Source organism: Gigantopelta aegis, chromosome 6 (assembly GCF_016097555.1).
Source record: "Gigantopelta aegis isolate Gae_Host chromosome 6, Gae_host_genome, whole genome shotgun sequence".
NCBI lineage: Eukaryota > Metazoa > Mollusca > Gastropoda > Neomphalida > Peltospiridae > Gigantopelta > Gigantopelta aegis.
In genome coordinates, this window is record NC_054704.1 from 12,044,214 (window position 1) to 12,178,133 (window position 133,920).

Sequence of the window (133,920 nt, forward strand, 5' to 3'; positions counted from 1 at the left end):
TATTGTGGGCGATAACTCTTGATTCCGGTACCCCGCTAAGTTCCATCTGGTTCTGTTTTCCAGAAAAAGACCGCATGTCGAAACCGTGGAGGTGGTTATAAAAAAACATATATTAAAGGTTGGCCTCGCATACCTATAAACAGAAAATACATGTAGTTAGTCTTAGTTAGATACACCTCCACCCGTCCATACTAAGCTACGTTCGACAATATTTAATAAATAATCTGGACATTAGTGACAAAAACCACACATGACACATGCAAAAGTTCAATATATATATCTATATATATATATATATATATATATATATATATATATATATATATATATATATATATATATGAGCGGGAGTGCATACGGTACGGTATTTATGAAATGAGTTTTGGAATTATTTTATTCCCGAATGAGAGCAAAGGTATAAAATAATTCCTAAACGAGTTTCATAAATTTCGTCTGCCACTATTGCGAATGGTATAATATATTTAGTATCCACAAACTGTAAAACAAACGTTTAATATGATCCAGGCCGACCAGTCTGCCATTCGAGAGCTAGACGGACATTTGGACGGTTATGATCGCTCTCTCAGCCAGAGATATCTCTATAGCGAAAACACGGAATTGCTGCCTACCACCGTGTAGGCAAAGATTCCCGCTCCGATACAACAATAACATCATGTTTCTAAATACTAGTAAATTTACCAAGGACGGTTACCATTACATTGATCAATTTCGCTGATAACAGATATTGACATATTAATCACAAATACATACACTACAGGAAGAAACCCGTCAGCAACTACGTATTTAACCGAACCGAACATTATTGAAAGACGTTAGTGTCAGGTAGTGTGTGTATTATTGGTTAATATGTGAAAATGATCATAGCAGTCTGATCAAATGTTTGTCTAGCTCATGAACGGCAGAGTCAAATCCGTAGGAACGACTTTGGGAGTGTGTGTGTGTGTGTGTGGGGGGGGGGGGGGGGGGGTACTAACGGATCGGGTACAAACTCTATATCAGATTTTGTGTACAATGGCAAACATTAAAGGGACATTCCTGAGTTTGCTGCACTTTTTAAGAGGTTATCGACTAACAAAGACTTTTTAACGATTGTAATTACATGTCAAATATATTTTTCTGCCTAAAATATTAGTGGCTGTATATTAAACGCGTTTCTAAGAGTTCTAATATTTGCACTAGGTTAAATTGCATTTTATTTCCAAAATATCATTTTTTCGTACGTACGAAATTATTTGAAGACAAAATCCAGTTTGGGTTTCTTACAAATATTAAGACGACCAGAAACACGTTGAATATACAGACACTGATATTCTAAACCAGAAAATATATTTAATATGTAAGTTTAATCGTAGAAATATTTTATTAGTCGGAAACATCTTACAATGCAACAAACTCAGGAATGTCCCTTTAATGTTTATAAAAAAGGCTCATGAGAGGGGGGGGGGGGGGGGGGGGGGGCACGTTTTGGTGACGTTATGTGACACGCGTCACTCTTGAAAAAACAAATACCCAGTTTACAGGAGTATCTGAAGAATGTCAGCATTAGACAACGACATGCATTTAATCACTTCACAACAGAAACTGGCATGGATATTAACATTTGTTTGTTGTTTTTGATAATAAATTGAACAAGATTTTGTTAATCTCATGGGACAAAGGATATAACACAGCCAATCGAACGCTGAAGAAGAACAAGATAAAACATTCTTTACCGTTTCGCTTATTAATAACATTAAAAAGGTTCCTGTGTCATATCCCACTACACATGTGCCCCCCCCCCCCCCCCCCCCACACACACACACACAACATCCCGCCTACGCCACTGCATCCAATAGGCAATGCTTAATAAATGCGCGTGTGCAAAACATAATTTCCCGTTAATAGACCGGTTCACGGTTACTCGAGGATAGGCTTCCTCATTTATTATTCTGATACGGGCCTCGGTGGCGTCATGGTTAGGCTATCGGTCTACAGGCTGGTAGGTACTGAGTTCGGATCCCAGTCGAGGCATTGGATTTTTAATCCAGATACCGACTCCAAATCCTGAGTGAGTGCTCCGCAAAGCTCAATGGGTAGGTGTAAACCACTTGCACCGACCAGTGATCCATAAATGGTTCAACAAAGGCCATGGTTTGTGCTATCCTGCCTGTCGGAAGCGCAAATAAAAGATCCCTTGCTGCCTGTCGTAAAAGAGTAGCCTATGTGGCGACAGCGGGTTTCCTCTAAAAAAAAAACCTGTCAGAATGACCATATGTTTGACGTCCAATAGCCGATAAGATAAAAAAAAAAATCAATGTGCTTTAGTGGCGTCGTTAAATAAAACAAACTTTTTTTATTATTCTGATCTTAGAAGTGCATACCTAACGCAGCTAATGTATAACAGTGCTTAGTTCACTTTGACCCCAAATAATAAAACAATTTACTTTCTCTTTTTCACATACCGTTTTACAAGGGCGTATTATGACGTCATTAGATACGTTGTTCTGTATTATGACGTTGCCTATAGAGGGTTCCGCGAATGTACTAAAAATAGCAATATTACCCATACCTCTGTGCGGCCAGCCATTGTGAAAGGCAAACAATAGTGTTTCATTGCTGTATCCCCATCTTCATAAATCAAGGCTAATATTCGTTCCTTGTATTCAGCCTTGATACATGTAGTCAAGAAATCGAGCCACAAAATGCTTAAATTTCATTGGATGCGATGAGATCTGATTGCAACGAATCGCAACGCTCCTTATAGATTCCCTTGTTATTGTAAACAAAGATGGCAGCGTCAGCGTCCGGCGGTTAATTTTTGATATTGCTTTCAAGATTGTCACATGTTACTGATGCTGTGATTGGTTAGCGATATCATCGTGTAAGGGACATAATCGGTGTTACAAATTTCTTCCAATAGAGGGCGCTAGTAGTGGATATCAGTAATCTTGACTACATGTATCAAGATTGAATACGAGGAACGAATATTAGCCTTGATTTATGAAGATGCTGTATCCCCTGCGCGTGCTGTAACCTCACCGTGGTGCAGGGGTGTAACATTTTCTTTGAGAATGGCCATTACAGCACAAAGTTTTGAGTAAAATTCAGTATCCGTAAAATTCTGTGATATTTGTGTTTTTGCACAGTTCTTTACACTATTCTTTACACTGTTTTTGTTTGAACCTTGAATTTTTGTGTTGATGTTGATCATCACTTTATTTATTTGCATTACCATAGTTTGACACCCAATAGCCGATGTATTTTTTGTGCTGGGGTGTCGTTAAACATTCATTCATTCATTCATTCATTGCTGTATACAAATACGAGCTTCGCAGTTAGATTTATAACTTAACTCCTTTTAAATATTTTTTGTTTTACTGTTAGTAGACACTGCATTATTTTGATAACATGCAGGATTATTTTGATACACTGGATAAGACGACAAAGAGCAGATATGGGAAAAAACAGGATATATTGAGATGCAGGATTTGTACAAAATCGCTGGTGGAAAATGGCTTCAGGACCCCCAGTTCTATCCGTCATTTACGTATGCAGATCTGATAAATTACCTGATTTTTAGCCAAGCCCTTTTTATACGCTGAAGGACTTCCAGAATTATAAAAGTTTGGATGCATATGACCGTTTTGTGTGTGGTTGGGTGAGGGACGTTGGTGTTTACATCCATATTAGTCCATGTGATATCCTCGCGGTAAGGGTTTTGACGCAAATAAGCAACGATCTCGCGTAGTGTAAAAATAACGATGCTTTTCTTGTTATTATTTACAGAGACATAACCTAATGTATATATATTTTTGAAATATAAACATTAAATTCAATATATATTGAGATTTTTAGTTTTAGTTTTAGTTTACATGTGCATACTGTAATGTTATAACCTTTTTGATGTGGTATGTATTTTGACGCGAAACATCCAGATAACTTGTGAATGACCAATATTCAAGGAAAACAATTCGAAACAACTGGAAACAATGTCCATAAATTGCATATTAATAATACACGTCAAAAATAACACAATTAAAATACATTTTAACCAGATTGACACATGTAAACCATATAGCCCAGTGCAAACATAGTCACTATTTGTACATTGATCGTTTGGGAGTAAATTTGACAGCCATTCCAGACTTTTTTGTTTGTTTATTATTAGTATTATTCAAAACAATGTCCACTTTATATTTCATGTGAAATAGGTATCAAGTAATATGCACTTGAACGTCGTTTAATCCTGACCCAATATAATCGTATACAGTGCATGTAAAATAAGGACAGGGGACTGATTCAGACGTCCATAAAAATAGATTGACGTAGCGATGGTCTAATGAGGCTTCGAGGTGAAGTCAACGCCAGGTGACGCCAAACGAAAATGGGGTCCTACGTAAAAAAGGAAACCAGTCTAGCAAGTCGTTTTCGTACACAATTAAAAATAAACAAATAACATCAAAATACAGCGTATTCAACTTGCATTAATTATGAAACGAAATAAAAATAAGTAGAAACTGATGTGCAGATCGAAATTTTGTTTTATTTCTTGTTTGTTGTACCGTCATCTTCATAAATCAAGGCTAATATTCGTTCCTCGTATTCAGCCTTGATACATGTAGTCAAGATTACTGATATCCACTACTAGCGCCCTCTATTGGAAGAAAATTTGTAACACCGATCATGTCCCTTACACGATGCCATCGCTGACCAATCACAGCATCGGTAACATGTGACAATCTTGAAAGCAATATCAAAAATTAACCGCCGGACGCTGACGCTGCCATCTTTGTTTACAATAACAAGGGAATCTATAAGGAGCGTTGCGATTCATTGCAATCACAAGGGAATCTATAAGGAGCGTTGCGATTCGTTGCAATCAGATCTCATCGCATCCAATGAAATTTAAGCATTTTGTGGCACGATTTCTTGACGACATATGTCAAGGCTGAATACGAGGAACGAATATTAGGCTTGATTTATGAAGATGTTGTACCGTAGGTAAGGTGTGTACGTGTTGTACGTTTTTTCGTGACTAACATTAATTCGGACCAACTGCAAAATAGGAGTAAAATTATTATTTTGTATTAATATTTTTTTCAGAAGTGATAATCATTGTGGAGTACAATGTCTGTGAATTTACATAAAACTTTATTATGACTTCTTTAAACAAATTATCGTCAATGGCTTGGGTACCAGACGTTTCCTCTCCAAGCCAGTTCGCACCCAACTATTTGTCGGTTCACCCCACCCCCAATATTAATGTTAGGCAGTAAAGATGACATTGATTAATATACATGGGTGTTAGTAATCACATGACCTATTTTACCTACAAACGTAGTCATGTTTCATAATTTTGATTGGGTTTTTTTTATTATTGATATTTTAAAAAAGGATACACCAAAACCTCAAGTGGGGGCGAACAGGATTTGTTTTGTTGGGGATGAACATATTTGAGGTGTGTGTGTGTGTGAGGGGGGGGGGGGGGGGGGCAAATTTTATTATCAGTCATCAAACTTACCTGGATGCTGTGAATGCCTTTAAAGTTAAAATTTATTTTTGCTTTATGACACCATTAGAGCACATTGATAAATTAATCAGCTATTGGATGTCAACCATTTGGTAATTGACGGTTTTCCATTAGCAGCATTATTACTAAGTATACACTTCTCCACACAGGACAGCAAATATCATGGGGTTTTATATACCAGTCCCACTTGTCTGGTCATTCGGGCAAGGATGGTCTTGACGTCACATGTCATTCGGGCAAGTTCAGTTCAGCCCCCCCCCCCCCCCCCCCCCCGCCCATTTTTTTTTTTTTTAAATGTGCCCGTATGCCTATGGGCCAATTCATGGTATGGTAAACTGAGATGTCTTGTGAAGAAAACGATACCCAGGGCTTTAGATTGCAACTAAGCCAAGGTATTAAATGCTGTGTCCAAAATAAACATACCAAATTAAATACAAAGATGCTAACCTCAAAACAGTTTACTTCAAAACCACTGAAATATTTTGCTTGTATTAGATTAAAATAACTTTAATGCAATATAACCCTTCAGCAGCAGAAAACAATATACCGGTATATATATATATATATATATATATATATATATATATATATATATATATATATATATATATATATATATATTGTGCCCACATTAGTGAGATCTAAAGCCCTGAGTACCAGTGCCACTAATGCAACAGCTGTGATGGGTGAACTATTTTTAGATGAATTCTATTTGTCACCATGTTATGTTATGTTATATATACAGTACACAGAAAAAAAAAGTCACCATGTTATGTTATGTTATGTTATATATACAGTACACAGAAAAAAAAAGTCGTCAAGCAATCCATAGTTTCGCAGTGTATTTATCCCCAGCAATTAATTATCCAGGTCTTCCATCTGCTCACCCCACTCTCTCTCTCTTTTTCCTTCTTTTCTATCTCCCTCCCCCAGATCAAAGCCAATTAATGTCAATGAATTTGTGGGGTTTTTTGGGGGGAGAGGGTATGAACCCAAATGTATGTAAACAGAAAGCATTTATAAATGTCTAAAAATATAAAACCAACAACATGCAAAACATCGTAATTTAGAAATATAAATCACAATTATGTAAAACAAACCCCCAAAAAACGTTCAAGCACATGTGATACACTTCACTTTCTCTGTTGCAGAACATTGGAAATGTATATTTTTATATTGTAAGGCAATGATTCAAGGGTCCCCAGCCATGATATTGTCTGTTTGATCTGGGGCAATTAAAAACAAACTAAAAAACACCCTATCCAGAACCCAATTTCATGTAGGGTTTACTCATACAAACAACATGTGAAATGGTACTGAATAATAAAGACTAGGTGGAAAAACCCTGTTTCATATCAATTTTATTACCATTATTTCATGGCTTACATTGGATGATAACTTTCAGTGGACTAATTTTTAGTCATTCAAAGCATAACAAAAATGCCAGTACCCAATGTTCCAAGTATAGTCTGATATTCACTTGTATCTCACAACTTCAACATCTGACACTTTGACACATTTTTTTTTACTAAGGAACAATCATCATGAAACATAAAAAACTTTGTTTCATCATCTGAATACGAATCTGGCACTTTTCTTATTGTTTTCATTGTGTAGTCTGCTTGTCCTGTCCCAACAAGACAATAAATCAGGTTCTATCCATAAAAACAAGCATGGAATGGCTTCTAGCTTCAGTGTTTAAGGAACCGTACTAGTTTGTACCTGAAATGCAAAACTCAATTATAATACACATGTATTCATGTAGCTAAGCTTAATATGTTTTGCACTTATTTTTAAATCAACAAATAGGAAACAACTTAGTATTTGACATACATACATACTTGCAGCTTTTACAAAGCCAAACATCTATCAAATATACACAAAATAATATTAAAATAATATTTGGGTAGAGGGGGTGTTATTGGGTTATTGTTCCTTTTCTTTCCTTATTTATAAATCTTTAATAAATGTGAAATGACTCGGGCAAACTGATAACAAGGGCAAAACAACATCATAAAAGATGATATAAAAATATAACATTATAATATATATAGTATAATACTATTACTGGAATCAATATAAATATGCCGGGAGGAGGGGGGGGGGGGATGATTCTGTGCAAAACAAATATAATACACATGTACAGGTATATCCTACCAGTAAGTTGAACCCCCCCCCCCCCCCACAATAACACCCCCACTATCCAAATATTATTTTTAACTTTTTATTATTATATGCATGGTACACATACATGTATGTAAGGTTATATGGTTAAGGACAACACAAGATAATGAGAGAGGAAACCTGCTTCCACCACACAATGGGCTATTCTTTCTGGTGGGCAGCAAGCACTCTTTTATATATGCAGTATCCCACAGATAGGATGGTACATACCACAGCCTTTGTTATACCAGTTGTGGAGCATTAGATAGAATAAAAAATAGCCCAATGGACCTATTGTGGAAATCAATATTAAACCTACCGCGCATTAGGTGATTGCCTTACCACTGGTCTATGTCCTGGCTCTATATAAAATATTGAGAGGCTTCGTATTACAATTTGATTGGCTGCACATTACAATTTGATATCCTTGCATTAATTATGCAAAGATTAATTGTAGGATTGATTAATTAAATGTGTACTTATAATTGACAAGTAGGCTAGACGTAAATAATGTAAAAGTGGGTAAAAAAATAGTACATGCAAACTGATAATATCAGTGATAGAGATAGTGTGCCTTTAAGCAAAAAGAAAAATTCGTTAATTATAGACATCTATGATGCTGGGCGTCTCCCTAGGTTGCCCATAGGGCCCTTATAAAGGGCCTGACCGCTTCTGGTCGTGGCATGACAACCCAGGGGAGACTCGTGCAATTGAGTAGTTGACACTGGCAGGCAAGGCAGTTGTTCCGGGTTGGTCGACGTGATGTTGTTGGCGCAGTCCTCCGTGTCCTTCTCTTTAGTGTCACCAAGAACAAGTTATCACCAGCAGCAAGTATTGGGGGTTTGGGTGGGGGAGGCTGATATTCTTTTGTTCAGCTTCCCCCGGGTGCATTGCAATTGTGTACTCTGAACCGGTATTCTTTTGTCCGGTTCCTTATTAGAGCACGTGCTGGGCCATTAAATGGGTGCGGGTGCATTGTTAGTCAGTGCACCCTGTGTACTGATGCAGTGAGCGTGTAGTTTGTGTGTGAATCCTAGTTTTGTGTTAAGGTTGTACCTATTGTCTTAAGTCCCTATTCTAGTGAGTTCAACGGTCATTCATGACCACCCATCCCCCTCCGTCTTTGTATAGCATTGAATGCAATGACAGAGGGGGATTTATACTAGCATAGCTTTCTAATTTGAAGGGTGGAACCCTTATAATGTAAGTATTGGTTTAAAAAGCCTAGTGCTTGGCATACTTAACTTTATTACCAATGAATGAAACGAAATTAACAGTGGCAGGTAGCAATTGTACAGTAGAACAGTTGATAGACAGGTATTTATTTTGAAGAATTTTGATTCCCGCCCCCTAAATAGAATATCTTAGTAGCCTTACTTGGTTTGTCTTCAGGTTATCTGGTTTAAGTATTGGTTTAAAATGCCTAGTGCTTGGCATACTTAACTTTATTACCAATGAATGAAACGAAATTAACAGTGGCAGGTAGCAATTGTACAGTAGAACAATTGATAGACAGGTACTTAGTTTGAAGAATTTTGATTCCCGCCCCCTAAATAGAATATCTTAGTAGCCTTACTTGGTTTGTCTTCAGGTTATCTGGTTTAAGTATTGGTTTAAAAAGCCTAGTGCTTGGCATACTTAACTTTATTACCAATGAATGAAACGAAATTAACAGTGGCAGGTAGCAATTGTACCGTAGAACAGTTGATAGACAGGTACTTAGTTTGAAGAATTTTGATTCCCGCCCCCTAAATAGAATATCTTAGTAGCTTTACTTGGTTTGTCTTCAGGTTATCTGGTTTTCCTGCTTGTTTTTTCTTCTGGAGCCCTAGTTGACTTACCTTAGTCAGCTAGGATTTCATGCATCAGTAATAAAGAACATGGTGCGAGTGCAAAGACAAATTCGTGCAGTTTATTACAGTTAGGTGTGGTGGGGTTCTTGATCCGTGATTGGCTGGATTGGACCACTGAGGGGTGCTGCAAAACAAATAGGTGATATTTAGTGGTGTCCTATCCTGGTTGATTGTCAAACGATGTTGATTGGCTGGTTATTAGCCAATTGGGTTGTTGCGATTTCGATCCTGTCTTAGCGGAAGAAAAAAAAAATCTAATGTATCGCTAACGGACGTGGGGTATGCCAGTTGTCAATCACGGATTTCAGAACATGAACATATTTACAGTAGAATAATATGGTTATCGTGGTTAGGTCTAGTTGGCATTGGCACATCTAGTGGTTATTAATCACTCGCTACCGTCCCACCGTTAATCCCCAGGTTGAAGTGCCTGGTCGAGTGCTTAAGGTCGCTCTTCCATCCAAGGGATGTACAGGCGGGTGGTTTTGAGTAATTGTTAATTTATATTGCTAAATTTATGCCAGCTAATTTGGTTGAGCATATGCTTTTACTTTTGTCGTTTCACCGTTCTCCCCCGGGTGGAATACGTGGTCTGTTCGAGTGCGTAGGGTGGATGTTTCACCGTTCTCCCCCGGGTGGAATACGTGGTCTGTTCGAGTGCGTAGGGTGGATGTTTCACCGTTCTCCCCCCGGGTGGAATACGTGGTCTGTTCGAGTGCGTAGGGTGGATGTTTCACCGTTCTCCCCCGGGTGGAATACGTGGTCTGTTCGAGTGCGTAGGGTGGATGTTTCACCGTTCTCCCCGGGTGGAATACGTGGTCTGTTCGAGTGCGTAGGGTGGATGTTTCACCGTTCTCCCCCGGGTGGAATACGTGGTCTGTTCGAGTGCGTAGGGTGGATGTTTCACCGTTCTCCCCCGGGTGGAATACGTGGTCTGTTCGAGTGCGTAGGGTGGATGTTTCACCGTTCTCCCCGGGTGGAATACGTGGTCTGTTCGAGTGCGTAGGGTGGATGTTTCACCGTTCTCCCCCGGGTGGAATACGTGGTCTGTTCGAGTGCGTAGGGTGGATGTTTCACCGTTCTCCCCCGGGTGGAATACGTGGTCTGTTCGAGTGCGTAGGGTGGATGTTTCACCGTTCTCCCCCCGGGTGGAATACGTGGTCTGTTCGAGTGCGTAGGGTGGATGTTTCACCAAGGGGGACTTACATGTTTTATAATCTTCTGTCACAGAATATATGCAGTCTGTAAAAACAAACAATTAACACTGACGGTCGACTTTCAAGTGTCATTTGTCTTATCTCATAGCAACAATATCTTGTCACTTGGAAAGTTTCCTTCTTCCGTGGTATTGAGGAACACAAGAAGAAGGCATTATTTATAGAACTTTTTACAAAATGTTATAGACGCAAAGTCGTTTACTTCCTTGTTTTTCAGTGTCACGTGGGACCCTGTTGTTGCGTAACGCCACCTATTGAGGAGTTAGCGCACCTCGAACCCTCATTGAAACGTGAGCAGTCTACAGTGGAAGTTAACCTACAGCAGTTAGATGGTCATTGGCGAGCTCCAGCACTAAAACGAAAACACCGCACTATCGATGCCAGAATCCAGTCTCTGAAAGACGAGTTGATCAGCCACAACATCACAGACATGGAGTATACTTTTGCATTTCAAGAGAAAGCTGCTAGAATAAACAGAAAATGTTTTGCGTTCAAAATAAATCGTGGAACTGAATTATGGAAACAATTAATGTGTTTCTGATTTTTGAATAAAAATGTGACGTTACTTTTAAATTGGATAGTTTGTTGTATTGACATATAAAAATTAACAAACAGACAGACCGACATAGATACAGAAAGACAGACACACAGACAGACGATGGACGGACAGACATATTTACACCAAAGCCAAACTTAGGTTGGAGCCGATATTATTTTATATCTTTTTAAAATTTATTTAACTTTATTTATTTGTGATACCACAACATAACCAGTGACACGAAATTCTTAGTGCTAATAACTGCACTGTGGTACAGAATTAGTTCGTTGTTACAAGGTTCGCACAGGCTTGAAAAGGCCTTGAATTTGAGGTGCAGTCTTGAAAAGGTCTTGAAACTGAACATTGCCTTGAAAAGGCCTTGAATATTGTAGTTTGGCCTTGAAAAGCCCTTGAATTTAGCAAATAATCATATGTAGCGAATTATATATTTTAATAAACTTATTATTAATATTATTTGATATATTTAAAAATAATAATCCACAAATAAACAGTTTTTAGCTATGGAAAATTACTTTAAAATCGATGACGAAATTGTTTTGCATGGTATGAAACAAAGAGTTATTTCCTTTTGACAGTCGGTAATTTCCGTGCTGTAACATGCCGAAAGTATGTATGCAAATGACGGCAATGTATTTTTACAACATGTACATGTAACTTAGGAGCCTTGAAAAAGGTTTTTGCTAACTTGAAAAAGCCTTAAAAAGGCCTTGAATTTTAGTGGTAAGTGGCTGTATGAACCATGTGTTACCTTTTGACTGCACACACCGTCAACCAGGTAAAAGGGCAATTAACGAGTACCGGGACGTAGATAAATCCTAATTAGTACTCATCAACAAGTCCCGCGACGTAGAATTCATTTTAGGACCATTTATACAAGTTTATCTACTTCCCGGGCCATAACCGTGTAAACCACTTGCACCGACCAGTGATCCATAACTGGTTCAACAAAGGCCATGGTTTGTGCTATCCTGCCTGTGGGAAATGCAAATAAAAGATCCCTTGCTGCTAATCGGAAAGAGTAGCCCATATAGTGGAGACAGCGGGTTTCCTCTCAAACTCTATGTCTTCCTTAACCATAAGTCTGACGCCATATAACCGTAAATAAAATGTGTTGAGTGCGTCGTTAAATAAAACATTTCTTTCTTTCTTTCTTGTTTTTTTATTTATTTATTTTAATATCGGTTGCAGTAGTAATTGTAGTAGTAGGCCTAGTAGTAGTAGTAGTTATATAAGTAAGTAGAATAAGTAGTAGAAAGTAATAGTGCTAGTGCTAGTAGTAGAAGTAGTGGTAGTAATAAAGTTGTAGTAGTAGTAATATAAGTAAATAGTAGTAGTAGCAGCAGCAGCAGCAGTAATAGTAGTAGTAGCAGCAGCAGCATAGTAGTAGTAGTAGTAGTAGCAGCAGTCGGAATAGTCGTAGTAGCAGCAGTCGGAATAGTCGTAGTAGCAGCAACAGCGGCAGCAGCAGTAGCAACTGTAGGAGCACCACTACTACTACTACTACTACTACTACTACTACTACTAATAGTAGCAGTAGTAGTTGTAGACTACTACTACTACTGCTACTGCTACTGCTACTACTACTACTACTAGTAGTAGTAGTAGTAGTAGTAGTAGTAATAGCAGTAGTAGTATGTAGCCTGCTATATCTTTAATGAGAAAATGGACGAAACCGCCTAAAGAAGAAACTGCTAGTTAATTAGATCGGCCCGTCTGCCTGCCGGTGAAAGGTTATTAACGTTTCATTAGACAGAAGCATATCCGCTAATTAAATGACAACTATCTTGAAAGTTGAAAGGTAATTTTGCCTTGATGCTGGTTCATACAGTTATCAGTTAATATCATAAAAGGAATGCGCGTTTGATCGAATTAAAGATTAAAATCCAGTCAACAAGTTTATTACACGGAATGCTTTCAGGCGTCTAATGAGAAAACAAAGAAAGTACATTTCCTGGATCTCTCCTGGAGTTCATCCAAAGCGGAGAAGCGTACGCTACACTGGGTCATTAATTCTTTCATTCATTTGTTCGTTCGTACATTTGTTCGTTTGTTCGTTAGTTCGTTCATTTTAACTTATTTGTGTGCTTATATCTAATTACGGTTCAAATATGCTTTCCTGGGCATACACCTCAGCTATCTGGGCTCTGTCTGTTCAGGACAGTGGGTTAGTGGTTAGTTTTTAGTGTGGTGGCCTTACACTTATTCAGTGAGTAATGAAAACTCACTCCGGGTCGGAACCGGCACAGGGATGCGAACCCGACGCCGTTACAGGAATAATATCGTGTAGGGGCGGAGGGTGGGGGGGGGGGGGGGGGGGGGGGGGAGTGACAGCTACCTAGAACGAAAAACATGGTGATAATAATGCTAATAATCGCATTACTGTTCAAGCACGCAATTCTGATTTGTGCGTTATGCTAGGGTCAGACTGTCAACTGGCACGACAACGTTGGCCAACTTGACAGTTGCATTCTAATTTCCCCAATTCCCGACTTATGATGGGTGCGCTCAGCTTAAGAACTAATCGGTTGTAAAAGTCGTATGCGATGAAAATCGATTTGTAAGAGCGCTCAGACTAGCAAATGGACAGTCATAGAAGTGTTGAGAGCAGAATGTTAGAGAGAAAACTCGCTAACATTACATGGATACTAAGCGGTATCAAATGTTCTATATGCACCTTCCCACACACTTTGACCTTTGATATACCAGTCGAGCACTTTTCTGCGGAAATGAGCATTTTCTGCACGGCTGACCTAGTGTGTTTGATTAGATGGGAATACATCTAGAAGGTTGCTGAAACGATCATGAGGCCATATTAAAATTTGCGGCTTGTGAACTGATTCGGAATAACGACAACCTCCGCTAGGTGATAAAAACGCAGCAATTTGCAGGATTTCACTTCAAACGTACCTCTATAAAGGCATATATGTATTCAGATAGGTTTCAACCACTCATTTTCGTATCTCGTCGGCCCTTTTACTCGAAAATAATATTTTTTTGATGTTTAAATTCAATTATGTTATTTTCACACACCTAATAACGTTATTAACATGAGATCCAGTTATTGAAAAACGGATTTCCACGTCTTAACGTGACAATGGCTGTGTTCTATCATCCAATCTGGGAGATATGCTGCTATTTCGTACTTGAAGTATTAATTTCTGATCATAAAACGTGTTTGCAGTTCAAAACAGGTTCTTCATTTGCGATTTATATTTTAAAATATTTTAATACGTATATACAATAAAAATTCAAGTACGTTTTTCTGTGCACTTTCACGGTTAACTTCTAGCTGCTAATGAGAGAGAAGTCTGTATAATGACCTTTCACGACCGCACCGAGCTAGGATGATAACTCAATCACTACAGACCCTAGTTTCAGTCCGTGCAAATGGACACCAAGTTTAGTTAATCTACAAACATGCAACTCATTTGAATACGGTTATAACAGAGATAACCTAAAGTCTGTGATGCATAAACGGCGAAAATGAATATTCTAAATAATAAAATATAAGGTACTTCTAATTCAAATTATCAAAAACGACTTTAATCGTTAACAATATGTCGTAGTGTTTAAAAACTAAGGTCTGTCACTTTAAGAGTAATGGCTTAACCACTACACTATTGATGCCTGTTAAATAAATTGATGTATCCCCATTTTTTAAAGATTAACAAGAACACAATAACACCCCTCCGCCCCCCCCCCCCCCCCCCCCCCTCCCCAGGACACAGCTTTTATGTACTTATTTCTGGAATAAGGCACTCAAGACTCAACTTTAGTTTCCATTGTCTCCATTAAAAAGTCTAGTAGTGAAGACATTAAAGCTGAACCTCGAGCGCACAAACTAAGCTTTGTTCTTCCTCTTTACCATCCATTCTCAACATGTTATTACAAGACAAAAACCATCTAGCTGAAGGCGTTCAGTGAAATCACCTGATTGACCGGACTTCACTGTCCATTACTGCTAATACAGCCAGTATAATCCACGGCATTTAGCCTGACGCGAATATTTTTCGCATAGATTCTGTGCTTTATTATAAGTTAAAGATGAAAAGATGAATACACATTAACTGTTCATGAAAAGTCATGTTGTTTTTAACGACACCAGTAAGCAACCACTAGGTTTCAAGCAAATAGTGCTGCAACTCTTGTATAGAAAACAAAGAAGAAACCCGCTCAGTATCATGTATTGCAATGAACTATTAAATCTACAACTGGCTTCGAATGGCCTACTAATTAAAAAAAGAAGTTTGTTTTGTTTAACGACACCACTAGAGCACATTGATTTATTAATCATCGGCTTTTGGATGTCAAATAGATGGTAATTTGGACACAGTCATAGAGAAGAGACAGCTAATTTTTTCCATTTGTAGCAAAGGATCTTTTATATGCACAATGCCACAGATAGAATAGCACATACTACGGCCTTTGATATACTTGTCGTGGTGAATTGGCTGGAACGAGAAATAGCCCAATGGGCCCACCGACGAAGATCGATCCTAGACTGACCGCGCATCAGACCACTGGCCTACTGGTTAAGCCATCAGTAGTTGTTGAGTTCGTATCCCTGTGCCAGCTTCCACCAACGGGTCAGCGAGAAGGGGTCAGAACATTACACCTAGTTACTCTTTGACTGACCACTAACCATTAGCCAACTGATTTGGATATACAGCCCAACTAGCGAAGGTCACGGCACTGCTTGGAATAAGAAGAAACCAGCGCATCTGCTTTAAAAAACTGAAGCTGGGTCTGGATCCGGGTCTGGCGAGTGAACAGGTAGCTCCAAACAGAAAACTCTGGTACGAATGCTATAGTTAAATATATAAAGAGTACTCTGGATTATATAACGTAAATTATAACGCATCCGGAGTTATATTGTTGATTGGGAACACCTGTTGGCGAGCGTGGCAAAGGTGCCATGTCTGGAGTATTTTAACGTCTGGGTCTGTAACTGTTACGTGTTATCAATATACTAGTATATATTAATACGTTCATATCTTTATATAAATTTACTTCTATAAGCACCAGCAATAATTCTACAACGATTAATATACATCTTTCGTGTTATTTATTAAGAAAAATGAAAGAGTAAGGCTCGAACATTACATGCAGTTGGCCGTGTGAAAATATAGCACATCTATGTCGTCTGTTGCTCGATCTGTAGTTCGCACCAGCACAAACGCGTTGTTATGTCATATTCCATTCAGACAGTGGGTTTCATTGTCGAGAACGAGATCCAGATTGTTTTGGGCCTTGTGGTCGTTCATTGCACAACCTATTGTATCACATAATGAAGATCTGTCACTGAACAGAACCTACTTCACAAATGTTGAGGTACATTTAGTCAGGTTCTGTAGATATTAGAAAGAAAAACATGAATTCAATGTTGTTATAATTAATAACTTTTATATTATTATTTATATTTTATAGAATTAACGAATAATACAATATAACGAAACGACAAAGGTGTTACTGTATTCAAAATCGTGTCGCAGTTCATGAAATTAGTGGTTCTTTAAGTATCTGCATTATTATTCATATTAACCATCGTTTAAAAAATAATAAACTTTGCTTTTTAAGCTAATCATTCTTCAAAATCTGCTCTGTGCAAACCGTGGAACCAAAATACGTTGCTTTTCCCTGTGTTGTTCAGTTTAAAATGCATGCAATATATTGTCATAGACTCCAGGAATCCCTATAAAGAACAAGCGCCTTCGAGGAACAGCACATATCTCCTCCATTAAACAATACTCTGGGTACAACCATTATTGTCTGAATGAACCCCGAGTTTCGATTCTCCTTTTAAGGCAATCCTGATTATTCTCCAGTGTTTACAAATGTCAACTCAGAAATCATCTGAATATTTTTCTGATTTAAAAGTCAAAAAGTTGACAATATCAAAGCGTTTGTTTGGGATAATGACGCTCTCTCCGACATCAGTGATCTCTCTGTAGTAGGGGTGAACAAATCCGGGGGGACGCTTGGGTCTTGGTGGTATTACCTTCCCCTCTGACCTCTCCGTCAGAGCTTTGACATCGGCGTCATATCCGTTAGTCAAGTTCACGTCTGCTTCTTTACGTAGACTACGTTCGGTAGACTTTTCTTCTCTGAAAGAATACCGCGTTGCTCTGCTCATATCCAATTCTATTTCCTGAAAAGCATCTCTGCGTCTGTTTGGCGCGATTGACGCGTTCTTTTGTAACAGTTCAACAGTTTTTGCTGTCACAGTTTTTGTCTGAATATTGCAGGCAATGACTGGAGTCTTTTCGTCCGCTGTAGAAGGAACGGAATTTTCCTGGGAAGAAGAAATTAGGTCAGACGATGCGTGGGGAGTTGGGGAGTTCTCTTGCGACGTGACCCACGTGTTTTCTCGCGTGGCAGCCTGGATGCTAGCTCGTTCCGTATCGTTTATGCACTGTCCTGATACTTCGTTAATGGACTCTCTCGACAAACGCAGAATGCTCTCTGGAGACGTGACTGTGTTGTCTTTCTTTGATGTGGACGCAAAACGCCGAGTCATCCTGTTGCTGGAATCGGAAGACGAGCGTTCAGATGAAGCAGACGATTTCCGGGATGTCGAGACGACAGCTGTAGAACAGTTAGCTTGTCTTTCCCGTTCAACACCCAACACCCAAGGCAGTACAACTCTGGGAAAATCACATTGTTCCTCTGCATTAGAGTCTGTGTCAGTCTCTTTTACACAAGAAGTAGCAACATTTTCTGCGTTACATTTATTTTTAAATTCACCATTCACAGCCCGCGTTTCCGACTGCAATGTTTGGTTGATCATTTCGTTGTTACTACTGTTAAGAAAATCACACACACTAGTATTTACCTGAACGCGATTAATGGGAGATAAGGGCTTTGGAAATTTCGACAAAATGAATCTTTCATTGATTATTCTGTGTTGTCTAATATCGGTTTCACAAATCTTATTTTCTAAACGTCTATTGTCATGCTCACGTGTTTCAGAAATGTCACCAATTGCGTTGTCTTCTTTGATGTGACAGTTGAATACTTTCATTTGGTTATTGTCTGCAATGTTAGAAATAACAGAATTGTTAACACTAAGAATTGTACCACTTGACTGAATCTTTACTAAGTCTTCTTTAGTTGGATCCCCATTATTTGGATTTGCCTCGAAGACCTTTCCTATGGTTAAATATTTACTACAACCAATGATTTCGTCAAACTGTTCTTCTTTTACCAATTCCAGGGTTTCGTCAAAACCGTTATTACAATGAGAAATTGGAGAATTTGCAGGAACCACCGTTCCACTCTGATGACACGTATCAGCATCCGCAATACGTTTCAAACTGGCAGTGAGCATTTCACATATCCGGATGTCGCAGTATTTGTCAGACTGGGGTGATGGCGATGAATCTTCACACAGTGGAATCTTTGGACAGAGATTTTTCGGCTCATCTTGACATGTGCTGTAACTTGTCAAATCATCAGTATTAAGCTTTGTGTTACATATCAACTCCGAACTCTTTGGATCTGTTATGATTTCGTGCGGAAGAACGTCTACGAAAAATGCTTCACTGACCTCACTTAAGCAGTGTGCAGCAGTCTTAGATTGGCTTGCACTAACCGGTTTATTACTAGTGAGGCATCTGACATTGTTTTCAGAACAAGAATATTTTGATCCGTTTGCATTCGATTTCGGTGGGACGATCAGTTTATGGGACGATAGACTATCAATTCTTAGAGTATCTGACTTGGGATTACGTTTATCACCAATCTGGGCATATTTAAAGTACATGTGCAATGGTATTTGGTATTCCTTTTCTAAACATTTAGCTTTAATGGGCAAATTGTTGCTTTGTGTAATTGCTGCACCAACCTTCATCTTACTGGCCACCGACTTCGATAAGGACTTTTTCGCAGTTTGTTTTACAGATTGCTGCTTCGACCTTGGTGATTGAACATTACTAACTTCCGGCGTAGATGGTTTGTCATTCTTGCCTAGGAATCTTTGCTTCTTATCATCTCCATCTCTGTTGTAAAACTGATCAAAACTGTATTCAGGTAAATAAAACAACTTATCTTTGCGTAGCCACGTCCGATATTTTTCATCATCCGTCAGTTTTGTGTCTGGTTCTGTTTTAGTCGACACAATATGTTCATCCTCCATAGAAACATCTATCTTGTTGGACTTGGTCTCTTGCTTTTTCAAAGAGGCTATTGTTTTCTCCCGTTCAGCCAAGCGGCTGACAGCTAATGATGAAATCATTGAACAGTCGAACTCGTTTTCCGTCTCAAAAATAGTCTCCAGGCATTCAGACGTCACCGAGTCCGTGGTTGAAACGCTGTTGGATTCCATCCGATCCTGTCGGTAGTCCTCCTCTACGGTGCTGCCGTCTAGCTGTCGGTTTCTGTAGATTTGATGGATCTCGTCACACTCTTGATTCCCATTCTGCATCATTGATCTGCTGCACAGGTCACAGAGAGGTGACGGCACTGACTCCACCCATGTCATCACTGTAAATATACCATCACATAAAGGAATCAACAAATAGTATTGTAAAGCAGACTCGGTGGCGTAATGGTTAGGACACTGGGACCTAATTCACAAAGGTCTCTTAGTCTCTTCTTTGCAAGATCGCAAAGTAGCGAAAGTTTAGTGAATTAGGCCCGATCTTCAAATAGGTAAAAGACTAAGGTGTTGGGTTTGCTTCCAAGTTATAGCTTGTACCAAAAATGAGATTCTCATAACTAACGTCAGGAAATTGATTTTGCTTACTTGTGACGTGGTATTTCCTTTTTACTACTCTTCCCTCCTAAATAAAACTAAAAACAATCAGCGTGTTGGTGTTGCCTAGCAGTTCAGATGACACGATACAAACATTTAATGTAATCTAAGATTTAACAAACGGGTATTTTATGTTTTGTGTTTGAAATGATTCATTCTTAAGAACTGGTGGACATAATAAGTTGTTCAACTAAAATGGGGTAAGACGTATAATTATCTCCATTAATCCTCGCAATGGAAACATAGGCGTGACATTAAAAGATTACTTAATGTAAGTTTGATGAATTTAGCCCTTTTTTAAAACAGAAAACTGAAAAATAGAACTATCGTAACTGCTATAAGTTAATGTCTTCTAGTGTTTGTTTGGGTGATTTTGTGTGGGTTTTGATTGTGTTTGTGTGTGTGTGTGTGTATGTGTGGGGGGGGGGGGGGGGGTTGTTAGGGTGGGGGGGTTTTTGGGTGTTTTTTTTTGGGGGGGGGTTAGTTTTATTTTACTTACATTGAATGAATGCTAATTTCTGTTTGACCATGCTAACACCTTTGCTGCCTACTATAGATATGATATCATCACATCGTTTTAGCACGTCCATGTTTATGGCTACCTTGTTCTTCTTCTAAAAATAGAAAACTATCATCAGTACTAACACAGAGAGTCCACATTCTAGTAGCAGTACTCGGGTAATCGGGCACGGGCCAAGTCTAGCAACACTCGAGTCCGTTTACAGGACTCGAGTACCCGTACAAAGTGGAATACAATTATCTACTATAATACAATGGACAATGTAGGACAATAATTTCAGCAGTAGATAGCCTAATCAATGATATATGTTACATAACAATTATATGATCATCCAGTAGTTTTTCTTTTTAAACTGGAATAAAATGCAATACAATGGCATGATTTGGCATCCATTTTCAGCGCTTGAATTAAGAGGCATAATGCTATATAACGTTTTTCCTCAGTCTCCTTAATCTAGTGTTGGGTACTCGGGTCCGGGTCGAGTTTGACCCTCGATTACTCGAATCCAATATTTTGGAATCGTGGAGGCCCTAAGTAGCAGTATGTCAAATGGCATCTGTCCGGGTACAAGAGTGGATCAGAAATGGCATACCAAAGGCTAAAGTGTGTGCTTTCCTGAATATAAAATAGCTCTTGCTGTTTTTCAGCAGTAGTAACATATGTGGGGGTAACGGGTTTCCTCTTTTAATATATAAAAGACAAGTGTCGAAATAACCATATGCTAGATAGCAAATAGCCGTAGTTTGAAATATTCCTTTTTTTTTAAACTTCTATAATGCTACATATCCAGGCGCGTGTGGGGACATTTAAGCAGAGCGGTGTCTAGATTGTCGAGCGAAGTTTATTGGAGAGTTGGAAACATTCAGGGTCCGGTTTTACACATCTTTGAGAGTGTGAGCTTCGGTTCCGCAAATGATTACAAGAAGCGTGTTAATTATCTAGCATGTATGCAAACATTCATGAATTACAAATATTTCAGGAAGTTAATCAGGTATAAGAAACAATTACGTTGTCACAAAACCTACCATTGCTTTCCGACCTATTTTTAAAATAAACCTTATTTCGAATTGCTCCAAGCTATACTAAAATGCAGATTTTGTTGCCATTTTTAATTATACGAGAGGCAGTGAAAAACGTTCGTAGAACTAGGTACTGAAATGGATGACAGACCAATTGTCTCTACATTACGTTTCAGTCACTGACCTTAGAGCAATTGGCCCACTTATCATTTAAGTCAGTAATGCCAGGAAAATATAACTCTTCTGGTTGGCCTACCAATCACCATTTTTGCAGCTTTCAGATTTGCATTGCCCACAAACCAGTTTCATATTCCGAAATAGACAAAAATTTCAGTAGCATTTTCACCATTCATGGTTTAAGTAAAGTAGGTTATTACCGTTAACCAATATCAGAGGTCCCCCTAAATTTTGCGAGTTATAATTTTACTATATATTAATTTTCATTTTTTTTACGATCCCCTCCAAACCTCCCTCAAAGTTCCATTGACATTCCGCCTCATGTCAATGGGGCCGCTCTAAATGGATTTTCTGGATTATCCACTGAATATTATGTAAACACACTAACAAGAAGGTTCTTGTTACTGATAGGACAGTTGTATAAAAGAACAAGCTTTCAGAAAAACTCAAACATATGATGCTATACCAAAATTTGATATCTAGTTCTATGAACGTTTTGACTGCCCCCATATAGTTTTTATTGTTACAGGGTGTTTTAACAGACATTATATGACAAACATGCATTGTTTTAAAACACTATTCATGTATTTTATTCTTTATTATGTTTCTGTTTAAGTTGTCTTGGTTGGCTATTCTTTTGTTTCACTCTGTATTTGGCTGAGTCAGCTTGGGTAGTACTCACTGACTTTCTGTGGCCTGGCCAGGTAACCAATTCAATGACAAGCCCAGTGTCATTGTTTCTGGGGTTTTCAATTTACCTGGTCAGAGGCAATTCAGTTTTAGACCAGAAAAGACGTTTTTTTTGGTTTAGCTCCAGGTTTTCAAGTTTCATTCAGCACAAATACTAACAGCACATAGCCAAGGTAATTGCATCCCGTAATGTACTATTAATTTTAAATGAATTAAAGTTTAAAGTGTGTGTTTAACTAGTTTCATTATCAAAGAATAATTAATTAGCTAATAATAATTTGATTATGACTCAAGCTATGTAATTAATGGCTAAATGTTTAGTGTATTCTTATGATGATAGGTTTAAGTAAAGATTTTATTAATAACTGAATTATATGTAACTTATATATTTATCAAAGATAAGTATAAAATGGATGTTTATAATGATAATAATTAAATAACAAATATATTTTATTTATTGAAGAATGTGTAATGTACTTTTGAGTATTTTATAATAGTTAGTACCTAAGCTAACAAGGCTTTATTTTGTTAACAGTTATCATCCCGTAATGTAGAGCACAACCAGCATCTACTTAAAGACCTGACCCACAGTCGGTAGGTACAACAGTTGAATGTACATATAATATGCATTTTAGTATTTATTTAACATTATGATATAAGCACAATGCTGTGCTTTGTAAAAAGTTACATTCAGTAATGTGTACTGTAAATGTTTATGTAAATTCAATTATTAATTGAATTTAAGGTATTTATATATAGTGGCAGTTTTGTATTTATGTATTGATACATTTGAATGTCAATCCTATTCATTGTGTGATAATACTAAGATAATGATATATTGTATTTGTGGAAGTAGATGACTGTGATATGTATATTTCGATATGTTATTGATTATGGTTTTTAATATTATTTCAGGGTCTTTTTGAAATCCTTTTGATGATGTTGATGATGTGATGACCTCCAGGATCCTCACATCCTGTTGGTTAGGGGATCCAATAAAAGAATCCTAGACTGCACCGAGTTGTCCTTTTGTCATAAAAAATGCACCCGGTTTCATTCTATATGTAATAAATTTTGACTGTTAAGAATAAGGGCAATTTCTTTACGTGTCGCATTTTGTGTCTGGGTTTTTTCCTCTAAATATTCAAATAATGAAAACGGCAATTTAATTTTTTTTAAATAAAAAATAAATAAAATGTAAATTCCTTAACTCAACGACCACTACGTACTATATAGTCACATTTGTGAACTTTTATTAGTTTTGTTTGTTGTAACCTATATAAGAAGATGATCCATCAACCATTGAAAATTATTTTGAAAAAGTCTGACCTGCAAACATGAAAAACATCCAGAACTAACTCCTTTGTCGGCTCTCGATTGGCTGAAAATACCACCGGAAATACAAAACTTTCCACCCACACAGTCGTACTTCCGATGAAGAACTTTGGAAGACCATTGAACAATAGCATCAGCCAAATCTACCTGCAAAAATGGACCATATGAGTAGTAGTAGTAGTAGTAGTAGTAGTAGTAGTAGTAGTAGTAGTAGTAGTAGAAGTAGTAGAAGTTGTTGTTGTAGTTGTAATAATAGTTGTAGTATAGTAGTAGTATAGTAGTAGTAATAGTAGTAGTAATAGTAGTTGTTGTTGTTGTAGTAGTTGTTATTGTTGTTGTAGTAGTAGAAGTAGTAGTTGTTGCTGGTCTGTTTTTGTAGTAGTAGTGTAGTATTATTAATGGTATCATCATCATCATCATCATCATTATTATATGATTAGTATTATTATCATCGTTATTATCATTGTTATTATTCGATATTCTTTATAAAATGTTTTTGAAAAACAAAGCACCGACATGACATACATCTATGATGTATCTTCGCTTCATCTTCAGACGATGCTTTGCATCCTGTAGATGTTCGATCACCATGGAGACACAGCGTGACTGTGGTGCCAGGAACAGGACGACGCCTACTGTAAAGACGAGAACAAACTACGTCATTGTCAAACAGGAACAACAATCTCATAGTTATAAATGTCAATCATGAGTAACTTGACATATATACAACAAGCTGAACGGACAACTTCACTAATCATGCATACTCATACATATACATGTATATACTTCAGGTGAGTGTGCAGGAATTCATGCGGGGGGGGGGGGGCGCAGAGGATCCAGACTGTCACGAATAATGTTTCTAAGGGGGTCAAGTTATGCTTCACTTGAAAATAGATTTTTTTTAAAGGAAAATTTGCTTCAGCGGTGGAGGGGGCAGTTGGAACCTGACCCTCACTCCCACCCCCATCCCTGCACACGTGCCTATACTTACTAGGGTAATCTGTCTGAGATCTTGTTCCGCCGACTCATCCACCCAATTATTGATCTCCACCAACTCGATACCTACCTAATTACTCCAGATATCGGCATAAACAGAAATGTCTCGCTGAACAATTTTCTCCGCTTCGAGATATACAGTGTTCTATAAATTGCATAGGTTGCAATAACGCACGCACGCAAGCACAAAATGTTGATAATAAAATCCCCCATAATAAGGATGTATGCTAGATGGCGGTGAGGGAGCACGTGTCTTTTCCCACGTCTATTATGTAAATGTCAATAAGCATATATAAACAAAACGGGAGTGAAGAAAACGCCAAAACATCTCTACACGTTTCTAAATATTTATTTTTAAAAGTTTCATTTTTAATACAAAATATGTAAATTATATTTTCTTGGTGTACATTTATATATTTTAGTCCACTCAACCCTAATTTTTCAGATACATTAATCTCGGAGCAGATCTATGCATTACTTATTACTAATTCCTTGCAAATTTATAGGAGAAAATCGTAATACTATAACGAGCAGGACCGTAATTAGAGGGTTTATACTACCCGCCCCCCCCCCCCCCCCAATGATTAGTTATTAACTATATGACGTCAGTATGGTATACTTACACTGAGAACAACCTGACGTGAAATGATTGGTCGAGAAAGTGTATGACGTCAATATTGTATACTTACACTGGGAACAGCCACACGTGAAATGATTGGTCGAGAAAGTGTATGTATGTATGTATGACGTCAATATGGTATACTTACACTGGGAACAGCCAGACGTGAAATAATTGGTCGAGAAAGTGTATGTATGTATGACGTCAATATGGTATACTTACACTGGGAACAGCCAGACGTGAAATGATTGGTCGAGAAAGTGTATGTATGTATGTATGTATGTATGACGTCAATATGGTATACTTACACTGGGAACAGCCAGATATGAAATATTTGGTCGAGAAAGTGTATGTATGTATGTATGTATGACGTCAATATGGTATACTTACACTGAGAACAACCTGACGTGAAATGATTGGTCGAGAAAGTGTGTGTATGTATGTATGTATGACGTCAATATGGTATGCTTACACTGGAAACAGCCAGACGTTAAATAATTGGTCGAGAAAGTATATGCGTATGTATGATGTCAAGGAGGTATACTTACACTCGGAACAACCAGACGTGAAATGATTGGTCGTGAGCACGGCTTGGATCACCGACGGGCGAGACTGCAGGCGGGAAATGATGTCATTAACCTCGGTCTGTGTATTAGCTGTTATTTTCCTGTAATGGTTTAATAACAACAATATTTAGGTAATATGTCCGCAAGTCGTCTTCGATAAACTAACGTCATGTCATTATGTATGCAGTTAAGCTTAATTAAAAACTTTAAAACAAGAAGAAAAAGAAAACAAGAACGCATTATTGCATTAAAAATCGCAGCCTAATGTTAAAGAGCTCGCGTGATGCGCGATAGACCTACGATCCCCCGTCGGTGAGTTCATTGCACTATTTCTCGTTCCAGCCAACAGGTGTAACAAAGGCCGTGGTATCATGTAAACTCCTGTCTGTTGGATGATCATGTTAGCGGGTTTCCTTTTTCATTATACTGTAACTTTGTGGTATTGAACCATATGTCTAACGTCATATATATATATATATATATATATATATATATATATATATATATATATATATATAACAAAAAAACATTATGACTAGTTAAATACTAGTAAAACATTTCTTTCCAAATCATGTTTACAATACAGCTATTGGGGGAATTTCGACAAATGTTATAAAATACATTTACGATACAAATACATAAATCATCAAAACACGTAGGCCTACATAATTTTTTTTTAATAAATAGGCTAATTAAATTGCAGTTACATTATCATAATGTCATTGGCAATTATTCTGGATGACTAATATAAACGGTATACTACAAGACCTACCATACACAGTTTTCGTCATATACAAATATTATGATAACTTACCAACCATGGCCCGATGAATCAGTTACCCCGAAGTCAGACTGCTGCATCATGGGAATGTTCATCATGACGTTGACGTCATCATACGCCAAAACCCATTTGTCATAGCTAAAAAAAGGACTAATATAGTCAGGGCGTTTGAAGAAGACCTTTGAAGGAACCAGCACCACTCCAGAAGAGCGCAACTTTGTAAGAGTATCCGGGACCCATGGGTCAAACAAGTATTCGCTGGATGTTGGTTTTTCGGTAAAACTACCTTTTAAATTACTAGGCAAACGAAGCTTTAATTTAGCTGTCTCTTCCTCTGTCTGCGTGTCTTGTCCATTCGTAGTACTGGGTGTATTCACTGCGGACCTTTCATTGATATTTGTGTTTTGTCCACTGCAACAGTTAGATTCGTTTACTGCCGATCTGTCATCCGAGTATTGTGACATACCAGCTGAGATTTTGTCCGACATTGTATTAACTTCTCTCTTTTATCAAATGCACTGAAATGTTAGAACCAATTTGGAATCCAGATCAAGGAGCCATTTGAAGAGGTGTTGCCTAAGGTCAATGGCGACTGAAAATAGTCATGTTCCATCACTGAACGATTGCTAAGATACCACGTCTGCTTTTAGAGTCAAGCAGACACTCGACAAAGTTATTTTTGTCATTTGACAATTTGCATCGTCTGTTTTTAATATATTTGTCATTTTGAGGTTTCAGTCATCCAGTCGATGCCAATCTGCAAAAATAGTGGAGAAAACAACATGACATTTAAACTGAAATAACCAGTTACTGGTATGTATTATAGTGTACACGTGACCAGATCTGGGACTAGTTAACACAAATCAGAGCTGTTGAAAAGAATATTGGACGAAAAACAATATATGGAAAGTCATAGACACATTTTTATGATTGGGTAAATAAGACGATAGCTTGTACGAGCTTGTAAACGGCGGTAGCGGAGGGGGCGGGTGTCTCAAGTCATGGTTAACCCCAAATCGGCGCAGTACGAGTCTGAATAAAATTTGATGAAATCTTACAAGCTGGTCCAGAATATTTTACGAGACGGCGTGAACTTTTTAATTTGAAATAATATCCCTGCGTATTAGTGTGGCTATTATTACAGCCTCCCCTGGTTCCACCACTGATTTCAACAGAAGAGTATGCACAGAGTACACCTTCTTGCCAAATTATATGACAACTTTTTCGTCGCTTGGATCTTCTGACACACAAACATTACACCATTGTTGGAATTATCTGTAAACGTCAAAATGTACCTATCCCGTACTGAAATTGTTATATGTATTGTAAATCAGCATACCTAAGACTCGAGAGATTAATGTAATACGTGATAAGTCGGCTTAGTATATAGCCTACTGACATAATGATAACCTTGATCTCATAGCTGGGTTCGAAAAACACGTTTTAGACAGCCTTCCCGGTTTATTAGCATTGCACCATTCTGTGACAAATGAAAACGTTTATAAATAGAAACGTATCAGTTAACCTCTATTGTCAAAACAGAATGTCTTGTATGACATTGCACGCTATAAACTATTTTCAAACGTGCAATGGATATTTGAAAGGGTGTACTTTCTAAATGTATTACAGCAAATAATGATCTGTGGGTTAGTAAACAGAATCGTAAACTATTATCGAAACCTAAATAATATTTCTGTACACAAAGAAAACGTTTGTTTTGTTTAACCACACAACTAGAGCTCACTGATTTATTAATCTAATCATTGGCTTGGAATGTCAAACATTTGGTAATTTTGGCATATAGTTTCTAGAGAGGAAACCCGCTATATTTTTCCGTTAGTAGTAAGGGATCTTTTATATGCACAATCCCACAGACAGGATAGCAGATACCACGGCCTTTGAAATACCAGTCGTGGTGCACTGGCTGGAGCGAGGAATAACTCATTGGGCCCACCGACGGGGATCGATCATAGTATACACAAAGACGCCCAAAGAATATTTTGACAAATATGTCACAAATTCAGGATAAGGTTTGGTACTCTATTTACGTGCCCTATATCTACTTAAGATTCGGATACTTACAAAATTATTGCAACATAGATGTGTGCGTATGATTGTGCATGTAATACGATTATAAATACATATATTCCTGGGCGGGGTCGGTTGGGGGGGGGGGGGGGGGGGGGGTAAATAAATAATATAATGATTATTACCTTACCTTAAAACAGCGAGTAAAGAAACGCATAAGTTTTATTGTTTTTTTTGTTTTTTTGCTCCATACTTTGTTGTTATCCGTAACCCATGCTGCGGGTTCATTTGGAGTTAAACGTTTGGAAGACTGTCGTACACTGGTTGACTTGTTAAGGCTATTATCCCCAGCAATGAACAAACTAGTAATCCTCGCTGGCGGAGTGATTCCAAAACGACTATACATCCAACCCGTGAAGCCAGTATAATTGGATGTGCCCCTTTATGATACATCGGGCATGCATTCTGGCGTTAACATTACTATTGTTAGTAAATGGAATTTTACATCATGTAGCTAGACTATTAAAAACAAAATAACGCTATTAATGAGACATTTAAAGATACGTTTCTTTAGGAATCTCAAGGTCCATTAACAGTTGTGGATTAGCCGTATACTAATTGGTCGTCTATTTGGGGTAATCCTTATTATAACAGGAACCGGCATGTTATAAATCTACGTTATGCACATAATCATGTTGGTGGTGTAGTTGACAAATAAACAATTATTATGAACTTAAAAACCAAGGGTGTTATGGACTTAGCTTAGCCATCCAGCCCTCGGTTAATACAAGTTGTATTATTTCTCGTTTCAAGCAGTGCTCTTCAACTGGTATATAAAAGTACTAGTATGTTGGATGTTATGTTGTGTCTTGTCTTGTCTGCAAAGGATGCATATCCTAGCAAGTGACCCAATAATTACAATTTTATTTTAATTAATTGTTGTGCCTATAACCACTTTATATTAAAGTGTATTGTCCAAGCTGTCTGGGCTGTTTGTCTAGGTCTAGAAGTCGGCATACCTACCAACGTGCTGTTCAATCAATCAGTTAACCTCTCTGTCTGTCTCTGTCTGTCTCTCTCTCTCTGTCTCTCTCTGTCTCTCTCTCTCTCACCCACACACACACACAGTAAAGACGGAAAGTTTGTTTTAACACCACTAGAGCATATTGATTAATTAATCATCGGCTATTGGATGTCAAACATTTGGTAATTTTGACTCGTAGTCATCGGAGGAAACCCGCTACATTTTTCTTAATGCAGCAAGGGATCTTTTATATGCACTTTTTAACATACAGGAACGCAAATACGCCTTTGACCAGTTGTGGTGCACCGATTGGAACGAGAAAACCCCCCCAAATCATTTGAATGGATCCACTGAGGTGGTTCGATCCTACGACGCAACCACCTCAGGCAAGCACTCAACCGACCGAGCTAAATCCCACCCCTACTAAAGACGGAGACAGAATAAGAAAGGTAAACTTGTTTGACACCTCAGCTCATTTTTATAAAAAAAAGGCTGTGAGGTATTTAACATGATTACTAATACTTAGGAGACGACTGACACCGCATTCAAAACGAGTTCCACCACTGACCTACACCCCATCCATCCATCCATCGAAAGAGAAAGAGAGAGATGGGGGGGGGGGGGGGGGGGGTGTCTTTCTTATTATACCACGATCACGAAGTGGTTTTCAAAACTTGGATAGCAGTCGTAGGACCTAAACAAACAGACAAATCTATTTCTCACTATCACATGGTGTTTGCTAGGGTTGTCTCTTAAGACCAGGTTTAATAACGCTGTATATAAATAACACAAACTACTTAAGACTTGTTGACATCTCATCACATTTGAGATGTGTGTAACCAATATTAAATAATAAGTATGACAAAAAAGTTATTTTAGTAAAACAAAATAAAAATAAATAAATACAACACGTTAAAAGAAAACAATATTTTATTTGATGAAAACAATAATGTATGATATTGGCAGGATCGTTTCTAGGACGGATGTATAAATACTAAAATTAATGCTCCAGCATACGAAACTTTAAAAAACACAGATCTTAAATGAGTGAAGCATCAACCTTGAATGAATACGTTGATAAACATCTAAGCTGTTGTAAGCAGCCGCCTAATCTGAACCACAAAATCATGTGTGTTCAAAATAATACCTCTGCAAGGCTGAGTCAAAAGGAAGTTTGTACTAAATTAAATATTGTGGGAAAATATATTTTCTTTTGACAAGTAGATATTTAACCAAAAAATATTATCAATACCAATGTTTGAAAGAAAACTTTACATATTTGTTTGGTAAATTGCATATTCATGATAAAGAAAAGTACTGGTAACAAAACGGTCATTCCAGACCGCAACACAGAGAAGAATGATGGCACATGCATTATAAGTTTATTGTTTTTAGGTTTACTCAAATGTTATTTATGGTATTTAACACATCCTCTAACTAAAACGTGATCATTTCTGGAACAATGTATCATTTATATACACATGTATATCGCATAGACTTTTAAAAACTGCATCAAAGATTACAAATATGGGGAGATCAACATATATTCAATGCATTGTTCATTTAAAATTCAAACCTAGTTCAGTACTTATATGTAAACATGACCAGTTTTGTTCTCATTAAAGACTAAATAATGCCTTACAATAAAACATTACAAGAAAGAAAGAAAGAAATGTTTTATTTAACGACGCACTCAACACATTTTATTTACGGTTATACGGCGTCAGACATATGGTTAAGGACCATACAGATGTTGAGAGGAAACCCGCTGTCGCCACTACATGGGCTACTCTTCCGATTAGCAGCAAGGGATCTTTTATTTGCACTTCCCACAGACAGGATAGCACAAACCATGGCCTTTTTTTAACCAGTTATGGATCACTGGTCGGTGCAAGTGGTTTAAACCTACCCATTGAGCCTTGCGGAGCACTCGCTCAGGGTTTGGAGTTGGTATCTGGATTAAAAATCCCATGCCTCGACTGGGATCCGAACCCAGTACCTACCGGCCTGTAGACCGATGGCCTACCACGACGCCACCGAGGCCGGTAAAACATTACAAAAGCAGAAATATAACAAGCATATATCACAGACGATGGAACTGAGGTGGGGGTGAGGGAAGGGGGCACTGGCCTCACCAACACTGAAGATGATGCATTGGCCCACCAGTTGAAAGGTGAATTGGTATATAACTGCCCCCACCCCAATTGCTTTCACTGTCCAAAGCCTATGCTTAATTTTCCTCCAGAGGTGGTTCCTTTTAAACTATAATTGAAGGAGAAATAAACTGACTGAAATGTTTGGTAATAGATAAGTTTCTATCTCTGCTGTGCGTAAAAAAACTTTTGAAATATCATTAAGCAAATAAACTAATCTCAGTGATGATCATTGTGAGTGTGTGTGTGTGTGTGAGTGTGTGTGTGTCTGTGTTAGAGAGAGAGAGAGAGAGAGAGAGAGAGAGAGAGAGAGAGAGAGAGAGAGAGAGAGAGAGAGATTTTTTTTTATTAAATACAAAAGATCAACTGGTAAGCACACTAAATCTTCTTTTGAAATATCTATTTTAATCATATATCAGTAGATTAAAGTTTTATAAATTATCTAGTTCTATAGGACTGACCACTTTCGAAATGAATTTGAAGTAAACTGTCAGCTTTTAGGTAAACAACACTTTTAGTGTTGAAAAACCAATTTAAAAAAACTCATTTTAAAATCCTATTTGTGTTCTTCACAGATTTAAAATAATCTGACCATATGTACAAGTAATTATATAAACAGCTCTATAGTAGAATCGAGTAAAAGAAGAAAATAAAACATTTATATACATACATACATATGTATGTATGTATGTATGTATGTATGTATGTATGTATGTATGTATGTATGTATGTATGTATGTATGTATGTATGTATGTATGTATATATATATATATATATATATACATGTAGTTAAGCAAAATAGGTTTTCAAATAATATATTTATGCTACCTATCAGTAGGGATAGATAAAAATGAATATTGTACACATAAATAAATACACATATACACACGATTATATGATTCACAACAGTATTACACTGTATATAATACTGGCTGAATATCTGGGACCTAATTCACGAAACTCTCACAACTTTGCGATATCACAGTACAATGCTAAAAGACTTGCAAAGAGGATGCTTTGTTGTCTAATTGAGCCGAAGAGAGCTTTGTGAATTAGGCCCCTGAATACACATATACACACATGTATGTGTGACCGCATCTACAAACTAGAGAGACAAAATCATGATGGCTTACCTTTTATTTGTACTGAATCAGGTGTTGAAATTGGCTGAAATTCCTTCCAGATATTAGGTCCAGCAAGTGATACATTCTGCTAATGGACCAAACATGATCAACTCACACTAATGTGTGAATATCAATGACAAATAGTTGCTAGTTTGACGGTATGTCAGGTAAAATAATCTCCCGGCCCATAGTGATGTTGACTGGTTGAGACGGTAGTATTTCAAACCATGTGAATAGTAAAAACGTACCTCAATCCATGTCACTGCCAGACAGCAGTTGGAGAAGCTTTAGACAAAGTTCCCAATGACCTTGGTCTTGCCATGATGTCACAGTTATAACATTAAACAATTACATGTTGATAAAATTGGCAACAGATAGATGCCCGACATGTGCCACACTGAAAGTACACATGATGTTATTTTGAACAATGTTTGCTATGAATGACATCATGTCACATCTGTACTTTTCTTCGTAAACACGGTCACATATGATCTACAATAGTAACACCATTCAGATATACAATACTGAACAAATGTAAAACAAAGAGTACCTGCATAACATAAACCTCCTAAAACATTCCAAACAAAATCTTGAATATAACAACATTAAAATCATACAGATTCGTTCCACAAAGAACAACATTACATGTAACAGAAAGTCAATCATGGCGAATGCCTGACGAGAAATATAAAACTATGACTCAAATCATATAATAATAATAATAGGCAAACATGTCTCTCCACAAATATCTAATAGGTGTAAATACAGATCTTTTTCACCAGAATGCATTGACAAATAATTATCATTATGCACAGAAAGTTAACTGCATCATGAGTCAAAATCACAGCATTCAGCACAATTAAAGCAAACTTGCAGAACTCCATCTATTCAAAATTTCAAAATCATAGATTTTTATTGCGTAGTTTAACAATAATGCCACACTTATGCTCAACGTGTATACTACAATATGTTTAAATCAACATACTCACACAATTTCAGCAAACAAATCCCAGTTATTCAACTCAATAAAACATTTCAGAATACTTGTGTACTAGAACACAGATTTTTAAATATACATTATGACAATTATATTATTATGCAAGACATTAATATCAACAGATGGCAGTATTGCTGTTTTGAAAGAGTGTATAGTGAAAATTGTTTTAGAAGTGTCTGACCAGATAGGGATTGGAAACATGGGTGTAGCCAAAAAACTTTTAGCATTACGCAGGCCGCTTTATTGGGGAAACTTAATTACTGAAAAAGGGAAGAGGATATTTTATAGAACAATTACAGACAGCCCAACCTATTCCTCGATTTTTTGGCATTATGCACATGCGTATTGTGAGTAATGGGTGCTACACCTTTGGTAAACATGTAAAATATTCATTCCAACCACTCATAACAGGGTTTGAAATAGTGGCCTGAGAAAAGCGAAAAGCAGTCCATTTTTAGACAGAGCAGGTGAAATAAAAATTCACCTGATAAAATTACGAAACAAAATTGCAGGTCATTTTTAGGAGACAGATGTATGTATGATTATCTCATCTTGTATTTAACTGAGGCTGAGTTTGTGATTCTGTTATATGTTAATTTTATAATGCTCCGAAGTACAGCTCAGAAATACATTTTATACTAATTTTCCACACATAACATTGTCCTAGACCCTCCACTCACCATGAGTGGTTTATTTCCATTATAATGCTCCGAAGTACAGCTCAGAAATACATTTTATACTAATTTTCCACACATAACATTGTCCTAGACCCTCCACTCACCATGAGTGGCTTATTTCCATTATAATGCTCCGAAGTACAGCTCAGAAATACAGTTTATACTAATTTTCCACACATAACATTGTCCTAGACCCTCCACTCACCATGAGTGGTTTATTTCCATTATAATGCTCCGAAGTACAGCTCAGAAATACATTTTATACTAATTTTCCACACATAACATTGTCCTAGACCCTCCACTCACCATGAGTGGCTTATTTCCATTATAATGCTCCGAAGTACAGCTCAGAAATACAGTTTATACTAATTTTCCACACATAACATTGTCCTAGACCCTCCACTCACCATGAGTGGCTTATTTCCATTATAATGCTCCGAAGTACAGCTCAGAAATACAGTTTATACTAATTTTCCACACATAACATTGTCCTAGACCCTCCACTCGCCATGTGCCATCTTATTTCCAGCAGGCCATATTTCTTTTGGCCTGTTATTTATAAACAAAAGAACAAAAGGCCGTATCTTACTTCCTATTTTGAGCACTGCATAAGCATAGAATGGAGAGGAATAAAATGCACCAATGTTTCAGGTAGTGTATCTTTGTTCTCACCACTGAAAATCTCCCATCACAAAGCATGTGAAATAGTTTCAAGTATGTACCAAGTCAACAAGGAATCCAAAGTTTTCCTGGCTTAACAATAAAATATGTTTTGTTTCACCTTTCTCAGTCTATAATATCTAAAACATGCCAGTAGGTTTCAATGATATGTTGTTTTCAGTTTGCATTAATTAACAACAAACTTATTTTAGAAAAGTGAACATTAAATAGTTAAAGAGCATACAACTTAAATATTCACAACATCTGTTATAATGCTCTCCTGTTATAATGCTGTATGCTATTTCAATAAGACGAAAATCAAATAAGTAAGTCAATACTTAAATTGCATTGTTAACTCATTACAATTTTTGCATATATAAAAAAAGTCTGTTTTAACATTTTCAATCAGATATAAACAAAATATTGTGCTTGGTATACTTTGTCTTTACTGGTTTGGAGTTCAGATAATGTTTCCACAAGATCACATCTGAGCAGTTGAATCAACTGAATTGATGTAACAGTAGTAATAAACATCTCTGTTTCACCATCTTCTACTTGTTTTGTGATGCAGACTATCTGCTATATGATTGCTTTTTTAATGTCTGCCTTCTACTCGAGTTCAGTTGATTAACAGTAGTAGTAATTTGTTTTAATGTCTACCTTCTACTTGAATGTTTTGTGATATTTGTACCTTCTTCATGTCTCGTCTCCTATCTTTTATCGACCTCCTATACATGTCTCCTACATTTTGTCTGCTACCTCCTTCGTTTTGTCAACCTATACGAGACTCCTACATTTTGTATGCTACCTCCTTCATGTTTTGTCAACCTATACGAGACTCCTACATTTTGTCTGCTACCTCTTTGTCTTTGGATAAGTTTTACATATTTAGTTTTTTCAGCTCCATCTTACATATACCGCCAGACCTCGCTACAACGACCATGTTCGTCCCTGGGTCACTTTGTCGTTATATCGAAATTGCCATTATATTGAATTGTCAAGAGTTATCTCCTCTGCCAAAATGACGTAACAAAAAATACTAATTAATATTAACCGATGACTGAATAGCATTTAAATAATTAATGCATTTCAGTTATTATTAAAAACAACAAATATTAAATATACGAGAACAAGGATTCTAAGAGGTTGTGTGTGTACTGCCAATGTGGAAGGTATCTGTGATTATGTAATGTTATTGTAAAGAGGTGTTTTCAGACGTCGGATGCACGTTTGTTCTTAATTTGCTCTGATGGTGTCGGAAGGTATGAATTCCGGTGTAATGAACAGAATAACACTGATGTATATTTATTCCAGACAATTTGTAGTCGGATGGTGTAAATGTTGTAGTAACGACAGTCGTTTAACGAAGTCTGACTGTATTTTACTCCACACATTTGTAGTTTTCTACTTCCTACTTTTATATATACTAACGTCTGCTACCTTCTAATATTTTTGTATCTACCACTTTCTGCTATTTCTACATCTACCATATATCGCTGTGTATTAGCCGAGTCTGTGGATAGATAAGCCAACCCCTTAGTTTGCCCCTCAATATCTTGTACAAAAAGGTTGGTATGATGTATAAGCCGACTCAACTTTTACGTAGTTGAAACGGGCAAAAATATAGATATATCCAAAGGAGATAATGTTGGTCTTGTGCAACAGTCAATCGCGGGAATTTGTTTTGGGAACAAATCAAAGTACAATGTACAAAAACTACTTTTATAAAGATTTTAAGAGAGGCTAAAAAAGAATAAAGGTTTCTAAAAAAAATCCCCTAATGTGGGATAACTTTGTTCTGTTCTTTTATTTCTCGATTGAATCGATTGCATGGACATCGCTAGCTGAAAAATGTAGTTTCACTTTTATACGGCAGTGTAAATATTATTTAACACCCATGACAGATAATTGCAATGATGAACACTACCTCTTCCGTTCTTTTGATAAGTTGTTATATATCTAATAAAACGTAGTTTCTAATAATTTATTAGGAATTGAAGACTCAACAATGACAGTAAGTAAAAATCATCAGTTCAGACCAATTAAATCTGCAGTTGGGGACAAAATATCAGTGGTTTTAAAAAGACTTATTGACCATTCCGATCACGTGATAAATTTGGCACCAAATACAGGCACTACTTGTCGGTCACTTTTACCTGAAATTGTCGACAGAATAAAAATAAAATAAATTTGATTTAATTTCTCAAATAAAATATCTTTTATTGTGTATATGAAACAATCAAATGGACACTGGTATGGGACTTCCTAGAGGTTGTTACAAATACTGGTTACATAATGCAGCAGTAAGCTTTTGAAGCCTACATTGACATACAAGTTTTCATTAGTATATTTCCGTACACAACAATATTTTCTTAAGACATTTTTTGCGGACTCCTTTCCTTGTATTGGCCAACCCCTCTTCTCTTGGTTGTTTTCATAGGCTTAAAAATTTGGCTAACACACAGCGATATACAGTACTTGTTTTGATAAGCTAAACATAATGTACTTTGGTATCTGCTACTAACCACAATATTTTAGCATCTACTACCTACATGTGTTCACATGTCCATAGTGTGTACAGGGTATTCTTTGATTCCATGTAAAATCCACTTATTATTACACATGGCCACCCAGTCCGAGCTTCTAACATCACCAATGAATGAGTCTGTTGTAACATCTGCTAGCTCTTATGGGCATTTACATTATTACGATGGACAAACAATGCATTTCAACATCTGCTAGATTATTACCATTTTCATTCCTGAGATGTGTTTTTGGTTTGTTACATCAGCTAGTTATTTAAAACATCTGCTATTTACTTAAAGAGTTTTTTGTTAAGGATGTTTATTTTTTGTTTGTTATGTGAACTGGAGTTTTCACACTTTGTTAGTTACATGGACTAGGTTGTTGTTTTTTGTATGTCTGCTAGCTCCGTGGCATGTTCTTGTGATGTGGTTCAGTCTGAGGCTTCCTATCAGCAGGATCACTGGACTGGTGCTGCACCCCCGACACTGGGTGAGTCCATGTCGTCGTCTGGTTAGTGTGACTGTAACAAACATCACCAAATATCAATACATTTATACAAGGACAGCTAGGTGTGACCGATCAGGCTAGTGACATAAATGCCAATTTGAGCCTGATGTCATCATTTATTCTTTGTAAAGAACAACAGTAATTATGCATGGAAAGATTTTTAGTGTTTTACACATTCAACAATTACATAACACAAAATCTGTCATTTGTTTTTATTCTCATCCTCAAAATTAAATTTTGTAATGCTAAGACAACTGTCCCCTCTAAAATTATGTAAAATACATCACCTACTCCCCTTTTACTGCCTAACATTATACTCTCCTGTTTGTAATTTTGTTTTGTTTCTTTGGTAATAAATATTAACTTAATCTAGACATCATCTGTCATACAACAAATTGGTCATGACTGGCTGCCTCCTAGAATGTACTGTAATTGTTGAATGGCCCTAATTCAGATATACAGTACTGCCTAGGATGCCAAAAAGTGTAAAACCTACTGAATGAGTGTGTGCTTAAGTAACAGCTCTATTTAACTACATGTATATTCTGTCCTTATTCAACGAATGACTTTGTACTTTGTAATAAATGTACCTACTTGACAATAATTTCTACTCATAATGGACCTTTTTAATAAATGTACCTGCTTGACAATAATTTATACTCATAATGGACCTTTTTTTATAAATGTACCTACTTGACAATAATATATACTCATAATGGACCTTTTTATAAATGTACCTACTTGACAATGGAGAAAACTTGGAGTGTTTTCTCTTTTATAGATACATTACCTGTCCTCAAACAAGGGCACCTCCCCCCCCCCCCCCCCATGCATGTGGTCTGGTCCGAACATCCCAACAGCCATTGGGATGGTCTAAATTCTTCTACTGCATACTGCTCTCTAGTTCCGGTCACATGACTGTAACTTCCTTCTTTTTCCCTGAGTGCATCGCACGGAGAACAGGAAGCGGGGAGGCCCGGGCGGGATGAAATCTTGAGGACAGGTAATGTATCAATAAAAGAGAAAACACTCCAAGTTTTCTCAATTTCTTTTCACATTACCTGTCCTCAAACAAGGGCAGCATTCAACAGATGGTGGTGGGTGCCGAGATCCGTAGATGCTTGTGATAACTCCCCAAACCGGAAAGAGGCTGACTAGTGGAAGAATGAGGCCACGCCTGGTAAGCCCTCCTCCTAGGGATGCCTGTCACAGACCAATGCAGGTGATGTTAGTAACAACAACCAGAATGGTGGCATCCGTCAGCAGTGGCAGGTACGGCTCCCAGAACAAATGGACCAGGAGGCGGAAGCCACATCACATGCTGGTTCTGACAGGGTGGGAAGACGTAGCCACCAGGGATGCAGGTGTTAGGTAATCCCTCACGTATTGAAGTGTTATTTTTTTTAATAACAAGCGACAACCTAATGAGGTGCATCCGTCAGAACATTGAACAGAACAAGACCCCCGAGTGTTTTCTGTCTAGTACACCAAAGAACTGTTAGTTCAATAACGACAACAAATAACCACATGCAGTGCAGGGTAAAGGTTATCGAGACAAAAGTTCCGGCACCAGTGCGTGAACTGTGCAAAAGAGCAAAAGTCTAAGCAATCCTCTCCTGTCGATTCGATGGACATCTAGGTATGCAGCCCAGAATCAGACAGACATCAACGGCGACGAGGACGGCTTGTATTCAACAGAGTCTGTGCAGCAACAACCGGACCCAGATGATGGAACCCCTCAACGTCTTCTGTGGAGATATCCCTCAGATAATAGTTGGCGAAGATGGAGTCCATAGCCCAGAAACAACCAGTGATAATGTGCTGAATGGATGTGTTGCAGTGCAGGGACATCGTGGCAGCCAAGGCACATAGTTCATGCGGATTAGTAGCAGATGGAGCAGGTAAACCCTCCTTCTGATAAGCGGTCAGGATAGAAGACCGGATCCAGGTGGCCACCGTGTTCTTGGTAATATCCCTCAACCGACTCTGGTTACAGGAGAGGAAAAGTCTCTTGCGATGTTGTCGAAAAGATCTGGTCCTCTCAATGTACTGGTGCAGGGCTCTGACAGGGCACAACGCCATGTCCTCAACGTCCGCTGGACCAACGATAGAGGAGAGGGCCTGCACAACATACGAACGAGGCGCTTGGTCTGGTAACTGATTCTTTGCAATAAAGTTCATGAGTAACCCCAAGTTGACCGCACGACGATCTCGGTGAAAACGTACCAAGTCCACATCAAAAGGATGGAGTTCTGAGACACGGGCAGCCGTGGCAAACCCGAGTAAAAACACCGTCTTCCGCGTCAAGTCTTGCAGGGAAGAGGATTCGATCGGCTCATAAGGTGCTCATAATCTTATGGATCTCAGGAATACCCGATAACTTCATTCCAGTAGCGACACCATGAACAGTAGCGATGACCGAAACGTACCCAGCGATGGTAGACCCCTTCAATCGTAAAGCGGTCCACAGATACAGCAAAAACCCCAGTGAGACGAGGTATCTGGATCGTCTGAGGTTTGTTTTCTTTTCTGGGTTTTTTCCCGGACACCATCGGTGAAAGCAAAGCCATCTGACGTTGTAAGCCGCAGTAGTAGATGATCTGTGTGCTTTCAAAATGGCCACTGTGGACTGCGAAGAAAAGCCTTTCTTCCTCAAACTCTTGGAGATAAAGTCCACGCGTGCAGTTGGAACAACTGCGGACGAGGATGGTATAGTCTTGACGTGGGATGCAACAACAGATGATCCCAGTCTGGCAGTGGTAAAGGATGTGGATCAGCAAGATGTATTAGATCTGGATACCACATCCTGGATGGCCACATCGGAGCAATGAGCAACAGGCGACAATGGTACAGCTGAAACCTCTGAAGCACCCTTGGAAGGAGGATTGGTGGAGGAAAAGCGTACGCGTCCATCTGTTCTCAGCTGATGGCCAAGGCGTCGAGATCCAGAGCTTCGGGATCTGGCACCGGAGACACGTAAACCCTCAGCTGATGGTTGAATCGTGTGGCGAAGAGATCGATATTTGGTGTCCAAAATCTGACGCACACCCATCGAAATGCTTTGGGATGGAGCATCTATTCTGTCGGCTGTGGAGACGACGGGCGAGACAGCATGTCGGCTAGCACATTGGAAACCCCTGGAATATGGCGAGACTGAAGTTACAGCGGAATCTCGTCAACCAGCTTGTAGAGACGATAAGTCAACTGCAGCAGACTGCTGGAGTGTGTTCCGCCCTGGCGATTGATGTAAGCCGCTGCAGTGATACTGTCTGTGGCTACCATGAGAGAGGCGCCTGACAGCATCTCTCGCCAATGAAGGATGACGTTGTAACCTCCCAACATCTCCAACAGGTTGATGTGTAGATCGGCTTCATCTGGAAACCACAGCCACCAACAGGGACTGGACTGCAGGGCGACTGGTAACTGGATCAGCAAATCTGCGTTATTGTACTGAATGCATGGATTCAGAAACAAACTGGATACCGCAACCTCTAAGCGTCAAATGTTGCGCCGACGTCAAAATTACTCTTGCAATGATACTTCATGAAACAGTAATAGAGTGATTCAGGAATCAAGACATCGGAAACAGCGACCCCGTGATACAGGCAAGAGCCAAGACAGTGTAGCAACTCACTACGCTATATGCCCGATATACGTGGTAGTGAAGCAACACAAAACAGCAACCGGCTAAAATCCACGGCCGTCACACCACCCGGTGCGAAACAGCAGCAGAGACAATCTAGACAGCATTGGTCACGAACTCTGGCGGTAACAACAGTGAACGTCAGTGAGTTGATAAACCGCAATGAACCATAGGAAAACGGTGACATGATGGCAACTGGATGACTTCCAGAACCAGCGGAAGTAGTGACTGTCTTGCATCGCCACCGGATATAGAGAACGATCTGCCGAATGTCGCTGAACCTTCCTCGAACAAGAGAATATCGGTGCACGGGATCTCAACACAAGTGACCGGACCAGTAGACTGTCTTCGTCACCAACCCGGAACCCCTTCACGGCAAACAGCCGTATGTAGACCACAGGTCTGCCAAGATTACCGGCTTGTGATGAAAGTCAAGAATGGATCGCTTCAGGCAAGTCGGTTGACGATAGTGTGCAATCGTAGTGCACATCGACATCACGGAAGATATAAGGTAGACCAACATCAAAGTCGACGACTGGAACAAGGCATATCCTCTGGCATCCTGCACATGAGGAGTTATGGTCGCCAGGAAAACATCAAATAGGACAGCATGTACAAACATCTACGCTGAACTGAAGCCATCGACAGGACGTGCCAATCTGTAAGTTCTAGGAAGACGTCTGGTCCCGCCGGAAACAGCGTCATCCAAGGCCGACGCCACACCATTGAAGGATAGGTTGAAGACGGGATACGTTCGTTGTGATGAATGGGGAATGGCACAAACGAAGTCGACTCACGTAAACCTCGACATCTGATCAGTCCTCAATGGAAACCTAGAATGGTGCCAGTGGACTGTGCAGTGACGAAAGCATATCATACACCGCAGCAAGACAATCCGTCACAGCCATGTGGGTCACTGCGTCCGGATCTTCTATAACGGAAGGTGCCGACGCATCATCTGGAAAATCGCTCAGTAACCTGGCACAGGCAATTCGATCCAATGTACTGGCTGCAATAGGAAACACGGACTGTGGACGGTCCTGTCAGGAGCCGGTGTAAACCCTGAACGCCGGATCAGCTGCCGACTGGTGTGGACGGTACGATGTACACGGACCGGCAGGAGCCGGTGGAACCCTGGATGCTGTACCACTTTGATCGATCACGGGACGACGGTACCGAAAGTTGAGCCGATGACGCAATCTTCCAGTTCGTTACAGGGCTCCGTCTGCTTGCTGGAACAAACGATCCGCACGGGCCGGTTACTGGTAGCCATCTGACATCTGCCGGTGGAACCTCCGTGGCGTTCATCGAAACCGGACCCTGCTTGGCTGAAACCGGTGGATGGGCCAGCGGCAGTAGCATATCAGATAAGACAGCCAGACAGTCCCTCAGTGACAGGTGGTCCGCCGCATCCAGATCTTCCAGCACTGCAAGAACCGATACATCATCAGAAAAGTCACGTAGCACCCGTGAACAGGCCAGTCGGTCTGGTCATGGCCTGATGGAGATACCGGAGAACCGGACCGTGGGACATAAGTCGCTATCATCGGTGTTGGTCCCTTCTTGGACGGCGTCGGTGGATGTGGCAAGGACGGCAACATGTCGTAGATGGCCGCCAAGCAATCTGTCATAGTCATGTGGTCCGTAGAGTCGGGCTCTTCAATGACAGATGCAACAGGTGCTTCATCACCAAAGTCTCGTAGAACTCGAGCACAGGCCAATCGATCTACCGTAATGGAAGCCGCTGGTTAAACCGGACCGTGGACAGTCCCGTCTAGATCCCTCGGAGGCCTTGGAAGCCACATCAACTGAAGGTCGGCGCTGACGATCTGTCGAACCCGTAGAGAGCCGTACAGGTCATGGGGAACGGCTACGGTCCCGGCTCCGATGCGCTGAAGATGACTTCCCTGCCGAAGATCGGTGAGCCTTGGAGTCCGTGGAACGTCTATCTGCATGAGCCGGCTTCTTAGAGGGCTGCATAGAGCTGAAGAAGCCGCACCCCCCGAAGGGGGGACTGGAACCGGACCTGACCCCGAAAACCGCCGGTTTGGGTAAGGTCGCCATTGACGCCATTGTTTCTTTCAGCATGGTCGGTAGAATTGAACGTAACACTTACGCCACGGAGTCAGCAATCGAAGGCGAAGATTCCACCTTCTTGGTCTTCGCTGACACCACCTTCAGGTAAGCCGCAAACTCGACATCAGACAAGCCCGAACAAAGGTCGCATTTTGAAATGAGGCCACACGGAACACGACAACCTGGACATAAGTCGTGAGGGTCGCCGCCGGCAGTAAACTTCTTGCAGCGTAAACACGCTCGAACTAGTCGCTGAACATTATCAGACATGATAATAGTAATTTTTTAATTTGTGAAAAGAAAGAAAAACCAACCATAACACAAACACAAAACCGGTAAATAAAGACGCCATTTTGCAAATGGCGTCCGACATGACAACCGGTGATATAAACAATATTTCATGTAATTAATGCTTGGCAAGTCAAGCGAAATATGCGAAAGACATACGAAAGCTAACGAAATTTAAGATGAAAAACATTTCACCCAACACAAAGCCGGTCAACAAAGACGCCATTTAGCAAATGGCGTCCAACACGACAACCGGCAATATAAACAACATTTCATGTAATTAAACGCTTGGAAAGTCAAGCGAAATACGCGAAAAAAACATACGAAAGCTAATGAAAACGAAGGTGAAAAACATTTCACCCAAACACAAATACAAAACCAAAGGTCTTATAAAAAGTTGACTCCAAAACAGAGCCAAGCAAAAGGACGTCCAGACCCTTTAGCGAAGAGAAAAAGAAGGAAGTTACAGTGAACTAGAGAGCAGTATGCAGTAGAAGAATTTAGGCCATCCCATTGGCTGTTGGGATGTTCGGACCAGACCACTTGCGTGGGGGGGAGGTGCCCTTGTTTGAGGACAGGTAATGTGAAAAGAAATAATTTCTACTCATAATGGATCTTTTTTATAAATGTACCTACTTGACAATAATTTCTACTCATAATGGACCTTTTTAATAAATGTACCTACTTGACAATAATTTCTACTCATAATGGATCTTTTTTATAAATGTACCTACTTGACAATAATTTCTACTCATAATGGATCTTTTTTATAAATGTACCTACTTGACAATAATTTCTACTCATAATGGACCTTTTTAATAAATGTACCTACTTGACAATAATTTCTACTCATAATGGACATTTTTAATAAATGTACCTACTTGATAATAATTTATACTCATAATGGACCTTTTTAATAAATGTACCTACTTGATAATAATTTATACTCATAATGGACCTTTTTAATAAATGTACCTACTTGACAATAATTTCTACTCATAATGGACCTTTTTTATAAATGTACCTACTTGATAATAATTTCTACTCATAATGGACCTTTTTAATAAATGTACCTATTTGACAATAATTTCTACTCATAATGGACCTTTTTAATAAATGTACCTACTTGATAATAATTTATACTCATAATGGACCTTTTTTATCCAGCTGAAAAACACTACATATAGGAAGGAAATGTTTTATTTAACGACCCATTCAACACATTTTATTTACGGTTATATGGCGTCAGACATATGGTTGAGGACCACAGATATGAGAGAGGAAACCCACTGTCGCCACTTCATGGGGTACTCTTTTCGATTAGCAGCAAGGAATCTTTTATATGCACCATCCCACCGACAGGATAGTACATACCACAGTCTTTGTTAAACCAGCTGTGGAGCACTGGCTGGAACGAGAAATAGCCCAATGGACCCACTGACTGGAATCGATCCTAGATCGATCGCGCATCAGGCGAGTGATGTACCACTGAGCTATATCCCGCCCAAGACTACATATAGTGTGCTGAGAAGGTTCAATCCTATGGACTAAGTAGCTCAGGAGCCTAATTCACTAAACTCTCGCAACTTTGCGGTCTCGCAGTGCAATGCCAAAAGACTTGCAAAGAGGATGCTTTGTTGTCTAGCAGAGCCTAATTAAGAAACCTTTGTGAATTAGGCCCCTGGCATGCTCTCTATCAACTGAGCTAAATCCCTCCCCTTTGATTCTCGTTTTACTATTCTCTTAGTTATGTTTAATGTTATTTATAATTTTTTAACATAATTTGCACTTCATGAAAACATTTTGTACCTAATATATTTTGTACTTACTTAATATAATACTTTGTGCCATCAGAAGTGTATGCTTCTTCCCAACCAAATGGCAAAGCTGAAAAAAAGAGGAGAGAAAATTTTAATAAGAAAATAATGTCACCTGCCTGATGTTAAAATTAATCAGTCACTCATAATTATCAGGAACATAATTACAATAGTGAAACCTGTCTATAGTCGTGACTACCAACATATGACCTGTCTACACAAGTGGTCTTAAAAATTATAAAGTGTATGTAGTTATGTATTTATACTGCACAACTTGATGTGTCAGTCATTATTTAATATCTAAGTAGTTTATAAAGTTTGTATGGCTGGTTGTTAACATTAGGTGCTCTTTCTTGCCAGTTCAGTTATCAAATAACTTGTAAACCTTTCAATAGCATTAACAGAACAAGAATTCTGCAAAATTAAATGTCTTGCTCACCATAAATTGATTCAGCGTTTATCTAGTGCTTTAAAAAAACAATATAAAAATAACCACAAATTTAATTTAAATTTAAAAAAAAAAATGTTTTATTTAAACATGTATTGATACAAACATTTATAGATACCACAATAAACTAAGTTTAATTGTCAAAAACATATATATTGTGGGAAGTGGAGCCAACACAAAAACATATATATTGTGGGAAGTGGAGCCAACACAAAAACATATATATTGTGGGAAGTGGAGCCAACACAAAACCATATATATTGTGGGAAGTGGAGCCAACACAAAAACATATATATTGTGGGAAGTGGAGCCAACACAAAACCATATATATTGTGGGAAGTGGAGCCAACACAAAAACATATATATTGTGGGAAGTGGAGCCAACACAAAAACATATATATTGTGGGAAGTGGAGCCAACACAAAAACATATATATTGTGGGAAGTGGAGCCAACACAAAACAATATATATGTGGGTGAAGGGAGCCAACACAAAAAGCCAACACAAAAACATATATATTGTGGGAAGTGGAGCCAACACAAAAACATATATATTGTGGGAAGTGGAGCCAACACAAAAACATATATATTGTGGGAAATGGAGCCAACACAAAAACATATATATATGTGGGAAATGGAGCCAACACAAAAACCATATATATTGTGGGAAGTGGAGCCAACACAAAAACATATATATTGTGGGAAGTGGAGCCAACACAAAAACATATATATTGTGGGAAATGGAGCCAACACAAAAACATATATATTGTGGGAAGTGGAGCCAACACAAAAACAAATATATTGTGGGAAGTGGAGCCAACACAAAAACATATATATTGTGGGAAGTGGAACACAAAAACTGAATGGCTAATGTGATCAACAGAAACATATTACAAATATCTCACCCATTGATATTGTTAACGCAAGACTATAAAACATCACTTAGCAATACCTGAGTGTATTTCAAGCTGGCTATTTAGTATTTGAAATAAGATTCTTATGATACATGGTGTAGAGTAAGAGGAAACCTCCATTCTGACATAGGCTATTATTCCTGTCTGTTCCTATCGACAGTAGCTTGGTATTTTTATATGCACTTTCCAACAGACTGGACAGTACCAGTCATGAGCCATCAGATAGGACATGCCAGACTCGTAGCCAATGGGGGTCGGGGGGTCGGGGGGTTCAGTTGACCCCCTACCAGTGACTTCGTTTTTCAATATTTGTCAGTGCTTCCCACCCTCGTATGAGGCACTTTGTGCCTCACCATAAGCCTACACCCCCCCCCCCCCCCCCCAAAATCCTGGCTATAGGCCTGCATGCAAATACATTATGAGTCCACCAAGAAGGATTGATCCTACAACCAATCACACCTCCGGCAAGGCATTCTCCCCCCCCCCCCCCCCCTCTTTATAAGACTAAAACTCACCGACTGTCTCTATGAGAGACTTAACGGCCTTGACGACCTCCTGACCTTCCTTGAGTAGCGCTTTCGTTGTCAACTTCTTGTTCTTCTTCTGCAGACTTCCACCTCTGTTCTTATCACCCTCTCCAGAATTCCTGTGTTAGATATTAGATACAGTACAACTTACTATTTATCATAAATAGCAATAGTGGCAGTACTCTGTGAACACTAAAACAAATTGTTTATATATCAGCTACTGGGAAACAAGTATTAACTGTGGAAAACTTCAAAGCAATGAATGAATGAATGTTTAACGACACCACAGCACGAAACTATGGTAAAGTTCAAAGCAGTCTTGAAAATTAGGGGATTACTGTTAGATTTTAATCAAAGAATAGAGTCAGGAACAGTTTTCATACAGTATTAAAATCTGGAATTCTGGGGAAATTTTGAGGATTTCTCTTAACAAATATCCTGCTGCCACATAAACTACACTTTTTAAATAACAGGAATCTTGCATATAAACTGACAAAAAGTTATAATAGGAAATACAACAGACCCTTGATACACAAATCATAGAGCTATGGTTGGAATAATTTAAACATTTATTAATCTATTGTCTTAGAATGGCAAGAAGTAATGGATATAGGATTATTTACTCAAACCAAAGTGCTTGGACAAATATTTTCCATGCAACTAAAACTCACCTGCTTTGTATATTGTCTGTCGGGGGTGACAGTGTGTTGTGGACTTGCTGAAAATTAAGCATTATGTTTAGTAAGAAAACTCAGGTATGCAAACAAGACATTACATGAATAAATATTAACAGGATGTTTTAACAGTAATTATGTTTACTTTTGACATTTTTAAGTTGGTAAACATCAGTATCAAATTCAAGGACTAAATAACTATGCCATAGTGAGGGATCAGGGCAGAGGGATCAGCAGCCCCCATCAGTAAATATGAAAGTGTCCATTTAGCTGGAGAAGACTCTAAATAGCTACGGCCTGATTCTTATCTCTTTTTTTACTGATCCTTCACTTACTTTAGGTTAGATACAGTCATAAATATAAATTATGCTACAAAATTTACAAATCAGAAAAATAATAAAAACACACACTAGAACCCTTAATTAAAATGTCTAATTTTAAGTTTGTACATTACTTGTCAATTGTAACACAACAGTATATATATGTGTGTGTTTTCACATGCAGTGCTAATATTTATACGACAGGTGACACAAGTTATATTATTGTAGTATTACTTTCTGTAAAGTTTTTCTAAATTGCTTTGAACATAAAAGTTGTATATTAACCAAGAAGCCCTTAAATAAAACCCACAACAACAACAAAAAACAACCTATATCTTACAAATGTAAATAAATGTAGAACCAGACAATAATATATTACAGTCAGTTGCTAAAATGTTCAAGAATAATTGGCAATGTGGAATAACACAGTATTACCATTCTCTTTATGTCTGAACTCGGTGAAAATAATACTCTTTTATGACCTAGCTCTAGACAAATAAAACATGATATTAGTTCTAGATAAATAAAACATGATATTACCTCGACATAGCCAAGAAGTTTTTCGGTAGCTACTTCATACGTTCGTCTTCCATTCTCTGCTTTCTTCAGCTGACACACGAGAACGGCCAGTCGTTTCTGAACAGTGCTGCTTCCATTGTGACCACTCTCCTGAAATTACACCACTGGCTTAGGGTTGTCAGTATTACAGTATTTAATGTTCAATATGTATTGATATGTGGATGGATTGAGCGAGTGCATTATTAAGTGTAACTGATTGACTGATTGATCAAGTGTATAATTGAGTTTAGTGAATGACAGGCCTTTCCCCAGGATTTTTTTAAGACGCTTACATATATAGCATCATTATAACACAAAAATCAAGCCAAAAGAAGTGGGGTAGTGGGTTGAAAATAGTTAAGTGTTTGCCTTCAATCCATTAAATCATGTTGGGGTTGTTTTTGTGGAGGTTTTTTTTTTTTTGGGGGGGGGGGGGGGGGGAGGTTAAAACTGTTTTTTTTAAATAACCTATCAATTCTCCACCCCCAACAATTTCATAATTTGCTCCATGTTGTTGCTCTTGATTTCAGCGTCGTGTTAAATGATTGTTGTGATTTCTGCTTGTAAAATACCTAAGCTAAGAATGCTGACTCCACAGTATATTCCATTTATAAAAAATAAAAATAAAATTAAAAAAGTTAATAAAATAAAATTTTACGGTCTTTTTAAAATCTAACTAACTTATTAAATGTCACCTCACAGTTTAACAAATACATATCTAGCATTATCTAACAAATATGATTATTGTAAACTAATTCAGTGTATTTCCCGCAATCGCAATCACATTGCGTGCTCTCGACCATAGGTACAAAATTAACAAAGACAAAGGAATTAACGAAACTGCAGTTATTGATGCAAACACCTATTGTTTTTCTACACATTTACATCAAGATTTACTTTTGTGTAATCGTATTGTTCATGTCCGCAACGATGTCTCTTGACACGTCGGTGTCAGCTGACTTTGAAGCGTGACGTATATTACGCCGAGAGCTTTCCTCAGTTCAGCCAACAAACGTTCTTCCTAACGTTCGTGAACTATTTGATTGGTGTCCGTCGTGTCCATTTGGTTTAACATGAAGCGCACAAACCAGTGTAGCAAACGTTTTGTTTTCGCTCGGTCTGGCTGAACTCAGCCCTTGGGATAGCCGACATGTCTTTCGGCCCTGAACTGGCATGTGTATTCAAATTGATATGCAGTGTCGGTTTGTTTTTATTACTTTGGTTCAAAGACTTTACAAAATTAAAATAGCAAGTTACATATTTTCCAGACATTGAATCACCGTCACATTGCTGTCATACATGTCGAATGCATGCCGTTAAAATTAATAACCTTGATTATTAAAATTAGCAAACATCATAAGGCATACGCTGTATTCTGGATAACACCGTTTCTCGTTACCGGTCGCGAGATCGCTATTATGCTAATTGAATATTTGGTATTATTATGTTTGAGGTGTCGAATAGATTATGTAACCATTTGTTCACATCAGAAGATAGAAACTTGCAAATTTTATTAGCCATTTTTTTTTGTAAAAATAATTTTTAATTAGCCGATGGCCAAATTGGTTACCGACAGCGCGAGCCCTGGATTTTTTCAGTGTGTTTTGGGAAGGGGGTGTTAGGATAGAAATTACTGATTGCCAACTTAAAGGGACACACCCTAGTTACGGCTAGTTGTTAACCATTGCAGCGTTGTTTTTCGCTATTAAACCCATTTTTTCACAAATAAAATTGCACTTTAATTACCGTTTATTATTTAGAATATATACTCTTCAAAAGAAGAAACTCAAAACCACATTGTCGTAACATTTGGAGAATTGATTTAATTATTGAATGGTGAGTCCTATAATTACCAAATGTTGCAGGATTGTTCACAATTCACTCTAGTCCATTGTGAGTAAGTGATAGGACACACCACCAAGGTCAAGGTCATCTGGAGTCAATACCGGGTGTGGCCTCCGCGTGTGTTGATAACTGCCTGGCACCGCCTGCCCATTGAAGCAACCAGAGTACGGATGACGTCCCGGGGGATGGTGGCCCACTCGGCCTGCAAGGCTGCTGCCAGCTCGGGCAGGGTCTGGGGCTGTGGTTGTCGCTGTCGGAGGCGTCGGTCCAACTCGTCCCATAGATGCTCAATTGGGTTCAAATCCGGTGATATCGATGGCCAAGGAAGGACATTAATGTTGTTGTTCTGTAGGAAAGCCGTTGTGAGATGTGCTGTGTGAGGCCTGGCGTTGTCATGTTGAACTGCGTTGGCGTTGGCCATAACTGGAACGATGTGTGGCCGGAGGATCTGGTCAATGTAGCCCTGTGCATTCAGGTTGCCCTGCACGTGGACCAGGTCAGTTCTGCCAGTGTGTGAGATGGCTGCCCACACCATGACACTACCCCCGCCGAATCTGTCCACTTCCTGCACGCAGTTTGCCACATAACGTTCACCACGACACCTATACACGCGACATCTTCCATCATGACGTCGGAGCAGAAATCGGGACTCATCACTGAACCACACCTGTCTCCATCGCAGTTGAGGCCATTGTCGATGAATCTGGCACCACTGCAGTCGGAGTCGACGGTGTTGTGGTGTTAAGATGACACCTCGAACTGGACGTCTGACACGAATTCCTACCTCACGTAGGCGGTTCCGTACGGTCTGGTCGGATATCCTGCACAAACCTGGTATTGCTGCGGCTGTGGAGGTGGCAGTAGTCAATCGTTCCCGAAGGTGGCGTACCCGGATGTAGCGGTCCTGCCCGGATGTAGTGACCCGTGGTCGACCGGATCTAGGGAGGTCACGTGTTGATCCATGTTGCTGGTAACGGTCCCACAGTCTGGAGATGGTGCTTGGGGACACATGGAATGCCCTGGCAACGGCCGTTCTGGATTCGCCTGCGTCTAGTCGGCCGATGGCATTGTTTCTCTGCGGTTCACTGAGACTTGGCATGTCCTGGATTGTCAACTGTCGGCCAGATACAGAGGCCAGGCAAGCGAACACCCTGCACTTTTATACTGTCGGTGTTCATGCTGCACGTGCAGACAACGCACGTGCAGTGGTGACATGGTTTGCACGTGGCTGCGTTTTTGCGAATATTCACATTTTGGAACTTTATTGTACAGTAGCTGCGTTTTATCGAATGTAACCGTGGGAATATGTTTGGGACATGCAATGACCTTATATTCACAAAGCATGAACCGGTAGGAAACATAAAATCGGAGTTATAACCCATTTGTACCCTTTTGCGTTTCTTTTTTTGAAGAGTATACATTTCCATTCACCTGAAGTGTTTTTTGGTAATCCTGGTAATCCTGGTGTTTGTAATACCACAAAATGCATTTTTCGTATTTCTGAAAAACGGGCGCACGTTTGAGAAAAAAACGTTGAGCAGACACGGTCTAATCTATTTTTAGACGGGATATTTCCATTTCAATGTCACAGACGTTGGTATACCACGTGACCGTTATCATTTTGGTTCGGTTTGTTTTCTCGTGCACGGTTCGCGCGATCAACATCATTTGTTGTTGTTCATTTGTGAGATGTTTCTTCACAGCTCGTGAACATTTTCAGAAACAATAAAGTTCAGACAAGTAAGTATCTCAATACAAAACTTTACAAACCCTTAAAACCAATAATTTTGCTAAGTCCTACGATATCTGGAGAGGGGATACAACCAGGACAGAACAGTTGGAACATGTCCAGGACAGGTGAAAAGAACGCACCCCAAGTCTGTGAAATTTGTCGTGACGTAGGCATTGTTGTGCTTTGAGCGACATCTACCGGTGACATCAGAATACAAACTTTCAAAATTATTTCAAGCAATTGGGACATGGGGATTCCCATGGTATTTATCGATATAAAACCTGCTTTTTCACTCCATTTGATAAAAACGTGATCTAAGTGTGTTACAGGTTTGTAGATTAACCAAATTATAATTTATTTTCGCTGGATGGAACTAGGGTGTGCGGCTTTAACTATACTATTAAAAAGTGCTTCACCTATTGTTTACTGAATTAAATAGTACAGTTGATTCTGTCAATGGGCATCTTCTTTGATCGGCCTTGAAGCTTGATTGCTCGGCACGGGAATCCCGTTACGCGTAAGTGCCTTCCTGATGGATTAGCGGTCCCATTAGATGTGGTAAAATTACCAAACACCAATTGTGAGCAGACGACTGGTTAGGTATTTAGGACGTGTTTTACCTGTCATGGTGATTAGGTGTGCTTGGTATACTGGTACACAAGTTGTTTGCAAGAGGTAGTCGACTGCCACGCTCGTACTTGTGATAATTGTTTTTCAAAAGTACTTCAAATCAAGGCATAGCGGCAATTGATTTAAGGCGCTTCCACACCGTCAAAGCGCTTACTTTACGGACCAAGGCGTGTCGGTCCACTACGCCTAACGACCCTGGGGAAACCCCTGAATGAGTGAGTAAATAAGCCAGTCATTGAGCGGGTGAGTACTGAGCAAGTGCATAGGTGGGAAAGTGCAAATAGAGTGCTAATGAGTGTATTTTGGATGAATGAAATAATGGATGAATAAGTGAGCGAGCGTGTGTGTGCATGCATGTGCATGTGTGTCTGTCTGTAGGGGTGGGTGGATGAGTGAAATACTGAATGGATGGATAAATGAGTGAGTATGGGTGAGTGACGGAGTGAAACAATGGATGGATGAATAAGTGAGCGAGCCTATGTATGTGTGTGCAGATGCATGTGCGTGGGTGTCTGCGTGGGTAGGTGGGCGAGTGAAATAATGGATGAATGAATGAGTGAATGTGGGTGGGTGGGTGAGTAAAATAATGGGTTAATGAGTGAGTGCATATTGAGTGTGTGTGATCGACTAAATGATGAACTGAATGAGCCGGCCAGAGTGTTTTATGATTTCACATCAAAATAAACATACCGGTTTAGCAAGCTGACTTCTGAGCTGAGTGATTTCGTTTTCCAGCAGTGACACGACATCCTCGTAGTCCTGTTCTATCCCGCGGGCTGCCTGCTGGGCTTTCTGTGCGATTTCATACTTTTTACGCAGGTCTCTGCACTCCTGGATGGCACACTGAGCCTCCTGAATGATAGGAAATACTAACACATGCTTATGACTGGCTTTTAAAAATATGTTTATAAATATTTGCTACAAAAGAAATAATTTTATTTAGGGTTTTTTGGTTAATTTATTTTTATGATTACAGTCCAGTGCATCACAACTGGTATATCAAAGGCTGTGGTATGTGCTGTTCTGTCTGTGGCATGGTGCATATAAAAGATCCCTTGCTACTAATGGAAAAATGTAGTGGGTTTCCTCTCTAAGACTATGTCGAAATTAACAAATGTTTGACATGCAATAGCCGACGATTAATAAATCGATGTGTTCTAGTGGTGTCGTTAAACAAAACAAACTTTAGTTTTAACTTTAACTTGACTGTATATCTACATGAAGTTCAAGCACACTGTCCTATAGGACTACATTTCAGCTACTTGGGCTGTCTGTCCACAACAGGGGTTAATGGTTAGTTAGTTAATAATATCACTTTGATCTGAACAACCGGCCTCGGTGGCGTCGTGGCAGGCCATCGGTCTACAGGCTGGTAGGTACTGGGTTCGGATCCCAGTCGAGGCATGGAATTTTTAATCCAGATACCGATTCCAAACCCTGAGTGAGTGCTCCGCAAGGCTCAATGGGTAGGTGTAAACCACTTGCACCGACCAGTGATCCATAACTGGTTTAACAAAGGCCATGGTTTGTGCTATCCTGCCTGTGGGAAGCGCAAATAAAAGATCCCTTGCTGCCTGTCATAAAAGAGTAGCCTATGTGGCGACAGCGGGTTTCCTCTAAAAAAATCTGTGTGGTCCTTAACCATATGTCTGACGCCATATAACCGTAAATAAAATGTGTTGAGTGCGTCGTTAAATAAAACACTTCTTTCTTTTCTTTGATTGGAACATTTACTTTGAAATCACAATTTTAAATACCGGGTATATATTTTATTATTAAAGAACTTAGTTTTCCTGCTTTGATATATTATTATCATAAAGGTCAAATTTCTTTGTTTAACATGTAATTCTTTGTCTTATACTGGTCACATAAAAATGTACAGTCAGCAGTATGAAAGCATTGAGTGGAATACTTTCTGAATGACTTTTATCCAACAATAAAGACAATAAACGTTGTATGTTGCCTCATAACAACAGATGTTGATATCCACTGACCAAAAAAAAAAAAAGAAGTTTTATTTAAACTGTGGTTGTAAACAGCCTAAACAGTGCAGAGGATATTTTATTATTATTAACGACACACTCAACACATTTTATTTACAGTTATATAGCGTCAGACATATGGTTAAGGACCACACAGATATTGAGATATGAAACCCGCTGTCACCACTTCATGGGCTACTCTTTTCGATTAGCAGCAAGGGATCTTTTATATGCATCATCCCACAGATAAGATAACACACACCACAGCTTTTGATATACCATTTGTGGTGCACTGGCTGGAACGAGAAATAGCCCAATGGGCCCACCGACGGGGGATCAATCCTAGACTGACCGTGCATTAAGCGAGCGCTTTACCACTGGACTATGTCCCACTCCAAAAACATGTAATCTACCATTAGATTACAGTGGGGAGAATGACAAATTTATCCCATCCTCCACAAAGAAGTATGTTCAACGTATTATTTTTTAAAAGATGAAAAAACTAATCTACACTCACATGTCTGACTTTAAGAAGTTCAAGATGGGACACTCTATCTTTCTCTTGTAATATCTCCTGAAAAGCAACACAACTACTGGTCAGTATCGTCAGTCACATAGTTCATCACATTTTATTCTCCAACACAGAGTTGGAACATTTCAAAGAGTGACAAACCATTACTTCAACATGTTAGTAACAAAATAAAGACATGGATATTGGTCAGATACATGTAAATGTTAATAAGTAGCATACAATGTAACCAAATTAGTGATATAGCCTACTATGCACATAGATCTCCAAAAATATTATTTCAAATTTAGTATACAGGGATGAAAATGATACAGGACAAAATATCTGGGAATTATTGAACATGGTCTTGAAAAATATGCAGTGTGTAGGTTATTATGAGCTTTCATCAACAAAGAAGAATATGGAAAGTTTTCAGAATTCCCAAACACTTAAAGAATGTTCATTTCTGAGTATGCAAATCACACCACTAAATATTATTATCCTGTTCAGTCATACCTTAAGTTTCTGATTTTCAGCACGAAGCTCATTCCTTTCTTGAATAATTGCATCAAAATCTTCCTCAATCTGAAACATTATTTCAAGAAATTAGGCCTGATGCTTGAACCCTGATCTGTGATTCAAGTGAAAAGTTACCATCTAGTTTCAATGAACCTTTTTTTTTAGTATCACATTGCGATTCACTACACAAGTTTCAGAGATCGCTAAACAATTTTAATACATTAAACAGTCATTGCAAATTAATTTTCAATTGACTAGCAATATCACTAATCAAGATTTTGAAAACAAAATGTTCCCAGAGTTGACGCAGGTATTACATGTAACTGAAGAAATATTAAGCACATGCACAGCTGATCATAAAAAAATATGGATAAAATTATTTCAATTTATACTTGCATGAACCAAAAACTCTAAGTGGTCCATTTTTACTTGAATCAGGAATCATGGTTGAAATCAGGTCATAGGTAACCTGTTATTCAATTAGTAATAGCTACTAAACAATGCTGTCATGATATGTAAAATGCAAAATGACATCAAACATTTCAAATAGAGTGTAATTTCATTTGCCGTATTTACAATTATTAATTTTTATATAATGTCAATTTTGAGAAAAATAATATGTAAAGTTTCAGTTTTATGTGTGCTGGGAGTAACAATGTTTGCTTGGTTTTTATTTCCAGTTACTCAAGATAAATAATACAGTAACAACAAACCTCATCTTCATACGTCTCTCCGTCATTCTGTGCAACATCGGCTGCCGCTAGGATAACTGCACTGCCAGGCCAGATGATGTTGCGACACTTACGCTGCATATGGAAGACGTCTTTAGCTGCTCTTACAAAATCTACAACAAAAGTAATAAGATTTTCATCATTTTGAATAAATATTAATATATTTCGCCTATCAAGTAAAGATAACTGAAATATAATCCTAACTGCAATGTATAATCCTAATTGAGATTTGATTAACAAAATCTTAATTACTGTAGGACAAAAGAACTGAAAGAGATTGAGCCGTCCTCAAAATATTTTATCAATACATTTTATGAAATGAAAATCCACTTTACAATTCACTAAACCAATACGCTACTTTTTGTAATAAAATGCAAAATGGTAGTTGCTAAACATCTTTTTTTTAAGTAGCAGTATAAAATTGGCCATTTTGAAATTCAAGATGGCCACCATTCCAGAAATATACCAATATGGAAGGTTGGACTATACCAATTCAAATCCCATAGGCGACCATGTTAACGTTTGTGTTTAAAAACACTATATGCAATATATCAACCAAACTGTGACCCATAAATATCAGTACTACAACCCCTACCTCAAAGTATTAACTGCAGAAAATGGTACCTTTCATGGCTCATTTTCGGTATAACCAGATGTTTCTGCAACACCCCTAGTTTCGCACAAAATTTTAGTACTTTTTTTTACAGGTACCCCATACATGTTCCAAGCACAAGGCTACTTGACACGGTGGTACTACATCAAATAAAATTGCATACATTTTTAGCCCAGATGAAACTAATTTTTTTTACAACCAACACACTCACATTTATAACCAATCACAGGACTTGTGGTGTTAACTTCTCTATCAAAAGTTTGGTACACCTCGAACTTCGACCCAGCCAGAAATTAATTGGTATAGTGCAACCGGAAACAGCCTTATTTTCACTCACTAACACAAGACATCAGAACCCATTTCCTAAAGTTTGATTTTTCAGTACTGTCATTATTATATCTGCAGTTACCTACCATAATGGTACCAATAAACGGTCAAGAATTTTTAAGGCAGCATAATACCATCTGTTAGAAATTGGCATTTGAAAAAATATATATTGTAAACCTGGGCCTAATCTAAAGATTTGTTTCTCTGTTCCACAGCTATGCATCCACATATCTAGGAGAGCCATTAAAGGGAGGCAATTCCTAAAGACCAATATTGCTATTAACTGACCAAGAGGTATAACATACATCTTATGAAGACTCATCCATGTATGGTATTTTGTTGTGCCGAATTCCTTGTGCAGAACACAAAGAGAAATTAACAAAAGATTCAGACTGCATATTAGTAGCCATACTTCTGTTTTGAAAGAGACGATGATTCTCAAATTCAATTTCTTTTAAAATTTTACTTGGCAATAGCAGTAAAATAAGGACTCAATGACTTCACTCATAGCAGTTTTCTACAGCTGGATAAAAATCATTGATGTCAGTTGAAGATATAAAAAAAATCTGTTTTAATTTAAATTTTATTTCTTGTAAAATTTACTGGAATAAATATGCTGTTGACAAGCAGAAAATTGCTGTAGTGAGTATTTTGTTTACAACAAAAACCTTTCAAAAGTTTTGTAGGTAACTAATTTTTATGTTCAAACTCCAGGCATCTGAAAATTGTGAGAGTGATAGTTTCATTCATGTGTCACCCACTTTTCATTCGCACACTGAATTTATGACATCATTTACATGGTCATGACAGGTTACATAAAAATTAAATGGGTTACCTGAATTAATTTTTGCATCACCAATAAATGGTTTACACAAATGTTCAATTCTCAGAGGCCTGAACTCTGAGCTCCTGATGCAGTTAGGGCCTCCACGGGTCTAAAATAGTGGACTCGAGTACTTGAGGGTCAAACTCGACCCATACCCGAGTACCCGACGCTTACACTAGATGATGATGAGATTAAGGAATAATGTAAAATAGCATTATGCATCTTAATTCCAGAGTTGAACATGGATGCCAAATCATGCCATTGTAGGCCCTACTGCATTTACAAACCGGTTGATATGTTCAGTGTTGTTACAGATGGACGGCCAGTTTAAAAAAAGAAACCAGCTCATGATCATGTAATTATTGTGCAACATATATCGTTGGTTATTGTCCTACATTGTCCATTGTATTATAGTTGATAATTGTATTCCACCTTGCACGGGTACTCGAGTCCTGTGAATGGGCTCGAGTCTTGCTAGACTCGACCCGTACCCGAGTACTCGTGGAGACTCTAGATACAGTCGAAATAAATAGCAGAGGTGTGTGCCCAGAATAGCATGCTTGAACCTTAAATGGATTATAAGCATGAAGTCAAGTTAAGAAGAAAGAACATACCTCCATAGCTGACCTTTCCCTCTTCATCCACCTCTAGTCTGCTGTGTAGTTCCTGTCGCTGTTCTGGTGTCGGCTCCAAGCCAAGGAAACGCAGAGCCTACAAATATTACAACACCAATGTATTCCACAATATCACCATGGGAAGATACTGGTATATCAAAGATATTAAATTCATTTGATACCATTTATCATAAGAGTTGTTTAAAAATTGTTTAATAAGTGAAAGTGAGTTAGATTGAAAGTGAGTTAGATACATTTTAATCAACCAGTTGTAAGATAAATGGAATCAAATGGCAATGAATATAGTATTCAATTTATCACCAATATATAATTATTGTGATATTTAATGGAATCTCATGACAATGTAAACATTTACGATGTCATGCCTCTATTTTACGACAGTATGACTACATCAGTTGATTAATATTGCTACACATATTGAATAAATAACCTAATACAATATTTGTCCTCTGTGGTTTCTTTGGTCCTTTGGTTAAAAACACAATACAACACATTATATAAGTTTTGTATGCAAATGTCAATTTCAACTTAAAGCTGCTTTCTTTCATATATCCCATGGAACAATATTTCACACGAACTGTCATATTGTTTGCAATTTAATTACTCAATATATATTAAAGTGAACTGCCAATCGGTTATGTGATGAAGTTACATTCAAAGGACTGAACCCCCACCCTATGCTCACAGGGTATTTTGTTTAATAAGACAAAAGAGAATCCACTTCCCAGGGGTTTATCCAGGATATTTGACCAGGGTCTCATGTCTGATGGGATCTGGGGAAATAGTGAGAGTAAATCATACTTGGGACATGTTTTCAGTCCACTGAATAATGTAGTACACCAGTGTTAAATTAACTTATTATAGAGGATAGACATAATTAAATATATACATTTATCATATAATAGTTAGCATATCCAGTGTAATCGAACTACTGGTATGTGATATTTTTCAGATCACATACTTACAAAATTTGCATAACTTTGCAAATTAGATGCAAATTAATCGAGGTCACGGCAATACATTTATTGACATTTAAGCAAACATACTTCCATGACACGCCATAACTGACTTATGCCTTCATGGTCATCAAACAAGAGCATTTTTATAGCAACTTTACACTAAAAACTGTCCAGCATTAAGAAAACAAAAAATGTTAACCACTGGTTTATTTTTATGTAAGGATATCCAAAATGATGTCATTCGAATTTGACATCATTTGAGGTTGACGTCATTTCCAAGGACAAAAGACACGAAGACAAACCTAATGATAATTGATATATGCTCCTACACCATTTAGTGGCAGTGACATATAAAAATATTTGAAACGAGGCAGTATTCCACACTACAATATAACTGTGTCAATAATATGCAATCTAATACAGAACAATATACTGGGAACATTTTATTCAGTACTGCGTCATGATTCACCATACACGTAAGTTTCAGAGATCGCTACCCAATTTTAAAACATTAAACAATAATTGCTAATCAAAATTTCAGTTAACTTAAAATACTGCTAATCACAATTTTGAAAACAAAATGTACCCCGATATACTACTATTGCCAGTACGCATGCATGTAAGAACTTACAACTTGTAACTTTTCCACTTTGAGTTTTTCGTGTGGATCTATGGAGTGATGTCGGGACAGTGAGTTACCGGGTGACTTTCCTAACCTATCGACACTACGTGGTGAGTGACATGCAGACGAAAAAGGTGATAAAAGTGGATCGCTCCGGTCTAAAAACCCAGAACTTGCCTCAGCCTCGTTCGACATTGGGGAACCTGCAAAACAAAAGTATTATGATACAAAACACACAAGGAGTTCAGCCGAGAGAGATGGGAGAGGAGAAACCTGAATTATGGGAGAGAGCTATAGAAAATAAGTGGAGAGATATGAGTGAAGAAATGGTGAGCTATTAGTAAAGAAGTGGAGAGCTATGATACCTATTGTTATGGGTGACATAAAAAAATAACTATGGGTGGAGGTGGAGACCTATGGTAAAGAAATGGAGAGCTATGGAACTGAAGTGGAGAGCTATAGTAAAGAAGTGGAGAGCTATGGGTAAACAAGTGGAGAGCTATGGGTAAACAAGTGAAGAGCTATGGTAAACAGGTGGACAGATATGGGTAAACAAGTGGGGAGCTATGGTGAACAAGTAGGGAGCTATGGTAAACAGGTGGACAGCTATGGGTAAACAAGTGGGGAGCTATGGTAAACAAGTAGGGAGCTATGGTAAACAGGTGGACAGCTATGGGTAAACAAGTGAGGAGCTATGGTAAACAGATAGACAGCTATAGGTAAATAAGTGGGGAGTTATGGTAAACAGGTGGACAGCTATAGGTAAACAAGTGGGGAGCTATGGTAAACAAGTCTGGAGCTATGGTAAACAAGTGGACAGCTATGGGTAAACAAGTGGAGAGCTATGGTAAACAAGTGAAGAGCTATAGCAAACAGGTGGACAGCTATAATAAACAAGTGGGGTCCTATGGTAAACAAGTGGACAGCTATGGGTAAACAAGTGGGGAGTTATGAACAAACAAGTGGAGAACTATGGGTAAACAAGTGGGGACCTATGAACAAACAAGTGGAGAGCTACATGTATGGGTAAACAAAGTAAAGTTTGTTTTATTTAACGACGCCACTAGAGCACATTGATTTTTTATCTTATCATCGGCTATTGGAGGAAACCCGCTGTCGCCACATAGGCTACTTTTTTATGACAGGCAGCAAGGGATCTTTTATTTGCGCTTCCCACAGGCAGGATAGCACAAACCATGGCCTTTGTTGAACCAGTTATGGATCACTGGTCGGTGCAAGTGGTTTACACCTACCCATTGAGCCTTGTGGAGCACTCACTCAGGGTTTGGGTTTGTGTTGGTATCTGAATTAAAAATCCCATGCCTCGACTGGGACCCGAACCCAGTACCTACCAGCCTGTAGACCGATGACTTAATCACGATGCCACCAAGGCCAGTTATATGGGTAAACAAGTGGAGAGCTATGGTAAACAAGTGGACAGCTATGAGTAAACAAGTGGACGGCTATGTGTAAACAAGTGAGGGGCTATGGACAAACAAGTGGAGAGCTATGAACAAACAAGTGGAGAGCTATGGTAAACAAGTTGGGAGCTACATGTATGGGTAAACAATGGACATCTATGGGTAAACAAGTGGAGATCTATGGTAAACAAGTGGAAAGCTATGAACAAACAAGTGGAGAGCTATGAACACTATGAACAAACAAGTGGAGAGCTATGAACACTATGAACAAACAACTGGAGAGCTATGGTAAACAAGTGGAGAGCTATGGGTAAACAAGTGGAGAGCTATGGTAAATAAGTGGAGAGCTATGGTAATCAAGTGGAGAGCTATGGTAATCAAGTGGAGAGCTATGAACAAACAAGTGGAGAGCTATGGTAAACAGATAGACAGCTATAGGTAAATAAGTGGGGAGCTATGGTAAACAGGTGGACAGCTATAGGTAAACAAGTGGGGAGCTATGGTAAACAAGTCTGGAGCTATGGTAAACAAGTGGACAGCTATGGGTAAACAAGTGGAGAGCTATGGTTAACAAGTGAAGAGCTATAGCAAACAGGTGGACAGCTATAATAAACAAGTGGGGTCCTATGGTAAACAAGTGGACAGCTATGGGTAAACAAGTGGGGAGTTATGAACAAACAAGTGGAGAACTATGGGTAAACAAGTGGGGACCTATGAACAAACAAGTGGAGAGCTACATGTATGGGTAAACAAAGTAAAGTTTGTTTTATTTAACGACGCCACTAGAGCACATTGATTTTTTATCTTATCATCGGCTATTGGAGGAAACCCGCTGTCGCCACATAGGCTATTTTTTTATGACAGGCAGCAAGGGATCTTTTATTTGCGCTTCCCACAGGCAGGATAGCACAAACCATGGCCTTTGTTGAACCAGTTATGGATCACTGGTCAGTGCAAGTGGTTTACACCTACCCATTGAGCCTTGTGGAGCACTCACTCAGGGTTTGGGTTTGTGTTGGTATCTGAATTAAAAATCCCATGCCTCGACTGGGACCCGAACCCAGTACCTACCAGCCTGTAGACCGATGACTTAATCACGATGCCACCAAGGCCAGTTATATGGGTAAACAAGTGGAGAGCTATGGTAAACAAGTGGACAGCTATGAGTAAACAAGTGGACAGCTATGAGTAAACAAGTGGACGGCTATGTGTAAACAAGTGAGGGGCTATGGACAAACAAGTGGAGAGCTATGAACAAACAAGTGGAGAGCTATGGTAAACAAGTTGAGAGCTACATGTATGGGTAAACAAATGGACAGCTATGGGTAAACAAGTGGAGAGCTATGGTAAACAAGTGGAAAGCTATGAACAAACAAGTGGAGAGCTATGAACACTATGAACAAACAAGTGGAGAGCTATGAACACTATGAACAAACAACTGGAGAGCTATGGTAAACAAGTGGAGAGCTATGGGTAAACAAGTGGAGAGCTACGGTAAACAAGTGGAGAGCTATGAACAAACAAGTGGAGAGCTATGGTAAACAAGTTGAGAGCTACATGTATGGGTAAACAAGTGGAGAGCTATGGTAAACAAGTGGAGAGCTATGAACAAACAAGTGGAGAGCTATGGACACTATGAACAAATAAGTGGAGAGCTATGGTAAACAAGTGGAGAGCTATGGTAAACAAGTGGAGAACTATGGTAAACAAGTGGAGAGCTATGGGTAAACAAGTGGAGAGCTATGGTAAACAGGTGGAGAGCTATGGTAAACAAGTGGAGAGCTATGAACAAACAAGTGGAGAGCTGTGGTAAACAAGTTGAGAGCTACATGTATGGGTAAACAAGTGGAGAGCTATGGTAAACAAGTGGAGAGCTATCGCAAACAAGTGGAGAGCTATGAACAAACAAGTGGAGAGCTATGAACAAACAAGTGGAGAGCTATGGTAAACAAGTGGAGAGCTATGGGTAAACAAGTGGAGAGCTATGGGTAAACAAGTGGACAGCTATGGTAAAGAAGTGAAGAGCTATGGTAAACAAGTGGAGAGCTATGGTAAACAAGTGGACAGCTATAGCTAAAGAAGTAAAAGGAGGACTGCAACTCTCCCAGTACTGTCATGACATTAACAAAATTAACCTAGTTTGGGGAGGACCCATTCCAATCATCTTGCCAAATCACTGTAGGAGACACAAACTCTGGCATACGGTAAATTCAAAGCACATTTGGCATCAGAATCTGCCTTTTCACAAAGAGACAACTAAACTGAGGTGTTTGCCCAAGATAGTGTACTTGAACAGCAACTGTATTTAAGCAAGAAAATTAGTTTTAATTCACATCAAGATCAATATTCAGACATTGTGAAAAAATTAAGGTGAGAGATTAAAATGATATGATTTGGAGCCACAGCAAGATTTAAATACTAAAGAATGGCTGTACACACCAGGACTAATACTTGCTGTCTGTGATGGCCATGGACTCCCCGGACTCTCAGAGAAAGGACTTTGGCTAGTGTGGTTCTTCACAAACCTCAAGTACTCATTCCTGTATACACAAATAAAAAAACAATATCATTACATATCCGTTGGTGAGAACATCATTCATTATTTATGATAACACACACCAATAAGACATTTATGTGTTGTTATCGATTTAAAAACTGGCTGCTCCTAGGTGATGACCCAGTTGCCACAGCCATACCATCCAATGAAATAGGCACAATAAAAATTGATAACTTTATGGCATATTAGTTCACCTGAAATAGTTGAAAAAGACGTTTTAAAAATACAAGTATGTTTTAAACCTGTTTTATTTAGGATATAATATAAGAAATAGACAACTACATGAGTGTCCGTTAAATACCATTTAGCATACAAATCATTGTTTAAAAATGTATCCAACTTATTTTCACCAAACTGACATCCATTGGCTACATGCTGGTTATAAGATTTATTTAAAAAGAGCATTACAAACAATATATCATATTTTAGTTTTTTGGCCTATTATGATTCAAGATAAGATTAATAGGCAATTCACACACAGAAAGACACAGACAGATTCACAGAAATATTAAAGTTAAATTTTAAAATTTGTTTTGTTTAACACCACTTAACTAGAACACATTGATTTATTACTAATCGGCTATTGAATGTCAAACATTTGGTAATTCTGACATATAATCTTAGGGAGGGAAACCTGCTGCATTTTCCCATTAGTAGCAAGGGATCTTTTATATGCACCATCCTACAAACAGGACAGCACATACCACAGCCTTTGATATACCAGTCAAGGTTCACTGGCTGGAACAAGGTTTACCACTGAGCTACGTCCTGCCCCAGAAATATTAAAAGCCAGTCCATATACGAAATGACTGCTAGATAACAATGTTAGTAAAACTCTGGTACCTGGCTTCCTCATCTCGAGCAACGACCATCTGAACATGATCAGAGGCAGAAGCTTGTCTCAAAATGGACACGGCCCTGGAACAAGAGTGATAAAAAAATATAATTACACAACTTAACATAATTGAGACTTGCTTGTTTTATACGGTGTATTTCCACGGCTTCTAGAATGTTTTTTAAATTCACTAGCTATGGGATCATGCAGTGATTTTAAAAATTCACTAGCCCTACTTTACTTTAAGTTTATACAATTTTACTAAATAATAGTAATAATCAGATATGTCACCTAAAGATGGAGAAAGAGCTTAAAAATACTAACAATGGGAGTTGGGGTGGAGTCAGGATATTCATATTTATAAAATAGACGTAACTGCAACATTTGACAAATTGTTTTTTCACTAGACATCGGGCATGGCAAAAATAGTTATTTACTAGCCCAACATTGAATGTCACTAGCCATGGGAGTGGAACTACCATAATCTAGAAGCCCTGATTTCATTTACAAATTTAGCTATTTTCACTAATCAGGCTACAAGCACACCCTTATGAAAAAGTAGGTCATAAGTGGGAATGAAAATATAGAAAATGTACGACAAAAGTAGGAAAATACAAGAAAAAAGTAGGACTGAAACAGTATGTAGCAACATTAAGTATGCTCGTACACTGGGAAAACAAATGTGTCAAATCCTAAAAGTGGTACTACTGAGAAAACATTCTAAAATATTTTTATGTGGTGCTCAGTTTGTACAAATATTTTCTATTCTATCTAACATAACATGAATTTTACGTTATACATTTATTTGAAATGGCCAAGCCATTGAGAGAAAAAACATACAGAAACCTCTATGTGCGACAGATGGATGGACAGACAGAAGGATGGAAATGAAACCTATAGTCCCCTCCAGTTAGACCGGTAGGGGACTAATAACTATACACCCATGTAGTGCTATAACTCCAGTACTCAGGTGAGTATTGAAGGAGCATACTACTTTAGACATGGCAAAAGTAACATTTGAGTGACAGAAATAAAATTTCATTTCACATTGACTTTCAGGGTGAAAATTTAATATGTTGAGATTATATGGTGCCGCAAATTGGGAGATATATATCTTGCTGCAAATTGTGTTTTTTTTAAGTGTTGACTTTTATAATAACACAAGCAATATGTACATCTTAACAGCAATTTGCAGCATTTTGAAATAAAAAGTAGGAAATACCAGGTATTTTTAAGAAAAAGTAGGAAAAATAGGACAAAGACCAAAAAGTAGGAAAAAGTAGGAAAAGCCTGTTAATAATAAAAACAAAGTCGGAAATACAAACTCCGAAGCATTTCATACTCTATTTTCAACTTGGAAAATTAGCTTTCTGACTGTCTTTAGTGCATCTTAGGACTGATCCAAAATTGTTCAAAGTGTTAAAAAAAAAACATAACCTTAAAACTTATCAAAAGGGATGATAAAAAACAATTGTAATTATTATTTTTTGCCTTTTGGAGCTGCTGCAACTTTCGCTCTATACATATTTGAATTAAACAAGCATTTTTATAGTACTGCTAAAGCATTACATGTCTCATACCGAGCCCCATCTTCATAAATCAAGGCTAATATTCGTTCCTCGTATTCAGCCTTCATACATGTAGTCAAGATTACTGATATCCACTACTAGCACCCTCTATTGGAAGAAAATTTGTAACACCGATTATGTCCCTTACACGATGACATCGCTGACCAATCACAGCATCGGTAACATGTGACAATCTTGAAAGCAATATCAAAAATTAACTGCCAGACGCTGACATCTTTGTTTACAATAACAAGGGAATCTATAAGGAGCGTTGCAATTCGTTGCAATCAGATCTCATCGCATCCAATGAAATATAAGCATTTTGTGGCACGATTTCTTGACGACATGTATCAAGGCTGAATACGAGGAACGAATATTAGCCTTGATTTATGAAGATGACCGAGCCCCTAATGTCAAGGGCCACAACCATGTAAAACATGGATAATTTCCATTTTTTTGGACAGTTATGACCCTTGAATAAAGTCCACTAAAAGGTTGGTTTATTTTGTTAAACACCACCACTAGAGCACTGATTTATTCATCTTTGGCTATTTGATGTCAACCATTCTGCGATTTTGATATATAGTCTAAAGAGGGAAACCTGCTACATTTTTCCATTAGTAGCAAGGGATCTTCTATATGCACCATCCCACAAACAGGATAGCACATACCACAGTCATGGTGCACTGGCAGGAACAAGAAACAGTCCTTATTTATATTGCAGCAGTAAAACAGAAACTTAAAATAAAAACAGACATACTCAGCGAACGCATCATGGTTAAATAATATAAAATGGAAGCACTACATTATATTTAACATTTTTAGATCTTGTCTCAGGATGAGCCACAATTTTAGTACCTTTCATTCGAGACGTCATCCAGCCTGGTGTTATTAACTTCTAAGATTTGGTCACCTTCCTGCAGGTTACCTGAAAATAACACAAACAGTTGCAATATAATTTATAAAGTACTAGTAATTCTTTTTTTATATTATTAAAACATATTTTATTGCTTTTCAAAGAACAAATGGATTAGGCATATTTTTTTATAATATTGAATGAAAAAGTAAAGTTTGTTTTATTTAACGACGCCACTAGAGCATATTGATTTTTTATCTTATCATTGGCTATTGGACATCAAACATATGGTCATTCTGACACTGTTTTTTAGAGGAAACCCGCTGTCGCCAAATAGGCTACTCTTTTACGACATTCAGCAAGGGGTCTTTTATTTGTGCTTCCCACAGGCAGGACAGCACAAACCATGGCCTTTGTTGAACCAGTTATGGATCACTGGTCGGTGCAAGTGGTTTACACCTACCCATTGAGCCTTGCGGAGCACTCACTCAGGGTTTGGAGTCAGTATCTGGATTAAAAATCCCATGCCTCGACTGGGATCCGAACCACGACGCCACCAAGGCCGGTAAATATTGAATGAATAGAAATTATTAATGTTATGTAAAACAGATATTTAAAAAATATATTTTTAAATACAATTAATAAATAAGAATGTGTGACAGGAAAGCACATACAGGTACCATAGACTTTGGAATACCAGTCGTGTAGCACTGGTTAGAACAGGAAAATAATACCATTTCCACCACGAGGGATCAATCCCATGACAAACCTACAGTACATCAGGCAAATACTTTTATCAATAAGCTATATGTCACTACAGCTGTTTGGGTGTCTAACATATGAATAGTGCGACCAAGTCTAGATAGAAAAAGAAACAACTACATAACAAAGAATCATAGTTTATAGGCCATGTACATTCATCAGCATTTTTATGAGCCTACAAACTGAATTCGGGATGTAGCCCAGAGGTAAAGTGCTTGCTTAATGTATGGTCGGTCTAAGACCAATCCCCTTCGCAGGGCCCATAGAGCTATTTCTCATTCCAGCCAGTGCACCACGACTGATATATTAAAGGCCATTATCATGTCTGTGGGATGGTGCATATAAAAGATCCCTTGCTACTAATGGAAAAATGTAGGGGTTTCGTCATTAAGTCTGTATGTCAAAATTACCTAAATGTTTGACATCCATTAGCCAATGATTACTAAATCAATGTGCTTTAGTGGTGTCGTTAAACAAAACAAATTTAAACAAACTTAAAATCATCAACATTTTTATGAGCCTACAAACTGCATTCAGGATGTAGCCCAGTGGTAGACTGCTTGCTTAATGCATGGTCGGTCAGGATCGATCCCCATCGCAGGGCCCTTGTTTTATCCAGTGCACCACAAATGGTATATCAAAAAGGCTGTAGTGTGTACTATCCTTTCTGTGGGATGGTGCATATAAAACATCCTTTGCTACTAATGGAAAAAATGAAGCAGGTTTTCTCTCTCTCTAAGACTGTATGTTAAAATTACCAAATGGCTGACATTTAACAGCTGATGATTAATAAATCAATGTGCTCTAGTGGTGTTATTAAAACAAAACCGTTCTACAATGTAGCTTACTATGTGTCTCTGCCAGTCCACCAGGAAGAATTCTCTTCACAAATATACCGTACTGTTCTGTGACATCGATACTCGATCCACCAAATATCTTCAGACCTGCATTCGGCAATTAATCACATGAAATTGTCACAGACAAATATAAGAAAAAAGATCAATTACATACAATTTTACTGATTTTTATTTTTAACAGTGACCAAAAAAAGTGTTCAGTTTAATCCAATATGATAACTAATATGGTTACCCTGTAATATGTTTTTTTTTCACCAAACAATTACCTAAACATTTTCAAGTTTCGACATGGGATCAACATTTAAAACTGAATTATTAACACAAAACAAGTTGTTACATCCTGGACCTAAAGCCCCAGTCACATATACATGAGTTTTGCCCCAAATGGCCACGACTTGAAAAATCAGGGTTATCCTTGGATATGCGTAGTGAGACCCTAGCGGCTTCCTGGTCATTCTTTAGTATTCTTGGAATGTCTGGATAGGCACCCGGCAGTTTCAATCATGTTCAAAACTGTCGGGCGTATTCTTGGAATTTTTTCAATTCATGACGCATTCTTAAAGCATTTGTTAGTGCATTGTGCATATCCGTAGGTGCACCATAGACACAGTCGTGATAGTTGGGAGTAACCGTGGGACTTGGCTGATCACCAGGCTTTTTTGTACAAGTCTTGCAGACATCGGAGTAAACCGGGAGGCAGTCATGAGGAGTTTTAGTACAGTTGTAGTAATTCAAGGTGCATTCCGGATAAATCATGATGAGTCGTATTATGTTCATCAAGGTACCGTAGTGAAGGCATACTAAGTTGTAGCAATTTGTAATGAATCGGCTTCAAGAACATAGTGTAATCTCAGTATTATCTTATAGCAGTCATGAGTAGTCATAGAGAGGTCATGAATGTAGCCGATTCATGCCGATTTTGGTTACAATTTGGGAGCAACCGTGGCAGGATAGGATCGGGGTTATTTGTGGCCATTCGGGGCAAAAATCGTGTATATGTGACTGGGGCTTAACAGCCACAAACAGTTGAAGTGTTACAAGTCCTGACCGAGTTACTGCATTTTGTCTCCAGAACTCACCCAGTTCTTATGTTGACAGATCTATAAATCAACCTCTACTAAGAGGATTGGAACCACATGCACCATCCAACTTAAGGCTGGGGAATGTATTTTCAAACTGTGACAATCTAAAGGCTTGGAATTCCTAAATATTCCTACTAAATGGGTATAGGGAGTCATCTGCATGTGACCACAATATAACATTGTCATCAGTTTTTATCATCTTTAAAGTTGGACTATAAGGTTGAGAAATTATGTTCTATTCATGAAGTAATTACTTACCCATCTTTAAGGTTGGACTAGGGTAGAGAAAGTACATTATATGAAGTAATTACTTACCCATCTTTAAGGTTGGACTGTAGGGTAGAGAAAGTACATTATATGAAGTAATGACTTACACATCTTTAAGGTCCAACTATATCGTAGAGCTGGTATGTTATATGAAGTAATTACTTACCCATCTTTAAGGTTGGACTGTAGGGTAGAGAAAGTACATTATATGAAGTAATGACTTACCCATCTTTAAGATTGGACTATAAGGAAGAGAAAGTACATTATATGAAGTAATTACTTACCCATCTTTAACATTGGACTATAAGGTAGAGAAAGTACATTATATGAAGTAATTACTTACCCATCTTTAAGGTTGGACTATAAGGTAGAGAAAGTACATTATATGAAGTAATTACTTACCCATCTTTAAGATTGGACTGTATGGTAGAGAAAGTACATTATATGAAGTAATTACTTACCCATCTTTAAGATTGGACTATAAGGTAGAGAAAGTACATTATATGAAGTAATGACTTACCCATCTTTAAGATTGGACTGTAGGGTAGAGAAAGTACATTATATGAAGTAATTACTTACCCATCTTTAAGGTTGGACTGTAGGGTAGAGAAAGTACATTATATGAAGTAATTACTTACCCATCTTTAAGATTGAACTGTAGGGTAGAGAAAGTACATTATATGAAGTAATTACTTACCCATCTTTAAGGTTGGACTATAAGGTAGAGAAAGTACATTATATGAAGTAATGACTTACCCATCTTTAAGACTGGACTGTAGGGTAGAGAAAGTACATTATATGAAGTAATTACTTACCCATCTTTAAGGTTGGACTGTAGGGTAGAGAAAGTACATTATATGAAGTAATTACTTACCCATCTTTAAGATTGGACTATAAGGTAGAGAAAGTACATTATATGAAGTAATGACTTACACATCTTTAAGATTGGACTGTAGGGTAGAGAAAGTACATTATATGAAGTAATGACTTACACATCTTTAAGGTCCAACTATATCGTAGAGCTGGTATGTTATATGAAGTAATTACTTACCCATCTTTAAGGTTGGACTGTAGGGTAGAGAAAGTACATTATATGAAGTAATTACTTACCCATCTTTAAGGTTGGACTGTAGGGTAGAGAAAGTACATTATATGAAGTAATTACTTACCCATCTTTAAGATTGGACTGTAGGGTAGAGAAAGTACATTATATGAAGTAATTACTTACCCATCTTTAAGATTGGACTATAAGGTAGAGAAAGTACATTATATGAAGTAATTACTTACCCATCTTTAAGATTGGACTATAAGGTAGAGAAAGTACATTATATGAAGTAATGACTTACACATCTTTAAGATTGGACTGTAGGGTAGAGAAAGTACATTATATGAAGTAATGACTTACACATCTTTAAGATTGGACTGTAGGGTAGAGAAAGTACATTATATGAAGTAATGACTTACACATCTTTAAGGTCCAACTATATCGTAGAGCTGGTATGTTATATGAAGTAATTACTTACCCATCTTTAAGGTTGGACTGTAGGGTAGAGAAAGTACATTATATGAAGTAATTACTTACCCATCTTTAAGGTTGGACTGTAGGGTAGAGAAAGTACATTATATGAAGTAATTACTTACCCATCTTTAAGATTGGACTGTAGGGTAGAGAAAGTACATTATATGAAGTAATTACTTACCCATCTTTAAGGTTGGACTATAAGGTAGAGAAAGTACATTATATGAAGTAATGACTTACACATCTTTAAGATTGGACTGTAGGGTAGAGAAAGTACATTATATGAAGTAATGACTTACACATCTTTAAGGTCCAACTATATCGTAGAGCTGGTATGTTATATGAAGTAATTACTTACCCAAACCTTGTGAACAGTTATCAAATTCAACCACTTCAACTTCTCTGTAATCATCAACATCATCAGTATTTCTAAAAATTATAAAACACCAACAATTATATAAAATATAAAAACATGCATGGACTTGTATAAATTTGTCAACAAAGCATAAAATTTTACAAAAACCATCTTTTATGAGGCGAAGTGGAAAGCTTTAAAATTAATCATTACCAACAATAAAAAGGGACTGCAAAAATAAAGGAAATTTCTCCTGGTAATTAATGCTGAACAATTATCTGAATGAGTACAGTAAATATGAAAAACAAAACTCATGAAAAGGCTGTTCATTTGAAGTTCCCCAACCTATACATATATACATGGTATACTTGGTCTAACATCTACCGGTACATTCCAAAAGTCTGTTAAATTCAGAAAGTCTAATATACCAAACATTCTAACTCTGACACTAACCTTTAAACTAACTCATGTTGCAATGACCAGCAATCACTCAATCACTACTAATTACAATTTGGTCATAAAAAGATGTCACATTAATTACGTGCATTATTGACAAAGTTTCAGAGCACTTAATCAGGAGCATAGCATATGGTCTGGACCTGGGGGTGGGGGTGGGGGTGGGGGGGAGAGCAAATATGAATGTACTGGACCCTTTTATCTACATTTTACCAGGACATCTATATGTATACTACTATTCAAAAGAAACTTTAATATCATGTAAGGATTGTCTGTTATTTCTTTCAAAATACGTTCTTCAAGATATAAACAAAAAAGGCTGTTCCATAAAGCCGTTCTCACATAATTTTGTGGATACCCAGATGAATGTAAAAGAAATAACAGACAATACTTATAGCTAAATTTTAAACATACTTACTAATAATAACACTAAAAGTTGATATTTTATTTTGAATCTTTTTTCTTTCTTAAACTATAATGCTCAGTAAGACAAAGTATCAGCAAAGGTGGCATCATCAGGTACCGTAATGACATTCCCTGACAACATTATTTTTATGTTCATCAAAAAAGGAACAAACTCACATGCTATGTCTGGATCAATGGAATGGCGTTAAATTGTAATAAATGTAACGGAAATTTAATTATTAAAAAATTATTTAAATTCCTTTATAATTTATATAATGGTAATGAAATGATGGTTAAATGTTTCTGCTTTTATGGAATGAAATTTGTTTCACAAAATGCAAAAACTCCACTCACATGAATAAACATATATCTTTTGAATAAGCAACATGTTTAGTTTTTACTTCAGTAGGCTTAGTCTCTCAGTCTTGGTAGGGTTTCTTTTGGATGTCAGTATATATGAATCTATAACCTAATAAAGGGGTAGCAGAACTGAGTTGACATGGGTAGCCACCACCCAATATTTTGGCAAAAAAAAATTCAATTTAAAGTCTTAATTTTCCTTAAAACAAATCAAAATTCACCCTATCGATATTGTGAAAGTTTAGTGAACATTGCATTCTCTAACTGCAAATGCTAGTATAATACAAATAACTTGCAAGTTATAACGAATCGTGACTGGCAACTTTCTGAAAATTCTAGGTGTCACATACTCGTACATATTTCAGTGTTCTGTTTAATATTCTGACAATATCACCAGAAAATATTGTTGAAAATGTTTAAAGCGGGACCCCCCCACAGCCCCATCTGCAAGAGGGGGGAACCCCTCCCACACCCACCCTCTCCACCACTCTAATGTCAAATTCCTTCAGACATCCCTGTACTTTGTTGCAGCAGACCTTCATCAATCAGAACATTAGGGCATCCCCCCCCCCCCCCCCACACACACACACACATATTGTAAGTTTAACTTACTTTGTGTTTTCGTCAGACTGAAGTCCGGTGCTCTGCAGGTTTTCAGATTCTCTTACCGTCACTGTTACTGACATTATCTTCACATATTCTGCTGATCATGAAATTTATAAATAAAATGAAAATAATAATGCAAGTATAAATGAAAAAAAATAATTATATGCTGCCATAAACAGTTTTATTTTTACACATATATAACTATGCTGCCATTTGTGTCTCAAACATTTATTTAAAGGGCATTCGACAGTATATAAATTTGCTACACTTGACCGGACATAATTTTTTGCAACTGATCATTTAACTAGAAGAAAATGTATAACTTGCTCAGAGTTCATTCAACCATGGCCAGTAAGCAGCAGTATCCACCAACATTGCCAGTAAATGTCACTAGACCATTAAGATGTGCCAAAGGTTTGGTCTCACACCTCCGAGTATGTTTAATTGCTGGTTCTTTATTTCATAGTTTTCCTTCAATGTGGGAATGGCATGGTTCACTGATCTAGCATGTTCTAGTATGGTCATATATACATATAACAAATATTTTGCTTATTTACTACTAATACACACACTACAGGAAGAAACCTGTCAGCAACTATGTATTTAACCGGAACATTATTGAAAAGGGGTGCCAACGGGTTTCTTCCTGTAGTGTGTGTATTAGTGGTTGCTATGTAAAATATCTGTTATCGGCAACTCAAAAATGACCAATGCATAGGTGTTGAGTGTCAAACTTAGAATTTTTGTTGTATTAGAATGCTCAGGAATCTGTCTATGGTATTGTACAGGTAGTCAGCCATTCCACATTTTCGCTTTAGTGACGGCAGAGAGCGATCATACCGTCCATATGTCCGTCTAGTTCTAGGATGACAGAGTAGGCCTACTCAGCTACTATTAAGAAAATATCCATCGTAAAAAACATGCCAAAGAAAAGAAAATGAATATACTAGTGCATGATAAAATAGTGCCACTGAGAATTAAAACTTCACAGCATTGCTGATTGTCATGGGTAGTTGCTAGGCTAAATGTACTGATACATTCAGAGATATCAATCAACTAGGGTCAAATAGACTCATATCAATCAACTAGGGTCAAAGATCATCGGGGTCAATCATCAGATCCTGACTAGAAAGTAGGGTCAGAGGTAAAACTACTATCTGTATTTGTCCAAACAACTTGTTAATGATTATGAATTAAATACTAGTAGTTTAAATCAAATACAGATGTATGACATAGACTCATAGTAATACTGGAGTAACACTAGCACTAGCAGGCGCGGATGCAGGATTTCTGAAGGGGGGGGGGGGTCCAAATGTGATGACTGATCTCTCCTTTTACACAGAACAGTTAATATAGTCACGTTACCCCTTAATGGTTATGGTCGGTTTTCAAAATGGACCCCTGGGACCCCCCCCCCCCCCCCCCCCCCACCCCCGATCCGCTAATCCCGTTATATAACTTATAAGGTGCACAAAAACATTTGGCGTACAGCTGTACGTATACAAAGACTGAAGGCTGTGAAGCTAATTACTGAACAAAACTGTGATCATAATGGGCGAAATATATCCCTGGCTTCACATCTGATTACAAAACCTGCGAGTGTTAAACAAATAATGTAAGAAATATGAGAGTTTCTCCAAATGAATATTTACACTGAATCTCAATCCCGACATCTGTTCAGATATTGATGAGCCAAGCGTGTATCATCTATAAACAATTTACTTGTTAAACAACTACTCCTATATAGGTTCACCACACAATATAATTACTTCGACTAATGAAATAAATTAGAGATGTGTGACATTAAAATAAAACGTAGTAAATTTATGTGAGTGAAATTACATCAGTAACGTTTACGTGTACGTCAAAAGCCACCTTACAATTAATGCATTGTACCACCGTAACTGCAGTTCTTTGAAATGCTGTACTGCAAGTTTATGTTTGTTCTTTATCTTCTTATAATGTTTAAAAAAAATATATAAAAAAATATAATTTTATTTTATTTTACTAACAATAATGAATGAATGAGAATGAATGAATGAATGAATGAATGAATGAATGAATGCAGGCGCGGATTCAGGCGGGACCCAATGGGCAGCAAATCCCCCATTTCCCAACCCATATTTTTGTCAAATATCCTCCTCTCAAGGACCTTAAAATTATATTTTCAAAAACAACAACGGTTTTTGGGCCCAGTCTATTAAAACATCCTGGAACCGCGCCTGGAATGAATGAATGAATGAATGAATTAATTAATTAGTGAATGAGTGAGTGAATGAGTGAATGAATGAGTGAGTGAGTGAGTGAGTGAGTGAGTGAGTGAGTGAGTGAGTGAGTGAGTGAGTGAGTGAGTGAGTGGGTGAGTGAGTGAGTGAGTGAGTGAGTGAATGAATGCATTATTTTACTTAAGTATAATAAATAGTAAATAAAACGATTCGGGCTATCGAGCTAAAATATTATTTTGGGTTAAAACGTTTGACTCAGACCAGTGTTTCGGGGTAGGAGTGGGGGTGAAAAAAACAACAACTTAAAAAATGAATTAAAAAGATAGGGAAAAAACCCCCCAAACCAACAAACAAAAGTAACACACAACAAAGCAAAGCAAAGCAAAGCAAAGCAAGAACAAGACAAGCCAAAACAGGACAAAAATTTCATGTACATGTATACATGTGGCTGGGGGGGGGGGGGGGGGGGGGGAGCTGAGGTGTCGTCACAAAAGCCTAATTAAATTAGTCATTATTTTGCGGTGTGGACAGTATACGATCGATTTTTATTCAGGTTAGGTAAACATTTGTTTGTTTGTTTATTTATTTATTTATCATCATCGTTGTCATCGTCGTCGTCATCATTTTAAATTTATTTTAATGAATTTGTTTAAATAACCATCACCTACAGAATTAAGTAATTTGCAACCAAAGTTTGCATTGTTTAACGACACCACTAGAGCACATTGAATTATTAATGATCGGCTATTGGATGTCAAACATTTGGTAATTTTGACATATAGTGTTAGAGAGGAAACCCGCTACATTGTTCCATTAAAAGCAAGGGATATTTTATATGCACCATCCCACAGACAGGATTGCACATACCACAGCCATTGATATACCAGTCGTGGTGCACTGGCTGGTACGAGAAATAGCCCAATTTGCAACTGTTCCATAATTTATATATTATATTTGAAACCAGACTCGCGTAGCGAAGAGGTTTAAGGGTGGGAATGGGGTTGGGGGGTCGACATCATGTTTCCCTGGGAAATATATTTTAAAAGAACATTTTGCTTGAGCAGGGGGGATTTCGACGACCGAACCCACCCCTCCCCGAACACGTGCTTGGAAATCCACCATGCGCATGGATAAACCTGTTTAAATAATCGGCCTAATAATTATGTAATATTAACACATTAAACCGGGTTTTTAGGTGGGTTTTTTAGCGACATCATAAAAGATATCGATTGGTAACTGCGACACGTAGTCTTCAGAGGAAACCCGCTACATTAGCAGCAAGGACTCTTTTATATGCACTATTCCGTGCACAGACAGGGCAGCACATATATACCACTGCTTTAGGTATACCAGTGGCGGATCCAGAAAATCCATTTGGGGGGGGGGGGGGGCCCAATGACATACGTTCCCGAAGGGATTCCTCGGATTCTCCAAAGTAAACAACAACAAAAAAACACGAAAAAATATAGGCCTAATAAAAATATAACCGTCGCAAAAATGTTGGGGATGGGGGTGGCTACTGTATACCACTAGTGGAGCACTGATTCGGACAGAAAGAAAGAATAGGTCCAGTGAGGGGATTTCAGGGCCCGCGCAGACGCATGTGCAGTAATTTTAGCGGAAGGTCCGAAGTTTATAGGGGGCGGGGGTCGAGTCATGCTCTTCAAGAAAATATAATAATTGAGAAAGCGACTGCCGCGGAGTGCATTTGAAAGTGGGGGCACTGCAGGCGCGTGCGCAGGGGGGGGGGGGGGGTTGGGGTCGACCCCCTGCTCAAGGCGAAAAAAAAATTCATATCCCGATTTTTTACATTCCTGTGAAAGCAGCTCGACTAGCCAGCAGAAAACACCTCAGAATAGCCCTAGAAGGGGTCAGTTTTTCTAAATTTTCGTGGGGCGGGCCCCCAGACCCCCCCCCCCCCCCCCGCCACGAGCTTCATTGCGATTTGGAAGTGGGGATCTGGCATGTTAGTCTCATAACACGGAGAGAGAAATTTAAGAGCCTGGCCCTTTTATTGCATGGCGGTTCAGGGGCATGGTCCCAGGAGAAAATGTTGAATTTCACTTTTCAGGTGTTAAAATATGCCATTTTCAGCATTTTGTGCACAATAACGGAAAAGTAGAAGAGGGACTATGATCTGCCCCCACCCCGTTCCGCGGCCCCTTGGATTTGATCTTTCTAACGAACATATTACAACAACAACAACAACAAATAAATAATTTACAAAATCGCACAACCCACCCTGTATACATTTCTAGAATCCTGACTAAATGTAAGCCAATGTTAAAATATCTCTTCGTCTCTGTCTTGTATCATGGGTGTCGTGCCGAATCCAGCTCGATCAGTCGGTAGAGCTTTCGCCCGAGGTGCTTGCATCGTAGGATCGAACTACCTCAGTGGACCCATTTCTAAATGGGTTTTTTCCCGTCCCCAACCAGTGCACTATGCCTGGTATATCAAAGGCCGTGGTATGTGCTGTCCTGTCTAAGACAAAGTGCATACAAACGACCATTGCTACTAAAGGATACTAAAGGGTTTCCTCTAAGACTACAAGTAAAAACAAAAAACAAAAACGATGATTAATAAATCAATGTGCTCTAGTGGTGTCGTTAAACAAAACAATCTGTCTTGTATTGTATTATTGTATTTTAGAAAGTAGGACTTTGGTAATCAAAGTAGACTGTTCTTCTTTCCTGTTTCTTGTCCTGCGTTGCTTGAATGAGGTGAAGCGCAGCGAGTAATATGACAGAAGGACAGTCTAATATCGAACAGGAAGTTGGGATGTGACGTCTGTCAGTTACCCAGAAATCTGTGCAATCCGCCATAACATAGAAAATTAATCGAAGGAAGAAAACATAAATGATTCCTTCCATTATTGAAGTTCTTATAAAACGATTTTGCAAAAAGCTAGTGGATTAAAATAGTTATAGACTATGTAAAAATGGAAATAACATTGATATATATTCATCAATGATGTCGAAATAATAACCTCTTGTGTTGGGCGAGTTTTTGGACTGTCCGTCATGTGTGTAATTTGATACAAATCTTGAGAAGAAATATTGTAATTTTTTCTCTTGGATTACATCTTGACACAATGGGCAGTCGTCAGATACCTGCTGATAAGGTGAGTAATATATCAAGTTAACTAATAAGTTAGGAACACATCATTTGTAGAGCCACGCATTTGACACTTGTGTTTGAACTTGTAAACAAACATCGTGACATGTATCCATGATGATGATAATCCAGCCCCCATCAGGTCCATGCTTATAAATCTTTTAGTATGGACTCAAGACTACTACAGTCTGAGACTCATGACAACCCCATACAAATTGTATGCATATGATGACACGAGAGATATGAATGTACTCACTAAAAAGGTGGGAAAGACTTCCAAATGTCCCAGCAGGGCATAAAATTTGGCACGAACGATTTTGTCCTTCGTCTGTCGGTTATGCAAAACCAATATCAACATAAACGACAGATCGTTGGCTCAAAAGCTGTAATCGTCTGTCAGAATTTTTTTTTTTAAAGTATCACTGTTTTTGGAAGTAAATAAGCCTTATTGCTGGTGTCAGAAAGATACAATGTATTCGTTTGAAATCGGCATCGCAGTCGATACAATGTCGACACTTTGTAGGCACTGCAGTGCTACAAAGTGAGTGCAGTCTCAAAAACGTTTAGTTACATAGTTGCATGTTCCCTTTGATCATTTCGCTAGGGGACCAGACAACTCGGACCGGGGGACAACTCGGCCCAGACATCTCGGCCACGGGGCCCGAGTTGTCCAAGACAACTCGGCCTCGTGGCCGAGTTATTACAATATTAGATTGATAGATGGGGCATGCTGTGACACATTATATGCGTGTTAAGTATGATAGTTGGCCATGTCGTAGTGTCGAAGTATTGTACTATAGTAATAATAATGCATTATACTGATAGATACCGCTAACTATATGGTCACCATTAACGGGCCTTTCCCCAGGATTGTTTTAAGGCGCTTACATATATAGCATCATCATAACACAAAAATCAAGCCAAAAGAAGTGGGGTAGTGGGTTGAAAACAGTTAAGTGTTTGCCTTCAATCCATCAAATCATGTTGGGTTTTTTTTTGGGGGGGGGGGGGTTAAAACTTTTAAAAAAAATAACCCATCAATTCCCCACCCCCAACAATTTCATAATTTGCATTTCAGCGTCGTGTTAAATGCTTGTCACCTCACAGTTTAACAAATACATATCTAGCATTATCTAACAAATATGATTATTGTAAACTAATTCAGTGTATGTTTAACTGCAATTTGTATAAATACTGCATGTTCATTTCCTGCGATCGCGATCTCAGTGCGTGCTCTCGACCATAGGTACAAAATTAACAAAGACAAAGGAAATAACGAAACTGCAGTTAGGTATTCATTGATGCAAACAACTAGTGTTTTTCTACACATTTACATCAAGATTTACTTCCGTGTAATCGTATTGTTCATGTCCGCAATGATGTCTCTTGACACGTGGGTGTCAGCTGACTCTGAAGCATGACGTATATTACACCGAGAGCTTTCCTCAGTTCAGCCAACGAACGTTCTTCCTAACGTTCGCGAACTATTTGATTGGTGTCCGTCGTGTCCATTTGGTTTAACATGATGCGCACAAACCAGTGTAGCAAACGTTTTGTTTTCGCTCGGTCTGGTTGAACTCAGCCCTTGGGATAGCCGACATGTCTTTCGGCCCTGAACTGGCATGTGTATTCAAATTGACATGCAGTGTCGGTTTGTTTTTATTACTTTGGTTCAGACTTTACAAAATTAAAATAATGGTGACATGTTTTACTCAAGAATTTCACCTTCAAAGATGTTTATTCAATTAATAGGTATTTTCTTTGATTTGTCTTGATGCGTAATTCCCAAGCATACAGACATTATTACAACAAGCAGTTATCTGGCGGATTAGTAGTAGCCGATCACCAGTACCACATGACCAGCACAAGCCCACAAACGGTGCGATCAATGGACCTCAAAGTGAACAACTAAAGAATTGCAGAGATACCAAATGGAAGTGTGATAATGTGTGGTGAATGACGTTACGGATCACAGCTCCATTGTTTTGTATACATGTTACAAATTAAGCCGACACGGTCCTGCAGTTAAGGCGCTTCAAGACATGAAGGCGCTTACTTGGCTGGCTAAGGGAGCACGGGCCGTGTCGGCTTATCGCTCTAGGGAAACCCCTGCATTAAGAATGACAATTGTGTATGTCGTAGGCGCATATCGTAGTGTCGGATGGGATTCTAGAAGTATTGTACTATAGAAATAACGCGATTAGTCGCCATCTATTGAAGTTACATAAAATAATTAACGATTAGTCGCCATCAAGGACAGCTTGTATACATAGGTTGTGCCTGTTGAGTGAATCTTTTTGTGAATTTTATTGTCATTAAAATATTTCAAAAGAAAACAGATTAGTCGCTCAAGATTTATGTTTATGAGTTGGCCAAATGGAACAACTTGGCTACTAATAATTATTTCTGAATATTTTTGTTTCTGATCAGTGTTAGTTACCAAGTTACCTTTTAAAATGAATATTCTAATACAACTTTCAATAAATTGAATTATGACTGTATTTTGTTTGTGTTTTCCTTTATGGTTTACTCGAAAATCTAGACATTACTTTAAGCACACTTCAAACTGGAAAATAGTGTGTGCGTATTAATTTCGCGACATAAGGTTGGAAGCGAACAAGGCTATATCCGCGAGTGTTGTTAAACGATAAATAACTTTTGCATGTTTTTTCTGGGATCATCTCCAATGTTTAGGTCACCGACTGTAGAACAAAAACAAATTATTCAAACAGTGGAAACTATCTTCAAAGATAAATGGATTATCAATTTAACAAAAAACACATTCTTTTATTTCTGTGAGAATACTTCAATTTAAAAAACAACACTTGTTCAACAATATTGTTCAACAATAGACAAGATTGTCCATGTGCCGAGTTGTCTCTGGACTCCAGGCCGGGTTGTCTCAGAACTCTGGGCCGAGTTGTCCTCCGGGCCGAGTTGTCTGGCATTCATTTCGCTACATGCACAAAATCATATGCCGTTAGGAAATTAAAGGGACTCTCCCGAGTTTCAGCCACAGTAAGAGTTCCGTCCCCCACCCCCAAAACAAAATAAACATGTCCTATTTTTTCTTTATTTTTTTAAACAATGTCTCATCTTAAACATGTTTTAAATGTAAAACACTACACGCATAAAAACATTCGGGATTTCCCATGACTTAATTATTTCAAATTTCGTTTGGCGGGTGTAATGAAAATCTCTCTTATAGCTATTCCAAGCCAATCAGAGTAAATCAGCCGATTGCAGATTCTCCTCGGAGTTAACACTTGTATATAGCTTCTTTCAGACTGAATCAGGTCTATTAACCTTCTGAGTACCGCAGGCGAGATATCTCGCCCGACGTTACGTCAGTCGATATACTGTACACTGTATACAGTGCATTCCCCAATTCATATTTCCCGCCGTTTTGCACACGACACTCACTGGAAACGGAAATATAATTAAAGAAAAAAGATTTTTTTCCCAAATGGTGGCTTTTGTTTTGATTTTTTCAATTGAAAATACCTTGAAATTTTAAGTTCAAAAAGTGGTTTCAGCAAGTATTTTCGCTTGACAACAATGGCGGCACGTCGCAGTCATTTTCAGGGATCGATAGCTGATTGTGACAGCTAATTTGATAATAAATTTGATCATTTTACCAACAACGAAAATTACCAAATATTGCAATATGAATCGTAGTTCGGGTTTAAAAAAAAATTCTGGTCAGAAAACCACTGTTATCGGGAATAATGGACATAAATACTGGACAGCTGGCCACAAATGCCCGTAAGTAAACGCAACTTTTAAAATTTTTTTGCCTAATTTTAATCACCATTAGCCGATCTAAAATTACCAAAAAAGACACGAAAATAATACTTACCGAATCGTATATGAACTTTATTTCATGTATTTATAAAACATTTAAGTGAATATATGTGAGTAAAAATTATAAACTTGTACCCACTCAACATGGTTTTTCTTAAAAATTAATCCAGTAGTCTAAAGGTTAATATCAAACGTGATGACATTCTATCGACTGTACTTAGTGTCGGACAAAATGACCGCTGATATTAACTTTGTGACTGTCCGAGCATGCCAATACATAGCCTCATCTGGCTCACGTGAAAGTACCTATGTAGCTACCGTAAGACTGATTTAGATATAACCCATTTTGTCTGTCACAAGAGCATGCCATGTACCACATACTACGATCATGCACCGCGGTGTGTGAGATCTTGTACCACAGTCACGAGAAAATTGTGCTCTTGTCACTATGAATAGCATTTGACAGAATTTCTAATTTCCAACGAATCGAAACTAACGTTAATAAATGTTGGTTAAATTATATCAAGGTTTTAAAATATCATCAACAGATCAAATTTATACTTGTTGAAGCCTAAATAGAAATTGGTTAAATATTAAAATAAAATAATACTAAAAAATCGCCAAACGATGTCAAAAACTATTTTGACACAGGTTGATTTTAAGCTATTAAGCTAATTGAATATTATTATTATGTTTGAGCTGTCGGATAGATTATGTAACTGTTTGTTCACATCAGAAGATAGAAAATGGTTTAGCCAAAATTTTAGCCACTTGCAAATTTTATTAGCCATTTTTTTAAAAATAATTTTTAATTAGCCAATGGCTAATCTGACTACCAATAGCGCAAGCCTTAGATGTTTTCAGTGTGTGGGAGTTTTGGGAAGGGGGTGTTAGGATAGAAATGATTGATTGCAAACTTAACTGTACTTTTAAAAAGTGCTTCACCTATCGTTTATTCAGTTAAATGGTACAGTTAATTCTGTCAATGGGCGTCTTCTTTGATCGGCCTTGAAGCTTGATTGCTCGGCACGAGAATCCCATTAAGTGTAAGCGCCTTCCTGACGGATTAGCGGTCCTAGTAGATGTGATAAAATTACTAAACACCAGTTGTGAGCAAATGACTGGTCCATTGTTAGGTATTTAGGAAGTGTTTTACCTGTCATAGTAATTAGGTGTGCTTGATATACTGGTACACAAGTTGTTTGCAAGAGGTAGTTGACTGCCACGCTCATACTTGTGGAAATTTTTTTTCTAAAGCACTTCAAATCAAGGCCTATTGGCAGTTGATTTAAGGTGCTTCCACGCCGTCAAAGCGCTTACTTTACGGACCAAGGCATGTAGGGCCACTACGCCTAACGACCCTGGGGAAACCTGTGAATGAGTGAGTAAATAAGCCAGTGATTGAGCGGGTGAGTACTGAGCAAGTGCAGCCCTGGGGAATTTACTTTAATTGCACTTTAAAAACATGTTATCCTGTCATACAAACAATAATATTACCACACAAGATGAAAACAACTTGTTTTAGTTTTATTACAAACTGTTGTAATTAAATTCTAATTATTATGTTGTCACGGGACCCACACAATCAAACATCTGGAATGTTTGACCAAGGTTCGGTCTTGGAATGAATAAGGTGTTTTTATGACCACCTAAAATTAAAATTAAAAATTAAAACGAGGAATTAAAAAAAAATACTAAGCTGACGGCAATCTATACAAACAATAATCACATCCACTAGAGAAATAAACATAAACAAAAGTTAAAGGCATACTTATCACTATTTAATGGGAGTGGGTCAACTCGCCCCAAAATCAACTCTCCCCACACTGTTTAGTCTCGAATCTGATATCTTTACCATTTTAAAAATTAATATACCAACATTTTAAGCTAATGTGCATTAAATATTGTTAAATATACACATCAGTTGGGAGTCCAAAAGCCTTGCCTGATCATTCCTTTAAGGAAATACAGGTAAGGGACAAACTCACAAACGTTGTTAAATTAGGCTTTACAGTTCATTGTAATAGTTTATTATTTTTCCGATATTAAGATCTCCCCAATATAAAACCATTTAATAAGCGGTGGTAATAGCCAAGTTTCACTGTAAAATAATAAATAAAATGACACCCAAAGTTCTAGACGTCAATTTTTTATTTTGTCACAGTTATTTACAGACAGTAAAGTTTGGGGCGAGTTGTCCAAACACTTGGGCGAGTTGACCACCATTCCTATTTAATACTCGCACATGCACAGGCAATGGTTGCTGTTATTGACATCGTTGGCAGTGACGACTGGGTGTTTGGTATAGTAGACTCGGTATATTCCTTAAGAAATGAAAACGTTCCAGCACAATGTAACTTCGGAAAACCTCAGGCTCATAAACAAAATCTTTCTGCGAAACATAGCGTAGTGGAATATGACGAGTTGTAGCTAAATGGAAAGTGAAGACAGACATGGCTGAGGTGTTCTGATTGAACCTATGAATACATTTACGTTGCCGAGGTTTTCCGCAAATACATAATCAAAACTGGCCGAGGTATTCCGATTGGTTTTAGACTGTTCGATATAGTGGGGAAGTGGTCGCTATTATGTCCTATATGTGTTTGGTTGCGCAGATATTAATAGGAAACCAGTTGAAAACAATAAATAAAAAATAACTTTCAGATCTCTTACAAACATTAATTATTTTAATTTTTATACATAATACAATATGTGGAAATTATAGGTCACCAAGCGGGCAACATGTGATACGGTTTTGACTTGCCCGACACTATTTTGACTCACCATGGGCGACCATTATGTGCACACCCTGTTGCTATAAAACTTATTAAAAGCAATGCATCTTGCCCATGCCATAACAGGGCACAATATTTCACGCAAACCACCGTTCTGTTCATGTGTCAGTTACGCAAAGTTAAATTTACGCGAACAGCAATCTGATAACTCTTTTTCATGATACAAATTTTAATGCAATTGATGGAACATCTTAAGTAATTTGAATGACGTAATACATGATCATGACCGTATCTCTGCACAAAGCAGAGTCGAATGGGTATTTGGCAAAACAGTGGATGATTCCCTGGATCTCTATCTAGGAGAACAGCCACTTCTGATGAAATCATTTGCTGGGAATTTCACCCTTCTTGTATCACCACAAAGTTTATTCTGTCCCTCTTGCATTGCCACAGAGAGGACTGCCACTCACAGACTAAAGCATGCACTTTTTATATCAATTTTTACTTCATTCATTTTGAAGTTAAACGTCAATTCATCAGTTTTCTTTGATGCAGACTGTTATTATTCAACAAAAAACCCACTATAGTTTTAATTTTACCTGTGCAGTTAATTCCAATGCGATAATTGGAGGGCTAGTTGAATTTGAGAAGGGTCAGTAAGATTTTTCTTCAACTGGCCCTGCTGGCGACCTTGGTTTTCATGTTAATTTTTAACCCTGTATTATTATTATTATTACTGTATTCACTTGTTCTGTTTATGACTATCCTCCTTGAATCCTATACACCTCACTGGCGTAGAATGGGGGGTGGGGGTCGGGGGTGTACCTATATATGTGTATAAGTGCCCCCCTCCACACACACACACACACTTTTTGTCACCTTCCTATGCCTGTGCACCTACATGTATTATGATAAGAAACCCAAACTACTGACAGGACTAAGTGAAACTACTGGTACAAAGCAACTGATGTACAAACAGGTCTGTATATTGTAATAGTTTAGTTAACAACTTGTGTTGAAGGGCAAGTTGTTATAACAATTTAGTTGTCTGACACCCAAAACAGCTTGTCCTGGAAAGCAGACATGCTTTTACCCTGGAGACTAATGGATTAATTTTTGACAAAAAACATGTTGAGTGGGTATACGTTTATCATTTTTACTCAAATATATTCACTTAAATGTTTTATAAATACATAAAATAAAGTTCATATTTGAATTGGTAAGTATTATTTTTGTAGGTTTTTATAATATTTTAGATTGGTTAATGTTGATTAATATTAGGCAAAAAATAGAAAAAGTCGAGTTTACTGGCATTTGTGGCCAGCTGTCCATTATTTATGTCTATTATTCCTGAAAACTGTGGTTTTCTGACCATAATTAAAAAAAAAAACAAGCTACGATTCATATCCCAATATTTGGTGATTTTCGTTGTTGGTAAAACGATCAAATTAGTTGTCACAATCAGCTATCGATCCCTAAAAATGACAGCGACGTTCTGCCATTATTGTCAAGCGAAAATACTTGCTGTCAATAATTTTTTGCACTCAGAATTCCAAGGTATTTTCCATTGAAAAACAAACAAAAAAGCTAGCATGCTGTCAAATAAACTGTTTCCTGTTTTAAAAAAACCCATTTCCAGTAAGTGTCGTGTGCAAAACGGTGGGAAATGTGAATTGGGGAATGCACTGTATACAGTGTACAGTATGTCAATTGGCGAGATATCTCGCTTGCAGTAGTCAAAAGGTTAACATAGATCTCTGGTTACTTGTAATCATCAAAGAAATATTTGATAAATTTCTGTATTTCATAGTTTTGAAAACCTGCATTTGTACAAGTATTTCTTAAAACTGACTATATTAAGCTGCTGCAACTTAATAATAATACTAAGGACACAGGAACTGATGGTTTGGTATCTTTATGCATTTTTTTTCTTAACAGATTAATCTCCGGTTGATTCTGGTGAGTGGCAAAACTGAGGAATATCTCTTTTCGCCATGTGATTCTGCGGCAGACATAACCGAATATGTGTACAACCACTGGCCTGAAGGTATAGTATATATTTATATCTAGATCTATACTTATTACATGGAATGTAGATACTTTTTTTCTTTTTCTTAAAATTGCAAGAATGATAAGTTTTACTCTAACATTGCTTATGCTTGCCCAGGCATTGAAATAAGTCGAGAATGGTTGTTCAGGTTACCTGGAGGTTACCACATGTAAGAAAAGTTAAGAACAGTGAAAATGAAATGGGTTCCATCAACTTATTTTTGCGCAAATGTTCTAATTCACTTTGCGTATAACATGAAATTTGATTGACAAATCAAATCCATTTGTAACAAGCATTAACATGTCAGAAATAAAGAGTCCAACATTGAATCTTTTTCTAAAGCAAAATGTGTGCACCTCTAAATTTTATAATGTTAATGTGGTTTATAAATAAACGTTTGTGTAATGCTGACAGGAATTCCAAAATAAGTAATGGCAACTATGCCGAATGATGAATCTTCGTTATCGAGCACCTGTTGTCGTGATGAGTATTCGGAAATAAGTGAAATTGGTGGGAATGGTTGGTATTTTGTTTAATAAAACAATTTAAAAAAAAAAAAAAATTACGAGCAACAGTTGTATTACACGTAAAAACTTTTTTTTTTATCTGCTTGCGCTATAATTATTTTATATGGCAGATGACTTGAAAGACGATTGTAGAAGGGTATAATCTAGACAATGTTTTAAGTGTCCCTTTTTGGTGAATTAGTGTTCCAGTTTTATTTATTTTCATCATATACTTGTACCTGTCAAAGTTCTAAAGCATTAAAAACTATACAAAAACAATTGTTTTATTTATTTTAACATTAAATCAATATATGTACATAACTTTCTCCATGTCTCTTTCATTGGTATTCCTAATATTTAGTACAGGTGATGACATCAATAAGGTTAAGGGGAAAAGGAAATAAAAACTACATATAATGTTGCTTTTAAATACCTGTATGATATATTGTGCAAAGTGGTTAAACCCAGGTCTTGACCTTAGTTTTTTCTGGTTATAAAATCTAGTAGCCCTCAGTAATAATTGGTTGTTGCCAATTTAATATTAAATAGCAGATAAGTAGATTTTTAAATGTAAAAATTCTAATTTTTTCTATCACCTGATTATAATGTTTGGGTAGAGTTGAACCCTAATAAAAAAACAAGAGTGATATCCAGAAATATTTAAAACTACAACATTAATATGTGACAGAATGAAGTGTCTTTTATGTGGCATTATATACAAATGATTTATTTTATTCTTGCCAAAATATGTATGGAACAAAAATTAAAATCCCTACCTACTTAGCCACATTTGAAACTACTGATCGGAAATGGACAAAACAAATATTTTAAAGGATGGTCTCAAAGGAGGGGTAAATATGGTATACATTTTTATTTAAAAAAAAATCTTACCACCACCACCAAAAACCTGCTTATTCTGCCTACAGTAACCTTTTTGGTATGTTCAGTCCTTGGCTTTTTAAAAACCATGGTGAGTGAAAAATTGCACACCTCAAAATGCTTAGGCAAATGAAAAATCGCATGCATCAAAATGCTACGGCGAGTGAAAACCAAGCATTATTAATTTATGAAGTAATTGGTACATGTAAATGTAGTGTAGTCTGCCTTCTTTTCCCTTTCAGGAATGGAGTTATTAAAAACATTCAAGAGCAGTGTTATAGAAATATAATTATAGCATACATGTACACCGAGGCAGACAATTTGATTTTTTAATTACAGTATATACTATTCAGATAATTTTAAGGCACATAATACCGACCTCGGTGGTGTTGTGGTTAAGTCATCAGACATAAGGCTGGTAGGTACAGGGTTCGCAGCCAAGTACCGGCTCCCACCCAGAGCAAGTTCTAATGACTTAATGGGTACATTCATGTGGCATTTTTAATTCAGTCTCCCTCCCTCAACATTTTGTAACACACCATTTGTTTTTGACCTACCACTACCAGTTACAAACGACTGACATAATATTAAGTCAGCGTTATGTTATTCCAAACGTGGGATGCCATAATAAAGATAATCTTTAAAAAAACCCCATCATTTTAGACACCATCATATATATGCCACAAAGTACTGCACATCAAATCATGTTCTAGTCACATGGTCTGTGACTTTCTAACAAATGTATTGAAATAAACAATATATAAGTATTATAACAAATGTATTGAAATAAACATTATATAACAAATGTATTGAAATAAACAATATATAACAAATGTATTGAAATAAACATATCTATAACAAATGTACATTCATTAACCTGTGGTTGAAATACAAATATTTAAATGAATTTTTTTTTAAAGATAAAAAAATGAAAAATAATACACAAAAAAAGAGGACTTTTTTGTAAACGAGACCTAGGCCTATTCCTACATACCTATTATCATTTTATTTCCTTCTGTTTATTATTCCTTCTACTTTTGAATTGTCTTTGTCTAAATTGCATTTCGTTTTGAAAGAGTAGAAAGTTAGACTCTTGCCATTTTCGGGACCTCACTTAAGCTTTGTAGGTGAACAGTTATGAACTAATCGAGACAATAATTGTACCGACTTCGCTGATTTGTAAAAAATAATTTGACAATTTGTATAGGCAGGACGCAATACTGCGAGTAAAACACTTGCCTATGCGAGTGAAATTCTGTTTCCAAAACACTCGCCTCTTGGCAAGTAGATTATTTTGTTAGAATCAACCTGTCCCAGTAATTTTAGTTTTCAGTATCATGTCAGACGACACATATATTGACGATTATAACTATTTTGCGCTGTGTTTGTGAATCTTGCCGCATAGCCGAAGTCTGTCGAAGTATTCCGACTTCACATTTGGAGCTCTTCGGCCGATTTGACAATCGTGGTGTTCGAATACTTTATTAACCACAATCGGAAAGCCTCATGACACATCAGGGTTTTCTGATTGTAAATGAGCTCTCACAAAGCCTTAGACCAATCATTCATAGGCAGTTTGTTTGCATGGTGAGAACATGTTAAATAAGTAAAAAGCACTCGAGTATTTTTTCCCCTTTTATTGTATTGTTAATAGCGATAGCATACCATCAAATTTAAAAAAATTAAAATTCATCCTAGTTCTGTTAAAAGTAGCCGTCGGTACACTTATTGGAATTGTATAACCCAATTAAAAAACGGTTTACAAAGGAAAGTAGAACAAAAGTACTGGTATTAAGAATGAATGATTTGGACTTAATTTGGAGACTGATTTTTTACTGGTAATGTCGACTGGAAAAAAGAACTTTAACCGCATATTTCGAGAGTAATTCTGTTAGCCTGTACATAAACACGTTTGAGATGATGATTCTGGTGGTCAAACAGACACGAAACTTCCCCCCCACCCCCACCCCCCAATTTAAAAAAAAAAATCCAATAACGACATGACCTTAGATTTAGAATTTGTAATATATGATAGAAATGCAAAACATGTGTGTGTGTGTGTGTATATATATATATATATATATATATTCAAAGACTATGAAAATGCACCACTTAGAAAATGTTTCATAATTTCATGTCAAGGAAATTAAAATCGCTGAATATTTGATAGCCTAGCAAATTTAAAAATGCAAAAAGTTGTAAAATTGTTTGAATGGAATTTTATTAATGTGTTGATGAATTCATTACTCGATCAAATTAAAATGTAAGATCAGATTACAAAGATGTCTCTAAATGTCAGTATCGTGTGTGTCCTCCATGTGCGGCTACGCAAAGCGTATATCGTCTTCTCATAGAGGTGACAAGGTTTTGGAAGAATGTCTGTGGAATTCTGTTCCATTCTCACACCAAAGCATCCTCTAACTGTTGCACAATCTGTAACTGCTGCCCCCTGGACAATTGCCTCCCAATTTCATCCCACACATGTTCATTGGGTGATATTGCAGACCATTGCAAAAACTGCATGCATACATGTGCAGTGTGCAGACGAGCATTGTCTTGCTGCAAATCTGTCATTCTGGATGGCCACGAAAATGGGGGATAACTATCGACTGCAGAATGTTATCTCTGTAATTCACAGCAGTAATGCATTCTTTCCAAATGTACAGTGGAGTCCGGTGATGGTAGCTGAAACCTCCCCAAACAATTATGCTGCCCCCCACCCCCATCTGTTGGATTCCAAAACACAGCAATCTGCAAAACATTCCGCGCATTGACGACCATCAGCTTGATAGAGATGGAACTTGCTTTGATCTGTGAAAAGGACTTGCCTCCACTGCAATCTACGCCAGTTGTGATGTTGCTGTGCCCACTGCATTCGCTGCTGATGATGCCTTTGAATCAAAATTGGTCCAACATAAGGTCATCTTGCACATAGTCCAGCGGCTAGTAATTGACGTCATACCATGATGGGAGCTATTGGTCCTGAGCTACCAATGACTTCTGCAGCTGTTCGTGTTGATGTTCGGAAACGGTTGCATAAATGAAGCAGCTGTATATGATGGTCTTGGGCTGGTGTTGTAACGCATTGTGCACCTGGTCTTGGTCGATCCTGGGTAACTCCAGTCAGTCTATGCCTTACATCTAATAGTGTAATTGTCCTATGGTGACAATTAAATCATCTGGCTATCTCTCTGGCAGAAATTCCTGCTGCTAAAAGACCTATTGCTTGGTTGCATTGATTTTTAGAAAGTCTAAGCATTGTGGATTTGTTACAGTGAAAGTTAGTTAAAATAATGGCATATGATTCTTGATTGTGTTATTATGTAACGGAGAATGTTGCACAAGAATCTCGGATTGCCACATGAACTTGACTTTCAAGTGAAAAATACGCGTTTTGTCATCTGGCACAATTGTCACTTGCATTTGCATTAAAAACAATCCCGAAACAAACAAAGGTGACCATTATGAACCCATTCCTAAAAACGTTTTATTCCAAACCACCATAAACAATACGCCAGTTTCTCTGCAATCGAAGATATATCCTCAGACAGTCGTATCGCATTTTGCTGAAAACTGAATTTGAAATTGTGTTTGTCTACGTGTGAACAGTGTCTGAGTGGTGTTCACACAATGGTTTTTAATATGGCGTTTATCGTGTTTTGCAATAAAACTCTTCATATATATATCTATGTATCTAGCCAGTTGGTGAGTAAATATCAGAGGTCCTAGAATACAGTGGCCCGATGTCTGAGGCCAGTGGTTTTTGGATTCAGGCCAGTAAAAGTTACTGTGTGCGATCCCGATGGCAAGTGGTTAAAAAAAACATATACATATATATATATATATATATATAATTTATTTTTTTCAAAGCTACGATCCTATGAAAAAAAACCCACATCTAAAAGTCACTTCTTTTGATTTGCTGCCACATGCAATATTTCACTAACAAATAGTTGGCCACCAGTAATCCTTGACCCATCCACAATATCAATGTACCTACCGATGTGAAATTTAAACATCTAAAAAACATTGTATCCCCGCCATTTTCTTTTTTACACAGGAACCCAAAGATTTGTTACTCTTATACTAATATTAGTACAATGCAAGCGTAATATGCAAAAGGGTAATCAGTCTTTTATTAGTTTAAAGGTTGCAAGCCACCATTTACGTTTGCAAAAATTAAAAAGCTTTGCGCCCTGATATATAGTTTTGAAGAAATTATCCACAATTGAATTATGCTTTAGTTTAAACTTCAGCTGGTGTCAAATAGTCTTGATCATACCAGGCGTTAGTTATAAGTAGGCATCAAAATGACGGGCCATGTTGTTGATTGTCATAAATGACTACGAATAGATAACCCATGACCCAACTGAAAATTCCATGACTTTCCAGGATTGCCATGACCTGTATGGACCCTGTATATCTGGCCACTGAATTGCATCAAATTATTTTTATTAATTTGCTGTGTTAAAAAAAACCCTACCACTGGTAAATATGTTCGTTTATTTCACTAAATCATATTGCGCAATCGCCACCTGTGGGTCAGACTAGGGGAGCAATTAACAGTTACAGCTACTCCTGGCAGCGGAGAGTGCACACATGAAAGGTGGAATGTCAGACACCGATGAATTAAACGTCTTGCTCATTGTGGAATGACTGGACATGCCAAAATATTTAGTAGCCCGGTGGACTACTGGGTTTAGACATCTGGTGCGCACTTGTGCAATTGCAAGTAATTTCGGCAATCTGTGTTTAAACAGTGTCCACTAGATAAATGTACTTCCGGAATTCGTTTCTTATACCAATGTTCGCGTGCACCTATACAATTTCAGAACGTCCGCGTTAAAAGTAGTAGTAATAACAGGAATTCAATTCTAACTTTCATAAAGTTGTGGTAACCTATAGGTTACCAGGCTATATTTTGTGGTAACTTGTAAATGGTTACCAGAAACAATGCTTATTTCGATGCCTGTTAATGTGTACAACAAACTGCTATAACGAACTGATGTTCCTGGTCTCTTGCAGTTTGTTATAAGAATACTTTACTGTATTTCATTTATTACACACCACATTAATGAACAAAAATTGCACAGAACGACTTCCAAAATAACTAAACAAGACATGAAAATGCAGAGATTAAAGACCGGGAAAATTATGTCGCTTACAAATGATGTCATTTAGCAAAATGGCGTCATGTTATGGTCACTTCATTTAGCTTCCTAGGAAGCAGAAACAATGTATGTGAGATTCTGTATTTATTCCATACCTTCTTTTATTTTTTACAAAAACGTTTTTTAATTTCATAAATCTATTGATCAATCCTCCTTTCATGGATTTATTTAACATTATGAATCATACTGTGTGGCAAGCTTGTGTAATGTTTCAAATACAATTTGACGTAATTTGTAAATCATACATGACATCAGTAACAAAAAGGCGCTGATGCCAGTAAAAATAAAAAGGGAATTCCCCATTTACAAATTCCAGTCCAGATCGCACATATGTGTCATACAAGTGTATTTCCTGCAGGAAATACGCGAGTGGAATACAGAAATCAGAAAACCACATATATGTACAGGGCTAGCTCTGGGTGAGCAAATTTTTTTGCCAAATTGTTTATTAAATTTCAAAAATAGTAAAAATCAAGAGTTATTTTCTAAAACGTGTCAGTTATTACATCAAATTATTTCGCCAAATTAAAATAAAATTTGCCAATTGCTTTCAAAATTCGCAAGAGTGCCAGAGCTAGCCCTGGAGCTAGTTTTGTATTTATTAGATACCCTAAATTGGAATTTTGTTTCTAAATAATAGTTTAAAAAGTGTAACACTGCTAGCTAATGACAGGTATTTCTCAATTTACACAACTAGGTCAGCTGTGTTACTACGCGGACTGACGAACCACTAATTATTACACATAGGAATATAGTTCTATTTAAACAATAAACAAAAATAAGAAAGAATGATTGAAGGGTTACCTATAATATTAATGATATTATTTGAAATGCCTTTTAAAGACAATGTAATAGCTAAAATTCAAGAACAATGTAACATTTAATTTGCTCGTAATACGTTACAAAACCTTCAGCACGCCAGTTTAATCAACAACAAAGAAAAATGTCAAGAATTGTACACTCAATGTCTGTCGTCATTGGTGTGTTTTCTTTTATTGATGTTCATGGAATTACTTGTTGCTGAAAAGTTGAAGTTTATATTAAATGTGCCTCCATAAATCATTGATCCACTGAATAATCCGGTTGTCAGTTCAACTAAGTTTTCTACATGAGGAAACAGTGCATGCTACGTCATTGTTGCTAAAGTCGAAGACATGTCACTTTTCGCACCCTTGTTTTGGCTTCATATACAATAAATATAGCATATCTTACCGTAATTTCACTTGAAATCCATATTTTAATAGCAATTTTGAATTGGAATTTTTCCAATACGACGTGGCGTCATTGGAATACTGATGTCATTTAAATTCAAAATTAGCTATATTATTTCAATGCTTCGCCACATAAAAATAAAAACTAGTCTACTAACCTTGACCCCTGTCAAATTTCTTTTACAAGCAGACAATGCTGTTTGCAGATCAGTATTTAAAAAGAAAAAAATCATAATTCTGGGCAAAATATTAATTTTAAGTTTTAAAAGATGAAACAAATAAAAAGTACCTTTTGTCAAATATATTATGTAATTAAATTACCATTGGATATGTTTTATTTGTTGTGTACGAAGCCAAAACAAGGGTCCAAAAAGTGACTGTCGTTGACCTTAATCGTGCATTAAAAGCTCCCGTCTCTAGTTTTGGTATCACGCTCATGAAATTGTAAATATTCATCACCGTTTTTGTCTGTTTTCAGTTCAAATGTTCCACAAAATAGCATTTTAAGCATGCATAACAGTTAACTGCTTTAACCTTTAGACTACTGGATTAATTTTTAACAAAAACCACGTTGAGTGGGTACAAGTTTATAATTTTTACTCACATATATTCACTTAAATGTTTTATAAAGACATGAAATAAAGTTCATATATTAATCGGTAAGTATTATTTTCGTGTCTTTTTTTGTAATTTTTATTATTTTAGATCGGTTAATGGTGATTAAAATTAAGCAAAAAATCGAAAAAGTTGCGATTACTTACGGGTATTTGTGGCCAGCTGTCCAGTATTTATGTCCATTATTCCCGATAACAGTGTTTTTCTGACCAGAATTATTTTTTAAAACCTGAACTAAGATTCATTTTGCAATATTTGGTAATTTTCGTTGTTGGTAAAACGATCAAATTTATTATCAAATTAGCTGTCACAATCAGCTATCAATCCCTGAAAATGACCGCGACGTGCCGCCATTGTCGTCAAGTGAAAATACTTGCCGAAACCCACTTTTTGAACTCAAAATTTCAAGGTATTTTCAATTGAAAAAATCAAAACAAAAGCCACCATTTTGAAAAAAAATCTTTTTTCTTTAATTATATTTCCGTTTCCGGTGAGTGTCGTGTGCAAAACGGCGGGAAATATGAATTGGGGAATGCACTGTATACAGTGTACAGTATATCGACTGACGTGACGTCGGGCGAGATATCTCGCCTGCAGTAGTCAGAAGGTTAATAGGCAATTCAAACCAAGCACCAACTATAAATAGTAGCGTTGAATACGGCATAGTTCCGGCAGTTGAGTTGAATACGGAAAAGGGCCATTCCGTGGTATTTGGTCCATGGGTGTGAAAATTTCTAAATGATCTGTTAAACTAAATTTTTATTATAGCTTAAAGTTAACACCCTTAAGCACATACAAATATACTTTTATTGCCAATTTACTTATGTTTAATGGGTTTTAATGACAGTTTTATTTGAAAAAATAATTTTTGTAAGCCAGGACGTGACATTTGTTTTTTGGTAATATTTCATTACTGTTATGTCAAATTTAAAAATTATGTATCAGGACATCATATCTAAAATATACTGCATATGAAAATACTACTTTCCCTTCTTTCATATCATAATTAATATTTTAAATTTTATTTCAAAATATATAATGTCACGTCCTGGCTGATTTGACATACAAAAGTTAGTTTTATTTAAAAACTATTTTTCAAAAATAAAAATCCTTTTTAATTCTCCTTCTTAATGTTCCAAGTATAAATAAAAGGTATAATGATGACTGGTTGTATTAAATGATTAAAATAACCACCTCAAACTTTGAGCCAGGACGTGACATTGAGCCAGGACGTGACATTCAAGATGGCAAGTTAAACTGAGTAAAGATTAAAAATGTATTAAATCTCTCTATATAGAGAAACTGGCAAAACTGACTAGATAATTCACATGTACCTAAAAGAAATTACTTTTATTTTCAATATTTTTGCTCTCACCATCAAGAATCGAAAACAAAGAAACTGGACGTTTGGGGGAGCATGTTCAAATATTTAACATGGATTTATGTAGATACAAAAATACTGTTATCAACTAATTCTATGCTTCTATGTTTTAACCAAATAAGGAATTATTGATAATCCACCAATTTAAAGAATATTGTATTTATACCAAATGTTCCATTCTGTGAATCCAAACTGGTGTACACACACAATAAATATTGTGTCAAAGAATTGTTCAAATACAATGTGCTGCTAGAATCTTAAGTTTATTTCTTGGCAGATACAGGTATCCAAACATGAATTGGAATATATAAACTAACATTTCTCCAGTGAAGGATGTAACTGATAAAGATATATGTGGAAGATAAAACTTGGGTTGGGGGAATTCAAATCAGTTGTGTCGTTGAAATCCTTGCTATTGTCATCCATCAACAGTTTATATTAATATACATTGTTGATAGTTTGGCCTATCAGATAATGATGAACAGAAAGAAGAAACTGTCCAAAGACTATAATTTCTGTACTGACTAGGGTTCATATTTTGAATTCTAATTAAATCAGATGATCATAAAAATACCAACAAAAGACAAAATATAATAATATATTAATTCTAAAATATATGGTAAATTGCAAACAAAAATTCTACAGAATTAAATGTCTTAAACTTATTCACTGTCATTGATAGTGCATCTGAAGATATCTATCTCAATGCATGTTAAAAATAAACTTCGAAAAATTAAATTAAAATTTTAAAATATTAAAGTTGAAAAAAAAATGTTGACGTGCACCGAGGTGGACATTCATAGAAACTATAAATGAAGCTTTACTGATGCAGGACATGTGATTTATGAGGAATGTAGCTACATTTGTACAATCAATGTTGAGCTAAATGCAAATGTTGATTCCGCAGCCAATGAAAATGTTATATCTATACTTCATCTTTTTAGTTGGTAGATGTATTGTAATGTAAAGGTAAGACAAAAATCACCAGACTTAGCAACATCAGGATAAACAATGCTGTTGACAGCATGGTCACTGGTTATAAAAGTATATTATAGGAATATTGTATGATAAACTTTTTTTTATGCACAATGACAGTTCAATTAATCAGGATTTTATGCACATATTTTGATGATAAAAACAACTTAAACAAGTAAATATCATTGATTTCATAAATTAACAGTGTTTCATTAGTAGTATTTGATATACATATCATTTATTAGTTGTATAAGTGAACTGGACAAAAAGTCATGTCCTGGCTCGTCACGTCCTGGCACCTACTGAAATTTTTAAAAGTAAATGTTACATCATAAAGAATATATTTTTAGTAAATTGCTATATGGCATTTAAAAATAGATTGGATATTGTGTTAAACAGTGTATTTCAATAAGCAAACATTCTATCAGGAGAGCAGAGTTTTGGAATTTACTGCAGTGTTAAAAAGTGACGTCCATTTTCGTCATGTCCTGGCACATTTTACTTTTCACTTTATACGTCTTTTTTTTTTGGACAAAAACTAAATTTGGCCCGACATGCTTATATTACTATATGTAATGAGTCTATAAATGATAAAACTGCATTTCCATTTAAAAAGGAATTTTAGTGAAGGAGATCAAAAGAGTCAGATTGTCACGTCCTGGCTTAAAAAATTACCATGGAATGGCCCAAAAGTGTATTTCTATAGTAAGATTTAATGGGTATGTAATAAAAATTTATCACATGGTTTGAAAATGTCTTTATCCCTATAGTAAGATTGAATATTCAGGTATGTCATAAATACATATACATGTATATCATCTTCTGTTAATAACTGGAAGAAGCCACTTGCACATGTAAATGTTTTAGTTTGCATAACCGTACATTAACACAGCACACATTCATTATCTTATATATAATAATTAGAATGTAGTGAGGTTCACTTTTAGTTACTTGTTAGTAATGTAACCTGGTATAAACAATATACATGTATGTAAGTTAAGTAACGCCTCTGCATGGTATCAGCACACTGTGTTCGACAAGACAATAGCACCTCATTACCAGTGACACATCGTAGACTGGTGTCGACAGGTTTAAAAAACCAAAATACACGGCCAGTTAGTGAAGACATCTTAATGAGGAAAGGGATATCGGATTGTTGTATCAGGGATGAAGGTTTTCTAGATTTATTGGGAATTCCGAGTTTTTAATTTTCTGTACAGTATTTGTGGGTTTTCGATGGTTTGTTGAAGAAAAAAAATCTCTATTTCAAACCTTAAGATATGGTTTCAGCTGATCCTTACATTCTGAATGAAGCCTGTCCTTTTTTTTTTTTTTTTTTTTTTTTTTGAACCATTGTGCAGGTATACGGCAAATCTCAGTACCTGGCAATTAGTATTAAAATATCTGGGATTTGTTTTCGCAACCCACGTTTGCTACCAGGTGTTAAATGTTAACACTGACAACTCTTAATTGGTACAGCATAAATATACTGTAGTTAGATGCTCTGTGGCTGTCTGTCCATCCGTCTGTCCCACACATAGTTTTCTGGGTGGGGTTTTTTAAGAATGCATTGAGATATTGAGCTGAATTTTTTTTTTTGTATAGCTTTATCATGTACTATTACAGATCAAGTTAGAATTCCATGGAGATTTACCCATTTGTGACAGAGTTATGGCCCTTGAACTTAGAAGATATTGACCTGAAATTTTGTGAATAGCTTTATAATGTACTGTTACAGATCAAGTTTGACTTTCATGGTGATTTACCCACTTTTCACAAAGGTATGCCTTAAATTTAGAAGATAAGAAAAAAAATTGGGTTCAGTAGGGGACATGTATTGCTTTGCCTTTATCAGTACTCTCATAATGCGTAATAATACTAGTAAGTAATGTCAATGTCTGCTTTTTGTATATAGTATTCTGTAATGTGTTGTTTTCAGATTGGTCAGAAGATCAACTCCCATCGACAAATATATTGCGGCTCATTTACCAGGGTCGTTTTTTACATGGAAACGTAACTTTAGCAGGTACGCTTTTTGTTGGATTTTAATTAATATGCTTGTACCAAAAACAACCATGTGCACCCGAGTGAGTTAACATTAGTTACATTATAAAAATAAAATGGTTATTGTTTGGCCTACATTGTGTGTGTGTGTGTGTGTGTGTGTGTGTGTTTGTTTGTTTGTTTGTTTGTTTGTTTATTTTATTGTTGGGGGTGGGGTGTTTCTCAAGAATAATTTAATGTATTTTGTTGTAACTGGTGTGCTTGCTTTTTGCGGTTGATTGGAAATTCTAGATTACCAAAATACAGTGATTTTGATCAGTCATTATACATTTGTTGAACATGGTTAATTTATGATTGTGCTTTCAAATTTTCCTAAACCAAATTGCACCTTTAATTTGTGATTAACTGATCATCAGTCAGAAGTACATACCTGTGATCGATTATAAAATGTCATTCCATTACCAGACTGCTGTCTACCTTGGACATTTTAGCATGAATTTGTGCAATACCAGATACATCGGTGCTTATATGCCTAATGAATTTGTTTACAGCTCTGCAGTTACCCACCGGAAAGACAACTGTGATGCATCTTGTAGCGAGGGAGAACCTACCGGAGCCCAATAATCAGGGTGAGTAATGCTCCAATCTTCGGGAGGTTTTTCTTTTTCATCCAGTTTTAATGGATTTACATAAATTATAATGTTGATCATTGTTTCTCTGTATTTTTTATTTTTTTTAAAGTGTCAGTAGGGAGTTCACTCAAAATTTCAAACATATTGAATTTTATTCTAAGATATGCCATTCAATTCAGTTCTTCAAAAGAAACAAAATGCACTTTGAATTGGTATGTCTAATTAAAGATGCTAAATTTGCTAATTACAGTTTATCTATAAAACAAAGATGGCACCAGAATCATGATGTTTTCACTGTTCTTGTACATTTATGTCTCCATCTTCAACAATTTTTATCAGATTGTTTTCAAATTTTCAATGCTACTAAAAAAAGGACTGCTGGAGTTGTTTATTAAAAAAATTTGATTGTCAAATGTAATGACCTTGACCTAATTTGCATATATTTACATACAATTTACAACAAATCATGACTCGTTATTTAGTAACAAGTTATAAAAATAATTCAATCAAATATCACTTACAAGCACAAAAGTGTTTTTTGTTTGTTGTAGCAGCAATGCAATACAGGATGGCAGCCATCTTGGCAGCCATTTTGAATTTTCTCAAATTCAGGTTTTTGTCACTTCCAACTATATGGCTACGCTGTGTATTAAATTACTGTTCATTTTCACTATAGCTGAACCATCTGTGGTAACAGGTCAGTTGTCCAATTTCAAATTATATAGTTCTACACATCATTAGTATTTAATTAGTCCAAGGTAGCTGTCGGCCATTTTGAAATTAAGACATTCGAAATTTTCTCTAATGAAAAATATATATAAAACATATCCGTTAACAAATACTCAATCCAGTTCAACCATGGAATACAAACAAGGAACATGACTGTTATATACACTCAATGTCACATCATGCCATAATTAGCACAAAACTGGTGGCCATTTTTAATTTTAGGAAATTTTTTGTACATTTAAATTTAAAATATCAAATTGCAGTGTTATATAGCAAATGTTCTATATATAATATATGTATGTACATCAGTCTCCCTTCTCTGAATTCAGTGAAAATGTCGACTTTCATAATCCTGATAAATCTTTGATATATTTGTACTGTCAGGAATATTGAATGTTCGTCCACTAGAATCATTTGGTGCTATGTCAAAGCCACTGGACAGTATAAATTTGGCATCCACATCTTTTATGTCATGCAGTGTTGGCCACTTCACAACCCTAATTCCTTTGCGTGTAGACACATTTTGGAGAAATTTGACTGTTGCTTCATTACTGCGAACTGACAACACCTCACCTACAAACCAGTCACTGTCATAAGCTACAGCTACTATTTGGTTCGGTACAAATTGGTGGTTCCTCTGTGGCTCTCGATTGATCTTCTGCTTTTTTCTACTTTGGGAAACGGATTGGTTTTTTTTCCTCTTTTATGCAAATGCTGTGAAGATGCAACTGCATTAAATGAAAGTTCCAAAGCATTTGGTAATGGATGGAGTCTGATGATAGTTTTTAAATTTTCTGCCAGCTGGGTCAGTGAAAGAGGCTGCTTATCTTTCTGGAATTTAGCTAGAGATTTTTGAATAAGAATAACTTTTCGCACCTGGACATGATATTTGATCTGTTCCTTAACTGCTAGTTTGCTTGCATTATCACTCTTTAATGCCTGACATATCTGTATCTCTTTATCAACTTGGTTGTTGGTGTACCATAATCCAGCACGATGAACTTTCTGTTCAATTTCTTGTGCAGATTCTCTCGACTTTTGATCTCTCACTTCCCTTTTCCTCTTTCTTTCTGCCTGAACTTGCTGGCGTTTTTTAATTATTTCTTTCCATTGCTGATGTTCTGTTGCCTCCTTCGTTTTGCTTGCTTACGGGCAATATCGAGATACTTCCTTCTCTTACTTTTGGAAAGAGACAGCAGATACTTGCCAGTCTTGTTTCTGACATAGAGAATAGCTCCTGCTTGTGATGATGTTGCCTTTTGTGGTGCCCGCTTTACAAGTCTGTCACGGTCACCAAAGTTGGCTTCAGATATTTTGTTATGTCTAGGAACTCCAGCAGTTTCCTCCATAACTTGCTGACTAGGTTGGTGGTACTTTCCACCTGGTAGCTGATCTTGTAACTGGCGAGAAAGCAAGGGAATAAATGATAGCAATACTGTTTCTAGGCTGTCTTTGGTTTTGGTTTTCAAAGTCAGTGTCCTGAGGGCTGAACAAATCAGCCCATACACAGTCCTTTGTGATAGAAACACCTGTGAATACGGGCTCACCATGAAGAAGATCTGTTGCATCTTTACTAAGCTTTAAAACACTGTTGTAGAGATGCTCCCAGTGAATGTTCATTTCAAAAATATGTCCCTTTTCTTCCAAGAGTCGCCAAAGTGGACCGGTTATGATTTTTTCAATAATGCCTAAAGCCCGACACATCGCTTTGTTATTAACATTCTGTATGCCACTCGAAATAGCTTGTAATAGTTTATTCTTTTGGCCACAGTAGCCATCATGAAAAAAAGAGCAAATGTCACTCCAGTGGTAATGAACACCAGCACCATTGACGAAAAGGACATTAAAACGATTGCCAATAAATGTTATGAGATGACATTTCTTATTTCGTGCTTCGAGAAAAGCTCTGAATTCACCACCACATCCAGATTTAGCGCATCCACTTTCAGTTAGCGCTTTACAACACTGGTATATCAGATCATGGGTGAAACCCATAACACCTTTTGCTGCTGATGCCATGTTGATAAGAACATGTAGTCCACAGTAAAGCCCGTGGATTTCCGTCAAGTTCTTTTTTTCGTTTTCTGTTAAACTATCCCAGTCAGTTACAAACTTTTGTAATACATCTTCTTTGACTTCTTCAAGACGCTTCTTGAATTTTTTGTTGACAACATGTCTATCTGTCATAGTGTTTTTAATTGATGTTAGCAGCTGTGCATAGACACCAGACTTTTCAGCTTCGGTGGTGCTAACAGCCTCGGCCAATTCATTTAACGTCGTTAAGCTGCCTGCAAGGAAACTTTCGGCATCACCCGTTGTTAGCTCCTGCAAACCCATGGAAAAGCTGTTGCCTTCACCAGTGGAAACCTGGTACCCAGCATACTCACGGAAGCGTCTTTTCGTACCGTCTGTGTGTAAAGTATTTTGATTACTCGAATTCGAATCCAGCATAGCTGCAGCTACTTGTCCTTGTGACACAATCATTGCCTCCGTTTGCAAGAGACTGGTGCAGGTTTTCTTTGGTAGTCTCCCAATTTGTTTCTTACACAGCTTTTCGGCAACAGTACGGATAACTTTTTCACATTTATCTACACTCACACCACTAGCTAACAATTCCCAATACGTTTCTCGCACGTCATCTAAATACTTTTTTTGTCATATGTTTGAACCGTCGAATTCTCCAGAAGTGTTTCAAGTTTGTCCTTCAGTTCAGTGTTTTGTAACTCAAGTTCCGAAACTCTCATTCGGAGGCTTGATGTTGTTTGATTTTCATTATTTTCCAAACTGTTTGCATTTTTCAGTTTCTTCCATGCAACTTTGCACCGTGAAGCACGCTTCTGAGAATTAATTGTTGCTTTTATGCTGGTATGAACTTTTTCTTCAAGTGTGATCTTTATATGTTGCTCACTAATCAGCTGATTATTTAGGCTTTTTATTTCTTTTTCAAAATTCTGCAGCTCTTGTTTCTGTTTATAAATTTTATCTTCTTTTCTTTTTTCGCGCTTGTTAGCATTTCTTGGAGTAAACTTTGCAAGTTGATTTCTTAAAACTGATGTCTTTTTTATTTGGCTGGTTAACTTCCCCTGCATATCTTCCAGTTGTATTCTCTTGCAAGCAACTGCTGCAAGTGCACAATTTCTTTCCTTAATACACTGTTTATGTTGAACAGATGACATCGCCATTTCTTCCAACAACAAACTAATTTCAGCATCTGGTTGTAGATAAATATCTTTTCTTGACATATGGTTTGTGACTTTATGTTCATCAGGCTTGTCTGTGTTACCGTCTGCATTGTCGGAGACTTGAATTGTTTTCGGCACTTGATATGGTTGGTTTTCAAAGTTAGTTATTTTTTCCTGATCAACCAACTTTGCTCTTTTTTCATATATTTTTTTCCACTGGTTGCAAACAGCACCTTCATTTGGAACATCATTCAGTGAAATGGTACAGATTTTACAAAGCCAACTGATGGCAAGTTTCCATGGAAGATTAAACTTCCTATGGAATCGTCTTAACTCAAGAATGAATCCTACAGTGATAGAATCATGTTCTTCAACCTTTCCAGCCAAGAGATCTTGGGCTGAGTATCCTGCAATCTTTGCTTCTTCCCGATATAATGAGGGTATTGCTTGTGCCAAGACTTCAATTTCATTACCACACTTTTTAGCTTTCTCAATTGCTTTTTTCACTGAACAAGTCAAGTTAGAAATTTTAGCTGGTAAAACTACATCAGGACTAATTGATTTTAACACCTTTGGCATAGAAATCTGAATGTTTCTAGCACAGTCTTCTAAAGTTGTCAGTATAGTCAAGTACAGGCCAAAGGTAACAAGACACGAGACATTTTCTACTGTTCCATCAGCAATTCTGTCAAGAAAAGACACATCCTGCCAAAGTAATTCAGCCATTTGATGGATTGAACATTGCCAACTTCAGAGCTGGAAAAAAAGGAAGAAAAAAAAAAAAGGAGTTACCTTTGTGTACAAAATTTTGGCATAGGTTCCCCGGCCTGGGGCAATCTGCCCGGTTAGGGGAGCCATGCTCCTAATAAGATTCTAAACATTTAAAAAAAATTTGGCATAGGCTCCCCGCCCCCGGGCAACCTGCCCGACAAGGCTCCCAAGTAATAAGATTCTAAACATTTTTAAAATTTGAGCATAGGTTCCCCAGCCCCGGGCAACCTGCCCGGTCAGGGGAGCCATGCTCCTAAATATTCAAATTCATCAAATTTATATTAAAAAAACTTATTTTTTATATATATATATATATATATATATATATATATATATATATATATATATATATATACTAATGCACAATAAATATAAAAAAAATTACACTAATATTAAGAATTCGTTTACACATTAAATCAACCTGTGCCTTTTGCTACAGCAATTTACAACCTAACACCCCTACCATAGATGGAATAAATTCGTCCGCCATTTTGAAAAAGGCTAGCGGAACGTTCTATTATTTTGGTGGAGGGATAAATAATTCCATCATTTCAGCTATAAAGTAATTAATTACTCAAATAAGTCTTATATAAAATAAATAACATTAAACAAAATTAGAATTTGCATTTCTCCATCGTAAATAATTACATTGCAGCAGTTAATCGTCTTCTGAAATATGCCGGCAACTTTTGCTATTGCAGACGAAAAATCCGCCATTTTTAAATTGGTTTGCGGCTTGCCGTTTTTACAGATTCAAAACTCTATAAATACTACTTCAGCTCAATATTATTTCGATCTAAAAGTTATTTATATGTGTTTAGAAGACATCAATTTGTATAATACGTACAGTTAGATCAGTGTACTTACATTTTTCTTCAGAAATTTTTCGATTTTCTTTCTTCTTTCGATCGTAGCAAAACATAGAATAATCTGACCTGGTTTTCACTAGTATGACGCGATTCAGACAGGATTCCCCTACATAATGAATGCTGATTGGTTGATATACTTAGATGGGCTGAGGTCCTAATCGCTTGTTGAAGAGAATGGGTACTCGGCCATCCAAAACAATGGAGGATCGCAACTTGATTAATTGATCATTTTAATTGTTTAATATAAATAAAACAGAATATTAATAACACAACACAGTAAGAGAAATAGATTTTAATGACATTTAATAAAGTGTTTTCTTAATTTCCATAATTAATATTAAAGCTCATTTAGAACAATTTTACTTGAAATTAAAGACCCATTATCGGTAAAACAAAGGAATTCGCTGGCCGCCATCTTGGTTTAGCGAACTCCCTAGTGTCAGTTAGATAGAGCAGGGCAATTCCATGGTGTCGGACGTACATTTCATACACTTACACCAAACATTAAATAAATGTACAAAAAGTTCCACAACTTTTTATTGCTATACATTGTAAGAACCAACTAGGGCACTATTATTATATATAAACTTTATTCCATCCTTATGTCGCTTTAGGTGTACATGGTGAAAATATGCATAGTGTCGAACATATGCACACAAACTGCAATTTTTCACCCACACATGGTTATGTCAAATTCTCTGTGAGGTGTGAGGGCATACTAGAAATATTGTGTCCTATTCCTATAGAGTAGATGTTTATCTGTATAGCAGATGTAAAAACTTTGTGTTTTAATCACACACTAAAACAATAGACATAAACATACTTGGTGTCGGACGTACATTTGTTTTTGTGTCGGATGTATTCGTGTGAAATAAAATTTTACAAGTTTTGTAAAACAGTCATAATTAACAAACAAGATGATATTAAAAACAAAAACACAGTTTGTTATTTTTGTTTGAAGAAATGAAAAACAGTTACCAGGTGCATCACAGGAGGGGAGGTTCAGGGGGTGGGGATGAACCCCCTCTTGGCCATGGTTTTTGTCTTTGTTTTGAAAGAATTCTTAAATATAATTAGCCATAAACTCAACTAGTTCAGTGCAAATTAAGGTGAACACCATTCAAAAATGCAAGGTAACACCTATGACTACATGGGGTGGGGTTGGGTTGGGTTGGGTGGGGGGGGGGGGACAAAGTGGCCACCTTGTGACTAGTGTACATGTATAAATGACGAGTAACACAAGAAAAATTGCCACTAGCTACATGTATGACTATGAGATGACAGCACCACAGAAAAATTTCATTATTCTAAAATTAAATGCATATAAGATGGGGGTAACTGTAGCTGTGGCAGCCCTCTGTGACTAGGGACCTGAACAAGGTGCAAGTGATATAATATGATAATAATATTTTTATATTTTTGCATTTATTTGTGATAATTAACTTTATATTTATTGATTCCACACATAATCACTGTAAAATTAACTAGAAAAATTCAAAATAGTAAAATGCTGCCAATGAATGTAAAAGTGGTTTCCTCAAATTTGACGTCACATTTATCATATTAGTTGTGATCCTCTACAAATGTTCCAGTTTGTATATTTCTGGCAGTAAATGCAATTACTGGGCTTGTTATTTTGTTATGGAGATGAACAGTTAGCTGAAAGTATAATTTTTACCTTTTAAAACATAACATAAAACACTTTAGAAATCTACTTGTCCACCAATAGTTTCACATGTCCATATGAGATGTTTGTTTTATTTAAGTGCAACAACAATGTTTTTGGTTGCTCAAAATGAAATAGCATTATACATTGTTACTTGTCCACTGGACTACCATTGGGGTCCATTTTGCTTGTCCAAGCAGATTTTCTCTTGTCGAGACAAACGGACAAGTTCTTATTTCAAACACTGTATAAGGAAGGAAGGAAATGTTTTATTTAACGACACACTCATCACATTTTATTTACGGTTATATGACGTCGGACATATGGTTATGGACCACACATATATTGAGAGAGGAAACCCGCTGTCGCCACTTCATGGGCTACTCTTTTCGATTAGCAGCAAGGGATCTTTTGTATGCACCATCCCACAGAAAGGATAACACATACCACAGCCTTTGATATGCCAGTCATGGTGCACTGGCTGGAGCGAGAAATAACCCAGTGGGCCCACCAACGAGGATCGATACCAGACCGACCGCGTATCAAGCGAACGCTTTACTACTCAGCTATGTCCCGGCCCCAAAAGGCTGTATAATGTCACACAATATGATGGGTTACAGATGGGATGGCCCGTGGATTTGTTCTCAGTCTCAACGAGTGTCCGAGAGGCCATGGTCCTGTCTGTGAGAAAGAGTGCATTTATAAGATTCCTTGCAGCTTTATCAGTAAACAGTGGCAAGTTTCCTCTCTTTTATAAACACCTGTCTACGATGGCTTGTATTATGGTATGGCGTTGTCTGTCTGTTTGTTAACTTTTTCTTGTACGGACCATATCTTACGTACAGATGCATACAGGATCATCACACTTCACATGTAGGAACAACATGGGATGGTGGTGTGTCGCGTACTATTACTAGGTCACTGTGACCTAGTTTTTGTGGTCTACTGCAGATAACATTTAATCCATGTCTGGACCATATCTTGCATACCAGTCTACACCAGGAAAGGCAAGTGATGACTCCCGCTCCCATCCACACTCGCCTGGAAGGTTTTAGGAGAGTGGCAAACTGATCGCCTCTCACTAAAATATTTAATACATTTTATTTGACACTTCAATAGATCACTCACCTAGCATAATTTCAGGAGAGTCATCTTCAGCTCGCCTTGATTTTACTCATGGCGAAGACTGCATATGGATTCAAATGCCCATAATTTAAAATGTGTTGAGGTGTTGTTAAATATTTGTTTCCTTTCCGGAGATACAAATAAAATTATATTTATACGCAAGTTTCCGAGATCGCTACACAATTTTAAAACATTAAACAGTTGTTGCTAATCAATTTTCAATTGACTAGAAATATGGCTTATCAAGATTTTGAAAACAAGATGTTCACATGATGATAATAATATTAAAAAATTCTATGTTAAAACAATCGAGTGTTATAAAAATGTTTATGTAAAGGCTACCGCTATCAGCTAGGTGAAAGGTTACTAGAATTTTTCATCTCGTGGTTGCGAGGAAAATATCTGTTGTGTTTGATATTTTTGGCCATGCATGAAAGAAATTTCACCATTTGCGGGCTATGAAAGCTATAAGCTGAGCTTAATTTACCCACTGACCCATGGAAACTGTTTGATTGTAGCAGAGTGATGACATTGTGACAGCAAACTAGCTCAGTACTTAGCTCATGCGGTGAAATTGTTATGAGCTATCAGCTGAACAAAAAGTCTCAAGTAACGTTTTGCTCAGCTGATAATGATGGCTCTCGTCTGTGGTAGACTTAAGCCAGTTAAGGAAGAATATTTTTTTTATCATTGTCACTATACAGGCAGACTTGAAATGTCACAAGTTATTTGTAGATACATTGTGTAACTTGTCTTTTTTTTAAGTGTGCAGTTTCTTTGGGCAAGTACAGTTCACGTAAACATATCATGTAACTTGTGCACAAAAGCCAGATTGCATCCTTTGTGTGCAGTAAACAAACATATTGATACAAACAAACAGCACACAGTTATTCCATTGAGCTGATTTTCATTTACTAGAATTCGTTAAAGCGTATTTGTAACAGTCGTCCAGCTTTGTTCCCATGTGCCTTCGATAAAAATCAATGCATCAAACATTTTGCAGATTTTCTGAGCAGCTTTGTATTGATTTCACTGTGTACAAAGAACTGGGCTACTTTATGAATAATTCCTTCACTGGAACATTAATGCACTGCTTGTGAGGGCCTAGTTACCCAAACACGTACTCAGTAATCAAACCTGTGAGGTGGCCACCTTCAGGCTTATTAGTGGTCTCTTTTGACAGGTGACTTCTTCCTGCAGGTTAAGTTACACTACAATAAGAGTTATTAAGCTTGACTAAATGATTAAATAAAGAAAGAAAAAAAAGTGTTTAAATCCTTAACAATGGACATAGAACTACATGTAATTAATAAATATTACAGCAATGGCAGGGCTTATCCTCTCCATTGCCAAATTAGCCAAGCTAATTTTTATATAAAGTGGCTACAGTTTAGTTCAGTTCTTTATTGAAACTTAAGCAGTAACTGCACATCAGTTAAACATTGGATAATAAAATATTAAGTAAATCAACCACGTTTTAATAATTTTCAAGAAAATACTCTACATATCTAAAAATTGGCTAAACCAAAATGTGTGCATAGTGAGCCCTGGATGTTTCAATCAGAATATGTGCACATAAACTCTTACCTAGATAAAATATTTTCTATAATATCCTGGTACCAGTTGATTCGATTCAGATAAGGAAAACCAGTGGTTCTTTTAAAAAAAAAAAAAACTGCTTCCCCCCCATGCAGTCAGCCATTCTCTAACCATGTAGTGCCTGTGCCTCAGTTAGTATGATTTAGTATATGGTAAGCTCGTACCAGCATTTTTAAATTTTTACTACCACCACCACCATTTTTTTTTTATATCTCCACATTAAACTTTGTCTTTTTACAGGTTTTTTTTAAACGTTTTATGTTTAATTGCAGTGAATTTCACATTTTTAATGATGTAGATGCCATTTTATAATTTTACTGAGTGAATTCTTAAATTTTTGTTTTGCAGGTCAGCTGAAAAAGGACAAGAGTGGAGAAAGTGGGTGTAGCAATTGCTGTGCGATTCTATAGCACAATGTAGTAGGTTACATTGCCAGTGCGACTGACAAGACATTTTCTCAATCTTCGCTTCAAAACCTGTATATTGTGCAGTATTGTTGAACACAAGCTAACTACAGCCGTATTTTATTATGTGAAACACGTGATGCACTACTATTCTCACCAGTTCTGCAAATACTACACGGGGATGAGATCTGATGTGTCTATGTATGCAATGCCAGTGCTCACCGTTCTAGTGTAATTTATTTCATTTAGAATGAAATGTTAAAATCATTTCAAGTTGTGTGTGTTTGCAAAATTGCAAAACTGGCCACACCATTGGGTTGCTAGTGGTTTCTGTTCTAATTCTGTTTTAAACAAGATAATTATGCAAGCTGTGGAAGCATGTAAATCAAACATGAAGAGAATGGCAAATTTAAAATTTAAAAAAAATTAATATGAAAAAAAAATCATCATGAAATTGAGGATGGAGGTTCGTGTTGGACTGGATGAAGAGGAGATAATTGACAGTCGACTGGGGAATAGAAGCTATTGTGTCTTTCATGTAGAGCAGTCTAGTGAAGAGATCTGGAGTCACGGCTAGTGGCGTGTAAAAATTACCAAACCAGACTTGATCTTGTCTTTATGTATTCTCTTCACAAAACTCACTTCTTCGTTATACCACAGGAGCAAGTCCCCTGTGAGCTTTATTAGTCTAGTACACAACATTCTGTAATGGGAATGTACATATATATTTAGAATGATGTGATTCTTTATTGAATAATATCTTTTACTAGCTTTTATTACTATAATTTTACTCTTTAAATCTTCACGGTGAAATGCGACTTGAATTTTTTTTTTTTTTTTTTTTTTTTGGGGGGGGGGGGTGGGGGTAAATCTATACATTGACTGTACAGCACTGGTAGAACATTGTTAAAATGTTATGTAATTGTAAATCAGTCTGCAGGTACACATGTGTGATGACGTTATGTGTGTGTGTGTTGCTCGAGTGCTAGTGTTTTTCTGTCTTTTTCTATTGCACTTTTCTAATTACTACGTCAGGCATGTACCACACACACCACAGATACATGTATCTTATTGTGACTGTTTGAAGGTTGTCAAGCTCGATGGTAGCATGCACTGTGATTGTATGTTTCTTGTTGATCTTGATGCCAGAAAGCTGCACATGGTTGGTGTATAACAAAGAGGCTACTTGCCTTCGTTCAACTGGCTTTTTTATTCGTTTAGAACAATTACACTTCCTAAATTCAGTTGCAGAATAAATGATATGATGTACAAACTTAAAACTGACAGCTATTAATAATCATAAACAATTGATGAATATCACAAGAATGAAAATAGCCTGTATGTTTAAATGACAGTCTTTTTCTTTGAAATCATGCTTCGGAAACAAATACCAAGTTTCATAATAATTAATTTGGTGTAAAATTAATTAAAAAGATGTATCTTTTTTTTCTTTTCTTTTTTAAATTGAAATAGAAATAATACATCTGTTTAAAAATAGTTTATAGGCGGCTATCAAATCATGTGTGATCTCAAACTGAAATATGAAATAATTGGCTCTTTATATTATGCTTTTTGACAGTATTTCAGGCTTCTGAGAATTGAAAATCTGCGTGACCCATTTATCGGTTATGCAGAAATAAATTCAGGTAATATTTTTGCGTAACCCGTTATATTCAAGTAAATGGTGATCCAAAATAGGTTATGCAAAATTAGATACGCGTCAACGAAACGATTGTTCTCACAATATTCGGAGGTCAGTGTTTATATTCTTAAATAACCATGGACGTTTACTAAGATTGAAAATAATGTAGGATATTGCACTATTGGTGGCAAGGTAATTGTTGTCACATTTTAGCATATTCCATAATTATGCGACACATTGTTAAAAAAAAAAAAAAAAAAAAGTACTGTAGGTAAAGAATATATTCGGAGATTATTCCATTATCTATTACTTGCTGATAGTAGTTTGTTTTTAAACTCACCTTAACATACCATTATATGTTGGCTACTTAGTTTAATGTGCAAATAATTAACTAATTAAACATAAAACTCATTAAAGTAAGATCCATAAATGTAGTCATCATTTAATGCAGTTAACACTGGTATATGTGTTAGGGTGCTTGGGGTGATAGATACATATCAAAGAGGTTGTCCAGTGGGTTGTAAAAGGGGCACAGTGTTGGAAGCATTATGCAGCCATCCAGTTACCCGCTCATTTCAGCTACTATTAAGATGTTAAATTTTTTTTAATGTATTTTTGACAATAAATTGAGGCTAAATTTAAAATGGATGAGGTATATCCTAAACATGCAAGTTTATTTTAATTTAAATTGTTTTCCTAAATGTGTTGAAATACAATGAGTTGTTTCCAAATTCTTATGTACATGTATATATGTTCCAAAGTCTTATATACCGGTATGTGGAAATGTTTCATTCATACCAGTTTTCTTGCTGAAAGGAAAACTAGAAATATTTTTTAAAGTGTATAGCATTAGTATAACGTTGACTTCATGGATAAATTTCGGGTGTGCATGTTTTTAAAAGAAATACAATACTGAATGTGCAAACCACTGAAGGCAAAAACTAGACTGCATGCTTGTTTTTCAATTGTTATGATTTTAATTTGTATAAATGGTTACAAACAAAATTGACTCATTGCACAGTCGAGCACATACTTGTATGATCAAACCACAATAGAATTCTGCCCTGCAAAAAATCTAACCTCCTGTGTCTAGATGGAAGTGTCTTTTATTGATATTGGTGTAGTGGTCCGTATTGTATTACTTACATGTTTACATGTACGGTATGGTTTGGTGTATATATATATATATACGTATACAAATCTGCATGTGTGTGTGTGTGTGTATCTTGACACAGAATGGTACGCTATACAAATTGACCGTTAAAATTAATTACTTGATAAAAAGCTTTTTTAAACAACTTTTTTTTTTAAATAAACAAATAAGATTTTGTTAATAGCATTCTATGAATAGATATCCTGCACCCCCTTTTCTCTCTACTTTTAATTTGTTTTATATTTTTAATTATACTGCATGTCAGAAATTGTTATCACATATTATTAGTATAATGAAATTTCCTTATTGGATGAGTAGTTATTTTCAGTTTCTAATAATTAATGTGCACATTGCAGTAATTAATTGAATCTTGAAGAATTTGTTTTCATGTTATTGCAGTAGTCACTAGCTATATTACAAATTATGATGTCACCAATTCAAATCTTGCTTCAGACTATTTCCCTTGTGTATTTGTAAATTGTCCAGATCAAGTAAAACAACAATTAGCATGTATTTGTGGACATGTGTAATGAAATTAAGGCAGTTAAAATAATGAATGTCATAAACAGATGTGTGAATGGTTAGTTTGTAATAAAGACATTGTGTTTACAAGTATTTGCCTTGAAATCACTAACACTAAAAACACTCACCAACATGATAATATCATATTGATGTCAGACTTGGAGTTGTAATCTTTTTAAATAGTTTTTACAGATGTTTTCTCATGGCAAATGTTTTACATTTAATTAGTGCGGTGACAGAGGTGAATATTTCAGTCTTTGATCAAATTCACGTACACCATTTACCTACTAAATGTGCATTTAAAAGTGATTCTCTTTACACATTTTCTGGCTGTTGGACCACCAGTGTACATAACATGATACTTAGTACTTGATGTTACAGTATGTAATTTATTGTTATTTGCTTGACTAGAAACTGTATAAAATTAGTATGTCATATCGTACATGGAAGAAAACTTGTTTTACATTTGACAAGCATACATGTATGCACATTTTAATTTGTATATATTAATAAAACTGGTGTACATATTTTTCCAAGTGTTCATGGAAATATCCATGGTTTCATACATAATCAAAATAAATTTAGATTGCATTATACATTGACATAGAAGAAAAAGCATTGCTTAAAGTAATGGGTTGATTACTATATATTTTTCTTTTCTTTTTTTATGTTTAATCTCTTAGGCTGTATTATTTAATTTTAATATTTTTTTTTCAATATGCCAATTTGCAAGAAAGAACCAAATGGCAAAATTAATTTTTGTCTGTCCATGACAATATTATTGTTCATAAACCTATACGTTAACACACACCCCCCCCCCCCCCCCCCCCCCCCCCCCAAAAAAAAAGTCACATGACTCGCATACAACTTTATATGCAATTTTTACCGGTAATGTATGAACATGAAATAATGTCATGTTTTATTCTAACTGAATGAATTTAGAGTTTTAATTTCAAGTTTGTGACATGCGCAAGACCAGTTAAAATTGTATATAATACAATAGACATCAACTTTCAATATAATATGTTTACTTCAGTGTCTATCAAGCAATATCAGATTGTTCTCCTAATAGAATAACATATTATCAATGATTTTGCAATCACAAACAATTTCTTTATGATAAAGATTGGAACACTGATTAAGAGGAAATTTAACCAAAATCTGGATATACAGTGCATATGAGAGTGGAGATTGTCCTCATGTGTTCCCCAAGTTAGAATAAACTTCTTACAGTAACCCGTTTTAAAATATTGGAAAACGTAATAGAGTGCTAGTTGTTTGCAGTTCATTAATCTTGCTTACCAGGTTCTCTTGATACTGAAGATTTTAGTTTTATTAAGCAATATTTACTTTTTGCAAGTCTTAGCTGAAAATTACTTAGCCAGATTATTGACACCTAACTATCTTTCACTTATATTTGTTTTGTTAATTTATTTTCAGATGTATATATATATAATTAAGCATTTGCATATAACTAAATATTTTGAGTGTTAAACGATGGTGATAATTTATACAGTAGAAGCAAAGGAAGCAAAAAAGAAAAAAAAAATCACTATTAATTGTCATCATCTAAAAAGTTGACTACAGGTGTATAGAACATGGCATACTCCTGTGTTTTACTGAGTGTTTTACAAATTGAATGGTCAGCTTTTGCAACCATGACAATATGTTTTGAGACGACCAGTATTTCTGTCTGTTGGGTGTTTTCCACTGTTGTAATATGTTAAGTTTGTCTCGGGTTGTGCACAGTAGATGACCTGTAAGTGATCTACTGTAAGATTTTCTCCAGCAGCAAGTCAAACGTGTGTGTGTGTACACCTGTTGATTTCTTTTGTGTGTGAAACTACCTATGTCATTCTAGTGTGGTTTTCGTAGTATTGCAAAGGGAAATCAAAACATGATCTACATATATACAAAGACAAAAAAGGTTTAGCAGTTTGGTAAATGTGCTTATTGTAAACTGGAATAATATTGCAACTTTTTTTTCTCTTGTGAATACACATCTTCATGAAGTCGCTATAACCTGGAAAATAATGCGTGCATATCAGTCTTGTCACTTGAGGTTCACTGCGAATAACACAAAGTTAATATGCACGTTTTGTTCACCCGGTTTACAGTATATAAAAGAAAACTTGTGACTTTCAAAGTGAAAGCAGACACTGGAATTAATTGAAGCATCGCCTGTCAGTACAGGTGTAAGTAACAGATTATTTTAATTGAAAATAAAATGCATAACTGTCATATCATTGAGTATAACTTAAAGTAGTACCAAATTGCTAAAGTGTTTTGTTTTGTTATATATTGGTATTTAATTTGTGTGCTGAAAGGCAGTTGCAAGACAACTCTTTATATTATCCACCTATCCATAAAGAGCACATCTCATTTCTTCTTTCTGCATATATGTTAAACAAGGCCACCTCAAAACCACTGTAGAAACCATCAATATCTTTTTTATGGGCGAGGGTGAATATATACAGTGTGTGAAAGTTAATCAGTTGGTTTTTTTCAAACACATTTTGACTCCACTCCATCTATACCAGCTGCATGCGCTATTAAGCTGTAAAAGATCACGATACCTCGGGCAGTAATTAATATGTAATAGTAAATGAATCAGAGAAAAACTCGTAATTGCTATCTAATTGTAGGTGTATGTATTTTAACACTAAACACTGGATTGTATTCAGGTAGGTTTTACACTCACTTTGATTGTGTTTTGTCAATGAGGGTAGGGGTGGGAGCTAAGTACATAAAGACTTCTTAAACATGTTTTTGATCAAATTCACATTACGATATACATGGAATAAGATAAATAAAAGTAATAACATAACAAACAAAACTTGAAGAGTTCTCAATTCTGTCCGATCACATTCATTCCTTGTGTTGTTTTTCATTGGTTTCTTGTGCAACCTTTTTAAGATATTTATGAAATCTGTGTAGTTGAATATTGATGTACATACAGTATTCTGTAATGGTATCCCCTGTTTATACACAGCAGTCTGGTTGCTGATAGAACCTGTGTTAATCAGGATGTTAAATACCCAGCAGGTCAATGGATGTTGTGGTTGATGTAGTTACACGTGTAGTTCATCCCGTCGAGATAAAAATGTCACTTTTTATTGCCTTACTGAAATAAATTGTTCAATGTGATCTGTTTCCCCAATCCATTAATTTGTATTTTTGATATTTGTTTAATTTTTATTTCTAGCTTATACTGCTACTTGAACTTCTGATTATTTGGAGTAAATCTGTCTCAGTTAACCTTTTTTCATTCTTTCTTCTTTTTTTTTCATTTGTTTTTTCCTTGCCCAATTGTTTTCTTTATAAACTTGTAGGTTAAGTAGTATACCAATCAGCCCTTTAGTTTGTAAAGTATGTATTGTTAGCTGTTTGTCATACATGAATTGGTGTTTGTCCAAATAATATCTCCATACAATAAAATGCCTTTAAAAATATGCACCAACCACTTCTGTACTTTATTAGTCCCTTTCCAACACAACTGGTTGGGGACTACACCGTATTGGTCCATCTGTCTACCTGAATGTCTGAATTAAATTGTCCACTGTTTGATTGTGTGCATGCAATTGTAAAGAAAAGGTAGATAATTATTTTTTTAATGAGTAGAAAGAAATGGAATGTGAAGTTGATTGAGATCCATAAGCATCTATTCCATAGACTTGGCATGCGTTAAAAGAAGACAATTCTAGGGATTGCTTTCATAACCATTAACTTGTTTATTTTGGGGTAAATATACATGGATTTTAAACTTTAAATATTTTTTGGATGAATATTTTTGCACTCTGAAGTGCATGTTTGGAAGCCAGTGTTTTGATTACCATAATGATATCCACTGACGGGGGATGAAAATGGGGGTTGTCTTCATATGAATATATGTTCCAAGAATAAAGTTGTTTACAAAACATATCAGTGTGTACATAAACTACTACATTTTGTGTAATACAAAATAAATTTAAAAAACAACAAAACTAGATGGTATTTTATAGAATCCAATTATATTTTGAGAATGTTTGAAAAATTATTCTGGCTATTTCAAATGAGATTTTTATGTCTTTTTCCTGCAGGCATTCAGTCTTATTTTTCTGGTAAACATGCTCATACCACCATTGGTATTGATCATCTGATTTGTAGGCTGTTACTGATCATATATACTAAGAGGCATAAATAACACAATGGGTATTTCGCTATATTTTCTTATAGAAATATTATGTCATTTATATTAGGCATGCAGATAAATGACATATTGGTAACAACTGTAAGTGAAAGAATGTTCAAATTCGGAATTTTTAAAAATAAAATGTGGTTTTAAACAAAACAAAAAACTTGGTTTTTTGGCAATAAAACAGCAATTTTTTAACATTAACATAATAAAAAAAAAGAAAATACAAACAATGTTTGCTTTTATAGGGAGACGAGAGCAGGCAATGCACATGCAAAAACATTTTCATATGCAATGCTGTGTTGTTGCAATAAATACCCAAGTTATGTTTTTTGATGAAAACTCATTTTATTCCTTTTTTTAATAATTTGAACAAAATCCTCTTTCACTTACAGTTGTTACCAGTATGTCAGTTGTCCGCATACTCAATATATATGATTTGACATTTCTATAAGAGATTATTCAGTGAAATACCCATTGCGTTATTTATGCCTCTCAGTATATTTTATAGGTATAATTAATAAAGATGTCGGTATAATGCTCTGGTGGCCAGTATATGAATGTGTAATGTCTATAAACCATCTGTGACGAGTAAACAGAAATATTACTGTACCTGGAATATATTTCCCTTGATTTTAAAAAATATAATTCTTGTTTCTTTTCTTTTTTCGTGTATCCTCGTATTGTTTTTATTCTAATAGATGTGCTTCTACAAGCTACGTTACTACCTTCTGTGTAGATAATATTGCTATGGTTCATACTGAAAGTGTTTTCTGTACATTTCTGTAAATTTAACACCTATACTCCCTTCATGTCTTTGTTATAAATTCACAGTCGTCAGTTTTGTTAAGTATATCATTGAATGATAAAAGAGTATAAATCAAGTTTGTTTTTGTTTTTATAAATTAATTAATGAATTTAATAAAATTATTACAAGACCCAATGTGCCTGAACCTAGTGTGGATATAGGCGCGTAAATAATAGTACGCACATGACCCAGTTAATGCTGATCATTTCCATTGGACATAAAATCCGTCATAAATAATAATAATTAAAAAAAATATAAGGCTCTTACTTTAGTACAATATTAATAACGTTTCCTCCAATTTAATTACTGAAATTAGAAATTACGAAAATGGATTCCTGGGTATAAAACGATGTGTGTATATGTGTGTGTGCAGGCTCGAGTATGTGTTGAACAAAAAGTGTTTTTTATGGGTTTGACCATGTTGGGTTTTTGTTTGATTCTTTATTCTAATTTACTTGTGTTCTTTCTTTTCTTGTTTTATTTCTAATCATTGTGTTTACAAGGCTTGCACTGAACATTTTGGTTGGAAGGGATTTAGTTCAGTGAGTCTGCCTTTTGCGTTAATACTGCAGACATCTTATGTACGATAATACTAAAATGTGTTTTTAATATAATTGGTGGAACACCTTCAATTAGTGGATTAAAGCGAGGAATCCAAATGTATATAGTGCGTGGTCCGTAAACAACAGTTTATATTGAAATCATTTGAAGCACTTCCATATGTACGCATCACATACTTATAGGTTATTAAACGAGCTTCATGTTTACGTCCCGAGTGGAATAATGTGTTGTTGTCACGAGCTTTAGCGAGTGACGAAGAAAATTGTTTCAATAGGGACATGAACATTATATGAAATGGTAGCTAGTTTGAGCTGTCACATGGGAAAACCTACAAGTTAGCAAAAAACAACTTTGTCTTATTTTTTGGTAAATAACAGGTAATAACCTTACAAAACTAAATCTCAGATATTTGGGCTGTATCTTAATTATATCTTGTGAAAATACAGCATTAATGACGTCACGTTTTCAAAATCAAAGTAGACTTCGCCAAAATGAAATTTCAACGTTATTACCTTATTCTAGGTTAGGCTACTTCCCTCCCAATTTCAATGAAATCAATTGATCTGGAATCGGTACTTTGTTCATTTTATTTTTACCCAGTATTTTAAAGCCGCACACCCTAGTTCCATCCAGCGAAAATAAATTATAATTTGGTTAATCTACAAACCTATAACACACTTAGATCACGTTTTTATCAAATGGAGTGAAAAAGCAGGTTTTATATCGATAAATACCATGGGAATCCTCATGTCCCAATTGCTTGAAATAATTTTGAAAGTTAGTATTCTGATGTCACCGGTAGATGTCGCTCGAAGCACAACAATGCCTACGTCACGACAAATTTCACAGACTTGGGGTGCGTTCGTTTCACCTCTCCTGGAAATGTTCCAACTGTTCTGTCCTGGTTGTATCCCCTCTCCAGATATCGTAAGACTTAGCAAAATTATTGGTTTTAAAGGTTTGTAACGTTTTGTATTGAGACACTTGCTTGTCTGAACTTCATTGTTACTGAAAATGTTCACGAACTGTGAAGAAAAATCTCACAAATGAACAACAAGCAAACAACAACAAATCGGATGTTGATTGCGCGAACCGTGCACGAGAAAACAAACCGAACCAAAATGATAACGGTCACGTGACGTTTACACAGGAAGATTCTCTCGAAAAATAGATTGGACCTCGCTTGCTTAACGGTTTTTTTCTCGAGTGCGCGCGGCTTTTTAAGAAATACAAAAAATGCATTTCGTGGTTTTACAAACATCAGGATTACCAGGATTATCAAAAAAGCACTTCAGGTGAATGGACATGTGTATTCTAAATAATAAAATGTAAGAAAAGTGCAATTTTATTTGTGAAAAAAAATGGGTTTAATAGCGAAAAACAACGCCTTAATGGTTAACAACTAGCCGCAACTAGGGTGTGTCCCTTTAAGTTATATATTCCGATTTTTTATATATATTTTTTAAAGCGATAGGCCTATATTCCGATTTAATTTTTTTTAAATAACTACAGATCCCATAGGCCTACATGAATGTAATAGGCCTACTAATTAGTGAGAGATTCAATTTTCTGTTACATATTGCATCATTCTTATGTGTTCACCCCACTTTATTCAGATTCCTGTATCCATTATGGAGTAATTTCATATTTTGTTGGTGTCGTACTGTCGAACGATAGGCCCTATCGTTTCATTCTTCGGTTGGTAGCCCCTAGTGGGCATGTTGTAACCTGGTACTTGGGGCGGACAAAGGGTCGAATGGTTTTATATTTAGTTTTGTTTCTGTTGTAACAAGTGTTCTCGCAGCTCCATTTAAGCGGGGCGGCCGGCCCGCTATTGCAATTTGCCGCCCCGCTTTCGTGTTTTGCCGCCCCCTTTATTTTTCTCCATTCCTCTTTATTTTCCCGCACCCTACTGTATTTTACAGAACCCAGCTCCGCTATTTCATATTGGACACCTTGTTTTTTTTCACACTGAAAAAAAAAAAATCCATCAACATCAAAGATAGTGATATTTACCGCGATAGTTACCGTAACGTAATTTAACACTATTTTAACAGCCTCGGTCGATCATTCTTATGTGTTCACTAACTTTAGTCTGATATTTTGTTCTCAATTGCAAATGTAGTTGGTCGTAACTGATGATTTTTAACTACTGTCATTTGTTTATTCGGCAATTCTTTATAAAATATTAGAAACTTTTAATTTTGGGGGTATCACCGCTTATAAAAATAACGGAAGTGGTAGTGTTCATCATTAAAAGTATTTTTCTTGGATGCCACTAGAGCACATTGATTTATTAATCATCGTCTATTGGATGTCAAATAGATATCTTGAAATCTTTATTAAAATAATATTTAAACAAGGGGTATGTCTTTTCGCAAAGTCAACTAATGCCCAACGATAGTACACAGCCCAAGTACTCTGGCTTGCCTATACGGTAACCATGTTTCCCACCCCCATTTTTTCTCTCTCTCTCTCTCTCTCTCTCTCTCTCTCTCTCTCTCTCTCTCTCTCTCTCTCTCCTGGTTTCTTTTTTCTTTTGGGTGGGGGTGGGGGGTGGGGGTGGGGGTGGATGGGGGCTTACCCAGCGAGAATATTATGTAGGCCTACATTTCCTTCTGCTCTTTTTCCATTTCCCTCAACTTCAAAATATGGTAATAAATTTGATTTTCAGATTATTTTCTAAAAGACAATCCATTGCATCCTTTCTGTAACTTGTGCTAATTGGATCAGGTTTAGTGTCATTCTGCTCACTGATGTTATCATCAGATAGTGTTTGATTCTATGTTTAGTATTATTGTCAGCATCTACTGGACTGTATTTATCATATTCATCCAATGCAGTTAAAGTTAGAGAACATTGATTTGTTAATCACCGGCTGTTGAATGTCAAAGATTTGGTAATATTGACCTATAGTCTTACAGAGGAAACCCGCTATATTTTTCTATTAGTAACAACGGATGTTTTATATGCACCATCCCACAGACAGAATACCACATACCATGGCCTTTGATATGCCAGTCGTTGTGCACTGGATGGGACGAGAAATAGCCCAATGGCTCCACCGACGGGGATCGATCCCAGACCTACCGCGCATCAGGCTGGCGCTCTACCACTGGACTACGTCCTGCTCATCATCTAATACAGATACTGTTTCTTCCGTTTCCACTGTTCTTAGTCTTGGTCTACTATTTTGAATTCCAAAATGTACCTCAAAGAGTAAGCCTACTTTAGGCTCTTGTAAAATTAAAATATACATCTGTAAGGAAAGAAAACCAATTCCTATACAAAAGATGTGAAGTGAGTAAAGTGAACAGATGTTATAATAATTTAATAATGATCACACACACGCACGCACATACACACAGCAATAATAATAATAATAAAATTGGTTAAGGGAGAAACAGCCTTTCGAGAATTGATCTACTATAATCTCTAGACCAGCTTATGCAATGACATCATGACGTATAATAAAGGTATATAAATAAAACGTTTCTTTTACCGTACCGCAATGTGTGTGCAGATGACAGTAAATTTGCAAACGATGGTAAAATTAACTAAAAATGTAGTATTGTTACAGATGTATATATATATACTGAACAAAATAAGAAACTTCCGCTAACTTTGCTTGAACGTAACTTGATGAAAACAAACCGGGGGAATAATTGTTATATATGCGTTTAAAGAGCATGATGCATCGTTTGGTGCAAAAATATGGCCATATGTTAACAGAAACTGGGAGAAATTTTGACCAAGTGTGGTAGGGGTTAAAACAAAAATAAAAATCCCACTTAATAACGGGTATGACCACCTCTTGAATTGACCACTGCAGGCGCATAGAATTGACTAAAGTGTTGATTTCTGCCTGTGGAATATTGTTCCATTCATGAATGAGCGCTTGACGAAGTTCGTTGACGTTAGCGGGTGGGTTGGGACGACGCCTCGATCGTCTTTCCAGACTATCCCAGACATGCTCGATGGGGTTGAGATCAGGACTTTTAGCGGGCCAGTCATCAATGAAATCAGTGTTATTTGTCCTAAGAAAATTTACAGTGTCTCTAGCTGTATGAGAGTTGGCATTATCATGCTGAAAAATCGAGATGTTGGCGTTGTTATGGAACAGAGGAATGACGTGTTGAACGAGAATGTCGTCGCGGTAACGTTTAGCATTTAAATTGCCATCAACGACGACTAGTGGTGAACGATAACCATGGGCAATGGCTGCCCAGACCATGACACAACCCCCACCCCCGAAACGATCTCGTTCAAGAACACAACAGTCAGCATAGCGTTCATTTCTCCTACGGTAGAAAATCTGGATTCATCCGAAAAAAGAACGGTATTCCAGCGTCGCCGTATCCAACGAGTGTGTACACGTGCCCAATTAAGACGATGACGTTGCGTTAAAACGCATCCGACGTAAGGACGTCGTGCATGTAAACCGTTCTCCCGCAGACGATTACGAACAGTTTGCCCACTGATTCGGTTATTATGAAACCCAGGTGTGTTAGCAGCAGTATCAGTGGCAGTTTGGAATCGATTGCGCAAATGCGTGTTCATGATATAGCGGTCTTGACCACGCGTTGTAACACGCGGACGTCCACGACGTGGCAAGTCGTTGATGCTTCCTGTCGTTCGAAATCTTACGCGAAGATTTCGTATCGCTCGACTAGAACTCCCAACATGCCTTGCAACGTCTTCTGTTGACATGCCAGCATCAAGCATGCCAATCGCCCCTTCGCGTACATTATTGGGTATTCTTGGCATACTAAAAATGCTACAATGTAAAAAAACGTTAATTTATTTTTAAAATTTTGAAGCGTTTTCGTTCACTTGACAACAATGTGAGTAAGACGAGTAAAACAAATTGACCGAATACTACACGGGACATGTTGAACCATGCATGCACGTGCAAACTGAATTTCACGTTGTCGACGATTAACAGTGCAAAAATAATCGATAAAATTCATTAATCCTGATAATACAGCTCAAGGCTAATACTACCTATATAATTTCATTACACAATGAATTCTTTAACACAACAAATACTATATGTACAAATCGGAAGTTTCTTTTTTTGTTCAGTATATATATATATATATATATATATATATATATATATATATATACTCACGGCCAAAAGAAACTTAACAAACGAAAATAAATTTTAGAATGTGAAATCATTCATATATTCGAACGTAATCAATTGCACAAACAATCCTATAATCGTAACCTACTTTTTACGGTATATTTGAAAGAGAACGTTGCATGCTTTTCAGGTCGTGAACAAAAAATCAGAAATCACATTTTTCACTACCTACAAAATTAACACGTGCAATGAAGGTATTAAAATGAGCCAACATTCAGGTAGGGTATGCATTTGATAAAAACCCACCAAAAGAATGCCACGACTTACTGCAGAACAACGCGAGCGTGCCATTGGCATGATACAAATGGGGGCATCTAACGCTCATGTCGCAAGGACGTTTGGATGTTCCAGAGTTGCTGTTGGTAACCTGAGAAATCGATACCAACAGACAGGTCGGACCTCGGACAGGCCAAGAACGGGTAGACCACGAGTCATGACTGCGCGGGATGACCGATGCCTACGAACATTACACCTACGTAATCGGTTTTTGACGGTGACGTCATTAGCGGCAACGGCATTCGGCTACCATGTGAGCAGACAGACCGTGACAAGAAGATTACGTGCTGCTGGTATCAGAGCCTACAGACCGTACCGCGGGACCACATTAACAGATCAACACCGTCGGCTGCGATTACAATGGGCCAGGCAGTTGAGGCGTTGGCAGATCCGTGATTGGCGAAGGGTTCTCTTTACCGATGAGAGTAGGTTCTGTCTTTTCCGTGGGGATGGGAGAGTGAGAATGTATCGACGCAGAGGAGAACGTACAGCCCGTTGTTGCATTAATGAAGTCGAACCTTTCGGAGGTGGTAGTGTAATGGTGTGGGGAGGCATCTGTGGCAATCAGACCACCGAACTTGTCATCATTGATGGCAATCTGAATGCTCAACTTTACAGGGATGAAGTGCTAAGACCAGTTGTGCCATTCCTACAGCAGCAGCCCCAAGGTATCACATTCCAGCATGATAATGCCAGACCCCACGTTGCTCGCATTGTCCAGGACTTCCTCCATCAGAACAATGTTAACGTTTTGCCATGGCCTGCACGCTCTCCTGACATGTCACCTATCGAACATCTTTGGGACTACCTTGATCGCCAGATTCGACGGAGACAACAGCCCCCGCTCAACAACTGCAACAATTCCTGGTTGAGGAATGGCGACGCATCCCGATTGACGTAATCAGAAGGTTGACGACGTCTATGCGAAGACGTGTGCATGCATGTATCCAAGCTCACGGTGGTCACACACGTTGCTAGACTTCGTTGTGTGACATTTCAATGTAAAAGTGGTTTTTGACCCCATGTGTGAATTTCACATTATTACGCCATTGTTACATGCAGTCACGTTGTTTTTGTTCCTGATTTAGATTTGCTATTGAACCATTAAACTATATCACAAACAATATTATTCTTATTATTTGCCATGTCCAACCAGATTCAAATATAACACTTGTAAAGTTTCTTTTGGCCGTATTATTTGCCATTTCCAACCAGATTCAAATATAACACTTGTAAAGTTTCTTTTGGCCGTGAGTATATATATAGAGAGAGATTATTACCAGAGTGTTTTTCGGTATCGTCAATATCATATATTGGGAATAAAAATTGTATTATGCGAGCATAATACATTATTTTTATTCCTAATATATGATATTGACGATACCGAAATACACGAGGGTAATAATCTCTTTATCATATAAGCTCAAGCTTAATACAACGTGTTTTTGTAAACTGTACACGCAACTTTAATTTCAGTCCGCCATTACTAGATATTCAAATGACGTAAGAATATGTGGCGCGGTGTATTTTTTAATGGAAATGACGTCAAACTCGAATGATGTAATTTTGGATATCCTTGCATCAAAATAAAGTTATGCCTAACGTTTTTTGTTTTCTGAAAGCTGGACAGCTTTCGGTTTCAAATTGCCATTGAAATGTTTTTATTTGATGACTGAATGCATACATCAATCATGGAGTGTCATCCAAGTACGTTTGCTTAAATGTCAATAAACCTAGTGCCGAGACCTCGACTAATTTACATCTAATTTGCAAAGTTATCAAATTCTTAAAGTATATGATCTGAAAAATATCACATACTTTGATTGCACTGAAAATGTAAGATATTATATGATAAATATATATATATATAATTTGTAGGGAATGATTTAGTTTTCAGTATTTAGATTAGAAATAGAAATAGGAGTAGAAATAATGGTGTTGATTGTTGTCCACAGAACAGGTAGGCCTAACCACAGGTATCCCCAAACAACAACGTCAGATATATTGTAGTAACGTTATATGTAACGATAGCATTTGTATTACGGGTATCTGTTTGGGGGTACTTGTGGGCTTAACCGAGTGGTAGACCCATGCAACCCGATACGATCCTAATTTGATGTTTGGTCTAACTTATGAATATTGTATATAACTTCTGAAAAAGTTGCTGAACTTTGTGTTATGTATAACCATGTACGGTACGTTATAAAAACGTGTGATACTTGCATACCTGGATATCGATATATAGGACTTCTCCCTATGCTTGTAAATGTGTATCAAAGTACTGATGGTATCGCTAACGATCTCGACCAATGTTCTCAGGTACAAAATACAAAATAGTAACCAAACACTATTTACCATACAGATATTTTTACTTCAAACCGATCTTCATGTAAAGAAGATGCCATCTTCTAAATTCTTCAAAATAAACAACGCAAACAGCATGCCAACTTTTACTTCCGCGTTTACATGTGACGTCAAACTTTGATTGATTTATTTCAACTTATTTTCGTGCTTATATCCAATTAAGGTTCAAGCACTCTGTCCTGGGCAAATACCTCAGCTATCCGGGCTGTTAGTTGTTACTAGTAGTTGGTTAGTGGTTAGTGAGCCCTTAAGAATTCACTCTGGGTTGGAGCCGGTACCCTGTACCTACCAGCCTATAGTCCGAAGGCTTAACCACTGCGCCACCGAGGCCGGTTCAGACTTTGAGCCGTGTTTACTCGGTTTCTGACGTCATGCTAAGTTGTAGGTTTTCGCGTGTTGCGTGTCACTGAACCCGTTTGGTTGATGTTCCTGTAAGGTTGTAGTGCGCCAGTCCATGACTTCACGAAGTTTTTTTATTCCCACAGTGCGTTCTAGTGGGGCGTATCACTTTGATATGTACCAAGATATTAACTATATGGGTAATACAATGCATTACGTATTTTGAAGCCAGAATCCATGTGTACGTAGTGCGTTACGCGTAAAGAACAGTTTAAGTAGAAATCAATTGAAGCGCTTAAATATGTACGCAATACGTGTTGTGTAATACGTTAATTCTCGAAATCCTGTGATCGTTCGAATATGCATCAAGCGCACAATACATACACACATGGATTCCTTAAAGCTAGGAATCCATACATATGTACTTTATGCGTAATGCGTAGTGAAACGATCACCGAGGACTTAACGTGTTGCGCATTACGTAACTCACTGCATATATATGGAGGCGCTTTAATTGATTTCGATATAAACTGTTGTTTACGCATTACGCACTACGTACACATGGATTCTTGGCTTTACGCGCATCATTCATTGCGTAGATAGGAAGTGCTTCAGTTGATTCTACATACATGTAAGCTGTTGTTACGGACCACGCGCTACGTATTTATGGATTCCTCGTTTGACGGTAATATCGATGAAGTTATGTCATATTAAACATGGGGAGACTACTCTTGGACGTGACTTTATAATTTTTTGATAGCTTCTCAATTCTACAACTATGCCTGCTTCTGCTTTAGCTCGGAGAGCAAACTTAAATGTAAACTCCTATCATAATGTACGCATTCTATCTGAAGGGACATAGAAGGGGTAGTTTAGGTTGGTAGTAATTAAGGTGGATATTAACAGCTATTCTAAGTTCATTACTAATGGATCATAAATGGTCTAGGACTGTTCCAGAAACTGTCATACCTTTAGGTCTCGCCGATTTGGACGAAACGGGTTTCTCGTTTGTTGCGAACCAGCTAGGTTTTATTACGGTATTGTTATTAACAGTTGCTATAGAGTTGTGGACATTCAGAAATACTTTTCAGGTTATTGTAATCTAATTAAAACTTAATATTTTACTCGTTTGGAGGTGAACTATTTTGACGACTATGTTTATTTAAATTTAGGCATGATTTTTGGGGGGGGGGGGGGGTTATGGGTATACGTATTTTGGGCACAGCGTTATCACCTTGACCTTGTTATCTTAAGCTTTTGCAATAGGAGTGGTGACAAAGAAATTAAAAGGAGTTTGTCTTTATTTGCTGCTATTTGAGCTAAATAAATGATAAGATACGTCATCAAGTCTACCATATTTTATACACGTAACACACATAATTATAATGGATGTCCAACAATCTATATTATAGCACTAACTGAGATATTTGTGTGGTTTACCATAGGTGGATTTAGAGGGGATGGTGTTCTAAAATAAGACTAAGTATAGAAATTACTTTCGTCTCTGACGACACTGCCTCGCACTTCTAACGAAAGAACTTGTTTTCGAATGTTATCATTCTTTAACAATAATTCAACATTTGAATAATGAGACATCATCTCCCTCCCCCCCCCCCCCCCCCCCACACACACACATTGTGGAAAAGGAGCGGTTGATGAGGTAAAGGAGGTTTGGTTAAATCTCTTAGCAATTCAGTAAAGTATGTAACTTCATGTTGAAGGTCAACTGAAATTCACCTAGCGAAAGCCACCGAGGTTGAAAGGAAAAACGTTAACCCGTTGAAATAATGGTATTAGGTAAAAATCCCTCTAGAAAAATCAGTAGCATTGTTTCTAACTAGAGAGTCCATATGTATTTGAATGTGCCATATATTCTACCACAAAATATATTTACACTGTATGAAAACTTGAAACAAAGACTTATTCTGGTGGTTTTGTTTTCGTACACTATTATGTGTGCAAAATCCAAAAGATAAAGGACATGTGTGTACAGTGGGTACAGGTATCTTTATTGCGATGGTTATGTGGGCACAGGATACAGTGGGTACAGGTATCTTTATTGCGATGGTTATGTGGATACAAGGTACAGTGGGTACAGGTATCTTTATTGCGATGGCTATGTGGGTACAGGATACAGTGGGTACAGGTATCTTTATTGCGATTGTTATGTGTGCACAGGATAGAGTGGGTATAGGTATCTTTATTGCGATGGTTATGTGGATACAAGTTACAGTGGGTATAGGTATCTTTATTGTGATGGTTATGTGGGCACAGGATACAGTGCGTACAGGTATCTTTATTGCGATGGTTATGTGGATACAAGGTACAGTGGGTACAGGTATCTTTATTGCGATGGTTATGTGGGTACAGTGTACAGTGGGTACAGGTATCTTTATTGCGATGGTTATGTGGGTACAGTGTACAGGTATCTTTATTGCGATGGTTATGTGGGCACAGGATACAGTGGGTACAGGTATCTTTATTGCGATGGTTATGTGGGCACAGGATACAGTGGGTACAGGTATATTTATTGCGATGGTTATGTGGGTACAGTGTACAGGTATCTTTATTGCGATGATTATGTGGGCACAGGATACAGTGGGTACAGGTATCTTTATTGCGATGGTTATGTGGGCACAGGATACAGTGGGTACAGGTATCTTTATTGCGATGGTTATGTGGGTACAGTGTACAGGTATCTTTATTGCGATGGTTATGTGGATACAAGGTACAGTGGGTACAGGTATCTTTATTTCGATGGTTATGTGGGTACAATGTACAGGTATCGTTATCCCGATGGTTATGTGGGTACAGGTACCTTTAATGCGATGGTTATGTGGATACAAGGTACAGTGGGTACAGGTATCTTTATTGCGATGGTTATGTGGGTACAGGATACAGTGGGTACAGGTATCTTTATTGCGATGGTTATGTGGATACAAGGTACAGTGGGTACAGGTATCTTTATTGCGATGGTTATGTGGGTACAACATACAGTGGGTACAGGTATCTTTATTGCGATGGTTATGTGGATACAAGGTACAGTGGGTACAAGTATCTTTATTGCGATGGTTATGTGGGTACAGTGTACAGGTATCTTATTGCGATGGTTATATGGGTACAAGATACAGTGGGTACAGGTATCTTTATTGCGATGGTTATGTGGATACAAGGTACAGTGCGTACAGGTATCTTTATTGCGATGGTTATGTGGGTACAGAATACAGTGGGTACAGGTATCTTTATTGCGATGGTTATGTGGGTACAAGATTCAGTGGGTACAGGTATCTTTATTGCGATGGTTATGTGGGTACAGTGTACAGGTATCTTTATTGCGATGGTTATGTGGATACAGTGTACAGTGGGTACAGGTATCTTTATTGCGATGGTTATGTGGGTACAGTGTACAGGTATCTTTATTGCGATGGTTATGTGGGCACAGGATACAGTGGGTACAGGTATCTTTATTGCGATGGTTATGTGGGCACAGGATACAGTGGGTACAGGTATATTTATTGCGATGGTTATGTGGGTACAGTGTACAGGTATCTTTATTGCGATGATTATGTGGGCACAGGATACAGTGGGTACAGGTATCTTTATTGCGATGGTTATGTGGGCACAGGATACAGTAGGTACATGTATCTTTATTGCGATGGTTATGTGGGTACAGTGTACAGGTATCTTTATTGCGATGGTTATGTGGATA

General features: G+C 37.1%; 2 protein-coding genes across 4 annotated transcripts; one reads left to right on the forward strand and one right to left on the reverse strand.

Annotated features, from left to right (window-relative positions):
- Positions 1-32,811: 32,811 nt before the first annotated feature.
- On the reverse strand, positions 32,812-77,311 carry LOC121375426 (syntaxin-binding protein 4-like). Of its 3 annotated transcripts, XM_041502872.1 has the most exons (18): positions 77,226-77,311; positions 75,580-75,667; positions 73,750-73,820; positions 70,515-70,610; positions 68,907-68,976; positions 66,489-66,563; positions 65,528-65,628; positions 61,677-61,870; positions 60,066-60,162; positions 57,668-57,798; positions 56,952-57,020; positions 56,445-56,501; positions 54,636-54,797; positions 49,721-49,849; positions 48,858-48,904; positions 48,175-48,305; positions 46,311-46,368; positions 32,812-38,487 (listed from the first exon to the last, which is right to left on the reverse strand). In XM_041502872.1, exons 2-18 carry the CDS (start codon positions 75,651-75,653, stop codon positions 38,367-38,369), a joined length of 1,683 nt encoding a protein of 560 aa, XP_041358806.1. In that variant the 5' UTR covers positions 75,654-75,667; positions 77,226-77,311; the 3' UTR covers positions 32,812-38,366. The 3 variants fall into 3 exon arrangements, with proteins under 3 accessions (XP_041358806.1, XP_041358807.1, XP_041358808.1); XM_041502873.1 differs by lacking the exon at positions 66,489-66,563; XM_041502874.1 differs by lacking the exons at positions 46,311-46,368; positions 48,175-48,305; positions 48,858-48,904 and having other exon boundaries at positions 32,812-38,438.
- Positions 77,312-80,598: 3,287 nt separating this feature from the next.
- On the forward strand, positions 80,599-121,598 carry LOC121375346 (ubiquitin-like protein 3). Its single transcript, XM_041502756.1, has 5 exons — positions 80,599-80,922; positions 89,393-89,501; positions 102,182-102,268; positions 102,798-102,875; positions 113,168-121,598. The coding sequence occupies exons 1-5, from the start codon at positions 80,893-80,895 to the stop codon at positions 113,227-113,229; spliced, it is 366 nt and encodes a 121-aa protein (XP_041358690.1). The 5' UTR covers positions 80,599-80,892; the 3' UTR covers positions 113,230-121,598.
- Positions 121,599-133,920: the final 12,322 nt, after the last annotated feature.

Coding starts and splice junctions, on each gene's coding strand:
- LOC121375426 (XM_041502872.1), bottom strand. CDS start 75,653: ATGTCAGTAACAGTGACGGTAAGAGAATCTGAAAACCTGCAGAGCACC. Junction 61,871..65,527: donor GACAGCAAGTATTAGTCCTG/GTGTGTACAGCC, acceptor TTTGTTTTGCAG/GTTCCCCAATGTCGAACGAG. Junction 60,163..61,676: donor AAGTGGAAAAGTTACAAGTT/GTAAGTTCTTAC, acceptor TAATATTTGTAG/GCTCTGCGTTTCCTTGGCTT.
- LOC121375346 (XM_041502756.1), top strand. CDS start 80,893: ATGGGCAGTCGTCAGATACCTGCTGATAAG. Junction 89,502..102,181: donor GTACAACCACTGGCCTGAAG/GTATAGTATATA, acceptor TGTTGTTTTCAG/ATTGGTCAGAAGATCAACTC. Junction 102,269..102,797: donor TGGAAACGTAACTTTAGCAG/GTACGCTTTTTG, acceptor ATTTGTTTACAG/CTCTGCAGTTACCCACCGGA.